Raw genomic sequence first — 144,179 nt, forward strand, 5'->3', positions numbered from 1 at the left:
GACATTAACCCACCCACCCACCTTGAGCCTGTTTCCTCAAATGTAACGAATAAGATGAAGCCAGTACTTCCCAAACTCGGCTGTACATCAGAATTTGTGGGAAACTCGTTAGGAATACTGATTCCCGGGCATGGCTTCGGACCGACGGAATCCGAATATCTGAGGATTGGGATCCAGGAGTCTGTTTGTAATCAAGTATCCGTGAAGGCATCTGTTACCTGCATGTCCCTAAGGTCTACTGCTTTATAAGATGCCCTTGGATTTAGAAATTCAAATAACGGAGAACATAGCTCCATTCCCCAACTCCACGGCTAGTATTTTGTATTTCTGGAGATTGATTCTTGAGGGAGGCTTAGGTTACTGCTAGGCATATCTTAGTTTGTTCTCTTCTTTCCTCCCAATGCCAGCCTAAACTGGAAACAGGTTTTGTTCTCTTTTTAAAGATGAAATGTGTCTCTAGCTATGGTAGTAGAGGAGAACATTACCTAAGAGTCCAGGAATTCTCCACCTTCAATCTTCCAGGGAGATTCTTAAAGATCTCCCTGACCAGGCCACCCACTGGGAATTTCCTTTCTCCTTAGGCCCCAATTTTCTGCCATCTCTTTATTCCACTGAGTAGTCTCTGCCCAATTTCCCCAAAGTTTACACATACCAGCTACTTAAAATCTAGGTCAAACTTTGCATATCTCAAAATGCATTAAAACAACCATGTTAAAAGGTCTTTTAGGAACACAAAGCAATCACAGATGTTCCAAAATACCTTCTTTTTGAAGTAAACAATCTAGCTAGGCTCTCACCTCCCCATTCCACCAGGATATAATCACCCTTAACCACTGGGAAGAAGGTTATGGTAACACGACCATTATCCCACATTGATATCAATCACACCGTTCTCCTGAGAAAAGGGAATGGTGACCATCAGCAACTTAACAGCACATCTATCTCCCCACTCCTTGCGTGTTTAGCAAGCTCCCCAAGCGACAAGGCCAGCTGGTCTGCATTAGGAAACCGCTAGACCAGGTGAGTGTTGGAGTTACTTCCAGCTTTAAAACTCTGTCTCTTTGAAAACGAACGTGCTCTGCACCAGGCGGTGAGATGGTCTCTGGAGTCAGCCAAACCAGGATTCCAACCTCAGCTCCTCCACTAACTAGCTGGGTGACTGTCAGCAAGTTACTTGCTACTTGCTTTCCACATTTGCAAAAGAGAATACTGCCAAGTTCACAGACTGTGTTAGGAATGCATGTGAAAGTAGCTGTCAATGACTGTTAGTTTTCTTTGTCTCAGTACAAAGTAAGTAGTGTCAGATAATTTTAGGGCATTAAACAAAGTTCACGTGGGCTGCACCATCTCTAAGCAAATACCTTCCCTCTGGAGCTTCATGAAGTCTTTCACTAAGCCTGCAAACTTCACTAAAGGTCCCTCCGGAGGGGGACTGGCCACCCTACTACCCCTATGGGCAACCATGAGAGCTCATTCTGCTCCATTGGGTAGCTACTGCATTGACTGGCACTGACATGTTGCAAGCTCAATACCCAATTTCAGGACAAGGGCAAGTTTCATTTCACCTGGACATGAGGCTAGGCAGCAGTGATGCTGCTGTCCTGGGTAATTCTCAACACTGTAAAATGAGATCACTCTAAGAAAACAAGGATTAGGCAATAGATCACTTTATAACTTCTGAATGCTGGAATTCTCCTGGGCACTCCTATTGCGCACTTCTCTGGATCATGTCTTTCTGGGCATACTGTGAACTCTCCAAGAGCAGAGAATGGGGGTTTTCAACATCTTTTACCTGCAGTGCCTCACAGAGTGCCAGGCCCACACCAGACATGACACATTTGATAAATAAGTGAATGCATTAATTAATGGATGGGTGGATCAGAGGGGTTCAGACTATGTAAACTGGCTGCCTGAGTGATTATATCACATAATGTGCTTTCAGACTTCCCCCAAAACACAAGCCTTTATTTCAGAAACTAATTCTGAAAAGCAGAAACGATGTTTCCCAGTGTAAAAGTGACTCAATCAAAACTGTCAAGTGCAATGATGCATTAAACTAATCCATTCAATCCCTCATTCATTCAACAAACACTTACTGAATCTTCATTACAGGACAGGCACTATGCCAAATGCCAGAGACAAGAAGAGAAAAAAGATGTGGTCCCTGGAGAAATCAGGCATCAATCACTTTCTTTAAGTTTCCTGTGTGGTTCCATTGTGCCGTGGGAGTTGAGAAGGACCACCTGGGAGCCTGCAGAGTATCAGAAGGACACACACTGCACCAGTTCTGGGGGCCACCTAACTCCTCTGTTCTTCTTCCAGTTTTCTCCTCCTGCCTTTTTCTCTCTTAGCCAGTCAGAATCTCAGACTGAATTATTTATTGCTTTTTGCAACCACTGAATAATATTTGAATAATATTCTTGCTCCATATAGTTACCTTCAAAGTACGAAAAAAAAATAGAATATTTTAGATTTGGCTTTTTCAAAAACAAAACCAGAAAGTGTATTTATTTTCAACTGAAAACTCACAATCCAATAAGTATTTATTAAATGCATCTCATATTTAGGACAACTTGGAAATCTAAGGTAATAAAAACAGTCCCAACCTTCTGTCTAAATGTTGGTCCTCAATTGAAATCTTTTTCTATGGGTAAGTGGTTTTCAGAAGAAGAAGGATGCTAATCAGTCTCCTATGTGTTCCTGTATGTTCTTTTTATACAGAATAAAGCCTCATGTTTGTGTCCCAGAGCCTACCACCAAGTCTAACATATAGCATCCATAAGCTCAACTCCTAGAGGTTTGACTTCTCCTCATTCCATAAGGAGTAATCAATTCTGGGCAGTCACTAGTGGGACCAATGGCCTCAGTTTGCCCAGGACTGAAGGCTTGAGAGAGTCCTTGGTAAACGAGGGCAGCTGGTCACTGAAGCAGACACCCCTCCTTTCATTACCAAGTTCTTCTTTCAGACATGAGGATACTTACATTACATACAGTGAAACCTGGTCATCAATCACATTGTAAATTCAAAGACTTCACTGTAATATGAATATTCTACATGTTCATATTATTACTACACACCAATGGTAACATTTACCATTTTTGCTAGTTTACAAGATGTACATTTTTCTTGGTCTTGTACCTCAAGCTATTCCTGGTGGAGACAAACTCTGACAGATTTTAGGTACCTACAACCCCTTCCCCTACCCACTATCTAAGATTCTTCCTGAGACAGCAAAGTAGGGTTGCCCCAAGATTTCCTTGTTAAAGTAGGGTGAGACTCATGCAGTAGCTCACATCTACTACTTCTTAACTTTCACTATCCCAAATAAGGACTAGAGTTTGGGTTCTAGTACTCGCCCCCAGCACCAGGACTGTATGCATGCTTTAGAGGGACAGGCACACCACATTCACATTTCACTACCCTAAGAGAAGCACCAGTAGGACACCTTATGGAAAGACTCACAGCTGGTGGTCTTCATAGGAGCATCTGGGGCACAAATCTCAGCTCTACCACTTATGCTGTGATCTTACGGCAGCTGGCAAATGTACCCTCATCTGTGAAAGGGGGTAAAATCCTACCTGTAAAGTTGGGAATAAAGATCTGAAATTATACCAAAACATAAGACACCCAAGGGCCTGAAATATACAGTAAAACCTTAAGTTGGTGCACATTTGTTAAAACACACACACACACACACACACACATGCACAGGCTTCTGAACATCAAGTCTCTATTCATAGACAAAAGCAATTCTTCCCATCAGAAACATTTCCTTTATATGGGAACATACTCTTTATTCAATAAGAAACTAATGTTTTATCATTGGATTTGAATAAATTTTCTCCTCCCAAGCAACCTGATTGAGAGTACACCATTGCAGCATATATTTTATTATTATCATCATTATTATTTTTCACAACATTTAATATCATGTTTCCTTCTCTCACATAGAATATTACCCAATAGAAGTCTCCAAAAGGGGCCATAGCACATTCATAACAAAGATAGAAAAGACAAATTTCAACATCTGCTTTCCAATATGATGATTCAACTAGAACAAAGCTGAACTTCTCAGCCATGAAACTGAAAAAATGAAAATCAGCCCATGCGTACATCACGGCCAGCCATGATCATTAACACCTCCATGAAATGAGGGGAGAAGAGAGAAACAACTGCTTCTTCTCACCAAACTTCTACATAACTTTAAATTACTTTTTAAAAATTTCCTAAAAGGCATTCTGCTGCCTCATGAACATTTGAGTGTCTTCTCAAGGCCATCCCTGGGCAGGCAGGCGGCTCCTGTGAACTGGAAAACATTCGGGAAACAGCAGCCCTCTTCAGCTCCATGTACAGGAAACTTTCTGATTTTCAGTCTTGGCTCAGGTCAGAAGAAAAAGGGGAAAGGTTACATTCCCGGGAAAAAAAATGCAGCCTATTTGAGGGCATGTCTGACTTTCAGTCCATGCACTAGTCCTCTTGACTCGTAGAATTTTCGATGCCCTGAAACCATGATCCCTCCGCCTCCATGGTCCTCTGAGTGTAGTTATTATGTCTGCAAACTAGTAATGTCACAAGTCAAAGGATCTGGGGCTTCCCAGGGAACTACCATGTCTGAGTATATTCTGATTTGAGAAACCTGTGTCAAGTCTTCTCAGCACTCGCCTTCTAATTTTTGGAGCCAATGCCTGGGTTCCAGCATCCAGGTCACAGTAGCTGGAAATCATGCTGGAAGGGCGAAAAGCCAGCACCCCAGAATGGACTGTCTCTGCAGCTCTGGCACATTCTCCACACACTGCCGCATCACTCAAATGTCCTATAAAATATTAAAACCAATCACCTGGACATGGCCGATTTATCTGTACAAAAAGGCTTTATAAAAATACTCCCTGCACTTTAAAAAAGAACAAAATAAAGATGCATGTAAACATCGCCTCTAAGTCACCAGAAGAACCCTTGAGTCTTGTCATCTCATCTTTCGAACGTTCTGAAGTTCTGCTTGTCCGCTTCTCTTGGAGGTATCAATCTGTTTTTCTCTTATTGATAGAGTTCACAGTCTGAGGCCGCCTTTGCGTATGAGCTTGTGGTTTCATTGGCAGAAATAGTATTATCAGGAGACTTATGATGTGCAAATAAAAGTACATGGACCTGGGAATAAAAATACACAAAAATTATATTTCAAATAAGGATGTAGATGGGAAACATCACCTAATTACATCACCTACAGTATGGCAAGTGAGAGCACTGTTTTTGGCAGTAGGAGACCTGTCTGTGCTCAGGCTTCCCTTGATTTGCTCCACAGATAACTCCCTTTGGTAGGTGAGCGGGTCACGGATAGACTGAAACCACAAAACTGGGCAGGGCAAACCAACTGGCTCATCTGTGGATATACATGGTACCATCCCATTGACATAACAGGCCAACCAACAGAATTAACCCGACAGCCAGACACCTGCAATATTCAAAGTCTAAGGACTCCCAAGACCAAATTCAAACCCAGTATTGTCATATGACACTTAATGACATTTCAGCCAATGATGGACCACATTAATGATGATGGCCCCATAAGATTATAATAGAACTGAAAAATTCCTATCACCTAGTGACGTCGTAGCCATTGCAACGTCATAGGCGACGCATTGCTCACGTGTTTGTGGTGATGCTGGTGTAAACAATACTACACTACCGGTTGAATAAAAGTCTAGCACATACTATCACATACAATACATAGTACTTGATAATGACAATGAATGATTATGTAACTGGTTTATATATTTACAATACTATACTTTCCTTTGTTATTTTGGAGTATACTCCTTCTACTTATTAAGAAATAAAGTTAACTGTAAAACAGCCTCAGGCAGGTTCTTCAAGAGGGATTCCAGAGGCACTGTTATCACAGGGGATGACAGCTCCATACGTGTTATTGCCTCTGAAGACCTCCCGCAATGGGACAAGATGTGGAGGTGGACCACAATGATACTGATGATCCTGATCTTATGTAGCCTAGGCTGATGTGTGTTTGTGTCTTAATTTTTTTAACAGAAAAGGTTCCAAAAGTAGAAAACAAAATAGAAAATAGCTTACAAAAAACATAAAGAAAAATGTTTGTATACCTGTACCATGTTTGTTGTTGCTGTTGTTTCGTTTTTTTGTTTGTTTGTTTTTGAGATGGAGTTTTGCTCTTGTTGCCCACGTTGGAGTGCAATAGCATGATCTCAGCTCACCACAATCTCCCACTCCCAGGTTCAAATGATTCTCCTGCCTCAGCCTCCCAAGTAGCTGGGACTATATGCGCCATCACGCCCAGCCAATTTTGTATTCTTAGTAGAGACAGGGTTTCTCCATGTTGGTCAGGCTGGTCTCAAACTCCCAACCTCAGGTGATGCACCTACCTCGGCCTCCCAAACTGCTAGGATTGCAGGCATGAGCCACCATGCCCGGCCACCATGTTTGTTTTAACCAAGGTGTTTTATTACAAAAGAGTCCGTTTTTAAAACGTTTAAAGTTTATAAAGTTAAAAAAGTGACAGTAAGCTAAGGTTACTTTATTATTGAGGAAAAGTTTTCTTAATAAATTTAGTACAGACTAAGTGTATGGTGTTTCTAAAGTCTACAGTAGTGCACAGTGATGTCCTAGGCCTTCACACTCACTCACTACTCACTCACTGACTCACCCAGAGCAACTTCCAGTCCTGCAAGCTCCATTCATGGTAATACAGGTGTACCCTTTTTTATCTTTGCCAGATTTTTACTGTACCTTCTCTATGTTTAGATACACAGATACTTACCATTGTGTTTAAATTGCCTACAGTATTCAGTACGGTAACATACTGCACCAGTTTGCAGCCTATGAACAATAGGCTATCCCATATAGCCTCAGTATATAGTAGACTATACTATCTAGGTTTGTGCAAGTACACTCTATGCTGTTCAAACAACAATTAAATTGCCTAACGATGCATTTCGCAGAACATATCCCTGTTGGTAAGTAACATATGACTGTATCCTATTCCCTAAACACAATGCAACTAACACTTTAACCCATTGCTCTACTCAAGTATAAAAGGTTCTTCTTTTGTGTCTTATGAGCTAGAAGAATCCCGATTTTGAAAATCCAGTCCATAACCCTAAAAATAACTGTCATCTAAATTAATAAAAAAACAAGTTTTGCTTTGATGTTTGTGGATTTCTATTGCGAAGCGTAGTATTCAGCAGTATGCACAACGTAGATATGCAATAAATATTGGGCATATCAATACATGCAAGTAATTAGAAACAGCTGCATTGGCACAACTGTTCTAGATCCATCTGGAAAGGTTCAACTTATATTTTCCCTAATGCTTTTTGAAGAAAGGAAAATAACGCTGGGGAAGGAGGAAAGCACAACTGATTTATGCATCATTCCCCAACTTCTGTGATTATAAGGTCAGACACATTAGAATCAGAAAACTCACATATGCCCCTAAACTTCTCCATCCTTTAGCAGGAGGAATGCCTCCTCGACAATATTTACAGAATAGTGAAGAGCTCGAACAGAAGCGAACATACATGCATTCATTTATTCTTTCAATAAGCATTTACTGCTTAGGATATGCAAAACAATAAACTGGATCTACAAAAAGGCACCAGCCTCCACCCCTTCCCATGTGGGAATGGAAACAAGACAAGTACATGATTGACAGCTGTTTAACCAGGGAAGGGGTAAGCAGCCACAGCAAGGGACCATCTAATTCACTGTCTAAACCAAGACATTACTGAGAGTGGAAAAAGTGCTCCACAGATAAACACGGTGGTTTAACAGGTATAGACTGGGATTCTCACAGGCACACCTTAGACACAGATAACTCCAGCTTTCAAAACCTGCACATCCAAAATATGTGATACTTTGTTCTTGAGCTTTGCCTTAGTCTTTCCTAGGTGGCCAAATCTACACTGGGACAATTATGTTAGGTAAAATCCAGCTACTTTGAGCACCAAGTGGAAAACACCTAGTGAGGTCTAGTAACCTCTTCTGACATTTCATATTTCTCTAAAATTTGAAGGAATATTTCATCTTTCTATTATGGAAAGACTAAACTAACATTTATTGATCATGTCAGGTACTGACCTAAGGATCCAGATATAAAGATGAATTAGGCAGGGTTCCTGCTCTCAAGGAGTTTGCCATCTATGAAAGTTTCTATGCAAATTCTAATGTTCCGGCCAGGTGCAGTGGCTCAGGCCTGTAATCCCAGCACTTTGGGAGGCCAAGGTGGGTAGAATGCTTGAGTCCAAGAGTTTGAGAACAGCCTGGGCAACATGGCAAAACCCCATCTCTACAAAAATTAAAAAAAAGTAGGTGGGTGTGGTGGCACGTGCCTGTAATCCTAGCTACTCAGGAGGCTGAGGTGGGAGGCTGAGGTGGGAGGATCACCTGAACCAGGAGGCAGAGGCGGGAGCAAGCTGAGATCGCAATCACGCCACTGCACTCCAGCCTTGGCAACAGAGGAGAACCCCAACTCAAAAAACAAAAAGAGAAACAAATTCTAACGTTGTTACCCACTGAATTTAAGAAAGAGTTATCCAAGTAAAGACAAAATGATGTATGTGAATTCGCTTTTCAAAATGATTTCATAGAAAGGTTCTTTCATAATATATTTGAGTATTCACTTGGGCTCATCTACTACTTAAAGAAGTTAGACTGAGCACTCTAAGGCTAAGATCTGAAGCCACTTTCGACTGAACACTGACTAGACCTAACAATGAAGTACAAGTGAAATTTCAACGTTAAGCAATGAGGATCTACTGAGAAAAGGGTTTGCAAACATCTGTGGTTTACTATTGGCTACTGAATTTAGCCAAAGGGGAGGAACAGATCTGGAACACAACCAGGCCTGCCTTCACTAAAAAACTATGCAATTTTCTTTCTTGTCCAAATTCAGGGATTTTCTTAAAAGATTATGAAACCACGGCTTGAGGTGTAATCAATCTGGAATAGCCGCTGGCAACATGTGGCTGTTAAAATTCTAATTAATTAAAATTCAATAAAATTGAAAATTCAGTTCCTCCGTCCAACTAGCTGCATTTCAAATGCTCACTGGCCACACATGTTGGGTGGCCAGCATCTCAGACGGCACAGATGTAGAGTATTTCTGTCATCATAGAAACTTCTTTTTTTTTTTTTTTTTTGAGATGGAGTCTTACTCTGTCGCTCAGGTTGGAGTGCAGTAGTGTGATCTCAGCTCACTGCAATTCCCACCTGCCGGGATCAAGCAATTCTCCTGCCTCAGCCTCCTGAGTAGATGGGACTACAGGCACATGCCAACATGCCTGGCTAATTTTTTGTATAATTAGTAGAGACAAGATTTCACCATGCTGGCCAGGCTGGTCTCAAACTCCTGACCTCATGATCCGCCTGCCTTGGCCTCCCAAAGTGCTGGGATTACACTTTGGGATGAGCCACCATGCCCAGCCATCATAGAAATTTCTATTGGACAGAGCTGATCTAGACAGGAAACTTAAATTGTATAAATAACTAGAAACCAGAAAATACACTAGGCTGGATCATTTAAAATAGGCCTACTTGACCCAAAAAAATGTCAACTCCTGTTTCATTCTAAACAAAGATGTTTAAAAAAATATATTCTGGGTTGTTTTTAAAAATAAGTGAAAAGTAACTTAAAAGCAATAAAAAAATAAATAAATAAGTGAAAAGCTACTTGATAATTTAATTCTGCCCCTTGAGTTCCTGCCAAGCCCAGGAATTGTTGTTTTAGTTGGTTAAATGCAATATTATCACTAACAAATCACTTATTATGATCCCCAAGCAGTAGTTTGCATCCAAAATAACTTCTCCTAAAGAAATTTTTAGTAACTCCACTACTGATATTGCTATTAAGGGAACGCTGAGTCTGAAACTCGGGTTTAACATTTAGCTGCTGTGTAAATTTTGTTACTCACCTTCTCTGAGCCTCCACTTCCTCGTGTGATAAACAGGGACACTGATGCCTACCCCTGCTCTCCTCAGCTCAGCTCACCTCCCTCCACCTTGGATTCTATGTTCTGCCCACATTCACGTTTCCCTGGTCTTCAGTGCATGGAGCGTCATGTACACTATGGGAGGCTACATGATGGGGCTTTTCCAGGCTATTTCCAAGTCTGGAGCACTGCCCACAATGCTCACACACACTGAGCCTGCTTCACTCCCACTGCACAACCTCCAGGACTGAGCTCAAAAAGATGTCCCCAATGCCTAGGCTGAGGCAGATTCCTGTTACATACTCTCTTAAAACTCTCTACCATTCGCTAAAAGTATGATCTCAGCATGTATTTATACATTTGTCAATTACTACCTGTCTTTTCCATCAAGCTATCACCCCAGCGAGAGCAGAAATGATTTCTATATTTTGCTTTCCATTCTAGCCCCAGATTCCAGCACAATGCCTAGCACACTACAGGTATTACATGATACTGAGTGGAATACAGGCACTTCTGCTATAGCATGATCAATATATTCCTTAAAAATCTCTTATGAGGCAATATCAGGGGCTTAGAATACCAGGGCTTACAGGAAAAAAAAAAAAGTCATGTTAGAAGTACATAACTCAAAACCTAGGAGGACTCTGTAACAAAAACAGAGCTCTAAAGGAAACAATTTGGACAGCCCCTGCAGACAGCTCAATGGTGCCAAAGGCTGCTTCTGGGCATGTTAAAAATGCAGAAGGCAAAAGGGCAAATGTTGGCTTGAGGGCACTGAAAAATGGGAATGAAATTGGAGCTGGAAGCACATGGGGCGGCCCTAGGTGGGCACAAGGAGGCAGAAGCAGTCAGAATGCCAGCTTGGGGGTGCGCCTCTCTGGGGAGGGAGTCCCAGTGAAGGGGGCTCCTGTTTGAGGTGTCATCAATCTGGAATAGCCGCTGGCAACACGCGACTGTTAAAATTCTAATTAATTACAATTCAATAAAATTGAAAATTCGGTTCCTCTGTGCCACTAGCTGCATTTCAAATGATCAATGGCCACATATGTTGGGTTTCTCAGTTCCATTTTCTTCATCTAGGACTGAAATGACTCCTACCTCTCTAGCAGCTGAACTGAGGGCTTCTTTTTGACTGAAGCTTATAATCCTCTTCCCACTCTTCTGACACCCCTTTGCATAGAAAAATTTGGGTATAAACCAGTACAGCTTCCACGTTATATTGACATAAGTTCTTATCACCTAACTAGAAGTACAAAAGCATATATTGTAACAACATGGACGTCATTGATCTGTGTTGTATGGTTCCCTCAACCTTCTCTTTCTATAGCCTCAAATAAATCATCCCACTTATAGATACTTTTATACATGAGTAGTAAAAAATTCTTCAATCCCTTCATGACCCCTCCATCGGCTATAGGGAATTCCCAACTTAAGAAGAAGGTGTGTTTGCACTGTTCATTTCTAAGTCATCTTTTTTTTTTTTTCTTTTTTTTCTGAGACAGAGTCTCGCTGTCTCCCAGGGTTGGAGTGCAGTGGCGCGATCTCGGCTCACTACAAGCTCCGCCTCCCGGGTTCACACCATTCTCCTGCCTCAGCTTCCCGAGTAGCTGGGACTACAGGTGCCTGCCACCACGCCCGGCTAATTTTTCATATTTTTAGTAGAGATGGGGTTTCACCGTGTTAGCCTGGATGGTCTCGATCTCCTGACCTCGTGATCTGCCCACCTCGGCCTCCCAAAGTGCTGGGATTATAGGTGTGAGCCACCACACCCGGCCCCTAAGTCACCTTTTAAAAAGTGATACGATGTTCCAAAGTTAACCTAAAAAGCCCGTGCAACTCATTAAATCATGCAAGGTAGCATTTATTAGGTACAGATTATACGCCAGATACTGGCCTGAGCCCTCTGCACATTTACCTCATTAATTCTAATACCCAGCACTAATGATGGTGCTCTCAGGTGAATTCTCTTCTCAGCCTCATTTTCCAGTTGAGAAAATACAGGTAAAAGAGGTTAACAACTTGCCAAAGGTCACACACCATCAGTTCACAAGAGCATGTGCTCAACCACTTCACAACCGTGGAGAAACACAACTCATTACACATAACTGTGCAAGAATAAAAGTCAGTAATTAGAGGTTTGCAGTTCACCTGGAGCACAGGTGTTTGACTATAAGGGTTGGTCTGTGGTGCGAGCCTCCTCCTCCTCCAGCCTCAATTCCACATACGCCCCTCCAACACATGCAACTGACCGCATAAATCCCCCACCAGCCTCACCATGAAGCCCCTCTGCACACTGCTCGATCAGACAATGCCAGCCTCAGCTGCTTCCCCAGTCCTGCCTCCATTTCTGTCTTACTCTCAGACACCTCATAGTCCCCAATACAGCCTACCTCCCATCCCCCAGGCGAAAGAGCTAAGGGCAGCAGATTCACCCTCTAAGTTTTTTATCAGGGTCCATCCCTTCAAAATATACTGCCATGAGAGGGCCCCTGAGTGACATTCTGAATGGCTTAAGGCATTTCTGTCAACAGTGCTCTTATGTATTGGAATGTATGCACTGGCGTCTCCAGGACAGCCATTTCCTTTTAAAGCTTCTATGGACATTTCCCACATTGAAGCCCCCGTTAGAAGTGTTTAGGACTCCTTCATTCAATGTACCGCCTCCTAAGTCAAACACAGTGAAAATAGAGTTGTTTACTAGATGGCAACTGAGAACAATGGAAACTTACTTGTATAAGCTGATGGTCGGTTCAACTGCCAACATCACGAAGGGCGCCACCGTGTAAGAGACAGCCAGCTGAGTGACGGCCCAGGTGCCTGCAGCATACACAGCCTTGAGAGCTCTTGAAGAAAGGAAGTAATGTCTGTAGTTGTTCCTGACCTGCAAGCCAACACAGGCAATTGCAGTGAGGAGGGGTTAAAAAACAAATGACAACTTCTACTCTGTGCATGCAGGTAGTATGCCACAGGAACACAGGCTACAGAAGACAACCAACATCTGAGTTGTATTCTCAACTACAAATACCGTCAGGACTCCTTTTTTTTTTTTTTTTTTTTTAAGACAGAGTCTTACTCTGTCACCCAGGCTGAAGTGCAATGATACAATCATAGCTAACTGCAGCTTCAAACTCCTGGGCTCAAATGATCCTCCCACCTCAGCCTCCCATGTAGCTGAGACTACATGCACATGCCACCATGCCCAGCTAGTTTAAAAAAAAAAATTTGCAGAGATGTGGGTCTCGCTTTGCTGCCTAGGCTGGTCTTGAACGCCTGGGCTCAAGCAATCCTCCCGCCTCAGTCTCCCAAAGTGCTGGGATTACAGGCGTGAGCCACTGTGCCTGGCCAACTTTTCTTATTAAAATAATAATAATAATAATACGTGTTCACTATAGAAAAATGGTCAAACAACTAAGCAAACAAAAAAATTTTTCTTTCTCTTTTAACACCTCCCAAAGGAAAGCATCACTTAAAAACTTGGCGCAGAGCCATCCAAGCTTTTTCTATTCATATGCATCCATGTTAATATTCTTACTGGCACCAATATAATTCCTAGCTCATTTTTTCATTTAGTAATATATCATACACTTTTTTCCATGTCAGTAAATATTAATCTCTAATATAATTTTAAGTTAATCTGAAAGAGTTAGCTTGTCTTCCCATCCCATTTTGCTATTATAAACAATTCTGTGATGCATATCCTTGTAAATAAAGCTCTGCCCTGTTTCCTAGTTACTCCCTTCAGGTAATGATAACACAAATAATATTACTATTACTAATAATACAAGCAGCTACCATTTACTGAGTGCTTACTCTGTGTGCCAAGCCTGTGTTAACACTTTGCATGGCTCATCTCTGGTTGATTCTCCCATCAAGCCTATTATGTTAGCATCATAATTCTCATTTTACAGATAAAGAAACTGAGACTTAGGTAAAGAGACAATTTTTTGAAATGGAAAATGCTAGGTCAAAGGATACACTCATTTGTAGGTCTTTTGACACATGTGACTAGACCTGCCTCTAGAAAGACCCCCAGTTTCCAGATTCAGGTCAAAGGCAAAGATGGAGACAATGGCTGGGCGATAGGCAGGTCAGCCTCAAAGCAGAAGACGCATCAGTGCTCAAGGCTGCCTCTCAGCCCTAAGTTCCTCAGGACAGAGACCAGGGTCCATCCATCGAGCAATGCTGCACATCAGGTATGAGATTTTACTGGGTAACTTCTAGGGCCCAAAGACACTTCATGACTGTTGAGTTCAATCTCCTTCTAGACAAAATAAAAACACTGTTCTATCAACTTTCTCCTCTCTATCCCCTACATAATTTGTTTGCGAATAGTGTTTCCAGGCCATCCAAAAGAAAAGCTCTACACAAATCTGAACCTTTATGCCAGTTGACACCATAGAGTAAAAGACACCTGAGGGAATAATACTCTGGATATATTAGCAAACAGAATTCTGAGTTTTATTTCTTAATTTGGCCTGACCACTTGTTCTTTTCTTTTATAATCTAAATAGTTACATGAACAGGAGAGAAGAAAATGTCTCCCCTATTTTCTATGTACAAATATGTATAATATGCACTTAATTTTAAAAGTATACTAGCCAGCATGAACAGTAATTCACTTTGTTCATATATATATATATATATATATTCCAGCACACCTGTGTCTGACTAAAACAAGAGATCCTCAGGGGAGTGACTCTTGTCTTGTTCACTGCAGTAGCCCAGCACCTAAATCACTGACTAGCACATAGTAGGGCTCCCGAAACTTTCACAGGATAAAATGAATTAAAGGGTGAGTGGATAGCTATGTGGGGAGCTCCTGAATTCACATCCAAAATGTGGCTCAAACAATGTCAATTAAAAACTCTTGGCATCAGAAATAAGGAAGGCCACAATCACAATCAAAGATTAAAATAAAATTAAATACAAAACTCCTGTATTTGGCAATGAAAGCACTGAATCACAATTACTTCTATGCATGCTCATCTTCTTCTTGGAGGAAAGTTTTATTCCTTATTATTGTGCTATACAACAAGCAAATTGCAAAACAATCTAGAGAAACTACAGGCTCCTGAAAAAACCTAGAGAAGCAAATTTACAAAATTCACAAACACAAACTAAGCTAACTGTGTTGGGCATGTGAACACATGAGGTTAGATTAATCTCCGACAGACTCACTTCCTGTGGGCGCTATCTCATTGACTGCTCAAGAGACTTTGTGAGTTATTCTAGGCTCAGAGTAATGAAATGAGAAATTAAGCAAAGTATAAGCAAATTGAAGTCCTATGGTGCCTACATTAATTAATCATCATCATCATCTGTACTTAGTAGACTGTATATGTTCACAGACTTTAACAATTAAAAATGTTTTCATCTCTTAGGGTACTAAACATTGTCCCTACAATTCCTTTTGTTTCACAAACTACGAACATAAAATGGTTAACCATTTTTGTAATGACTCCAGGTTCCTACATATGCAAGTATTTCTCTAATGGGAAGACACTTGCATACTGTTTGATTTTTCGAAACATCGCTCCCATGTTCACATCCCACCCCCAACCCTACTAGGACCCAACAGATAACAAACATGCAGGCATCAGATTGCTGAGGGGAAAGACCCTAGGCCTAAAGGATGCTTACCGCTCTAGCTGCTAATGTGACAAGAATTCCAGTTAAGAAGGTAAAATAGTATCCGGGGTAGACACCATGCCACAAAGCGGACAGGATGAAGGTTAGCACCGTGGGGTACCATGGAACCCGTTCATAGCACACGCTGCGAAGACAGGAAGGAACAAGACATAGGTGAAACATACCAGAAACTTCTAACTACAGCTGTTGTTTCTTGGATAAGACTATGCAGAAATCATTTGGTCCATTATTGATGGGATGCCTCCCTAACCGTCTTCAGGGACTTGCAGTGCAATCCAAGCAGCCTGGACTACCCTGATTTCCTTAAGCATTACCAGATAGGTAATTCACAGCTCAGCCTTTTGAAGAGATGTTATACATTTTTAACTTCCATAGACTAAATGATCTGGACCCATCACACTACATCTGTTACATCTGTTATAGGTCTGAGTGATCACTTTCCACCCAGCAGGAGTTCCTGCCTTACTGATGCTTACTCCACCAACGGCCTCATTTACTGGGGGTGCTTAGGTAAGTGCCATTATCAGTAACAATTTTGGAATCAGGGTCTTTAGAAATGAATACCCTTATTTAGTAAAAACTAATTTACCTTTCCCACCAGGCTCCTACGCCATCTAATCTAATCAGCACCATCACCCTGTTCATCTCTTTTGGCAATGACTCCATTACAAAATCAATATGTCGGTTATGTGACCTCTTCAGGTCTCCCAGTGTTTATCAGACTGCAATCCATGAATCTGCCTTAAAGAGTGATGTTGTGACAATCTAGCAAATGTCAGCAAATACCCTGAAGGTTTCTGGCTTTCTGATTGTTTATTTGAAAAAAAAAAGTGATAGGGAATTTCCCCCCAAAACTCAGTCTACGAATTGCCAATGGCACTGTAAGGAAGCCACCACCTCATTTGCTAAATGAGAGGACCCAAATAAAAAATAAAATAGAAATTCAAACAGTTAACACCAACACAGCACTGTATGGGTGGTCAACAGCAACCAATTTAAACACTAACTAAGCATGATGGCTCCCTCTTCATAGGAAGAAAAACAATGCATTTGGAGAGAACATTGAACTGAGGACTGAGACCAGATTTGGACATTGGATGATGCAGCACACTGGGAGTACTCAGTATATAGAAATGGAAGTTTATGCTAAAATCATTTGCAAAATTAACTAATAGCAGTAATGTTGAGGCCAAAATTTCAAGATGACTATGTTCAGATCAATTGTCAGAAAACACTGCATGAGTTCACTTTGGAGGAATTACTACACACTCTGTCTCTTCTCTTACCCCAATGTTTTGACCCACGAAAGATGCTGCTTATCAAAACAGTGGAATCTCCTTTAAAGCTTAATATTTTTACATACTCCCTGTATTAATTAATTAATTAATTAATATGATAGGCATATCACTAAGTAACAGAGCTTGCTGCTTCAAGGACAGCATATTATTATATCTGTAGTAAATAACGTTTTTAATTTTGGAACATGTAGGAAAACAAAAGGATAGGGAAATATCAACAAAAATATACATTTTAAAAGCATAAACAACTGGGATACCATAAAGCGTTTACTGCTAGGGGTGAACACTGCAGTCATCAGTAATTTGATGCAGGCATTAACCTTCCTTGACATCTGAGCAATAGACTCTCCCTCAAGGTAAGAGGCAGCACAGCAGAGAGGGCAAGAATCTAATTCTGGGCCGGGTGCGGTGGCTCCCGCCTGTAATTCCAGCACTTTGGGAGGCTGAGGCAAGTGGATCACCTGAGGTCAGGAGTTTGAGATCAGCCTAGCCCACATGGTGAAACCTCATCACTACTAAAAATAAAAAAAATTTGCTAGGCTTGGTGGTGGTCACCTGTAATCCCAGCTACTCGGGAGGCTGAGGCTGGAGAATCGCTTGAACCCGGGAGGTAGAGGTTGCAGTGAGCCAAGAGCACACCCATTGCACTCTAATTTGAGTGACAGAGTGAAACCCCTTCTCAAAAAAAAAAAAGAAGAAGAAGAAGAAGAGGAAGAAGGAGAAGGAGAAGGAGAAGAAAGAAGAAAGAAGAAGAAGAAGAAAGAAGAAGACGAAGACGAAGAAGAAGAAGAAGAAGAAGAAGAGGAGGAAGAATCAAATTTTGAAAGCAGGCCATTTGCACTTGTATCTATCCCTTAGCTGGGTGACTTTGGGCAAATGACATACCTCTCTGGGTCTCACTTTTCCTCACCTGTAAAATGGGGGTAATGACTCACAACATCTCATGGGATTGATGGAGGATTAAACCAGGACCTGGTATACAGGAATGGCAGCATTCAGGGATATAAAATAAATATGCTACATTATGACCTTCTCAAATCACTGTATTTCTACTTCTTCATTTACAGGGCACAGATGTTAATACAAAACAAGAGTGTCAGATGACATTACCACAGGCAGACTCCCACTGTTCATCTACTGACTCCTCTCCAAACATATCCCAGTACCCTAAGTAATGAGGTCGCTTTTGTTTTTCTTACCGCTTTAGCCAAGTAGCTGTCTGAATATTCCAGTTTTCCAAGTACATTTTGAAACTTGTGGCAGTCTGGAAAGAAGAAAATAACACCTATCATTAACTTTAAAAATACCCCAAGTAATGGGAAGTTCTCCCCAGTTTCCCTGGCAGCAGGTTAGATACGGTATTTCAATAGTGACTACTCAGAGTCAAGAGCAAATCAGCTGTTCCAGCCTACACAGGACAATTTTCTGCTGTTTATAAGATCCACTTTGCAACTAAAACTTGGCTTGCAAGATCTCAATTTTTTTTCAAAATGTATTTTCAAATTACAGGAAAACTGAAGGAACGTTTTGTGGGTTTCCCTTCCACTCTGGTTAAAATTTTTTAAGCCATCTGAATTTTATAATTAAATATTCTAAAAAGGAATTTGCCCCAGGAAAAGTTTAATCATGGGAATTTGGTGCCTTTATGGAGACAGCTTAAATTTAATTGTCATCTTTTCACTGTGTAGCCCTCTAAAACTAGGTCAGTCTTGTGCAGTTAACGCTATAGATAGCTACTCAGGTTCCAATGTTTCCAATTGTTTCTGGAATACTAAGAGATTTTATGCATGAAGGGATCACAATACAGGAAAGGAAATAAATATCACCCAACTGGCAGTGACGCAAGCAAATCAACTACTGAGAAGGGACATCCCCACGATAATCATTACCTGGGTTTTCTCTTTAGAAAAAACCAGCCGGGCGCGGTGGCTCAAGCCTGTAATCCCAGCACTTTGGGAGGCCGAGACGGGCGGATCACGAGGTCAGGAGATCGAGACCATCCTGGCTAACACGGTGAAACCCCGTCTCTACTAAAAATACAAAAACTAGCCGGGCGAGGTGGCGGGCGCCTGTAGTCCCAGCTACTCGGGAGGCTGAGGCAGAAGAATGGCATAAACCCGGGAGGCGGAGCTTGCAGTGAGCTGAGATCTGGCCACTGCACTCCAGTCCGGGTGACAGAGCGAGACTCCGCCTCAAAAAAAAAAAAAAAAGAAAAAAAAAAACCAAAAAAAAAGGTCTTATCCAAGTCTAGTGATAAAAAGCATGATGCAGCTGGGCGTGGTGGCTCATGCCTGCAATCCCAGCACTTTGGGAAGCCGAGGTGGGCGGATCCCCCGAGGTCAGGAGTTCAAGACCAGCCTGGCCAACATGGCAAAACCCCATCTCTACTACAAATACAAAAATTAGCTGGGCATGGTGGCGGGCACCCGTAACCCCAACTACTCGGAACGCTGAGGCAAGAGAATTGCTTGAACTTGGGAGGCAGAGGTTGCAGTGAGATGGGATCGCACCACCGCACTCCAGCCTGGGCGACAGAGCAAGATTCCATCTCAAAAATAAATATATTAATTAATTAAATTAAATAAAAAGCATGATGCAAACATACCAGGATCAGAATTCCTAAAGAAGGTAGAAAGTCTAAGTGCCACTTTTTTCTGAAGTGTTTTCAACCATAAGAAAATCATATATAGGCCATACATTGGCCTAATGTGGTATGTCTGTAAGGGACAGAAGGAAGGAGGAAGGGAGAGAAAAGAGGGAGGAATGAAGATAGATGGAAAATAGATCTTTTTATTGTGAGTTTTTATTTCAAAACCTCAAGGAGTTTTATTTATCTATTTCTTCTATGGCTAATAAAATACTATAAGCCCAGCCTTGGAGTATCTTAACTAATCAGACTTCCTTGTTTTTCTTTACCTCCTTATTCTATATCAAATGTATGATGACAATGTAAACTTTCTCCTTCTGGTTTTCTTTTACAAGAAATACATACTTAATGACTTAGCCCTTTACCCTGAAGACACGTCCACCGTGGAAGGATTCTGTTTTTTTGGCACATAGCTAGGGGGACTAGTAGGCAGCCAAAGGTCAAGGGGGACCACCCTAAAGGACATTTACCCAACAAAACTCTAAAGCAGCCAGTCCATGAGTTTTGAGGAAGAGAAGAATCTTAGTGAGAAAAAGGGGAAAGTCGTAACACACTTGGACTCTCTCTGACATCATCTATGTAAAAAAGAGAAGCTTACGGATCACCTATACTGCTTTTCCAAAACTGAGATAGGTCATTCTGAAAGCTGGACCTTGTCCACTTACATTGTGGCCCATCGTGACTGGGGACTGCTTCTTGCCTCACATGCAGCGACCAATAGTAAAAGCATTATTTGTTCATTCAGAACTGATGCTGGACCTTGGCCATGCTCTTTCAGCATCTGCCAAGGCTTTCCACCCACAGGAGACCCCAGATCCTCTACGACTATACAAAAATAAATGTTTTGCCCACAGTGGGCCCTCAATTAATATCTGTTGAATCTGATTGACCTGAGTAACCAAATAGCATGATGAGTTTAAGTTGAACATATGATGTAATTTACTTAGATAACAGTGGCATGCTTCTATTTCTTTCTGCTTGTCTGCCTTTTGCAGTAGCGCTGTCTCAATGCTGAAAAAAAAAAAAGAAAAGTAAAAATATAATCCTCCCTATAAATTCCACCATGTTTTGTAGTTAAAATGCAGATCACTTTCCCTCTAGAGGCCATCCACATGCAAAAAGCCTCAGGCAAAAGATGTTGGGGGTTTCCCCCATGCCTTCCACCCAATGTGGGTGGCAGGTGGTCAGTTTCCATCTATCTCTGGCTTCTTGCTCTATACACACAATCCCTCCTGACCAAACTCTCCAGTGGGCTCTGTCTGCCCTGTGGCAGGTGGAAAACCAAAACCAACAGCAAATATGAGTCACCTGGCTAGGAACCCAATGCTTCTGCATGTTGAGAATCATGCCCCTCCTCCCATTCAGCTAAAAGGGGGAAAGGGTCTGAGACCTGGCATTGCTGTCTACTCCAAGAGCTAGCAATGCAAAGAAAACCCAGAATGATGTGGCCCCAAGAAGACCACCTCTGATAACGACAGCAGACCAAAAATTGTGGTGCAAGAATGAAGACAGAGAGAAAAACCACACTATTCTAGTGGCCTAAAAGTTGTACATTATGACAATTCTTCTTAAAAGTGAATGCATTATAAATGCCTCCAAAGGAACTACACAGAACGTTTGCAATATTAAAATCAAAATACAGGAGATTCCAGTCTGCATGCATCAGTGAAATAGGTAGAAAGAGAAGAGAAAGAGATCACACATTGGGACCTTCTAGTTGAAAGAACAGGAATATAAACAACCAAAAGATTTTCCTGGCTCTATTTCAGATATTTTTGTGTCATTCTCCCTTGAACCATTAAAACTGTCAAGAAAGTAGATATCTTAAAAAAAAAAAGAGAGAGAGAGACAGAAAAAAACAATTCGGAGATTCAAAATGTCCAGGAGGCTGCTGAGCCTGGCAATCCCCTGAGAGCAGCTTTTCTTCAGACACATGGATGAAGCATTCTGGGGATATCACACTCAAAGCAAACCATTTGCTTTCTTCACTATGGAAGTTGGACTTAAAAGCATCATACACTCACCTCAATTTTCCAGATGTTTAGGTTCGAAAGCAGATCCCAACAGAAATTCCCATTCTTATCCACTCCGCTGAACCCAAAGCCAGCTGCATTATTCACTGCATCAGCTATGGTTTTTAAAGTAACACATTAGGATATGGAACAAAAGTCACATTGTTGCTTTTAAAAGACACTAAATATCTGTCTAGCTTCAAGATGGAGAAACATACAGTAGTGTCCTTGGAAAAGGAACCCCAAAATGTAAAGGATCTGCTAACATTCTGAAGCAGAAAAATATGTACTGGCTGTTTGGTAACCTTGATTTTTAGGCATTCATTCCCTTGCATTTAGGGAACACCTGCTAAGGTAAGAGGAAAGAAGCTAGATGTCTGTAGAATGCAAAAATGAGAATAAACAAGAAACGAAGAACCAAAATGAATAAGTAAACAGGAGAATTTAGTGACCAACTTGACAGGAGGGGAGAAAAGAAAGGAGGTAAAAATAGATCTGAGTTCAAATACAAAGACCAGAAGAAACAGGGGACCCAGAAGAAGTCTCAGAGCTGTCACTAAAGACAGCAGGGCATTACCTCAGAGGCAGTGCTAAATCAGGAGGAGAACCAGCTCCGCAAGAGCGATTGGAGCTCCTTTTGGATATGTTAAGCATGACCTGTCGGTAGTGTATCTGTTGGAGCTGACGAGATGGGGTTAAAAAAAGTTTAGGTCCCAAGAAAAAGGACAGAGCTAGAGGTGTGACTCTGGGGCCAGCTGCAATGGAGGCCACGTGTGGACAAAATCATCCAAGCCAGCCACCCATAAAGTCCCTTTAAAAGCTCCTGTTTCCATCTTTATCTTACGTCACTGAACTATAAGAGAATGTCCTCCTGCTGGAAATATTTCATCTCCATTAAGTTCCTTAATGAACTCAACACACTTTTATTATGATGACCAAGAGGCTAATTGTCTCTTTCTGCTTATTTAAAAATCTGTTAGAATATTTTCTAAGAAAAAACTAAAATGAACTAATCAAAATAATTAAGAGATAGCACTATGAAATCTTTTTTTTTTTTTTTTTTTTGGAGACAGAGTCTCGCTCTGTCACCCAGGCTGGGGTGCGGTGGCGCGATCTTGGCTCACTGCAAGCTCTGCCTCCCAGGTTCACTCCATTCTCCTGCTTCAGCCTCCCATGTAGCTGGGACTACAGGTGCCTGCCACTGCACCCAGCTAATTTTTTGTATTTTTAGTAGAGACGGGGTTTCACAGTGTTAGCCAGGATGGTCTCGATCTCCTGACCTCGTGATCCGCCCATCTCGGCCTCCCAAAGTGCTGGGATTACAGGCATGAGCCACTGCACCTGGCCAGCACTGTGAAATCTTAGATCTGGAGATCTTAGAGAAATCTTTCTTTTTCTATAAAAGTCCAACTCTAGATGGCCTTCTGAAGAGCTGCCTTAAAGAAAAACAACCTGTCCTAAGTCAGGTTGGCAGAGATGATGATTTAACACTGCTTCTCTTACACTTGGCTTCACTGTAAGATGATCTGGTTTCTTTTAGAAGGAAGCATGAAAGAGACCAAGTCCTTCTATGTGATTCTCCCCTCGCCAACTGGATGGGAACCCAGTGGAGAAAAAAAGACAAACAAAGTGAGGGTGTGCCTATAAGAAACTGATGGTTTTAAACATGTGGGAACTAATTCGTGAGTGACAGAGATCAACGACACTAAGGGCCTTGAGGTCTGTGTTGAGAACTAAAACCAGAGCCAGGCTGACCGTCACTGGGACCAGTATAACCACTTCTAAATTCCTTCTTCCATCTCCAGCCTCATTTCTGGCACAGCTGGTTAGACCTAAGAGAAGAGAATAATGAAACTATCTTTTCTCTCTCTCTCTCTCTCTCTCTCTGTGTGTGTGTGTGTGTGTGTGTTTTCAGTGCTTATTATCTTTCCAGGACTCTATATAATAATTTACAGGCAGTTCCTCATTTAATCTTCATAACAGTATTGAGACAGAAGGTTAAGAATGGGCTCCAGGGGGAAATTGGACAAGTTTCTACCTCCACTTGGCAGCATACTACATACACGGGCCTGGGAGAAGAATCATCTAACTTCTAGAAACCTATTCCCTTGAGCATAAAATGGATATAATAATGGTACTCATTTTAAAGGGCTGTTGAAAGGATTAAACAAAACTAAATATGTGTGCAGTAGATAGCTCAGTGCTGGCCCAAGTTAACACTCAAGAAAGGTTAGCTCCTATTATTATTATTACGCTATTAAGGGGACTGAGGCTAGAGATATTAGGTAACCTTTAAGATCATGTAACCTCTGGGAGGCTGAAGCAGGCGGATCACCTGAGGTCAGCAGTTCGAGACCAGCCTGGCCAACATGGTGAAACCCCCATCTCTACTAAAAATACAAAAATTAGCTGGGTGTGGTGGTGGGCACTTGGAATCCCAGCTACCCAGGAGGCTGAGGCAGGAGAATCGCTTGAACCCAGGACACGGAGGTTACAATGAGCCGAGATCACACCATTGTACTCCAGCTAGGCGACAAGAGCAAAACTCCATCAAAAACAAACAAACAAACAAAGAAACATGTAGTTTGTCAACAATGCCAGAATCTCAATCCTAGAACTCGATTCCACAACCTGAGTAGGTAAGAGCCACCCTGAAAGAGGAAAATGGTGAAAGGTTCCCAAGTACTGACTCTCAGAACCACACTGAGCCGATGTTGGAATCCCCACTCCGCCTAGTGATCCCACAGTCATTTATCCAAGCCTGGTTTTTGTCTCAGAGCAGTGACAGACTCTAAGTTCACCAGTCCAAAAGTGGTTTTACTTGTACTGTGCGTGTCTCCAATCTATTATTACAGATAGATTAATTTGTATGCCCATCTGTTGGACTATGTGGTCCTCAGAAAACAGCCCAGACTAAAGTCTCACTAACTAGTACTAGCACTAAGTAGTAGGGGGAAAACAGCCAGGACCATATACTAAGTCCAAAAGAAATAGTTTGATTATTTGAATATAAACAGTATCTAGAGCTAGGCTGACACAGTGAAGCTCAGTGGAGATTCATCAAGAGGCCAGCTTTAAGGATTAAATTTATAATCATGTGTAATTAGTCCATCAATTATATGTAAATGGTGTTTAAAGAGAGCTGGAGAAAACAATTATTCGGTTAAGCAGTTTAAATATTCCCTGATACACTATTCATTGCTTCTTTATTCGTAAATAAGACTAAGGTTAATTTCCGACCAGCCCATGCAATCTAAACTGTAACAAACTTCAAATTGAGGCCATACAAATTAATGAAGTGTTTCTACTGAAGCTACCCAAAAAAAATAAAGAAAAGGGAAGCATGGGGGGAGAAAAAGAGCTAAGTCCACATAGAAAGTGCTCCACAGGAAGGGGTACCTCTCCACTGTACTCCAGATGTCCGGGGAACTCCCCAAAGGGTAGAAAGGTGCAGGTGCTCCCTGTTCCCATGACACTTTCCAGTCCAGGTCCCTCCTTGTCTCGGACTTTCCCTATGGAAAGGAATGGCCTTTCTTTCCTCCTGAGATCAGGAGCTGATTTAGTCCAGAAGCCAGCCCTTAAGCTCTGAGATACAGAAAATGGGAGCGGGAGGATAGGAAGAGAAAAGAGAAAAGGAAGGTGGGTGAGGCAGCAGAAGATAGTAGGAGGGAATTAGATATATTCTCTCTTTCTCTCTCTCAGTCCCCTACACACACACACAGTCATTCAGATTAGAGGAAATTAAAACTATTAATTATTTAGCCAGCAACAGTGGCTCACGCCTGTAATCCCAGCACTTTGGGAGGCTGATGCGGGTGAATCACCTGAGGTCAGGAGTTCGAGACCAGCCTGGCCAACATGGTGAAACCCCATCTTTACTAAAAATACAAAAATCAGCAGGGCGTGGTGGTGGGCACCTGTAATCCCAGCTACTTAGGAGGCTGAGGCAGGAGAATCGCTTGAACCCGGGAGGTGGAGGTTGCAGTGAGCTGAGACCGCACCATTGCACTCCAGCCTGGTGACAAGAGCGAAACTCCATCTCAAAAAAAAAAAAAAAAAAAAAAATTAACATAGAAAAAATAAGCTCAATGTTCCAAGTAGGATTCCAACCGTAGCAGGTTGGAGGCCTACCTGCTACAGAAGTCATCATCTGTAACTGCAGAACAAGAAATAAGATAAAAGACTACTGAACCTTCCCCAGTGACTAGTCCGTATTCATCCTTTTCTCTTTATTCCTCCCACTGGGACGGCGCTTGAAGAGTATTGCCTGGTAGTTGTATGTCTATGTTCCCAACCATGCAACAATCCTGAGGGAGAGTCAATGTCCTACCTTTCGATTCTTCCTAGCACAGAATCTGGTACTCAACAGAAACTCCTTGAATTAAATTGAAAGTATACACAAACAAAATTTCCCTCATTGTAAATTTTACAAAAGCTCTAAGTCAGATGTCTCCGGCCAAATGTTACATAAATACAGCATTGGACTGAACTTACGCAGGAACATTTTGGCCCTTAAAAATAATTTGGACTGGGGAAGGAAGGAATGGGGAGTTATTTTTTACTGGGTACAGAGTTTCTGTTGGGGTGATGAAAAAGATCTAGAGATAGACGGTGGTGATAGTGGCATAGTATTGTGAATGAGCTTCATATCACTGAAGGGTACCCTCAAAAATGATTAAAATGGTAAATTTTACATGTATTTTGCCACAATGAAAAAAAAAAATTTTTTTTTTGAGTCAGAGTCTTGCTCCATCACCCAGGCTGGAGTTCGGTGGCGTGATCTTGGCTTATAGCAACCTCCACCTCCCCGATTCAAGCTATTCTCATGCCTCAGCCTCCTGAGTAGCTGAGATTATAGTACCTGGGATTATTCCGCTAATTTTTTGTATTTTTTATAGAGACGGGGTTTTGCCATGTTGGGCAGGCTGGTCTTGAACTCCTGGCCTGAAGTGATTTGCCAGCCTCAGCCTCCCAAAGTGCTGGGATAATAGTAATGAGCCATTACACCCAGCCAAAAAATAATAATTTTTTAAAAAAGTAATTTGGTACCTGCAAACTTTAATTGAAACTTAAAACTTGAAGGATGAACTGAGAGGGAAGAGGAACTCAAGCAATTAAGTGCTACTCCCTCATTCGTGAGATGTGGGCTGAACCCTCGGAAATCAAGTTTAATAATCTATTTTATTTAATAAGCCAAGTCACTGTTCTCTGATATCAAGTGCAGGTCACCTGCAGCTAAGATGTCCAACTCCCATCCCTGAAAGCATTCCAGTGTGATACAGACAGGGCTTCCATGCTTCATCAACACCCTTTCCAAGTCTCTAAGTACACTGACAGGTTTATAGCTCATATTAGCAAAGCTTTATGCAACTGCAGTCTAAAATTGTTTGAAAGGAAAGAGATAAAAGCTTAATATGAACCAAGTTATCCCACAGGAAAAAAAAAAAGTGTGATAAAACCAAATGAAGTTGAACTTTCTACCTAAAAACAAAAAATCACTTGAAGTCAGCTTCTTTCTAAGACATAAAAACCTAACCAACAGTTCCTTAAAGAAGTGTAACCTAAATTAGCATGTGTGTTGGTCAGATTAATTCAAGGTGCATCCTATATTATATAAAATCCAGAAAAATTACAAGAAAACCAGATCATTCCAGAATTTCCCCTCAACTTTCCACTGCTTTACATGGCCAGCTTTGATTGGTAAAAGGAGAAGCTTCCAAGTTTTGACATCTGTTAATAACATTGGGTCTAAACAACGGCCAGGATGTTTTTCTCCTTGTCGTGGAGAACTGAGTTTATGGAGGGTGGGAGAGAGGAGTGCTATGTTGGAATGTTAAAACTGACCCTGGCTCAACTGCCTCCCATTACGTGGTGAGCTTCTTTGATTAACTGATCCAAAATGTCATTCTGGCTAAGCCATCCAAGGAGTAGCATTTTTCCCTCATTCATTTGCAGCTACTCCATCAAACTTACCTAAAGTCCATGCAAAGTAATACTTGGGCTTTGAGGCTTGCATGACCACATATAAGTAGCAGAGTCGAGCTGGAAAGCTTGCTTTATGGACAAACCAGTCATCCACAAGGCAGGTGACAGGAAAGGTCTTCGTGAGCGTCAAAAACAAAAGGAGAGACACCAAGGTGATGCCCAACTTGTGTATCACAGCTCCCTGAAAATGGGAAAAAATCAGTGTCACCACGCAGAAGGCTCAGGTGTGAAGAAAACAGCTTTGGCATGGGCCTGCTAAGGACAACATTGCTCCAACAGCTGCTTGGCATTATTCCCCAGAAGGAGTGGCAACAGGCATTCTTTCTCATGAGACAAATCTGACCATGGAGATTAGGTACTATATTTAGATACAGAACATGCCTCTGACACTTGAGGGTTGAATGTATCTAGACTGGAAGAAAATCTCCATCAGCATATTCAACGAACAAAATGCAAGTACTTCTATTATCCAAAACACAAGAGAATGGGTAACAGGGTGGCAAGTTTCCATCAAGAAAAACGAAAAACATTTGCACTTTTGCCTTCTATTCCTGTGACCAGCAGAGCCCAGGAAATGTCCTTGAGTCACCAGCAGAGAAGACAGAGGCTCAGGTATGAAGGATTCTGAGCAAGTAATTGAATACCTGGGCCAGCCAGGACATAGGCAGATAATGGGGAGCTCTAGACAGCCTTCCAGGATGGTTTAGATGTAGCCTACTCTGGGGTTAATTGTGTGCTGACTTTTTAAATTCCTCTGGACAGAGTGACTTTGCCCAGTTTTCCTGACATTTCAGGGAAAGTCCTTCAACATTCAACAGAACTCTAGTCTCCAACCTCATAAGAAAAAAAAAAAAAAGACTTTTATTGGTAATATGGACATCGCAATAGCACCTCCCTCAGAGGGCACCTTGGGGTTTAAGTGAATGAGTGTTTGCAAGGTCCTGTGAACAGTGTCTGGATCCCAGTTAAGTGCTTAGCATGCCCAGCCACAATTACAGCTATACCACTGATAGGCACCGCACATGGATCCCAGCCCTTTCCCAGCTGTATGTCTTGAACTAAAACGCAAACTCACCACTTCACCTTATCTGTGCACAGAAATGCAAGCGTTTCCTTGGAGAGTGGCAGAAAGACTCTCTGATGACATAATTTTATAAATAAAAGCACAAGAAGCATGAAAACACTAAGGTGACAGATACTGCCTAGAAACACGGTCACTTTGGTGTCTCTCACAGCCATGGTGACTTCACTCCTAGATCGTTTTGGTAAAGCAGATGAACTTGAGATACTTGACCAGTCGTAAGTGCTAAGAACTGAATGATGTCAAAAATCTCTAAAAACTCACACCTAATTAATAAATCCCTTACATTTTAAAATACTTAACTCATATTCTTTGCCAAGGCTTTAGCACTTTCAAAATATTTAACTCAAATTATTCTCATTTCCTTCCTTTCCCAATTTTCACCACTCCTTTCATTAATTACAAATGTCCCTTAAATAAAGGATACTTGATCTGAATAAATTCAGCATATTTGTAAAGTTCAGTGAGTTATCCTAATATTGACTAATTTGAGATGGATAAAACTCAGGTTAAATTTTAAAATATTATTTCAAAAAGTCATCTTAAATTCTCTCAAGGTCAATATAAGCAAGCTTTGGGCATGCCAAGGTAAAACTGGTTTCTCTTGCAATAAGTGGGCTCTACAAGAAAAACACATTGATTCCAGTTCCGTGGTCCCCTCCACCTTCTATGACATATTAACTTTTGGCTATAGTTGAATTTCAACTCATAAAGGCAAAACACCCATAGTATTCAAACATGTTAACTCCACAGTGCTGGGCATATTGTATGCACTAAATATTGATTGATGAACTTATTGCTTTCATTTTCCTAGCCGATGAGCTTCTCAGTAAAATAAACACCCATTGCTCCAACATAGAACTGCTGCAAATAAGTAACTACACTGGTATTTTAAAAAAATGAGAAAAGTTATTGGCCAAGCTTTCTGGTAAACTGTTTCGCTTCTTAATTAGAACCATTATTAGACAGAGTCAATCCTGGCAGCAAAACCCTATTCTCTAGACACTAAAAACTTACTGTGGGAGAAGGTTCTGGCAAACTGTGGAAACCTTTTTGTTTCCGGTTCACCTCCAGCAACTTCATGTGTATATGCTTCCCCTCAATGAAGGCTACGTAGTCCTTGAAATTGTTACAAGGACCAGCTATGACACTCATGAAATTGAGAAGGTAACTTAAGTATTCCAAAAAAGAGGGTTTCACTCTGTGAAAATAAAGTAAATAAATTGAAAAGTCTTCGGTCTTTGCTTTTTCTTCAGAATCTATAAATAAGCAAACACAAATGTTATCTCTGTAGATTCGATATATGACATGACCTTTCCTTGTTTTGTTTCTATAAAGTCGGCCGAGGAGAAATCTTGTGGAAAGGAAAGGTTAAAGAAGCAGGTGGCTCACAGCAAGCGCAGAGCTCCATGCCGCCCTCTGCTGGCTGGACACAGCTGTAGGCACTCAGAGCTGGGCGAGGGTAAGTGCAACTCAGGCTGGGCAATGTCCTTTTCTCATCAACCTCCCCTGTCTATAGGACAAAACGAAGGTAAAAAACATAAAGCAGGGTGGAGCCTGACCTAATGTTAGCTGATCGAGATGCTTCCAAATGGGAAAACTCCCTCCCGAATGCCAACATAAATACTAAACAAATGATGGGTGGAACCAGTTTCCACTGGAAGAGGCCACACAGAAGAACCGCAGTAGCAGCCTGTTGTCTGCTTTGGCAACCAGGCCGGAGTTCCTGAGCAACAGACCAGGGTAGTGGCAGGAAAAAAGTCTGTAGAGAACAGTTCTGTGCGGTGCTTTCATGGCATTTTGGAAGGCCTGTTCTAGCAAGATAGAATAAGGCTCCCTGAAATGCCATTGCTAACCAGTCACTGGAATTATGCTCTATAGCAGGGGTCCCCAACCCCTGAGGCTCAGACTGGTATTGGTTTGTGGCCTGTTAGGAACTGGGCCAACAGCAGCAGGTGAGCGGCATGTGAGCAAACGAAGCTTCATCTGTATTTCCAGCCTCTCCCCATCATTACCGCCTGAGCGCCACCTAATGTCAGATCAGCAGTGGCATTAGATTCTCATAGGAGTGCAAACCCTATGGTGAACCGTGCATGCCAGGGATGTAGGCTGCCACTCCTTATGAGAATCTAATGCCTGACGATCTGTCACTATCCCCCATCACCCCCAGATTGGACCACCTTGTTGCAGGAAACAAGCTCAGGGATCCCGCGGATTCTACATTATGGTGAGTTGTATAATTATTTCATTATATATCACAATGTAATAACAATATAAAGTGCACAATAAATGTAAGGCCCTCCTGAAACCATCCCCCCCACCACCACCTGCAACCCTGGGTCAGTGGAAAAACTGCCTTCCACTAAACTGATCCCAAAGCCCTATAGCATTTACACCCCCACTGCGCTTAGGAAAGGGCTGATTCATTAGAATCTTTCCAGAGTGCTCCACTGCTTCCAAGTCCCAATTCCTTAATGCAGGAATGAAGAAGTCAACCTCCTCTACTACCTGGGACCTTCCTCACTTCTGCAAGTTGTCCCTAATTCTGTCTAGCAGGAACCCCCTGCCCCTCCACCATGGCTGCACCCGATGTGCTACCCCACATGCCATCTTTATTCTCAGATCAAAGTTATTCCCTTCCCTCCCACTTCTTCTCCAACACTCTCCCTTCCTACTTCACATCAATACTGGCAAAGCCACCTGTAGCCCTCCTCCTGTATTTAACTCAGCTATACTCACCTCTCCTGCCCTACTTCCTATCTTTTTTCACAGTGGCACTTAATCATACTGACACTGATCATTCACTATTCTTTAGGACTCCCAAGACACATGCCCAATAAGAACACTTCCGGAGGAAACATAACAACCCCAGGGAAGGAGAGCCTTGCAGAGGTACAGTTCTATTTACTCTTTGACCTAACAGATTCTACTTCTGAGACTCTATGCTCCAGTTCTACCCTAACACATTTCAAAATGACCTAATACAAGATTATTCATCACTTAATCATTTGTAAAAGTCAAAGACTGGTAACAATGCACATGTTCATCAATAGCAGATTCATAAAATAAACGATATTATATCCATAGAACAGAATTAACGTGCAGATATTTTTTAAATGCGGAAAATCTCTAGATACTGATATGCAAAGGGCTCGTTAATACATCGTTACACTTCACTTACTTGATAGCAAGTCGATGTTGTTCAGCAGAAAGGTCTTCAGCTCTTCGACCTAATCCTATGAAAAAGAAAAAAATTTAGAAATAAGATGTCTGAAGTGAATTAGATGACAAATTATAAAAGGCTCTTATCAAAGTCATTTGAACCAGGTAATCTTTGTTTGCTTTATAAATCATAAAGAGTTTCTGTTTTCTTTTTTTTTTTAAATGCCCTGGACCAAAAGAGCTACCCATAAGTACATGTGTGAGAAGCAAAGTCTCTGTAGGTTCACATGGAGAGGCAAAGATTCAAAGTTTTCTCCTACTGAATCCGCACAGTATGACATGGACCCAGAGAACCCTCCCCATCTGGTACATCTGGGAGTTCCTTTCCACTTTATATATGTCTTCCCTGATACATCGGAGAGAGTATCTTGCCTTTAACAGGCTGCCACAGCTTAAATACCTCCCTGGTGGCACTAGGTGCAGACACCTACTACAAGCTGAGAGCTTGGCTGTGGGACATAATGGAAAAAGAAACAGGAGACTTTCCTCTTCCAAAAAAACTTGGGGGCCGGGGGAGGAATGTAATCTTGAGTGAGAAAATTACAAAGGAATTATCAACGTTTTCTTCTTTTTATCATTTGTTTGTATCAGAAAAACTCCCAACCAAGTCACATCTGTGCTTTCTGTGAAATGTACACATTAACGTAGAGTCAAAGAAACTGAATCTTAAAAGCAATATGTCAACTGTAAAACTGTATATTCAGCTAAGGCTGAGTAAGGTCACCAACCATGAAGGCAATTCAAAACCATGCCTAAGAGGAGGTAGAGTATTTCTGGAATTTACTTGTTCCTCCCACACACCAGAAAAAAAAAAGAAAGAAAAAGGCAAGTAAACATTTTGCTGCATTTAAGGGATGTTCCAGGAAATATGGTAAACTGAGAATGCTTTAAAAAGTAAATTTAGGCAACAAGGCTGCTTAAAAAGAAAAAAGAAGCAGTGTTTTTAAAAACTCATTTTTATAAGATCTCATCAAATAGTAACCTCTGGCAATCCTAGAAATTAAACTGATTTTAGCTATTGATTTCAGTTGCTACTGTCTATAACCGCTACCAAGGGGACTTTCCAACTACAAAGAGAGTGACTAACTCACCCTGCTTTGCTCAGGACTCTCTGATTCTGGCACTGAAAGTCACATCTTCTGAAACCTTTTAGTACTGGGCAAACCAGGACGGTTGTTTACCCTAGAAAGACTCCATCCTTGGTATAAAACTACCCGGTTCTCTACAGAATGACTAAATCACCAAGTATGAACTAGGAATACACTAGGTCAAATGAAATTAAATCAGTTCCCAGGCTTTAAGGAAAAATAAGGAAACTAGCTGTCAGAGATAAATTTCAACCTGTCAACATATAAAAAAAAAATGTTAACAGTCAAAAAGTGCTTGTTAGAGCAGTACCAATCCACAGAATATACTTTTACTAATTGTTCCTGGCCTCTCTAAAGCCCATATTGAAATCTTCTACCCAGCTGAAATAATCTTCCTCCCTTTCTTGGAACCCAGTCTGAACAATGTAAATCACACTTTCTGGCCATTTTTAGGCAGTGCCTGAGTGAAGAAAATGTTCAGCTTTATACAAACAGAAGATTCTTCCTTTTCCCAGCTTTGTTGTTGTTGTCGTTGCTACTGTTGTTGTTGTTGTTACGGAGTCTCGCTCTGTCACCCAGGCTGGAGTGCAGTGGCGCGATCTCGGCTCACTGCAACCTCTGCTTCCTTGGTTCAAGTGATTCTCCTGCCTCAGCCTCCTAAGTAGCTGGGATTACATGTGGATGGCACATGCCACCACGCCCGACTAATTTTTGTATTTTTAGTAGAGACAGGGTTTCATCACGTTGGTCAGGCTTGTCTCAAACTCCTGACCTCGTGATCCACCCACCTCGGCCTCTCAAAGTGTTGGGATTACAGGTGTGAGCCACCGTGCCTGGCCCTTTTCCCAGCTTTTTATAGGGAATTATCATTAGATAATTTTCCAAGCCAAACAAACAAATGAAAACAAAAACAAAAACAAAAACAACCTAGCATTTAAAAATGATTAACCAGCCAATACTATTTCATCTTTCATTAGCTTGTGAGCTTCTCAGAGATTAAACCAAAGCAAAAAGGATGTCACTTCTTTTCAACAGATTGGAAAACAAAGGGCAGAGAGTATCACAAATTAACTGAAATTTAAAACACTGTAAGGATAAACAGAAAACACCGAGTTCTCAGTACAAATACGTCAGCAAATCTAGACTGCCGATTCCGCAGGAAAATGGTGAATCATGGCTGGAAAAGTGAAAGGCTATGATTGACGAGGCCTGGAAATTTTGAACAAGATAAAGCAAGATCTGCCAGCATTTGTCCAAACTTTGGACTGTGTACACAGTATAAAAAGATGAGCTCTGCATGTCAGGCTCACTCTGAGAACTAAAAGGAGGGTTGCTATTCTCACCATCATGAACTTGGAATGCCAAGGTTGTGATCTTCTGTGTGACAATCATCAGAGGCCTGGAAGGAAGATAGAAAATAATCAAGATTGGCAAGAAGGCCATTGATGTGCTCTGGCTGTGCTCCCATCCAAATCTCATCTTGAATTGTAGTTCCCATAATTTCCACGTGTTGTGGGAGGGGCCCAGTAGGAGGTCATTGAATGATGGGAGCAGTTACCTCCATGCTGTTCTCGTGATACTGAGTGAGTTCTCACAAGACCTGATGGTTTTATAAGGGGCTTCCCCTTCTCCCTACACTCTGCAGTTCTCCTTGCTGCTGCCATGTGAAGAAAGCCACGTTTGCGTCTCCTTCCACCATGATTGTAAGTTTCCTGAGCCTCCCCAGCCATGAGGAACTGTGATTCCATTAAATCTCTTTCTTTATAAATTACCCAGTCTTGGTTATGTCTTATTAGCAGTATGAGAACGGACTAATACAGCTATTGGAAAGAAACTTTTATTCTATTTCTCTGGATGGTGGTTTTTTTCATCTCGAAGTTTATTAAATAAAATACAAAAATAATGAATTTGAAATAAACCATTTTTATTTCCCTTCGAAATCACTTTACATAGGTAGATATAACAACAGTGAATAACAAGCTCACATTAGACACTCTTGTGCCGTTACTAGGTGTGGCCCCTGGACCAGCACCATGAGCATGCCCAAGAGCTAGCTGGAAATGCGAACTCCATTCCAGACCTAGAAAATGAGAATCTGATTTTTTTTTAAAACTCTGTTGCCCAGTGGGGAGTGCAGTGACATAAACATGGCTCACTGTGGCCTCAACCTCCTGGGCTCAAGCAATCCTCCCACCTCAGCCTCCCAAATAGTTAGGATTACAGTTATGTACCATCGCACCCGGCTAATTTTTGTAATTTTTTGTAGAGACTGGGTCTTATTGTGTTGCCCAGGCTGGTCTCCAATGCGAGCTCAAGTGATCTTCCCACATGAGCCTCCGAAAGTGCTGGGATTACAGGTGTGAGCAACCATGCCCACCTGAGAATCTGCATTTTAACAAGATTGCCAGGGAATTCACTCATTAAAATGTGAGAAGAGCTTGTTTGGAAGATACCTAATCCAGTGCACTGATGCCACCTGGATAGACAGATACACAGGCTCCTTCATCTAAAAGTGTTCTACTATGCTTTGTTCTATAAAAGGCAATTTTTCCCATACACATGAAGTAGAAGACACATTTGTAAAATGCAGCTGCCTATAAATAAACCATTTATTGACCAACAATAACACCAACTTTAATTTGGAAAAAGCCATCAAATAAAAACTTGCCTGAGAAGTGGCATCTATGTCAACAAGGCTGCCAAGATATCTTAATGAGGGGAAGAAGAGTCTTTTTTTGTTTTTTTGAGACGAAGTCTTGCTCTGTCGCCCAAACTGGAGTGCAGTGGCCGGATCTCAGCTCACTGCAAGCTCCGCCTTTCAGGTTCATGCCATTCTCCTGTCTCAGCCTCCTGAGTAGCTGAGACTACAGGCCCCCGCCACCTCGCCCGGCTAGTTTTTTGTATTTTTTAGTAGAGACGGGGTTTCACCGGGTTAGCCAGGATGGTCTCGATCTCCTGACCTTGTGATCCACCCGTCTCGGCCTCCCGAAGTGCTGGGATTACAGGCTTGAGCCACTGCGCCCGGCCGGAAGAGTCTTTTTTTTTTTTTTTTTTATACTTTAAGTTCTAGGGTACATGTGCATAACGTGCATGTTTGTTACATATGTATACTTATGCCATGTTGGTGTGCTGCACCCATCAACTCGTCAGCACCCATCAATTCATCATTTATATCATGTATAACTCCCCAATGCAATCCCTCCCTCCTCCCCCCTCCCCATGATAGGCCCCAGTGTGTGATGTTCCCCTTCCCGAGTCCAAGTGATCTCATTGTTCAGTTCCCACCTATGAGTGAGAACATGCGGTGTTTGGTTTTCTGTTCTTGTGATAGTTACAAATGGTATTGGGACAATGAGATGTACACAGGAAAGAACACAAAAATCAATTCAAAATGTATCAAAGACCTAGATCTAAGAGCTAAAACAAGAGAACCCTTAGAAGAAAACATAAGTATAAATCTTTGCAACCTCAGGTTAGGCACTGGTTTCCAAAAGCACAAACAATAAAAGAAAAAAATAGATTAAATGAATATCATTAGAATTTAAATGTTTGTGCTTCAAAGGACACATACCACCCAAGAAAGTGAAAAGATGTTTCACGGAATGCAAGAAAATATTTGCAAACCATGTATCTGATAAGGGACTTTACTAGACTATATAAAAAAAACTCTTACAACTCAATAATACAAACCACTTTTAGACCACATCTGATGTTGTCAATGACACTCATCCACTTCTCTGTGAGTCTATTTTCTTGTTTCATTACTCTTATCCTAATTCCCATTTCCATCTCTTGAAAATAATGAAGACATATTGTAAACTATAAATATATGTAAATAAGATAAACTATTTTAAAGAAAGTACCAACAAATACCCTTTGAAATCTTACCACTATTACCCAAATTTATATCTTATTTGCAATATCTTTATATCTTAAAGCCCAATGGCCAGTGTTCATTATTTGAAACAAAATTGCTAATGTTGTACACGAGGCTGAGAAAGGGAAAGAGAGCTTGGCTGTGAGAGAAGGAAAGTCATCTACTCCACCAGATCTGGTGAGGCAGGTGTAGCAAGATGTACTCACAGATGACAGTCACTTACACCATGCTCTTTTACATTGAAAACAAAATTCCTCCGCAGAAGCATGAGGTTTTGGTCTCAGTAATAAGGGCTACATTAAAGCTTTTTTAGACCAGACTATAGCTCACCCTCTTGACAACAAGACTCCTGACCCATAACAGGTAACAGATGACAAGGGCTATTTTTCTTGAAAGAGAGTCACTCTAAGCATCACATTCAAGGTGGTTTCCAAACACGGCCTTCAAAGCACAAGAGTTTTCTTTCCAAAGCCTTTTTGTCTTATTTTTCTTTTTCTGAACGACAAAAAAATAAAATAAAATAAAATACCTCCAGGAACCAGCCTTCTTTATACAAAGCCCAGTGTGCCAACCATGCTATTTGCAAACCAAGTAAGTTCCTATGTTCAACTGATAAAGAGATAAGATATGTCATGGTATTAGCCTACCTTTCTGTCTCTGTAGAAAGAGAACATTTGTTTTCCTCTATGTTGGGTTAGACCTAATGTATTCCATGATTGGGTGGTACACGTTAAGCAAAACATTTAGTAGCCTAATATTCACATGTGCTGTGGCCATGAGAATGCACCTCTCAGATCTGGTTCTGTGTGGGTGAGCTGGCCCCATTGCTGCGATTTTACCCATGATCACACTGAGGCCATGCCTCCCTTGGGCTGCTCCCAGCTCTGACTGAGTGCAGCAGGGGTACTCAGGCAGGCCCCTCCCTACAAACTGTGATTCTCATCTGTCCAGGAATTTTATCTCATTCAAGGACTCTCTACTGAATTTGCCAAAACTGTCTTAGAACTGCACTCCAATCCAGGACCTCTCTTCCTTCCTTTCCTTTTTCCTTCTCAGGCGTCAAACCTGCATTTCAATCTGTTGGCTTTTCCAGCCTCATCCATTTCCCTCTCCAATTTCCCTAGCAGGCATTTCACCAAACAAATCTCTTATATGCCTGTTTCCAGCTTGGCATCTGCTTTTCAGAGAATCCAGACTAATGCAGTACATAATACTGAATAGCTAGAGCAAAGTCAATAAATACTAATTATTCAATATAAAATCTGTACCATTGGGTCTACGTAAAAGCCATACTGTCATTCCTCAGAAAAGATGTTTTTATAGAAAAAAAATTAGAAGCTATGGGTCAAATGTTGTCACACATCATCTAGACCATACTTTCAACAATATATTGCTTCCATTTTAAATAGCTAAAGAAGTTAATTTAAATATTTAAATTTGACAATCTAAATAAAAAGAAACAACTCACATACTCACATGACAGTGAGTTTATGAAACACGATGAACTAGTAACTTATAAAAATGCTGACCTAAAAGCAACTAAAAGGGAAAAGAGTTTAGAATCTTCCTACATGCTTACTTTTGTGCAGTGCAAGGAAAAGCACCATACTGTCTTTCTCAGAACAAGTTCTCTCTGAACACTTTTTAATTTGATGAATTTAAACTTATAGAGAGACCTGATATGAAAATTTACTTTGCCCAAGTTACTAAGACTCGAGAATCAAATCCTTAGAGTTACTGACTTAAGATAAAACTTAAGTCATCTATGTCATACTTCAATCAAATCATAAAACAATCCAGAACACATTTATTGACTTATTATTGGAATTCACGTTCATTTTTTTTTTTTTTTTGGCAAAAAAATACAAAACTCAGTACAGAAGAACATACTAAAAGCACAGGAAGGACAAAAAAAGGAGGAGATCCACAAATGGCTCCTTGATGCAGCCCAACAATTTCCTTAGGATTATGAGGCCTCCAAACTTGAGCTTCCCTCAGATTTTCACTTCTCCCACCTTGGATTTAAACACACTTGTCAATTATAGCATCCAAAGAAACCATCTGACCAACATGGAGTTGGACAGACTCCAGCATGGATGAAGTATTAATTATTTTCATTATCTAAAAAAGCCAAAGAAAAATCTTATGTTTCTTCTCAAAACTAAGATAATTAGTCATGACTAGAAAATGAAATATAATAGAATAGGAAAAATTAAGAGAAAACAAGTAGCTGAAGATATGTCTGAAGTAAAAAGAAAGCTAGAACAATGCCAGCGCCCCCCATTATTGCCTTCTGATACAGACTCCAGGCAATTCACTAGATGTGGTACCCATTCATTAATTCCCAATATCAACTTCTAACCAAAAATAACTTATCTTTAAAACATTAAACAAAATCTTAGATTTGAGCAATATTTCAATAAAACCTACCTATTTTACCTTAATCTTTGGACCTAAAGTGGTCGGTTACTGGTGTCGGAAGAGCCAACCAACCACACATCTGGCTGGCTAGCATCAAGATGAACTGACATTCAAGCCTCTAATATTGTCCCAACAGATAATTTTAGAACCAAAAGGCTCTACTTCATATCTTTATTACTTCCTTTGCTTATAATAAAAATCCACTTGTGGTACTTGGATAGTAGAAAAGCAGGAAGTCAGGCAAGCAAGAAGTTTGGCAGGGTAAGAGAATACAGGTTCAACAAATTTCCACTCAACAGCAACCTAGACCACTACTGCCATCTTGCACAACTCCAGTGGGTGCCAAGATATAATGTGACTTGTACAACCTGTAGCTCAAACCCAGTAGCAAGGGACAGAGAAAGCTCAAGCAGCATTTCTTCACCTCCCTATTGCTTCTGCCTCTCCTATACCCTCCCCACACTCCCTGAATGACTGCAGAGGAGGAGGATGATATTATAGCTTCAGTGAAATGCTCCCAATTCCTATCAATTATGCCAGCATGAAGGGAGAAAATAAGCTACTCCAGAAGTTGCAGCAAAGGAAGTACATAGTTCTACCAGGCTTCCTAGGGATGCAAATAAAGGCAGAGATCACCCTCTGGACTCATTTCAGAGTTCACTGGTATCTATTCAGAACCATCCAGGGGTCAACTAGAGTAGGAAAGCTTTTACTCTTTTAATTTCTTCAAAAATTTAACTTCTATATTGTGGCACTCCACAGCAAAATCACCAATTCTCTATTTGAGCAAGAACCCATCGAATATACTTGGTATAACTTATGTCTGCAGAACTGAATTCCAAGTGACTGCACTAGTTATTGAAAAGCTGGCAGCAGCATGAAAAAGAAACATGAAATAAACAAATCTGGAAATCTCTTTGCAAATATCCTCTTTTTTCCTTATTATAGAACCCAATTATTTGAACTTACTGGCCTGGTCAGATGGAGTGACCAAGATGTCATAAACCAACAGAGGAAAACATTGTGCATGGAACAACAGGACAAATGATCTTCATCACTAGCAAGAGGTACAGGCAAGTAATATTTCTATTACACCCAGTTAAGGCAACAAGGAACACAAATGGCAGTTGTTCCAATTCTGTTAGCTTCAGTGTCCCATAACCTTTTAACATGCATGCAAATATATTTAAATAAAATTCCAGGATTTTCCCTCATTATTATAGTAATATCAAAGAGTAGAATGAGTATCAAAATCACCAATACTGTTTTTGCATTTTCAATATTTCCTTTCACTCTTTTTCTATGTATGTCCACACTAAAAAGAAAAATGCAATCTTGGGACATGTATTTGTCTTGCGGTTTCTATAGTCTTTGAAAATATCATTTTCAATGGAGGCATATTAGCACCATAATTTAATCATTCACCTCTTTTAGACCATTTAGGATGTTTCTGTTTTATCACCATTATTGACAAGAGCTGAACGTCTTTATGAACAAATTTTGATTTCCTCATGGTAATTTAACTCCTAGGAATTTATCCTATCATAGGACATGAACATTTAAAAAAAAAAAATTCTTGCTTGAAATTGATGGTGAAACTGCCTTCCAGAAGAGTTATGCCAGTTTACACTCCCACTAGCAGTACATAAGAGTTCTCATTTCACAGTGTTTGCAGCCACACGTGGGCAAATCAACCTGCCATCATGATGGGAGAGCAATTATCTGCCTGAATCTAGCCTACCATGGCAAAAGGAAATAAGAGTTCTTGCTGGGGCCCTCCAAAGAAAACTCGATTTGCACCCTTCTGTGAGCAAAAAGGAAGAATCGGTTTGCTCTCACACACCTAAAAGGAACCAAGTACCAGCCGTATTACAAGCAATCATTGAGCTTCCTTCAGGAGAACAGGAAATACTCTAGTGCTTTTAACAGCCCACATTCACAGAGAAAACATAAAGGATATTCACCACCACATGTATTGATATGAATTGTATTAGCAGCACCAATAAAAGTGTATCTTGTTTGTTTCCCTTACCATTAATTCCAGTCCAGTCCATGAAAACTTGATTACTCTTAGAATGATAAATACAATTTCAAGTCCCAGAATAACCTAAAGTACAAGTTTATGTGTTCTCCAAAATTAAACACATACACACACACACACATCCTCATCTGATCCCATTCAATTCCTATCTGTGCTCTTATTCTGAAGGCATAAGTATGCTAAATATTTAGATTTGCATGCATGCTCAAAAGAGAATGGCTATACATCAGGCTGCTTTAAAACACCAGGTTCAACTTCAAAATACTACTTTATCTCTTGACAAAATCCTAAACAAGATACTTCAACTGCAATAGTAGAGTTAAATCAATTCCATTCTGATGAACTTGTGGTTTGCTTGCATGCCTGTAATGAGAATAAACGCTGGTAAAGAACCTCTCTAATTGGCAATTCTTGTGATTTAAAACATTTTGTCAATTTCAGGTTGGTATGTACTCTCCATGGATGTTAACTGACATTACCCAGGAAGAGGGATTTATGGTAGTGAGGCAGTGTGCCTTTATGGTGGTAGGGAAAAATAATGCTGCTTAATAATGATAAAAAGAAAAAAAGACAACATACCCTTCGAGAACTAGATAGTAGGGCCACTCAATAATTAGAGAACCGAATCACGTGCAATTTTCGGGCAGATTTTTATTCTGTATTATTTCCCTAACAACAGTGTCCTTTCTAGTTCAAATATTTTGTAGTTTTGTGGGTAACATCAGAGATTTCTTAATACAAGGAGATCCAAAAAATGCCAGAGAATAAACGTCTCTCGAGGACATTTATCAAGACTATGTGGCTGAAAGTGAGGTTGACAGGAACTGATTTCCATCCTCCTCTGGTGTCAGACCCCCAAATCCACGACATTCTGAAACACGTGACTGTTTTCCACAAATGCCCTTTATTTTTTCCCTTTGGTAACTTCAGAACTCTAATTACACCCAAAACGATGTAGGAATTATTCAAGAGTTTATGGTTTTAATAAAACAAATGGAGATGTGACAAGAACAGCAAGAGATGCAGACAGTAGAGGCATCCTTATCCCTTACGATCAGGATCAGGGGACGGTTGTTAATTCATCAAAAGGTGGGGATCATAAAACAATGTGCATGAGCTTCCTAGGGCGGCTGTGAGAAATTACAAGCTGGGTGGCTTACAACCACAGAAATGCTTTCTCTCACAGTTCTTGAGGTTAGAAGTCCAAAATCAAGATATCTGCAGGACTGATTCCTTCTGGAGGCGCTGAGAGAGAATCTGCTCCAGTCTCCTTCCTCGCTTCCGGTGGCTGACGGCGACCCTTGAGCTCCCGGGCTTGCCGTTGCAGTACTCCAGGGTCGGCCTCCGTCTTCACACGGCCGTCTTCCCTCTATGCATGTCTGTGAGTCTGTCCCTTATGGCTTTCTTACCAGGACACAGTCATACTGGATCTAGGGCCCACTCTAATCCAGTGTGACCTCATCTGTTTGTTTTGTTTGTTTGTTTGTTTGTTTTGAGACCAGGTCTCACCCCGTCGTCCAGGCTGGAGTGCAGTGACCTGGTCTCAGTTCCCTACAACTTCCATCTCATGGGTTCAAGTGATTCCCCTGCCTCAGCCTCCCAAGTAGCTGTGGGACTACAGGCGTGCACCACCACATCCTGCTAATTTTTGTATTTTTTGTCGAGATGGGGTTTCACCGTGTTGGCCAGGCTGGTGTCAATCTCCCAGTCTCCCAAAGTCCCAAAGTGCTGAGATTGCAACTGTGAGCCACGGTGCCCTGCCCAATGTGACCTCATCTTATCTTAACCTAATTGCATCTGCAAAGACTATTTCCAAATATGGACATATTCTGAGGTGCTGGGTGGACACGAATTTTGGGAGGATACTATTCAACGCAGTACACAATGATACACTCATATTTTAACCTTTTTTTTTTTTTTTTCTGAGACAGGGTCTTGCTCTGTTGCCCAGGTGGAGTACAGTGGCATTATCACAGCTCACTGCAGCCTTGACCTCCTGGGCTCAAGCAATCCTTCTACCTCAGCCTCCTGAATAGCCAGGACTACAGGTACACACAACCACACCCAGCTGAGTGTTTAATTTTTTTGTAGAGATGGGGTCTCACTAGGTTGCCCAGGCTGGTCTCAAACTCCTGGACTCAAGTGATCCTCCCACCTCAGCCTACCAAAGTGCTGAGATTACAAGCATGAGCCACTGTGCCCAGCCTTAACTTTCTATACAAACTTAAAATATATAACTAGACATTCGTTCTGCAGTCTTTGCTCGCTTCTGTCTCCTGTCACCGGGCCTGGAGATAGGACGCCAGGGTACCCCAGTCACTGCCTCCTGAAAAATTAACTAAGGAGCTTTCGACACAGGACCAAAGTCTTTCCTTGGAGTGCAGAGCTGCTGAAGGATGGCATCTCTCTCGCATAAACCGCAGCCACTATCTCCAGAGTCATTCCCTCTAGCACAGGCTGAGAAGGTAAAAGAAAGTAAAGATACTTGCAAAAGCCATCTGAGTGAAGAATCCTTCATGTTTACACTTCCTTCTCCCAACCCCCAATCCTTTCAGCATTCTCACTCACATTTAATTCAATGGCAATTATTTTTAATAGACTAAACTTATTTTGGGGGCTTTCCAAGAGACCCAACCTAGATTCAGAGAAACTATTCTCTCTCCTTTCACGTTCATATATAATCAGCTTACATGTAAGTTGTGATGGTCAATTTTGTGTGTCAAATTGACTGGGCTCAGGGATGCTCAGATAGCTGGTAGAACATTGTTTCTTGGTATGTCTATGAGGGTTTGCAAAAGAGATTAGCATTTGAATCCATGGACTGAGTGAGGAAGATCCACCCTTGTCAGTGTGGAAGACCATCATCCAGTCCTCAGAGGGCAGGAACAGAAAGGCGAAAGGAAGGACTCATTCTCCTTCTGCTTGAGCTGAGACATCATCTTCTCCTGCCCTTAGGTATCGGAGCTCCTGGTTTTCAGGCCTTTGGACTCTGGGACTTACACCCCTAGTTCTCAGGCCTTCAGCCTCAGACTGAAACATACCACCAGCTTTTCTGGATCTGTAGCTCACAGATGGCAGATGGTGGGACTTCTTGGCCTCCATAATCACATAAGCCAATTCCCATAATAAATCCCCTCACATAAAAATCCTATTGGTTCTATGTCTCTAGAGAATCCTGATACTGATACATACATACAACGGCAATAAACAAGTTTGGGAATAAACACATAAAACACTAGCTAAGAGTATGACACAATGGATGAGGGCCACCAGCTACAAACACTCTGTGCACCAGGGACAAGATATGACTGACAGGCAATAGTAGCACCAACCCTTGAGAGCCAGGCAAGAGACCTCCTGCTACCTGAGATCCAAATGCATGACTCTGGGGTGCAGGGAGCCCGGGGGAGGGAGGGGATGACGATCAGAGAAGCTTTTTAAGGAAAGTGATCTTTGAGTTGAGTTTCTAAAAATAAAGTAAGAGATTTCCAGGTTGACAAAGATAGGAAGGGCTTTCTGTCAGGGGAATGAGCAAGGCACAGGCACAGAGGCAGGAATTAACCCAGCATGTGTGCAGACCACAGACTTTTCTGCATTGTACAGTGGGAGCAGATGGCAGGAGATGAAGGCTTAGCAGGTCCAGAGCATCATCAGCTTTGTATTTTAGAACCTCATTCTCATTTTTTCTTTTCTTTTTTTTTTTTTGGACACAGTGTCTTGCTCTGTTACCCAGGCTAGAGTGCAGTGGCACAATCATAGCTCATTGCAGCCAAAATCTCTTGGGTTCAAGAGATTCTCCCACCTCTACTTCCTGAGTAGTTGGGACTACAAGGCACATGCCACCACACCTAGCTAATTTGATTTTTTTGTTGTTGTAATAGAGATGTGGTCTTATTATGTTGCCCAGGCTGGTGTCAAACTCCTGAGCTCAAGTGGTCCTCCTCCTCTTGGTACCTTGGCATCTCACAGTGCTGAGATGATAGGTGTGAGCCATGTGCCTGGCCTAGAATCTCATTCTGATGAGTGTAGAGAGCAAAGACTGGAGACGGGGCAGGGCAGAAGGAAGGACAGCCAGTCGGGAAGGTGTTGCAGGCTTGGGGTGGTCCAGGGTGGTGGCAGTGGGCATGAAGGGCAGTGGGCGGATTCTAGTGATAGACAGGCTGTCACACTGAGAGGACCTGGTAACACAAGGACGCAGGTGGTAAAGGAAAGGCTCTCTCGTACCTCCACAGGCACCTGTCTTGCATTTCTGTGCTCTTGCAAAGCCCTCCCTTCTGCCTGGAATATCCTTCCTCCTGCCTAGAATACACAGTGTCTCTCGAACCTGGCATTGACCTAACATATTGGCCACTCAAAAGTTGTTGCAGAAATGAATAGATGCTTCCTGCCTTAAAAAGAGAAGACGATATATATGAGCCATAGGTATTAATGTCATTTCAGCCAGTCAGCGATTTTTATTTAATATCCCAACCAATATGGATGTTTAATAATGAGTCTCCTGGAAACCTTAAAGAAAAGAATAGTAAATACTAGAGTATTTAAAGCATTCATTTCTTGAGCACCTATTAAGTGCCAAGAACATTTCTAACTGTAGAGGGGTTCTGGGGTGAAACCAAAAAAGTGGTTTGTTGATTGAATGCTATGGAGAGCTGCAATCCTCATTTTGAGATTCCTTTTGATACTACACCTGCCTGGCTATTTTGTTATCATTGTTGTCCCCATGTTTTCCATATTTTACTAGCAATGCATGTTGGGCTTTTTGTTTCTTTTGTTTTTTGTTTTTTTAAGACAGGGTCTTGCTCTGCCACCCAGGCTGGAGTGCAGTGGCGCGATCTCAGCTCACTACAACCTCCGCCTCCCAGGTTAAAGTGATTCTCATGCCTTAGCCTCCTGAGCAGCTGAGAGGAGGTGCCTGCCACGACACCCAGCTAATTTTTCTATTTTTAGTAGAGACAGGGCACCATGTTGGTCAGGCTGGTCTCAAACTCCCGATCACCTCAAGTGATCCACCCACCTCAGCCTCCCAAAGTGCTTGAATTACAGCCATGAGCCACCACGCCCAGCCTGCATATTGTTAAAAAACAAAGTCTGTGAATTTCTTTCTGACAGACTGAGAAAGCATGCTCTACAGTGTAGGGGAGAAGGCACACCACTGGAAGAAAAATAGGTAAAATCTCAGAGGCCTGAGGGTAAGAAGAACTTACGCATGAAAAACCAGTCTGAGACCAAACCATGGTCGTAAAGATTTAAATGCAACAATCTCTGTCCCAAAACAACACTCTTTGCCTTCCTGAGCCCTTTCAAGGTGGGATAGTTGAGTTGCACAACTTGCAAAGTTAATGAGCCATGAGCAGTCACTCCCTCATTTCACTGCCTGGTCGCCAACAACTCACTGAAGGAGGTACAGTCCAACCTGAGTGGGGAGCTTGGGTTCTCCCTGTCCTCAGGCTGCCTGCAGAGAACACAACCAAACTCCCAGGAAGTAATGTGGATAACAGATTACACATCACCAGGAACAGCTCTGCCGTAATGTTCATTCTTCAAGATTCACAAAAAGTTGTTCCTGAACTAACCTCAACAGGGCACAGAATTCTCAGTGTTCTATCCACAGTCTTTACCATGTGACCAATCGGAATGGGGTGGCCCAGCAGATTAAGGCCATGGTGATAGACAAAATGTTTACAAATTATCCTAGTTGCTGAAGGTCAAGGAGGCCTGGGGGCCGGGACAAGGGCAGCCAGGAACACTCAAAGTGGTCAGGGTAGTAGGTATTTATCAGCTAGTATGAAAGAATTTCTATATTAATGAGTGAGAGATGAAAACACTAACACAGGGATAGAAAACCAAATACTGCATGTTCTCACTTCTAAATGATGAGAATATGTGGATACATAGAAAGAACCACAGACACTGGAGCCTCTCAGGAGGTGGAGGATTGGAGGAAGGAGAGGATCAGGAAGAATAACCAATGGGTACTGGGCTTAATACCTGTGTGACGAAATAATTTGTACAACAAACCACCATGGCACAGGTTTGCCTACGTAACAAACCTGCACATGTACCCCTGAATTTTAAAAAAAGAAGTTTAAAAAAAGAGAGAGATGAAAACCAACCCAGAGTTCAGAACCTCAGAACAGGGGTTGACAAACTTTTTCTGTAAAGAACCAAATGGTAAATATTCTAGACTTTGCAGGCCACGTGGATTTTCCACAACTACTCACCTCTGCCACTGTAGTGCAAAAGCAGTCATAGACAATACATAAATGAGTAAGTGCCTGGTTGTGATCCACTGTAACTGTAAAAGACAGGCAGCAGGACAGATATGGCCCACAGGCTATAGTTTGTGATTCCTGTCTTACAGCATAGCAGAGCTAATAGTCCTACCAATCAATCAAGTCTCGAGCCTCAATCTCATTAGCAGTATCTTACCAACTAATCTAACCAAGCACCAATGATTCTTTTGTGCATGCTTGATGTTTACAGACCCCAAGAGACCAAGTCAAAGTCAGCAGTCAAACCCCTCTCCCTAAAGTAAGATACTCACCCAGAAAAATCTGTAGTGAGAATTCCATAGTGGAAGATGTATATTCGGCTGATGTGGCATATTGTAAGATATCCCATGGCTACAAAAAAGGAATATCTGGAAGCAAAAACATAGATGATCAGGTTATTATGCATAGCAATAATGCAGTTAATGTTCCCCTCTTCCTCTCTTTCACCTTCCACATGCAATTGGTCTCAATGTCCTATCTGGTCCAGCAACATCCCAGTCCACCTTTCCACCCACTACTCTAGCTGAACCCTTCATCTCTTCTCACCTGGACCACTACAGTGGCTGTCAGCCTTAGCTGCATAATGGAATGGAGCTTTGCAAACCACAGATCCCTGGGACCTGCTCCCAGCTATTCCTGTTTAATTCCTGCCTCACCTGGCAGGTGTAATGGAAGTGCGCAGCCAGGGCTGGGAATCACTACCTGTAAGGTCTCACACTCAAGATGCTCCTCTTCACAGCCCTCATGTTTGCATGATGATTTTTGTAAAGTACAAATCATCACCATACTGCTGGCCACTTCCTCTTTAAACATTTTATTCTCTTGGCTTCCATTCTCCTGTTTTCTTCCCACCTCTCTGGTTAATTCCTCCAAGGCTCCTTGCTCAGCTTTCCTTCCTCCACCTACCCGTCAAGTGTTGGCATTTCCAAGCTCAGCTTGGGACCCTACCCATCCATGCCTCAGGCTTCAATTACCACTTGCTCATGAGCACCCCCTGGCTTCCTTCGGAGATGTGTTCCTGACCACGTTATAGTGTACACTAGCAATATACACACAAGCCACACAAACACACACATCCACATATAAGTATTGTCAAATGTGTAATTATAAATATAGGTGATAAGCTGTGCAATGAATGTTTATGTCTCCCCAGAATTCCTATGTTTAAGTCCTAACCCTCAACATTAGGAGGTGGGTCCTTTGGGAGAGGACTAGGTTATGAGGGCAAAGCCTTCATAAATGGGGTTAGCCCTCTTACAAAAGAGGCCCCCGAGAGCACTCACTCTTTGAGCTATGTGAGGATACAAGAAGACGGCAGTCTGTAACCCAGAAGAGAGTCCTCACCAGAACACGCTGGAACCCTGAACTCAGATTTCCAGCCTCCAGAACTGAGAACTATTAATACATTTCTGCTGTTTATAAGCCACCCACTCTACATACAGTACTTTGTTATAGCAGTCCCAGCTAAGACAATCTGATTAACACCCATCTCCCTGACCAACCTGTAAGCTCCATGAGGGCAAAGATGGTCACCTGTGCTTTGTTCACCATATCCACCTACTGTGTGTCAAATGAATAAACAACTATGTGACTGCTACTCTTCTTAAAAGTCTCCAGTGGATCCCACTATCTAGTGAAATTGCAACCCCTGAACACAGCATGCAAGGTGCTTCACACGCTAAGCTCTACCTCACCTTTCTGGACTCATCTCCAGCCATGCTCCATGTTTACCTTACTCTCAAATGACACTGCACTGCTCATGTTCCACAATGAAACTCTGTATTTTCAGGCAAGAGTCTTTCTGCGTGCTCCTTCTTCTGCCTGCAATTCGCATCTCCATCCAACAGTCTATCTGGAACCTGCCTAATTTTCAGATGAGGCTCAGCTCCAAAGTCACCTCTTCGATGTTCCTTGGCTTGGTCTTACTCCATGCATCCCACCACATCTCCTGTTCCCCACCCCCAGCACAATTCATTGCTCCACTGCCTGTATGTCTCTAGTACTACATGCTAATATACATAATTACAATATTAGAATTATTTATGTATGTGTCTGTTTCCCCAACTCATTGTGACCTTCAACATCCCTACCCTTGACCTGACACGTGGGTCAGTTACTGTTAGTTGAAATGAACTGAAATGAATACATTACATATTTGAAGTGATTCAGGAGCCCATCAGATATAGACATAAAATCAGAAGGTATAACTTTTAAATATGTGCCATAAAACAGGGAAGAGGTATATTCTGATATTAAATTATATTGAAATCACATATTCACATTAAAATAACTCATGAAGACTAGATCAGCCTAAGGAACAGTAAAGTAGGGATAATAAAAATTCATTTGGTAGCAAGGGATAGCCAGACTTTAAACAGTGTGAAGGAGTTCTGTAAACTCTAAATCACTATATAACTTTTAAGTGCTATTCACCATTATTTTCAAACGAAGTGGTTACTAGCAGAAAAGATTTTTTCTCCACCGTGGGTTCATCCTAAACCACTTCCAAAATAGGAAGATGGTCAACAATGCAAATGACTAAGAGAAAATAACTCCCTCAGGAGCTGAAGCAGAAGTGGAATGGAGTCAGGCCTTATCACCTCCAGCAACTATTCCCTTTCTCCAGCCAATTAATGAAGCTCAAGGCAGAAACACAAAGCTGACTCAAAAGATAGATTCTTCCAGAACCAATTCCAATGCAGCCATGCCTGCTGCTTCCCCTTTGTCCTCAACAGGAGTTAGACCTGTACCTTCCCCTGGCCCACAGGAGAAAGAAAGCAAGTTCAACTCAATTGTTGTAAGACCCCGCCTGAGGACGGCGCCAAGTGCTAAGTCCCAATACAACAGGGCAATGTATTCATGCCCTGGCCAAACCTAAAACATCTAAGAAATCAAGAAGTGGTAGCAAGAACATGTATTCTACAGACTGACTGTAGATATAGTTTTGCTGTGTCCCCACCCAAATCTCATCTTAAATTGTAGCTCCCAAATTCCCACGTGTTGTGGGAGGGACCCAATGGGAAGTAATTGAATCATGGGGGTGAGTCTTTCCTATGCTGTTCTCGTGATAGTGAATAAGTCCCACAAGGTCTGATGGTTTTATAAAGGGGATTTCCCCCACACAAGTTATCTCTTGCCTGTTGCCATGTAAGTAAGACATGCCTTTTGCCTTCCACCATGATTGTGAGGCCTCCCCAGCCATGTGGAACTGTGAGTCCACTAAACTTCTTTTTCTATACAAATTACCCAGTCTCAGGTATGTCTTTATCAGCAGTGTGAAAACAGACAAATACACAGACCAGTATGAGCTCAAATCCCAGCACTGGCAGAAGTAATCCGTGGTGGGAGAAGTTGGCAAAGCAGTTATTCTAAGAAGGAGAGGTGTGGTAGAGATTGGCACATGAGGCGGGTGCAGTGGCTCACACCTGTTATCCCAGCACTTTGGGAGGCCAAGGCGGGTGCAAGTTCAAGACCAGCCTGACCAACATGAAGAAACCCTGTCTCTACTAAAAATACAAAATTAGCCAGGCATGGTGGTGCATGCCTATAATCCCAGCCTCTTGGGAGGATGAGGCAGGAGAATCACTTGAACCCATGAGGCGGAGGTTGCAGTGAGCCAAGATCACACCATTGCACTCCAGCCTGGGCAACAAGAGTGAAACTCCATCTCAAAAAAAAAAAAAAAAGAGATTGGCACATCAGACACAGTGGTTACACGGTTGTGTTCACTTTGTGGAAATTCATCAAACTGTTTACTTATTTATGTCTCTGAGCTTTTGTCTCATCTCCGAAAAAAAAAAAGAAACAAAACTATATTCCATAGTGTTGTCCTAGAGTTAATATATTTGAAATAATGAAATATTAAATAACAAATTAAGTGATATATTAGATAATAGTTTATATGTTAAAAATGAAATAAAGTATATTAAAAAGAGCTTGGCTTAAGACTTGGCACAAAGCACGGACTCCAGCATTGATAACTGCATCACCAAGTTCTCACGCTAGGCCCTCTGCCCCAGGAGACACAAGCCATGTTCTGCTCCAGCTGGTTCATATAGGGCAAACTGATGCCTGTGACTTCTGCCTGAAACGGTGGCTCGGGAAGGAAACATGGGGGTATCCCTGAAACTTTCTAAACAAATGCTGTATAACAGTCCAGAAATGGCTTAGTTTTGGCCAGGTGTGGTGGCTCATGCTTATAATCCCAGCACTTTGGAAAGCCAAGGCAGGCAAATCACCTAAGGTCAGTTCAAGACCATCCTGGCCAACATGGTGAAACCCCGTCTCTACTAAAATTATAAAAATTAGCTGGGTGTAGTGGTGGGTACCTGTAATCTCAGCTACTTGGGAGGCTGAGGCAAGAGAATAACTTGAACCGGGGAGGAAGAGGCTGCAGAAGAGCTGAGACCATGCTGTTGCACTACAGCCTGGGCAACAGAGTGAGGTTCCATCTCAAAAAAATAGGGATTAGTTTCATATGGCAGCAAATACTAACCTTTCCCTCCTCTTCTCAGCCACATAGCAGAACTCTTGTCACTGATTCAGTGAAGTAAAGAGGAGAGCAATTCACACAGAATCATGACATCATGGTACTGAAGAGAACTTGCGTTCAAACTGCTGCAAACCCAGCATTTTGCAGGTGGGAAACCTGACATATGTAGAAGCTGCACGACCGGTCCAAATTCACACTGCTAGGAGGACCTTGATTTCCTGACTCCAGCCTAGAGCTCTTTCCATAAACAGGAAATAACGTTGAGACTTTTAAAAAATTTACATTGAGTTCATCCAAGGGGAATTGTGAAACAATTTCCACTTTGGCAATATTGGCAACCACAAGAGCAAACCAAGAGGAGCATCAGCCAGGTGTGATGGCTCACACCTGTAATCCCAGCACTTTGGGAGTCTGAGGTAGGCAGACCACGAGGTCAAGAGATCGAGACCATCCTGGCCAACATGGTGAAAACCCATCTCTACTAAACATACAAAAATTAGTTAGGTGTGGTGGTGCGTGCCTGTAGTCCCAGCTACTCGGGAGGCTGAGGCCGGAAAATCACTTGCACCTGGGAGGCAGAGGTTGCAGTGAGCCGAAATTGCACCACTGTGCTCCAGCCTGGGCAACAGAGTGAGACTCTGTCTCAAAAAAAAAAAAAGGAGCATCTTGTGCTGGCCTCTTTCCTTCTTGGTCTGATGGCAGAGCCCCCTGCTACCACAATAATACCATAGTGGCACCATCATACCCTGTCTGTAAACCACGTGACTCTGCCAAGGCCAGAGTATTCCATTCCTAGACACTGGAATGGAACTTTGTGAACCTGAACACAGTGAAACAGGCCCAATATGAAGCAAGTGTGCGCGTCAAGTTCCTGAACCTCTAAAAAGTCGACCACACCCCATCAGCATCACACAAGTGTGGGAAGAGCTGACAAGTTACAATGTGTAAGGAAGTTGGGAATGTGCTATACAGTTACACCAACATTATTATTAATCATTTACTATGTAATTGCTTCCAAAACCAAGTTTTGGAAAAGCCAAGCCTTTTCATCCTCCAGTTAAAAAACAAAAGCTTTTATAATCATTTTGTCATCATATGAAACATTTCCAAAACCCATTCTTTCCAAATTAGAAAAATGGATTTCCTATTTCCTTTCTAGAAGATCACACACATACAAAAATATCTCAGCTTGCATTGTTCATTCCCAGTATCTTACCTGTGAATATTGGATACACTGGCAGTGACCATGATTGCATAGCACATTAACACCAGCACAAAAAGATGCACAGAGTACCTTTAAGACATAATAGGTAGGGGGAGGAGTAATGAATATATTTCATATTAACACACCTTTTGGTCACCCAAAATGTGAATCCATCACCATCCCCGCCAAAAACACAAATGATCAATGATCAGTAACTCGTGTTTATATGAGAGAAAATAAACCAAATATTTTTCTTCTATGTAATTAAGATGCTGTATCTTAAAATGACACAGGGAACTCATGACACAGTTTGCCAACTGCAGGGCTAATAATGTCAGGAATCCATAAATGGAATGCTTACACTTTTTTCACATATGCAATTAAGAGTCCAGAGAGATGAGTTCTTTCTTTAAGACTTTATTTTTTAAACTGGGCTTCCCCAGATACCAAGAGTTCTACCTGGTGGCTGATTTAAAATACCTGTCCTTTCTCAGATATTTGTTGAAGGAATAGGGGCAGAATTCTAGCATAGTACCCTGAACAAATGCACAAAATTCCTGAAGGGGTACTTCTCAATATGTTGGTCTCAAAAGCTTCTTCCCTAACACCTTTCAGGGTATTTGCCCAGCTTACTAGTAGAAGAAAGTACAATTGACCAGCTTTCCCTGTTAAAGAATGATTCGCATTCCCCCAAGATCTGCACCAAACACATTGTTCTACTCTGGTGAAATCCAGGACTTACACTCACGTCTCTAGCCGTAATGCAAGAAGTACATCAACATCTACAATAGTTAAGAAAGGTTCCTTTTGGGAAAATTAAACCTTATAACATCCCATTTACACGACTGGGAAGGATCTGTAGAAGTCTAATTTTAAGAAAAAATGGGCTGGGCACGGTGGCTCATGCCTGTAATCCTAACACTTTGGGAGGTCAAGGCGGGTGGATCGCCTAAGCTCAGGAGTTTGTGACCAGCCTGGGCAACATGGTGAAACCCGTCTCTACTAAAAAATACAAAAAAAGATTACCTGGGCATGGTGGTATGCACCTGTAATCCCAGCTACTCAGGAGGCTGAGGCAGGAGAATTACTTGAACCCAGGAGGTGGAGGTCGCAGTGAGCCGAGATTGCGCCACTGCATACAGCTTGGGCCACAGAGAGCATAATTAAAAAACAAAAAATTAAATTGGAAAAAAAAAAAGAAAGAAAAAATGAACTATACTGACTTCCAATGGATAGTCAGTTTATTGGCTCTCATAGTAATTGGAGATTCCAGGTTCTTACAGTAAATGGAGATTCCTGCAATGTCCTCATTATCCTACTATAAGGTATTTACAATATAAAATTTTATAATACATATTTTATAATACCATCTATTTCTTGCTTTAGTGCAGTTCCAAGAACATTGCCACAAAACATCCAAATGACCAAATTAGAACATATGAGACTCATACTCACCAGCCGAAACAAAAGATGACAAAATAGATGCCAAAAATGGTGGCAACTGCATGCCGGACATCAGAGCTGGTTGTACCAGGACGTAAGTAGATGCGAAACCAGAAAGCAGCAAACAGAGCAACAAGCTGGCATACCACAAAATTCACCTATGACGGGGAAGAGAAAATGAAAACCTTTATTGTTTCACCTTTCTGTGAATTTGCTCTTGTTTTTTGCAGATTTCCACATCAAGTGGCTTCTCAGACTTGGATTTGTTCTTTCTCCCCAGTAGATTGTTTGGAAGAGGAAATGAATATAACAGAACAAGATAACTATACCCTCGTGTGGTATAAGATGTGAAAAACCCAACAGTTTCTTCTCTAACCTTTAAGACTGGCCAAGGTTGCCTTCCCACCCACAAGCAGGGGGCTTCTCATGGAAACAGCCTAAGCTAACTGTGAGCTCTGTTTAGTGGGCCTCTTTTCTCACCCTCAGCAGGACCCTAAGACGAAGAAGGTATTAGATGCAAAGTTTGACAAAAGAGCTCCCTTATTTGGTACCTAGGAAATCAAATTGTTCTCCAAAGTGATCACCAGTTGTTTTCTGACTCTGCGAATGACTCACATTCCCTAATACTGGTACTAAACCCATTGTTCTACTCTAGCAAAATGCAGGACTTACAACAATGTCTCATTTTAAACCAGCATCCAATAAACAAGAGCTTTCCTCAAATTCAAGGTGTGACACTGCAGACCTACAAATAGTGACACAGTCCTGCATTCAACGTCCAGTGCCAAGCCTGTCCAGTTATGCAGGGTAGACACCAAATTTCCTTACAAAATCTCAGTGGTCTACCTCTTGAGAATATTGTGCCTAAAAGAAAACAAAAAATTTACTGAAATCTATAGAAAAGGTCAGCTGATTTTAGAAAGCAATAAGCAAATATGTACCTTTGCAATTTATATTTACCCAAAATCAAATTCCAAATACATTAAGTGGTTTAACCATTTATTAAAACTAGAAAAGTAACTTAAACTCTTCGAAATATTCAAAACTGAAACCTCAGTATGAATTCACTTTTAGAAGGCACTTAATTGAAGAGAGACCAAAGATAGAGACACAACTTCAGCATCAACATTTCATGCTTCAATAAACTGCTGCTGATAACAAAACTCATTAGGGCTGAGCTGGGAGGTAGGGCTGGAGGGAGCAGAAATCAACTCCATTTGAGCTCATTTTGTTTGCCCAGTGAAAAACAATACTTTGGACCCTTTATGACTCATAGAAAATATTGCTTTCAGAAAATTTCTGTTTTGGTTTTTTAAAAGTTGACGGTTGGCCGGGTGCGGTGGCTCATCCCTGTAATCCCAGCACTTTAGGAGGCCAAGGCAGGCAGGTCACCTGAGGTCAGGAGTTTGAGACTAGACTGGCCAACATGGTAAAACCCTGTCTCTGCTAAAAATACAAAAATTGGCTGAGCTTGGTGGCGGGTGCCTGTAATCCCAGCTACTTGGGAGGCTGAGACAGGAGATACTCTAAGGAACTCATAATGCTTATGACTGGTATCCCCCCAAAATCCTTATTTTAATACTACTCTATCCTCAGTGTTGCAATTATTAGCACCTTATTTTAATACTACTTACTCTATCCTCAGCGTTGCAATTATTAGCACCTGCTACAAATAAAGTTTAGGGAGGAGTTGGGCATAAATGGAAGATGTTACACTGTAAAAAAAAAAATCTCATCTTAAAAAGACACTTTTTATAGACAGCAAAAGAAACAATGTATAACAGTTAACAGTAATGAAAGTAACAGTCAAGAGTAAAAACGTGGGTGGCCAAAGAAAATGAAAACATGAGCCAGCCTGCAGTGGCTCACGCCTGTAATCCCAGCACTTTGGGAGGCCAAGGCAGGCAAATCAGCTGAGGTCAGGAGTTTGAGACCAGCCTGGCCAACATGGTGAAACTCTGTCTCTACTAAAAACACAAAAATTAGCCAGGTGTGGTGGCATGCACCTGTGATCCCAGCTACTCGGGAGGCGGCTGAGGCAGGAGAATGGCTGGAACCTGGCAGACAGAGGTTGCAGTGAGGCAAGATCACATTAGTGCACTCCAGCCTGGGTGACAGAGCAAGACTCTGGCGAAAGAAGGAGGAGGAGGAGGAGAAGGAGAAGGAGAAGGAGAAGGAGGAGAAGGAGAAGGAAGAGAAGGAGAAGAAGGAGAAGGAGGAGAAGGAGAAGGAGAAGAAGAAGGAGAAGGAGAAGAAGAAGGAGGAGGAGGAAATGAAAATATATACCTGATTACTGGCCTAAAAACAACCACATTAACCAACAGAATAGGACAGAGTCCACAAATAAGCCTACACTTCAATGTCTGTCGATTTTTGACAAACGTGTGAAGAATGCACAATGTGGAGAGGATGGTCTTTTCAATACATGGTGTCGAGAAAACTGTATAAACACATACAGAAGAATGAAAATGAACTTTTATCTCATCCCTTATATAAGAATCAACTCAAAATGGATTAAAGGCTGAAATATAAGACCTGAAACTATAAAACTGCCAGAAGAAAATATAGGGGGAAACTACATGACACTGGTCTGGGCAGTGATGACTTGGATTTAACCCCAAAAGCACAGGCAACAAAAGCAAAAATAGGTCAATGAAAGCGCACCAAACTAAAAAAGCTTCTGTGCAACAAAGGAAAAAATTAACAGAGTAAAGAGACAACCCACAGATTGGGAGGAAATATTTGCAAATCATAGAGGGCTCATATTCAAAATATACAAACAACTCCAACTGCTTAATAACAAGAAAATAAATAATTCTAATTACCAATGGGCAAAGGATCTGAATAGACCTTTCTGAAAAGAAGACATACAAATGGCCAGCAGATATGTGCAGAAATGCTCAACATCTCTAATCATCAGAGACATGCACATTAAAACCACGAAGAGACATCACCTCACATGTGTTAGAATGACGATTATCAAAATGATGAGAGACAACAAGTGCTTGGAGAGCTTCTAGAGAAAAGGAAACGCTTGCACACTGTCAGGAGAAATGGGAATCAGTACAGCCATTATGGAAAACAGTACGGAAGTTCCTCCAAAAACGAAAACTAGAATTTGCCATATAATCCAGCAATCACACTTCTGGGTATATGCCTGAAGAAACTGAAATCAGTATGTTGAAGAAATATCTGCACTCCCATGCTCACTGCAACACTATAGCCTAGATATAGAAGCAATCTAAGTACCATCAAGGGATGAATGGATTTTTTAAAATGTAGTCTAGATGCACAATGGAATACTATTCAGCCTTTAAAAAGCAGGAAGTTATGTCATTTGTGACAACATGATACGCCTAGAAGATACTGTGTTAAATGGCATAAGCCAGGCACAGAGAGACAAACACCGTAGGATCTTAAATATATGTGGAACCTAAAAAACTCAAAAAAGCAGCGAGTTTAACAGTGGTTACCAGAGCCTGGGGGTGGAAGGAAGCAGAGGAAGAAAGGGGAGATATTGATCAGGGGGTACAAAGTTACTGTTTGAGGTGATAGGTTATGTTAATTAGCCTGATTCTATCCTTCCACAATATACACATGTATCAAAACATCACATTGTACCCTATAAACATATACATTATTTGTCAGTTAAAAATAAAATAAAACTTACAAAACATATGTATCATGATGTTCCTTAATAAACCCTTCACATTTAAAAGAAATATATACAAAGTTTACTTTTCTACTGATCCACTCCCTCCAGAGCAGCAAATAAAGTGGCACTTTCATTCATGACATCCAGCAATGTGCTCTCAACAATTGAAGTATTGTGTGGGCCTTTATGTAAGAGGGGACAGTAGAGTACAGCTATTTTGATCAGATTCTTACAGACAAGCAAGACTGACATAGCTCAGATTCAGCAAAAGCTCAATTTCCACAGCTCTTGCAAGATTTCAAAGACACTGCAAGGAAATAAAACACATGCCCAAGTGTTTGACTTCTTATTTCGTCAAACCACAATCAAACTGTGTGCAAATTTTCAAACACAAGTCTTAAATCTATTCTAATGTGCTGCTAGAAAGACATTATTTGGGGATTTCTGTTCCATGGACGTCATACTCTTCCAACAAAACAACACACTTTGCCAGGAGTTAAAAACACCGCCTTTCTCCTAACCAAGAGATACAAACAGGCCATTTTTAACAAATAGCAAATATTAACGGTTCAAAAGTATTTCCCCTACTGCAGTGGTTTACCAGTGGCTCGCCAATGAGCAACAGTCAACTGTCCAGGCCTGGAATGTCCAGTGTAACAAACTAAAAAGCTTCTGTACAACAAAGGAAAAAATTAACAGAGAAGAGACAACCTACAGATTGCGAGAAAATATTTGCAAATCATAAGGGGCTCATATTCAAAATATGCAAAGAACTCCAACTGCTTAATAACAAGAAAATAAACACTCGGCAACACTGCCTTATATGCTCCAAGGCAAAACCAATCAAGTTAAACAATTCCTTATTTAATGGCAAGCCATTCTTCCACCACAAAGAGTACTCTTTTGCATTGCCCCCTACAAATAAATGTAGCTGGGAAAAAGTGCTAAAAATGCTTTCCTTCCTGTGCCACAGAACAAAAGTGACTATAGAATACTCTTGAGTTACTTCACACTTTCAAAGGGATCCTTTGTTACACTTTCATTCCACACTCCCCAGAAAGTTGGCAAGAAGTATTTTTAAATCTCTAAAGAGCCTTCTTTCTCCCAGTTTGTGGATAAGCAAATATTATTTAAGATTGATAATCAATGTACACAATTTATAGCCCAAAAGACCTCTAATTCAGGGATCCCCAACCCCCTGGCCACAGACCAGTACTGGTCCATGGCCTATTAGGAACCAGGCCACACAGCAGAAGGTGAGTGGCAAGTGACCAAGAGAAGCTGCATCTGTATTTACACCACTCCCCATCGCTCGCTAATTTACCACCTGAGCTCCACCTCCTGTCATATCAGCAGTGGCATTAGATTCTCAGAGGAGTGCAAACCCTATGGTGAACGTTCATGCCAGGGATGTAGACTGCACACTCCTTATGAGAATCTAATGCCTGACGATCTGTCACTATCTCCCATCACTCCAGATGGGATCATCTAGTTGTAGGAAAAGAAGCTCAGGGCTCCCACTGATTCTACATCATGGTGAGTTGTATAATTATTTCATTATATATTACAATGTATTAAGAATAGAAATCAAGTGCACAATAAATGTAATGAGCTTGAATAATTCTGAAACCATCCCCATCCCCCACCCCCACTCCATGGAAAAATTGTCTTCAACAAAACCAGTCCCTGGTGCCAAAAAGGTCAGGGACTGCTGCTGTAATTGAGATTTTGTCTAGTCATCACAATAAATGCCATTTATCCAGTGCCTAATATGTGTTGGGCACAGTGATAAACCTTCCATACATGACTCCATTGCAGCCTTCCCACCCCTTAGGAAATAGCTCACTCCCACTTTACACAGGAGCAAAATGAAGAACAAAACAGTTAAGCGCACGGTGCAAGTTACAAAGTCAGGGAGTGGTAGAGCCAGGGTTTCAAATGCAGCCTGAGTTCTCTCATGGTATATTCCCTTGCTTCACTTTTAACCCCCAACATTCTCCCCAGAAATAATATCACTCAGGGAGAATTGAGTAATGGCCTGTATTCATTTTCTAGGGCTGCCACCACAAAATATCAAAAACTAAAGGGCAGGGTAGGGGCAAAACACAACAGAAATTTATTTTCTCACTGTTCAGGAGGCTGGAATCTGAGATCGAGGGTGTCGGCAGGGTTGGTTTCTTCTGAGACTTCTGTCCTTGGCTCCAGATGGCCATCTTCTCCCTGTGTCTTCCCTCTGTGTGTGTCTGTATCCTAATCTCTTCTCACAAGGATACCAGTCATGTTGGATTAGGACCCACTATAATGACTTTCTTCACTACTAAGTTATTAAGTAATAACTTAATGACTGCTTTGAAAGCCCTGTCTCAAATACAGCCACATGCTGGGGTACTCAGGGTTTAGGACTTCAGCAATTAAATTTTGGGGGAACACATTTGACCCAAAACACTGTCCAATAAAAATCCTCTACTCAAACCCATGGAATGAAATAGACTTCCTTTTCTTTGCCCCTATAGCTAGGAAGCAGGTAAGACTGAAAGCAAAGGCTGTGTGGGATGCTGGGAGCCTCAGAGCCTGCTATCTGCCTGGAGGTGCCTCAGCCACTATAAACAGTGCCAGAGAGGGTTCTCCCAGCTCCTGTGTGTGTCCGAAGCTTATTAACCTATAATGGGTATAATGGGCTTACACATGTTGAGAAAGTTCATTATCCTTTGACCTTTCTTTTAAACACATAAGTTTTAAAGCAATAATAATCAGCATTTATTAAACACCTATTATGTGCCATGGTCTCCACAAATATTGGCTGTTATTCTGCATGCTTCATGTCTACTATCTCATTTAATCTTCTTGACAACTGTCAATGTGCTACTGAGAAAACTCGCACAAAGTCAGTGGCCCCAAAACCCTGAGCTGTAGGCAGCTCCATAAGTCAAACTGAGAGGCTCAGGCTGCCTGCAGTGGCCTCTCAAGATCTCATTCTTGTACAAGGGAAGATTTGAATTAAACTGATAGAGCTGAAAGTCCTTTCCAACAACTGTTCTTTTTGAGGCATGTATAAACTCTCTGTCTATGGTATAGTCATGAACCAAGCTTCTTTCCGTCAGTTCAGGGTATGTCCCCTATCCCTCTAGAATGGGATAATCCCTCTTTTAATGCTCAGAGAAAGTCCTTATACACTTGGTTAGAGATTATATCGTACATGGAGACTTTTGGCTTACCTTATTCTGCAAATATCATGTCACATGGATTAGTTACGATTTAGAATGAAAGCCCTTTAAAAACTTACTCCAGTGGCTAAAAGGTGGAAAATGATTGTGCTGTCTGTTTAGGCTTCGAGGCAAGAAAAAACCCTGAAGTACATAGGTGATATCTACATATTTCAGCCTGCCTCCCATCCCATAAGTCAAATCCTTATAATCCTTGGCCCAGCAGGCAGGGAAGACTGCAAAGAACTCAGGACCATTTAGGAGTCTTAAAAACCCTGTCCACAAGCACGCTGTCAATCCCCTCCTCTGGAAATAAAACATTCCCATTAGAGTTAATTCCACTGTTAACCAGTTAAAAATGTTAACACTATTCATACTTTATTGTTAATAATATTAACATTGGCTAGCACTAACGTGCTGACTACCTCCCAGGAACTGTTTTCATTCCTTCTGCCTGCATAATTCCTTTTATCTTGACAACTCTCAACGTGCTTTGAGGCTTTCATTCTAAAGATACGGAAATTCAGTCACGGAGAGGTTAGAAAATGTACCCGAAATCATACACCCAGTCAGCCAGTCAGTGGCAACACTGGAATCTCATCTCAGGGAGTCTGGTTCTACTCAGGCAGAACCTTCCTGCATGATTCAATATGTCACTTTCCAGATGAAGAAACTGGAGCCCCAAGACAGTACATGACCTGGCCTGGGTCACACAGCCTCTGAGCATCAGCGCTAAGACCAGAACTCAGGCATCCTGACTCCAGTCCAGCAGGCCTTCTGAGGATTCCCCAGCAGCCCTGGAGGTGGGGAGGGAGTAAATTGGGGTGCAGGGAGTCAGTGGGGGCACATCTAGGAATAAGAGCCTGAGTAAAGAACTCTGGGCCTCCACAGGGAGTGAGGGGCACACACTGCAGAAGGGATCCCACTGAATAAGGAGGTGGAATGTTAGGGGATGACGTTATAACCTTGACTGGGGCCGGGGATGTCAAGTTTTATAGAGAGAGATCACCACCAACAGCATGTATGTGTGCATGTGTCTGTATAATGTGTGTATACAATATATACATATTTTTAATATTTGTGTATATATTATGTACATAATATATACTTATATTTAATATAGAATAAATGCATATAAAATCTCTATATAATATAAACATATATATTTAATAAAGAATGCATGTACATGTATACACACACACATACAAACACACCCCATATATATATGTAACCTGAAATTTCTCCTGTGGCTCAGGTCCACCCACCTGGGCCTGCAGTCACCTTTTTTCAGTCTGGTTCCATCGTGAAAAGTAACCTCAAATAAGACACCACGACCACCTACAAGGTTACGTGGGTATGTGGGATACTAATAACATCTACTCTACCAGATTGTGGTGGGCACTAAATGGAACGTGAAGGTACTATGAAAGTATTTTGTATAGTACTCTAAAAGAACTATAAAGCTTCACAAGTATTAGATAGGCTCCAAAGTGGCAGCTAACTAGCAGGACCTCTCTAAGATAGCAGCTCTCAAAATGGGAATCAACCAAAGAGCTGTTTTTTTTTTTTTTTTTGGAAAACTAAAATTTAAATGACTGATTTTAGAATCCCTATCCAGATCAGAATGTGTTGGGGGGGAGGGGGCGGGGGTGGGGAGTAAGGCATCTTTAAAACAAATTTTTTTTTAAGTTCCAAGGCGATTTTAATATTCAGCCAGGGCTGAGATCTACAGCTTCAATTTATGATGCCAACTGGGAAGAAAGAGGCAGTTTAACAAGTGTATGTTAGAGTACAGACATTCCCTGACTTATTTATGATGGTTCAACTTAACGATTTTTCTACTTTAAGATGGTGTGAAAGTGACTTGCATTCAGTAGAAACCGAACTTTGAGTACCCATACGACCATTCTGTTTTTCACTTTCAGTACGGTATTCAACAAATTACATGAGATACTCAACACTTTATTATAAGATAGCCTTTGTGATCGATTATTTTGCCCAACTGTAGTGTTCTGAGCATATTTAAGACAGTGTGGACTAAGTTATGATATGGATAGGTTGGGCATATTCAATGCATTTTTGATTTTTCTGGTATTTTCAATTTAGGATAGGTTTTTAAGGATGTAACTCCATCATAGTTTGAGGAGCATCTGTAATTAAAGATTTAAATCAGGCATAAAATAGACAAGAGAAGCGAAGACTATTAGCAATTATCTGGTCCAAGCCCCTCATTTTGTGGGTAAGGAAACCGGTCCACAGAGGGGAAAGGTTACGGTGGCGAGATTCTCCTGACTCCATGGTCCAATCAGCTTCCACTTTATAAATGGACTCAAAACTACATGTCCAACAATTACAACATCCGTGCTTGATACTTTTTTGAGAACTAGTCCACATGTACCGGCTGACAGACTATGACTGCATCTTGGCTCTCTAACATTCCCTTACCACTCCATACACCCTGCTCCACGAACCCACAGAGGGGCTATGAGAAACGTTTGGCACACTGTGTGCCCAACTCTATGCAGAAGGCTTAAAAATGAATAGTGGACTGGGTGCAGTGGCTCACGCCTGTAATCCTAGCACTTAGGGAGGTCGAGGCTGGGTGGATCACTTGAGGTCAGGAGTTCAAGCCCAGCCTGGCCAATATGGTGAAACCCCATCTCTACTAAAAATACAAAAATTAGCCAGGCGTGGTGGTACACACCTGTAATCCAGCTACTTGGGAGGCTAAAGCAGGAGAATCGCTTGCACCAAGGAGGCGGAGGTTGCAGTGAGCCAAGATCATGCCAATGCACTCCAGCCTGAGCAACAGAGCGAGACTCTGTTTCAAAAAAAAAAAAAGAAAGAAAAAAAAAGAATAGGGAAACCAGTTTGGTTAGAGTAGGTAAAAGTCATCTAAGCTAACTAACCCAACATCCTATATTCCGAAGACGGAATGAAACATATAAGAACTGCAGGCCCTTCTTCCAGGCATCTAGGAGAATTACATACAAATGAAGTCCATTAAAATAAGCCATAGAGCTCAGGCTAATTTCATTTTATTATAAAATTAATGAATGCTCCTTTTTTAAAAATGAACAATACAGAAAAGTACAAGAAAGAAGCTCACAGATCCCTCATAATCCCAACCTTCTATGTCTCCCTTTTTAGCAGATGGAACATACACTTTAATACTGTTTTCTATGTTTACTTTCAAAATCCAAAAATATACCCATATGCATTGATTTCTCCTTTATTTTTATTTATTTATTTTTTTTTGAGACGGAGTCTCACTCTGTCACCCAGGCTGGAGTGCAGTGGCCGGATCTCAGCTCACTGCAAGCTCCGCCTCCCAGATTTACGCCATTCTCCTGCCTCAGCCTCCCATGTAACTGGGACTACAGATGCCCGCCACCTCACCTGGCTAGTTTTTTTGTATTTTTTAGTAGAGACAGCGTTTCACCATGTTAGCCAGGATGGTCTCGATCTCCTGACCTCGTGATCCACCCGTCTCAGCCTCCCAAAGTGCTGGGAGTACAGGCTTGAGCCACTGCGTCCAGCCAGATTTCTCCTTTACTTTATTATAACCATGGTATAAAAACTACACTGTAACTTGTTTTTCATTTCACAAAAGATGGACATTTTTCCAAGTCAACTCATATTGAGCTAGCTTGTACTTTTTAAAGTTGCATAATATTCCACACAGTATGGCAGGTGTGGTAAACTTTCCCCATGCGTTAGATTTTCTTAGAGAGAGGGTTATCTTTACTCCATTCCCTAGGAGGAAAAATATGGAAGGAACATTTCCCCTTTTTCTCTGCCCTGACTCCCTCCCACTCTCCTCCCCAGGGAAGGAGGACTGACTTAATTAACCAGCTGCTAAATTGAGAAGAGGCACTGAGCAGGCCCAGCTCAGGCCTTTGAGGACTTCTCTCTTTGGGAGCCAGCCTGCTTTTAGACAAAGGTATTCTCTGTTCTGTGCTCCCTGCACAGAGTTGTTGCACATAATGTTGTCCCGCCCGCAGTGGTCCTGGAGTGTCTGCTCAGCAGCATCAGGAATTGGGTGGCCCAATCAGTGTCATTCAAGGATAAAGAAGTAGGAAAATTGCCAGGTGTGGTGCTATAATCCCAGCACTTTGGGAGGCCGAGGCAGGAGGATCGTTTGAGCTCAGGAGTTCAAGACCAGCCTGGGCAACAGAGTGCGACCTCATCTCTATGAAAAATTTTAAAAATTATCCAAACGTGGTGACTTGCACCTGTAGTCCTAGCTACTTGAGAGGCTGAGGTGGGAGGATCACTTAAGCCCAGCAGATCAAGCCTGCAGTGAGCTGTGATGGTGCCACTGAACTCTAGCCTGGGTGACAGAGTAAGACCCTGTCATGAATGAAAGGAAAGGAAAGGAAAGGGAAAGGGAAAGGGAAGGAAAAGGAGGGAAAGGAAAAAAAAACGGAAAGAAAAGAAAGAGAAAATCCATTGTGGTCAATCAGTTTTATCATTAATGAAGATAATGATTTGATCTCCCTCTGTCTGTCTCTTGGGTCTTATTTCTAAACTGGTTCCACATCTAGGAGGAAAGCAGAGTGTTGTCTATTAGTTGCCCGAAACTCCAATACTATGGATGTGACATAATTTACTCAACCTTTCTACAACTTCCAAGTTCTTTTCAGTTTTTTTACTATTACAAATAGCACCATAAAAATGATTATTTTCATGTACTGATAAATTTATGTCTATAAGATAAATTCCTTGCTTGATCAAGTAGTATATAATTTTTTAATTTTATAAATACCACCAGATCACATTCTCCAAAAGTTAAAGCAATGTTTTACTTCCCCCAATAACATGTAAGAGTACGTTCTCCTCACCCTTGCCAGCATAGGGTGCTGTTAATCTGTTAAATTTTTTTCAGTGAGATTGTGAAAAACTGATAGTGCATTAATTTTAATTTGCATTTTCCTTACTGCTGGTTGAACGCCTTTTCATTTATTATTGGCTTTGGCCAATGAGTTTATTACCCACTGAACTCACGTTTTATAACAAGTATTTGTTATAAAAAGGGTGGAGTTACCCAGATTAATTAGATGCATAGATTTTAATCAGTGGTAATTGAGAATTGGTATAAAGTTAAGAGAACAAGCTTAGACTGCTTGAGATAAAGTCCCACCCTAACCCCTGAGTTGTACAACATTGGCCAAATTATTTAGCCTGTGTCCCCAATTCTTCTTCTATAAAATAGGAATCATGTAACTACGCTCACAGAATTAAGTGAGTTAACACGTCAAGTGATTCCACAGTGCCTGTCACAACATTAACTGTACAATGCATGCTAGATATTATTAGTATCTCTTTTGTTCCATCAGACTCTTTACCCAACACAGTGGCAAGCAGAAAAGCTCAAAGACACTAATTAGAGTTGATGAATTTCCCTGGACATCCTCCAGTAGGAAGCATACAAGATGAAATGACCTCCCCAGAAACCCTACCTGGCCTACCAAATGCATAATAAGTTCCATCATAGTCAAAGAACTGGTGCGTCCTAAATCTAAAAATGCAATTAGCCCATCTTCTTTCCCAAATGAGATTTGGGCTGTTAATTGTGCTTTAAAGAGGCCACATTCATTACTCATTTTTTAATCTCTTCATTATTTATTTTAAAATTCTTAGATATACACATTTGAACTAGTAAAAGTTAATCAAAAAATATAAGCCCAAGCAGCATGAATCAATTATGCTCTGATACTATAGTGTTATGTTTCTTACTAAAAAGTAACCGAAATAGCCAGGCATAATGGCACATGCCTATAGTCCCAGCTACTCAGGAGAATCGCTTGAGCCTGGGAGGTGGAGGTTGCAGTGAGCTGAGATCACGCCACTGCACTCCAGCCTGGGCCACAGAGCCTAACTCAAGAAAGACAGAAAGACAGAGGGAGAGAGAGAGAGAGAGAGACAGAGACAGAGAGAGACAGAAAAGAAAAGAAAAGAAAAGAAAAGAAAAGAAAAGAAAGGAAAGGGAAAAGAAAAGAGGAGGGGATGGGAGGGGGAGGGAGGAAGGAAGGAAGGAAGGAAGGAAGGAAGGAAGGAGGAAGGAAGGAAGGAAAAGAGAGAGAGGAGAGGAGGGGAGAGGAGGGGAAGAGAAGGGAGGGGAGGGGAGGAGGAGAGGAGAGGAGAGGAGAGGAGAGGAGAGGATTTGGTTGTTAAATATCCCTAAGGAAGCATTAAGTACAAATATCACCAGGGGTTTCCCAATGGGTAAAATAAAGAGGTTAAATAAGGTCATTTAAAGAGGGAGAGGAAAACAGATGAAACAGATTCCCAAGTAACGCCTTATCCCAACAACCTATGCTGTCTCCTAAACAACAACAACAAAAACTGACTTGAAGAGTTATTTTCCTGGTGGACTTAGGTAAAACCTTTATCAGTCCAAAGTGATAAAAACATTATCACTCCATAGCCATATATACTCTCCTATATACCAATAATACGACTTGCTATTTAAGATGCTGCCATGAGTAAGATCTCTGGGGACAATGGAAAAATGCAGAACCAGGGCTATATTTTCTTATGCAACACCCTAGGGTGTGACCAATTATCTCAGAGTGTGTTGTGAAATTCTCAAAAGTCTCAAAACAAAATTAATTTTAATTTGGTTTAACTTGAAAATAAGACACACTGCCATTTAGCTTTCCCCAAACAGAGATCTTATAGGGCAGGCTGGGATACAGCACAATTGTCACAACTCCAAGAGTGGACGGACCCAAAGTTTGGTGACCCTTGTGCAATGCGGGACTGATGAAATAGGAATATCTGTGATTCTGCCTGGTCCCTAGGAACTGAACTATTTTGAGCTTCTATTATGTAATCACCTTCTCCAAAATATGTGTGTATATTAGAAAGGAAACTCTGATGTGGACCAAGAGTCAAAGTAACTACAATTCTCTGTTCCAAAAAAAAAAAGAAAAAACCTTATCCTACCCAACAGCAAACTAGACAACAGTTTTCAAAACTGGGAAACAAGTTACCAATTACAGGTTTTAAAAAGCTTAATAATAAACAAGTTTTGCTATGCTGCCTATTAATTCTCCCATCCTCCCATCTCTTGATAGTCATAGGAGGAAGGAAGGGGGAGGGATTTGTATCCTTCAAATTTAACCCCACAGAATCTCTAAAGTTATACTCCATTTTTAACCTCCCCTTTGTGCCATAAATGGCAACATATCCCTGACACGCCCCAACTACTCCGGCCAAGTCATCAACTATCTCCTTGCTTGCAAAGTCAATGAACAATAGCCAGTCTTGGCCTGCCATGATCTCTTGGCAGCCTCTGACACTGCACATTACTCTCTGCTCTTCCTTCTTGAGTCCCTGACACCACATTCCCATGGCTGTCTTCTCTTACCTCTCTGACCAGGCTTATCCCTCTCCTTTGAGGGTGGTTCCCCTGTTGCCCACCCCTGCAATGATGGTGCCCTTCTAGGGGCCATCCCAGGCCAGTGTCTCTGCTATGCCATGTTATATGCCAAGGTAACCTTTCTCACTCCTATGCCTCCAAATACTATGCCTTCCAAATCTTGACCTCCAGCCCAGATGTTTCTCCTGAAGACATACAGTGCACCCTAAGCATACAGCCCAATGCCTACAGAAATCCTCACTTGGATAAACCATAGACACCTAAATTTCACTGTCCTTAACAGAGTTCATTCATCTTCCTCCTTGACTGTTCCTCCTCCAGGTCTCTTAGCTAACAGTGGGGTCGTTCAACCAGCCAGTCCTTCAGGCCAGAAACTAGAGTTGTATCTCCCTCTCTAACACCCCATTAAACAGAATCAATCATCTCATATTATTTCTTTTGCCTCCTAAGTCTATCTTAAATCTATCCATTTCCCACCATATAGCTACCTTAATTCAGGCCACCATTCATTTCACCTGGACAACTCTAAAAGACAGCTATGCCTCTGACTTTGCACAACCCTCCTGCTCCTCCCCCTTAGTCCTTCTGATATCAGCTTAGAAGTCACCTCCTCCAGGAAGCCCTCCCTTCTGCCCAAGTGCAAGATAGGTGGTCTGCTGCAGTGCTGTGGGAACACCCTCAGCTTCTGCAGTCACAGCACTTCTCACTCTGTATTGTAATAACCTCTTAACCTGGGCAAAAAACTTCAAGAAGGCAGAAACCATGTCTATCCTTTTCACCAATGTATCCAGAGTGCCTGGCATATATTAGGGTCTCAATATTCTCAATGAATGAATGAAGGAATGAATGAATGAAAGAAAGAAATGCTCAGGAGCAAGGGAAATTGGTCAGCATGCTAGGGAATTTTTTTTTTTTTTTTTTTTTTTTTGTTGAGACGGAGTTTCACTCTGTCGCCCAGGCTGGAGTGCAGTGGCCGGATCTCAGCTCACTGCAAGCTCTGTAGCCTCCCAGGTTCACACCATTCTCCTGCCTCAGCCTCCCTAGAAGCTGGGACTACAGGCACCCACCACCACGCCTGGCTAATTTTTTTGTATATTTAGTAGAGACGGGGTTTCACCGTGTTAGCCAGGATGGTCTCAATCTCCTGACCTCGTGATCCGCCCACCTCGGCCTCCCAAAGTGCTGGGATTACAGGCGTGAGCCACTGCGCCTGGCGGGAAATTTTTTAAAGGTAGAAAAAGGAAAGATAGAGCAGAGAACAGGTAATAAAGGCCTCTAAAGACCACACTTACTCTTTATTCTATAGGAAATATAGTTTTGGTAACTTCCTGCTGGCAAGGATTTAAAAAAAGAAAAAGAAATACAGTTTCAGGCCTCTACAAGACATTGAGAAAACCTTCACTGAAAGGCTGATGTGTAAGAATGGAATGTTTTAGAGCTATAGGTGACTTCAGTAAAAGGGTTCCTTTCTAAGACATAGGTATCATTTTAATTATCAAAGTTATTTAGGCTGGGTGCAGTGGCTCATGCCTGTAATTCCATCACTTTGAGAGGCCGAGGCAGAAGGATTGCTTGAGCCCAGGAGTTCAAGATCAGCCTGGGCAACATAGCATGATGCCATCTCTACAAAAAACTTAAAAAAAAGAAAAGAAAAAAAAAAAAAACTAGTCAGGCATGGTGGTGCACACCTGTAGTCCCAGCTACTCAGGAGACCGAGGCAGGAGGATCACTTGAGCCTGGGAGGTCGAGACTGCAGTGAGCTATGACTGCACCACTGCACTCCAGCCTGCCAAGACCCTGTCTCAAAATAATAATAACAATAATAATGGTAATAATTTTAAGGTTATTTCATGTATGTCTGTTGGAAATGATTAATTCAAACCCAATTTGATGATGTCTTTCAAATCAAATCCTCACTCCCAACTTAATGGAAAACATTATAGCTAACTCCATGTATCCAATCCCAGCAGTACCACTGACAGCAGAAAATCATTTTACATCCTTATAGAAGAAAAAAGAAGCCAGGCGCAGTGACTCATACCTGTAATCACTTTGGGAGGCCAAGAAGAGATAATTGCATGAGCCCGGGAGTTCAACACCAGCCTGGGCAACAAAGAAAGAATCTGTCTCTACTAAAAATTAAAATAATTAGCCAGATGTGGTGGCGCTCACCTGTAGTCCCAGATACTTGGGAAGCAGAATCAAAAGGATCACTTGAGCCCAGAAGTTCAAGGCAGCAGTGAGCTATGATCACCCCACTGTACTCTAGCCTGGGAGGCAGAGTGAGATTCTGTCTCTAAAAAAACAAAAACAAATAAGAAGAAGAAAAAGAAAAGGAAAAGACAGAAGATAGTAAGTGTGCTGTGACTGATAGAAACAACTGTAAAAAATTGACTCCTAGGTGCCAGGCGTCGTGGCTCATGCTTATAATCCCAGCACTTTGGGAGGCCGAGGCAGGCAGATCACTTGAGGCCAGGAATTTGAGACCAGTCTGACTAACATGGCAAAACTCCATCTCTACTAAAAATATAAAAATTAGCTGGGCATGGTGGTGAGTGCCTGTAGTCCCAGCTACTCAGGAGGCTGAGGCATGAGGATCTCTTGAAACCAGGTGGTAGAGGTTGCAGTGAGCCATGACTGCACCACTGCACTCCAGCCTGGGCAATAGAGCAAGACTGTCTCAAACAAACAAACAAACAAAAAATGTTGATTCCCAGGTATGGCTAAAGTTTCTCATACTATCTACACCCTCTTGTGCCTTGCTTCCTCAACTCTTGCTCTTAAAACCAAACAGAATGTGAAGTCAGCCTTTTTGCCTGCCCAAATGTGTAGTTAGCAAATACCCTAAGTTTTCGTGTGCTTAAGGTTTTTTTTTTCCAAAAAGGACAATTCCAGAGAGAAATACAATGAAAACGCATGCAAGCAAATAAATGTAAACTATGTATACGCAAATATAACACTGATCTACACAGACCATCAATAGCATATTTAATAAATGTTTCAATATGATAGGATGTTCAAAAATATAGGGGGTAAAAAGAGGAAAAGCATGATTTAGCTTCCTTGGATGGTGACATGGTGATATGGTGATCAGTGTCCCCACCAAATCTCAGGTTGAATTGTAATCCCCAGTGTTGGAGGCAGGGCATGGTGGGAGGTGGCTGGAATATGGCCGTGGATTTCTCATGAATGGTTTACTGTCATCCCCTTGGTGCTGTTCTTGTGATAGTGAGTTCTCACAAGATCTGGTTGTTTGGAAGTGTTTAGCACCTCCACCCTCACTCTCTCTTGCTGCTCTGGCCACAGGACATGCCTTCTCCCCCTTCAGCTTCCACCATGATTGTAAGTTCCCTGAGGCCTCCCTAGAAACTGATGCCACCATGCTTCCTGTACAGCCTGCAGAACCATACGCGGATTAAGCCTTTTTTGCTTGTTTTAATAAATTACCCAGTCTCAGGTATTTCTTTATAGCAGTGTGAGAATGGACTAATACAGATGGATTCTATGAAGAAAATGTGAGTTTTCATCCACATCACACAAAATTGAAACTTGTGGCCTCTAAGTAATAGAAACTGGTGTCTTCTAGACTTCCGGGTACATGGAAAAAAAAACAAAACAAAAAACAAAAGAAGCTTCTAGAAGTTAATCTAGAACTTAAATTTCAAAACAGGTTTTTAATAGATATCACATTGAATGGAAATATTTGATCAGAAATGATTAAAGCCTCATTTTGGAAAATACCTGAAATAGAGTCAAAATACATTTGGCTGTTCATGAATAGAAAGACATATCAGAGATTGATGAAGAAACAGACCAGAAATCAGACAACTTTTTAAATCTGAGTACTACACACAGAGCTAGGCAGTGCAAGTAAATATTTAGGAATACCATGTTTAAATAAGACAGGGCCAGGCACGGTGGCTCGCTCCCATAATCTCAGCACTTTGGGAGGCCGGGGTGGGTGGATTAATTGAGGTTAGGAGTTCGAGACCAGCCTGGCCAACATGATGAAACTCTGTCTCTACTAAAAATACAAAAATCAGCCAGGCATGGTGGCAGCGGCCTGTGATCCCAGCTACTCTGGAGGCTGAGGCAGGAAAATTGCTTGAACCAGGGAGGTAGAAGTTGTAGTGGCCGGGATCACACCACGGCACTCCAGCCTAGGCAACAGAGTGAGACTCTGTCTCAAAATAAATAAAGTACAAAGAAAGGAGAAAGACAAAAATGTAGGGGATGGGAAATAAGTGCGAAGAGGAAAGACAAAAAGGATGTGGTAACCCTTGGTTCTTCACAAGACAGTTATAAAGCTCAGATAAGGTCTTAGCACCGACCGCACAGTGTAAACAATAAAAACTCTGGACAGAGTCTAATTATTTTTCCAATTGAATATGAGGGTCTCATGGACAGAAACATAGTGGCTTCTTACTCTGGATCCCTGGCACCTGGCACAGTGCCTGGCATATAAAAAGTACAATCCTGCATCGCTTAACAATGGGAATACGTTCTGAGAAACACGTCATTAGGCAATTTCGTCATCACGCAAACATCATAGAATGTACTTAAATCAACCTAGATGGTGTAACCTACTGCATACCTAGGCTACTGATATAGCCTATTACTTCCAGGCTACAAATCTGTACAGCATCTTACTATACTGAATACTGTAGGCAAGTATTTGTGTATCTAAACATAGAAAAGATACAGTAACAATACAGTAGAAAAAATGTAAAATGGTACACCTGTCCAGGGCATTTACCATGAATGGAGTTGTAGGATTGGAAGTTGCTCTGAGTGAGTCAGTGAGAGGGTGGTGAACCTAGGACACGAGTGTACACTTTTATACAGCTGGCAGCGTGGTAGGTTTGTTCACACCAGCATCACCACAAACACGTGAGCAATGTGTGCTATGACATTACAACAGCTAGGGAATAGGAATTTTTCAGCTCCATTGTAACTTTATGGGACACCTATAGACTACATGGTCCTTCACTGACCAAAACGTTATTACGTAGTACATGACTGTATTTGAAAACAGTTCCACTCACAGGATCCGCACTGATGGCAAACTATATCAGCTAACCAAGTTTTGAAGGGGTCTTTTCAAAGCAAAAAGTTAGTTACGACTTTTTAAAGTTCTTTGTTATTTTCACATCTGACATTAGGGGTACACGTCAGAAGTGAGGAAGTATTAGTCACAAGAGGGAAATTAATTTACCCTGGATACACCATTTAATAAGACAGTCAAGAAAGTTTGCAGAAAAGCCACTGTCTGGTAGATACTAAAGGCAGAATGAAGACTTCTGCAGGCAAGCAAAGGAAACAGAGACACCTCAAAAACCATTCTCTCTCCTAAGTGCCGGTTTCCTATAAGAGCCCACAAAAGAAAAAAAATTTAATTACTAAAAATAATATAATGAGAAAGAATCAAAAAGAAAAATTGCCGTTAGCATAGACACTGCTTCTTTTTAAGTTGAGTGTTTTAAGCTCAGGTTCTTTTCTTCTTAGAGATGGGGTCTCACTCTGTTGCTCAGGTGGGAGTGCAGTGGAGAGATTATAGGTCACTGTAAGCCTGTAACCTCAAACTCTTGGGCTCAAGTGATCCTCCCATCTCAGCCTCCCGACTAGCTAGGACTAGAGGCACGAGGCACTGAACCCAATTAATCTTTTAATTTTATTTATTTATTTTTTATTTATTTTTTTGAGTCTCACTCTGTTGGCCAGGCTGGAGTGCACTGGCGTAATCTTGGCTCACTGCAACCTCTGCCTCCCAGGTTCAAGTGATTCTCCTGTTTCAGCCTCCCAAGTAGCTGGGACTACAGGCGCACGTCGCCACGCCTGCTTGAGGCCAGGAGTTCAAGACCAGCCTGGGCAACAAAGTGAGAACCCGTCTCTACAAAAAGTAAAATAATTAGCTGGGCATGGTGGTGTGCACCCGTAATTCCAGCTACTCAGGAAGCCGAAGCAGGAAGATTGCTTGAGCTCAAGAGTTCAAGGTTACAGTGAGCTATGATTACGCCACTGCAGTTAATCCTATGCAACAAAGTGAGACCCTCTCTTAAAAAAAAAAAAAAAAAAATTACAGTCTCTCGCCAGGCGTCCTCGTGGAAGTGACATCGTCTTTAAACCCTGCGTGGCAATCCCTGACGCACCGCCGTGATGCCCAGGGAAGACAGGGCGACCTGGAAGTCCAACTACTTCCTTAAGATCATCCAACTATTGGATGATTATCCGAAATGTTTCATCGTGGGAGCAGACAATGTGGGCTCCAAGCAGATGCAGCAGATCCGCATGTCCCTTCGAGGGAAGGCCGTGGTGCTGATGGGCAAGAACACCATGATGCGCAAGGCCATCCGAGGGCACCTGGAAAACAACCCAGCTCTGGAGAAACCGCTGCCTCATATCCGGGGGAATGTGGGCTTTGTGTTCACCAAGGAGGACCTCACTGAGATCAGGGACATGTTGCTGGCCAATAAGGTGCCAGCTGCTGCCCGTGCTGGTGCCATTGCTCCATGTGAAGTCACGGTGCCAGCCCAGAACACTGGACTCGGGCCCGAAAAGACCTCCTTTTTCCAGGCTTTAGGTATCACCACTAAAATCTCCAGGGGCACCATTGAAATCCTGAGTGATGTGCAGCTGATCAAGACTGGAGACAAAGTGGGAGCCAACGAAGCCACGCTGCTGAACATGCTCAACATCTCCCCCTTCTCCTTTGGGCTGGTCATCCAGCAGGTGTTCGACAATGGCAGCATCTACAATCCTGAAGTGCTTGACATCACAGAGGAAACTCTGCATTCTCGCTTCCTGGAGGGTGTCCGCAATGTTGCCAGTGTCTGTCTGCAGATTGGCTACCCAACTGTTGCATCAGTACCCCATTCTATTATCAACGGGTACAAACGAGTCCTGGCCTTGTCTGTGGAGACGGATTATACCTTCCCACTTGCTGAAAAGGTCAAGGCCTTCTTGGCTGATCCATCTGCCTTTGTGGCTGCTGCCCCTGTGGCCGCTGCCACCACAGCGCTCCTGCTGCTGCTGCTGCAGCCCCAGCTAAGGTTGAAGTCAAGGAAGAGTCGGAGGAGTCGGACGAGGATATGGGATTTGGTCTCTTTGACTAATCACCAAAAAGCAACCAACTTAGCCAGCTTTATTTGCAAAACAAGGAAATAAAGGCTTCTTTAAAAAAAAAAAAATTACAACCTGTGTCATATAGGCCAATGGATGAAATGACTGTCTACAAAGAGCTATTTAGAACTTCACTATGAGAGCCTGTGCTTCTGCTTCTGTTTGAGTTAATACAATACAGCAATACAGTTTCATGACTATGAGCACAGGATCTGGAGCCTGCATGGGTCCAAACCTGGGGTCCACTACCCACCTTCTTCTTCTAGAAAATAGACACATGCCCTACCTCATCAAGTAATTGTGAGTTTTTAATATTTTAATATGTGTACAATATTAATACTGATAACAGTACTGGCAAAGGACTATCAAAGTGTTTGTTATGATAATGATGATGATTTTTACTTCAAAAACAGTTTTTTTATTTTTTTCAGACAGTCTCACTCTGTCACCCAGGCCGGAGTGCAGTGGTGCAATCTCTACTCACTGTAACCTCTGCCTCCTGGGTTCAAACAATTCTGGCGCCTCAATCTCCCAAGCAGCTGGGATTAAAAGCACGTGCCGGCCAGGTGCGGTGGCTCATGCCTGTAATCCCAGCATTTGGGGAGGCCAAGGTGGGCGGATCACGTGCCACCACGCCCAGCTAAGTTTTGTATTTTTAGTAGAGATGGAGTTTCATTATGTTGGCCAGGCTGGTCTTGAACTCCTGACCTCAGGTGGCCCGCCCACCTCACCCTCCCAAAGTCCAAAGCATGGTGTGAGCCACTGCACCCAGCCTACTATCAGTTTTTATTCAATTTCAAAGATTACAAAGAGGTCTAGCTTCATAATCATTCATTATAATTATGGTCAGAACTCCACAATTTGCACAGCTACTTCATACATATTAGAAACACTAAACATTTCATGGTGGTCTAACCTACCATTGAGAATGTCCTGCCTACAATCAGTACCCTGAAGAAAACAGCACTAAAGACCTCCCAGGGTGGTGTTTCAACAATTAAACACAGGCCAGAACTTTGTCACCTTTGCCAGTGCTTGGCCTTCAATCTTCTGTAAGGTACATTTTCTCCTGGTTCATTTTCTTAAGCAGCCAACAGATGGGTTTAGACCTATCTTGGGGATGATAACAAACATATCTATTTTAAAACCCACCAAGGTCCTCAGATATGGACAATAAAGTGAAGCACAGCATCTGGGGTTGTTTGTTTGTTTTAATTTATTTTTATTTTTTGTAGAGATGCAGTCTTACTTTGTTGTCCAGGCCAGTCTTGAACTCCTGGGCTCAAGAGATCTTCCTGCCTCAGTCTCCCAAAATGCTGGGGTTACAGGTGTGGGCCACTGTGCCTGGACAAAGCACAGCATTCTGATTTCTCATAAAACTTGGCAAATGTTTCCAAGGCATTATCCTAAAATGTCTGCTTTCTCTGACACTTTTTTCTTTACTCACTTTTGTCTCTTTCCCCAAAGCTCAGCCTAACTGCCAGCACCCCTACAGCCTCACTTCCCTCTTTCCCTTTACTCTGAAGCCGGTTCCCCTAAATTCCTCTTGGTAGAATGGATACCCAGGGAGACTCCCTGGCATTGAGTGTCACTCGCAAGATTCATGTCCCACAGGTACCTGAAAGGTTCTCAATGCTCTATTCTGACATTAAAGCTACTCTATCCCCATGTGGAAGGAAATGTACTTTGGTTTTCTGTGTAAACTCCTTAGCCCTATACAGTACACAATTAATTTTTTCAGTGGCATAAACTTTAAAAATCTACTGCTTTGGAAACCCACTAAGCCAAGATGCAACTTCCTGTCTCCTACTGTGGTTGTTTTCTATTTCTGTTTTACATTTAAATTGGACCATTCCAAGTAGAAGTGGAAGTCACTTTCTGCTGCTACTAGTTAGTCCCCAGGGATATAAGTTCTGTGGGCAAGGGGGTTGCAATTAGGCAGAGGGGCACTCAGGAAAGTTGATAAAATTGATAAATAAAGTTGACAAATAAAAATAAAACTTGTTGATAAATAAAAATAAAACATGTTGATTCAATGAATAATCCTCTAACCTGTCCCAAAGGACGCCACTTCCCTTTGGAGAATAGGCTAACCTTGCTATGGCCACCAAGTTCAAAGAAGATCTCATCCTTGCAATCCAAACACTAATCCCTGGAACACACATGCTAGAAAAGCATCATAGAATTCTGGGAAATAAATATTTTAAAATTAGTAGTTGTTGTTGTTCTAAACATGACAGTCCTTCCAGGTATACCTGAAGAACACCTGGAGTCAGAGTGAAGACATTCATTCCCTGATTCTGAACCAGCCACCACCTAGCTCTGGGACAAGCACACCATGGGATGCAATCATTGTCTGGTATGAATTGAACACCAGACAATTCATCTAGTCGCTCAGGGGCTAAGCTTTCTAGCTAGGAAAATTAGAAGATCATATTAATGATCCGTAAGATTCTAACTCAAAAGCTCCTATAAATGTGTTTAATGGTTTTTTTTTTTTTTTTTCAACTTTTAAGTTCAGGGATACATGTGCAGGACGTGCAGGTTTGTTACATAGGCAAACGTGTGCCATGGTGGTTTGCTGCATAGATCATCCTATCACCTAGGTACTAAGCCCAGCATTCATTATTCTTCCAGATGCTCTCCCTCTCCCCACCTCCACACCCCACAAATGTTGACTTTTATTCTGCATGCTTCAAGTCTACTATCTCATTTAATCTTCTCAACAACCCTCATTGTGCTACTGAGAAAACTCCACACAAAGTTAATGGCCCCAAAACACTCAGCTGGAGGCAGCTCCATTAGTCAAACTGAGGTGCTTAGGCTGCATGCAGTTGCCTCTCAAGATCTCATTCTTGTACGGGAGAAAATCTGAATTAAGCCCCATTGTGTGCTGTTCCCCCACCACCACCACCATGTGTCCATGTGTTCTCATCATTCAGCTCCCACTTATGAGTGAAAACATGCAATATTTGGTTTTCTGTTCCTGCATTAGTTTGCTGAGGATAATGGCTTATAGCTCCATCCACGTCCCTGCAAAGGACATGATCTCATTCATTTTCATGGCTGCATAGTATTCCATGGTGTATATGTACCACATTTTCTTTATCCAGTCTATCATTAACGGGCATTTAGGTTGATTCCATGTGTCTGTTACTGTGAATAGTGCTGCAATGAACATATGCATGCATGTATCTTTAAAATGACTTATATTCCTTTGAGGATAGACCCAGTAATGGTATTTTTGCTTCTAGGACTTTGAGGAATTACCACACTGTCTTCCACAATGGTTGAACTAACTTACACTCCTACCTACAGTGTACAAGTGCTCCTTTTTCTCCACAACCTTGCCAGCATCTGTTGTTTTTTAACTTTTTAATAATAGCCATTCTGACTGGTATGAGACGGTATCTCATTGTGGTTTTGATGTGCATTTCTTGAAATATCAGTGATGCTGAGCTTTTTTTTCATGTTTGTTGACCACATAATAGAAGCAGCAGGGCTATCCCACCAAACATCCACTCCTCCTCAAAGTTCAGCTCACCAGAACACACACAGGTGTCTAGTAGGTACTGGGAATTTGCCAGGGGTTGGATTAAATAAATAAAACAACAGTAACTTCCCCACAAGAACCAGAAAGAGACAAGCCCTGAATCTTTCCCTCCTTTCGGTGACACTGCAATTTGCTTCTGCCAGCCTACTGCACCCATGACAGATGGTCTTCTGCCACAAGTAACTGCGAATATGTCATCGCCATTACTAGCCTGACTCTTCTCTGAAGAGAGGACCCTTACCCAGTAGACCTTCACCTTGCCCAGAGAGCAGATACTTTCTTTTTTTTTTTTTTATTATACTTTAAGTTCTACGGTACATGTGCATAACGTTTATAGCATGTACTTTCATGGGCTCTTTTCAACAAACCCTGACAGCTCTTGATGTCCTCCAACTTGCTCCTATTTCCCCTTCATTCCTTTTCCCAACCACCTCTGCTCACTCTTGCCCTCATTACTTGCCATTTTCCCCTCTCTCAGCCCTGCTATTTTTCCTTATTGGTTCACCCCTGCCATCTCCCGAGGGCCTCCCCAGTGGGGACTCTGGGACCCCTCAGACAGCTCGCTCACCCCTTTCTTGCTCCAATAAACACCACGGCTCTGCATCACTCACATCCTACTCTCTGACCCTCATAGAATGAGCTGCTCTAGTTTTTGGCATTAAGTTCAAGACTTGTCTACACTTGATGACAACAAAATCCCACTTTGAGCTGCCCTTACCCTCATGAGAATTGCTGGACTTTAAATATGAATTCCTGGCTTTTAAATTTGACACCATCTCTCCCTTTTGGCCACTTAGTAAATACCAATTACTTGATACTTCTGATGTTTTAAATTCAGAGACATACAATGTATCCATGGGCAAGTGCATTTAATTAAAACTTTCATTTAATAAATGGCATGTCTTACGTAAACTTGCAACATGTTTTCCAACTGGAGGCCTAGAAAGGCTTAATTAGAACTTAAAATTTTAGAATTAAAGAAAGCGAAATGACCAGGAACCAGTTTGATTTAGCCTAATGAGACATATAATTAAAATAGAAATACTACCAAACGATTACCCTGAGCCAATCAGTTTTAGGCAGTGCTAATAGCAAGTTAAAAATAGAAACAGGATGATTTCATCTTTGCCTGCTTCTCAGCTGCCAAAGTACTTGCCTGTTGAGGGCATTTCCCGTCTGTGGCTGCAGTGGGGAGAGATGAATTATGAATGACAATCTGGCCACAACTTCCACTGTTACTGTGACTCCCCCCTCCCCAAGTGCCACCCTAAGATGAGGAACCCCAGGCCACCTCTGGATGGCCACAGCATCTCAAAAAGGATAGAACCACCACAGGTGGAGGAGGAAACGCCACTCCCTGGCCCACTTCACCTGCCCAGGGTGAGACCCTTCCTTTCTTAGATTTCTTTTCTTTCTCCTCCTATTACCATCTCCCTTCTGCCTTCTTCTTCCCCTCCCCCATCCACCCCCACTTGATTCTATTTTCTCCTGCTGGCCTTTGCATCCATCTGTTTTCCTCTTTCTTGAACTCCAAAATGGATGGAAAGTAGTTACAGACTCATTCAATTAAATAAAAATTCCCAGAGAGCCTCTCTCTGAGTTCAGGGACTGTGCTACACCGTACTGTGCTTACAAAAATGGCAGAAGCTTTGCTATCCACCTTCTAAAGAAAGAAGTAAAACAAGCACAGCAGACCCTTACACATAAGGTGGCCTCGGTGCTCACGCACGTTAAACACACACCCTGTGGGCGTCCAAAGGGGAGGGTGCACGCCTGCACGGAGACCAGATGACAAGGGAGGGATCATTCTAAGTAGAGACTGTGTTTCCCAGTATATAGCACTATGAAAGGGCAGGGTATATATGTTTATAATTTAGTGCCTCTGAATAATGAATAATGAGAGATTATTTTACAGCTATAGTAAATTTAAGGAAGGGCTACCAGCACACAGAACTTCTCATAGACAACACTACGGGATACAAGAGCCTGGGCTCTGGAGTCGGAACAATTGTGGTTTAAATCCCCGCTCATCTACAGAGATCACAGGGTAACCTACGTAGATGCCTGGGTCACCCTGGATAAATGGCTCAAATTCCTTGGTTATAAAATAGGTGTCTAATGCCTATTTCCAGAGTTGTTAGGAGAATCTGAGCAATGCATGGAAAGTATTTGTCATTGCCTTAGTCCGTTCAGGCTGCTATAACAAAATACCTTAGACTAGGTAATTTGTAAACAACAGACGTGTATTGCTCATGGATCTGGAGGCTGGGAAGTCCAAGAGCAAGCAGATTGGTGTCTGGATGAGGACCCATTCCTCATAAACAGCACCTTCTACGTGTCCTTACACAGCAGAAGGGCCAAACAAGCTCCCTCCAGTAAAAACACATTTCCCACTCCAAAGGCCTACCTCTTAATATTATTGCATTAGGAATTAGGTTTCAACATACGAATTTTGGAAGGACACAAACATTCAGACCATAGCAACATCTAACAGACTGCTAATCTTTCCTCTGGGTCCACACATAATTGAGGACCTCTCATTTCCAGAACACTTGGAAGAGACCTTCTTCTATTCTCTCCCTCAGTCTGCCCAAGGGAAGGGAATGAGTGACTCTGGGAGATCCTTTCTCCCAGGGGAACAATGTGTTGGGTCTGTTCTCTGGCCTGTTTCCTAAGCTGCCAGCCCACAGACGGCCCCTTGCCCCTTCCTCCTGCCCCCAGTGAGCCAAACCCCTGTGATACCGTGCAGCTGCTCCAACCACCTGGCCCCCCTTACCAACTCCATCTGCATGGGGACAAGGGGTTTTGCCAACCTTGGTACTAGCTTTGCCAGCCAGGCTGGACTTCCACGTCAGCATTGGCATCGGGGGGCTTCCCCACATACCCTCCCCTCATGGGTTTCCCAACCACAGTAGGGAAAATCAGCACCATTCAGGTTGCAGGAGCTCCTCCCTTAACCCAGGTCCATATTGACACCTCCATTTTAGCTTTCTCCACATCAAAGTTGATATCTGGAACCCTGACTGGCACCTGTGTGTGTTTTCCGATTGACTGCCAACTCATAGGAGGGGGTGACAATGAAACTCTCAAACCCCAACCATTATTATAACTATGGGAGATGACAAGGAAGTTTTCAGATAGACACAGTTTCAGAAAACACAATGGAAAGGATCGACAGTACATGCATAAAAAGAACAAGTAATATAAAGTGCTCTTCAGACAGCGAAGATCCCCTAGCCTGATCTCCCACTCCTCTCCAGAGAGGCCAACCTGTAGCCACAAAGAACTCCCTGTCCTCTGCGTCACCTCCCCTTCATGAATCTCTCACTCAATGCATCTGGCAGACTGCCCTGTCCTCCAGGCTGGAAGAAACTAAAATAAACTGTAACATAATCCATGGTATGATCTACCTGGAAAAAAAAAATGTGTTTACAGAAAGGAGAAGTCTGCAAGGATTCTACTAAAACAAACCAAAAAAAATAAGTTTACTAAGACTACGTGAGGATGTTCCCAGCCTTCTATAGGTGAGCAGGTGCCACAACCAGCTGAGCCAGGTACAGCCACACGACACACCTGGGTCCAGCTGACCAGCTTGGCCCAACCACCATGGCTGTGATGCCCACCCAGCTAACTCCCTTTGCTTCTGATTATACTTTGAATTTGCCAGGAAAGTCTCCTAGACAGGATATAAAAGCAATGGCTATCCAACATCAGTATCTTCATCCTGTTTATTAGCTGTATAAGTCAAAGGAAATGGATAAAATGGCATTCCATCTGGTTGGCATCCATCTCTAAGCCCTGCCAAATATAAGTTCACCAACAAAAAATTATATTACTTAGCAAAGCTAAGGACAGTACCCAGAACAGTTGTGACTGCACAAAAGTATTGCTGCTGGCAACACCCTGCCCAAAAGGCTTGCCAGCCCCAAAATGTCATTGATATCTCTTTGTATTAGTCTGTTTTCACACTGCTGATAAAGACATACCCAGGACTGGGAAGACAAAGAGGCTGAATTGGACTTACAGCTCCACATGGCTGGGGAGGCCTCATAATCATGGCAGGAGGCGAAAGGCACTTCTTACATGGTGGCAGCAAGAGAAAAATGAGGAAGAAGTGGAAACCCCTGATAAACCCATCAGATCTCGTGAGACTTATTCACTATCATGATAATAGCATAGGAAAGACCGACCCCCATGATTCAATTACCTCCCCCTGGGTCCCTCACATAACACATGGGAATTCTGGGAAATACAATTCAAGTTGAGATTTGGTGGGGACACAGACAAACCATGTCACTCTTCCATTTAAACTTAACAGTATTTTAACAATGCATGGAGTCTTTGGACAGGAACTCAAAGCAAGAGGGGCAGGAAGAGGCAGGCACCTGCATCAGGCCCACCCATGAGGGGAGGGTATGTGGGGAAGCCCCCCGATGCCAATGCTGACGTGGAAGTCCAGCCTGGCTGGCAAAGCTAGTACCAAGGTTGGCAAAACCCCTTGTCCCCATGCAGATGGAGTTGGTAAGGGGGGCCAGGTGGAGGACAGGACACTAAAGTAATGTCACATCACAGCAGGTGGACAGGGAACAGTGGATGACTACCTAGTGTAGCCCACACTGGAAGCCCATACTGGCAGACAGGTGGGCAAGGGATGGACAACGACCCTTGGAAGTGGATCCTAGTCACTAAGCCAAGGTTCAGACTACACCTCAATCCCTTGAAGGATGACAAGCCCCTGTGTGTCTATAAGCCCCAGATTTTGTGGTGAGCAATTAGCGTGTCCCTCCCCAACCATCCTCCACCAAATGAACCATGGAGGACACAAATCCAGCGTGCCTTTCCCAGGCTGAAAGCCCTTTATGTATACCTCATTCCCTACAGAATGGAACCCTGCCATCATCTTATCATTCTCCCTCGACTTCCTACCTCCCTCCCCCTTTTAGGAAACCTTCCCCTCATCCTTACCCTCCTGTCCCCAACCCCTGAGCACACACACATGCTGGGCTAGATGTCTGCCTTGAACTACCTCTGTGCCACCTCTATACTACCTATGCATACCTAACATGATAACTGCAGTGTGTGTGTATCTGTGTGTGTGTGTGTGTGTGTGTGTGTGTGTGTGTTCTAGCTACATTTGAGTTCTCTGAAGACAAGAACAAGTTTTATTCATCTGTGTAAGGGCAGGTATAGTGGCTTACACCCATAATCCCAGCACTTTGGGAGGCTGAGGTGGGAGGATCGCTTGAAGCCTGGAGTTCGAGATTAGCCTGGGCAGCATAGTGAGACCCCACCTCTACAAAAAAAATTTTTTAATTAACTGGGCACAGTGACACATAACTCAAGTCCCAGCTACTCAGGAGGCTGAGGTGGGAGGATTGCTTGAGTCTAGGAGTTTAAGGCTACAGTGAGCTCTTACGTAGAATGGAGAAGAAACCGTTGCCTTGAACCAAGTGGACTAGCAAACTCTTCCCTGGAGCTAGTGGGTCTCTGAATCCAGAGGGTCCCCAACAAGGCCAGCCTGAAATGCCGTCACCTTGGGGCAGAGTCCTGGGGGAGCCTTTGAAGAAGTAGCACATATGGGAATATTTTATCAAAGGTACACCTGTGGCAATGTAAAGAGGTAAAAACTGTATCTGGGTCTGGGACTTAGGACAACTACATGAGAGAGAAAACGTGTACTTCTGAAAGTAAATAAACTAACCAGAAATTCAGAAGGAAAAACCACAGAGACTTGGGTCAGGCTCAATGATCAATTTCTAGTTAATTTAACAGGTTCTACACTCTGACATGGAGAAAGCAAAGCGTGAGCTGTGGGCACCTGGGCCTTTGAGCTTTAAGCAAAACCTGCAGCCTATAAACATGGTTAATGAAACAAATTTACCAAGTTAGGTGGAAATGTTTATTGCAAAGTTAAACATATTGGGATAAAAATAACCTTTTATGTTTATTCTTTTAAAACATCTTTGACTACCATGACTTGCTCACTCAGATATTAAAGTCCTCCCAAAGACATGAGACAGGATTCCTAAACTGCCTGGAATGTTTAAACGCTGACCAACAACTCCACTGGCACTAAACGAATTCAGATGTCTAGCCTCCGTACTGTACCACATTTACTGATTCTGAAGGATGAGTAAAGTAGCAAGCATGCCATCTTGGAAAGAGCATGGACTTTGGTGCCAATCAGTTTTGCCTTGGGCACGTAAATCTAATCTCGAGTCTACGTCTCATCTGCAAGTGAGGGAGGGAAAAGGATTATTATTAGGATAATTCCTAAAATTCCATAACAAGATAAATACAACACATCCTGCACAAGCATCTAAATGGCCCCTCCACATGCAACTAATGCACACGGGGGGTGTTCATAGGAAGTGTGCCTCAGGGCAAGTCTCTGCTGTGGTTTCAGAGAGTTCACCTTCTCCTTCCCACTTTCCCACTGAAAATAGTTTCAAATTCTAGTTTTACAAATTTAAAATCATTTACAAAACCAGAAAAGATTCAGCTAGCTCAGTTTTCAACAAAGAAGAGAAGGAGGAAAAAAGAGTCACATCAATAAGTGGTAGACCCCTGGATTCATTAATATGAAAGAATAAGTCAAAAAAGAATAATGCCTATGGTCAGGTCAAGAAGGGAAGGAGGCCGGTGGTGTATACCTGTAATACCAGCACTTTGGGAGGCCAAGGCAGGAGGATCACTTGAGGCCAGGAGTTTGAGACCAGCCTGGGCAACAGGGTGAAACCCCATCTCTACAAAAAATACAAAAATTAGCTGGGTGTGGTGGCACATGCCTGTAATCCCAGCTACGTGGGAGACTGAGGCAGGAGGATTGCTTGACCCCAGGAGGTCAAGGCTGCAGTGAGCCAAGATTGCCCCACTGCACTAAGTGACAGGGCAAGACCTTGTCTCAAAAAGAGAGAGAGAAGAGCGTAGGTTTTCTACCTACGTTTAAAAGTAAAGTTACAGCACTATATGGATCATGTGTAAGAGGCAACCCTTTGAACTACAAGGGCATCTAACGAGAAGGATTAGAGGGTATTCAGAGATGCCTCAGTCTTTGTAGAGACAAGAAACTGCAGGCTAAGAATGCTAAATAACACAATGCATACACACACAAAAGCTGGCTTGGCCTTAGAAATAGTAAGATGCCTAATCATCATGGGAGACACAAAATTCCCACATGAGCAAAAATTTAGAACAAGTCCCTAAAGGAGTAAATGCTCAGACAAACCATACCATACACAGCATACTTACACCCTAGAAAATCTTGCTTCTTCCTAAAGACCCTCAGCTTATCCCAGGTAGTTCTGTTACAGTCTCACCAATGCACCACAGTGTAGTAGTTTCTCATTCTGAGGTATTACCTGGAGTTCTTTGTCTCACGACAAAGAGAATTAAGGAGTGTGGACACAAAGGGTGAGGTCGGAAGCAAAAGTTTAATAAGCGAAAGAAGAAAGCTCTCTGCCGCAGACAGAGGGCCCAGAAGAGGGTTGCCATTTTTACAGTTGAATGCAAAGCCTTCTATAAGAAACTGATGAGGGCCGGGTGTGTCTCATTTGCATAAGGTGTGAATCTCTGGTAGCTCCATGCCATTCTCCTAATGCACATGCAGGCCCTTAGCTTGAGTTACTCCATATTGCTTTGTTCCCCTTACTGCACATGTATGAGGGGATGGAAATTTCCATTGTGGGTATGTCTGGGCAAGTCACCTGTGTAGCTTTTCTTATCTGTGTGGCTGTGGGCATGTCTTAGGCAAGCCGCCCTGTGCAAGTTCCCTTATCTGTGCCTGCAGGTTGTTCTTTTGTTTGAAAGAACTCAACCAAGGACCCATCCTAAATGCGTGCCTGACCAGTTTCTTCCTTTCCCCCCTCACAGTTCCTATGGGATAGATTCCTTCTTTTTTTTTTTTTTTTTTTTTTTTTTTTTTTTGAGACGGAGTCTTGCTCTGTCGCCGGGGCTGGAGTGCAGTGGCCGGATCTCAGCTCACTGCAAGCTCCGCCTCCCGGGTTCACGCCATTCTCCCGCCTCAGCCTCCCGAGTAGCTGGGACTACAGACGCCCGCCACCTCGCCCGGCTAGTTTTTTGTATTTTTTTAGTAGAGACGGGGTTTCACAGTGTTCGCCAGGATGGTCTCGATCTCCTGACCTCGTGATCCGCCCGCCTCGGCCTCCCAAAGTGCTGGGATTACAGGCTTGAGCCACCGCGCCCGGCCGATAGATTCCTTCTTTATATTCCCTCGGAGTCTTGGAATTCTTAGAAAATTCCGACTAAGAAAGATCACAGACAGAGCCCAGGAACCCATGTATTTAAGAGCTGCCCAGAAGATCCTGATGGTGATCACTGTTTTCAGAATCAGTGCTGTAAACCATGGACATTTTGCACCCCTTAAGAATGCCTTAGGTCCTTAGGACATTTTGAGACTCATCTACCATTTGATCATTTCCATCCACCTGGCTCCTTCTGAAGGATAAATTGGGATAAATTAATTTTAACATTTTCACTTATTCTTCAGTTGAATAAAAAATGTTTTGAAATACACACACATTGTGGAATGGCTCAATCGAGCTAACTACCATATGTATTATCTCACACACATCATTTATTTGTGGTGAGAACACTTAAAATCTACTTTCTAAGTAATTTTATTTTTAAGAGGCAGGGTCTCACTATGTTGCCCAGGCTGGAGTGCAGTGGCTATTCACAGGTGCGATCATAGCACACTATAGCCTTGAACTCCTGGGCCCGAATGATCTTCCTGCTTCAGCTTCCCAAATAGCTGGGATTATAGGCATGCACCACTATACCCAAGTAGCAATTCTCAAGAATGCAACACATTATTATTTTACCTATCATCACCATGTTGTACAATAGATCACTTGAACTTATTCTTCCTGTCTAACTGAAATTTTATACCCTTTGAGGAACATTTCCCCACCCACCTTCCAAACCGCAGTTCCTGGTAACCATCACTGTACTCTCTGCTTCTATGAGATCAACTTTTTAAGACTCCACTTCCTAGTGAGATCATATGGCATTTGTCTACCTGTGTCCAGTTTATTTCACTTAGCATAACGTCCCCCAGGTTCATCCATGTTGTACTAAAGAGCAGGATTTTCTTCTTTGTAAGGCTAAGTAGTATTCCACTATTTATATATTACATTTCCTTCATTTACCTGTTGATGGACACTAACATTGATTCTATATCCTGGCTATTGTGAAAGCTCTAAGTTTTTTTTTTTTCTTTTTTTTTTCTTTTTTACCTTCTTCAAGAAAGTCTCACTCTGTCACCCAGGCTTCAGTGCAGTGATGCAATCTCGGCTCACTGCAACCTCCACCTCCTGGGTTCAAGCAATTCTCCTGCCTCAGCCTCCCAAGTAGCTGGGACTACAGGCACCCGCCACCATGCCCAGCTAATTTTTGTTTTTTTAGTAGAGATGGGTTTCCACTATGTTGGCCAGGCTGGTCTTGATCTCCTGACCTCATGATTCACCCGCCTCAGCCCAAAGTTCTGGGATTACAGGCATAAGCCACTGTACCTGGCCGCTCTAAGTTTTTAAATATGAAAATACTATGCTTGTTTAAAAAATATAAATGTAAAAATTAAAAAATAAAAGTCTTCTCCACCCTCCCCAGTAAGCCAGGTGATTGAGAGAGTCACGGTCAACATAACCTCTGTCTTTATTTTAATGACTGCCATTTCAGAACTACATAGATAGGAAGATAAAGTATTTTTACGTTTTAAATTTAATGGGACATGAGGTCATAATACACACTACTCTACCACTTGTTCTTTTCACTCAGTATGATGAATACTTTTCAATGTGACCTCATTTTCTATAATACTTGCATATAATTCCATAGCCTGCGTATACCATAATTAAATCTATTCCTCTACTGCTTCATATTTAGGAATCTTTCTATCTTTAAGTGCCACTGAGAAAGGCCACTGCTTAAACCACTTATTTGTCAATTAATACTAAAACAAGAACGGCTGTGGACTGGCAGCTAGATAAAAAGCAGAACTTCGGGCAGATAGGTAGGAACATCAGGCAGGCAGGAACTAGTTTCTGTCGATAGCAATCATTACCAGACAGCCTCTGCCTGACCACTACGAGGGACAGGGGACTCATCAACTCCAGCAGTGATCAAAATTGATTTACACAACTCTCATTAATAAGGAACTCTACTTTATGATGAGTTGAAACCTACCTTCCTAAAGTTTCCATCCATTGGGCTTAATTCTGCTAAGGACACAGAATAATTATTCTCCTCAAACTGCCAATAATTGCTATCATATCTGCTGTGGTTTGAATATGTCCCTCAGAAGTTCATGCATTGGAAACTTAATCTCTGATGCAACAGTGTATGAGGGCAGAATGGATTAATGTCATTACTGTAAAATCCAGGTTAGTTATCTTGAAAATAAGTTGCTATAAAGCAAGTCTGGCCCCTGGTGCCTCTTTGTCTCACACACTCACTTCCACCTTCTAATTTCCACCCTAGGATGCCCCTTGTCAAAATGCTGGCACCATGCTCTTGAACTTCCCAGTCTCTAGAACTTTGAACCCAATAAACATCTATCGTTTATAATTTACCCAGGCCATGGCATTGTGCTATAGCAGCAAGAAAAGACTAAGACAATATTATATTGAAGGCTTTCTCTAGCTTAACATCCCCACTTCCTCCAACAATGTCTCCTCATAAGAAATAGGCCACACTTGAATGCTCACTTTCCTTCGGCTACACCTCAGTTTGCCAGTGTCCCTCCTAAAAGCTAACACCCAGATTTAAGCCACTGACCACCTGGGTGAGTGGTGACTTGACCAGCACAGAGTGGACCACTGTGGCCACCTGCCTGCCACAGTATCTCTGAGTCATTTCGCCACATTGGACAAGCCCAACAGGGCAACTGCAGAGATGAGATAACCCATGCATTTAGCTCGATATAATAATACAGGAAGCACTCAATTTTAAAAGGCATATTTATAGCTTTTATAGCTATATTAGTACTATAACCAGAAGTTGAAGGTAGAAATACTCCCATATGATAGAACAAATAAGGGTACCTGTGGCCCATACCTTTTCAGGAGTTATGAGTATTTTCCTTTACATTGGAAGAGACAGAAAGAAGTTATATCTTTTACATGTCCAACCAGTTGGAAAATAAGTAAACATTGTGGCTCAGCATCTGTTTTAGAAAACAACTAATTCTTTTTTTTAATTCCCACAGATGAAGCACTCAAGTGGCTAAGAATACACCCAAACTAACAACCTCTCAGTCCACTGACAAGAACTAATGTTTACCTGATAAAAAGTCATTCCTTTGCGAGGTTCTTTCATACTTCCTGGGTACACTAAACTTATTTGCATTTCAGATTAGATTTCCACCCTCCCATTTCACAATAGTCAAAAATGTTTTTCTTTCCATCTGTCATCTATTTCTCACTTATTGCCTTCTTCTGCCTCATCTTTTCTGCCCTAAAGTAACAGAAGTTACTTTATCATCCCCTTGTTATCCTCCAAGTTAAGTCTCTTCTTTCTCTTCCAGCTACTAACTAAAAACCAAACTTTCCTTCCAAACACCACCCACGCCCTCCTCACCACCCAGGCATCCTATCTATTCATTAAGAGAGTCCCAAGAACACATTTAAGTCCAAGACATTTCAGTGGAGTCTGACAATTGTCCAACTTAGACCATCAGAAATAAAGTCCTACAAGACAGAAAATGTCTATTTCTGACATTCAGTGCTGTAACAATGAAGCCTTTTCTCTACTGGCTTCAAAAATGTGATGGGGCTGACAATGGGAAATAACAGGAAACAAAAACGCCTATCTGTTGCCTAAAGAGTGCACTGAAACCTTTCCCACGCTTCCCCAACCTCATTTCACATTCATAACAACCCCTTCATGTAGGTATGATTAGCTCATTTTGCAGATAAGGAATCAGGCTCCAAAAGTTTAAATAGCTTGCCCAAGGTCACACACCTAATAAATACTGGCTCCGGGCCTAGATCCCAGCTCTTCCTAGTCCTATGCCAGTGTTTTTCCCATTACCATAGCAAGGTGAGCTCACAGGACACACCTCAGGAGGAAATCCAAACATCGGTTACACAACCTGGATCTGAAGTTTTGTCTACTTTTATTCAGCCGGTACGCTATAATTTCTCAGAAGCAGATTTTTGCATGGATTCTTGTGGCTTAGACAAGATATGCTTAGAATGATTCTGTAATAAGGAGAGACTGAATCCGGTACCTGAGAGGCAGAATAGCATTTCCAAGCTTGGAACTTAATGAGAGGCCACCTTGGTGAGCAATGGTAAATGCATGAAGACTTTCATTTGGGTATGGCTCTGATGTTTGATGTTATGGGGAGATAAAAATATTTCCCTTATTAAAAAACTATTCATTCATGAAAATTACCTGTGAGGAGCCTAAAGAGTCAAGAGGAACCAAAAATCCTTTACATATGAAGAGTATTGCTCAGGTATTTTGTAGAAACCCTCGATTGAGATTTGTCTGATGTTTTTCTCAGAGACAGGGGTTAAGGGTTATAGGTTTTTGCAAGGAAGACCACAGATGTAAAGTGCTGTTTTCACCACATCATATTAAGGGTAACGCACTATCCACAGAGCTACTACTGTTGATGCTCACTTTGATCACTCAGCAGAGGTAGTGTCTGACAGGTTTCTCCACTGGAAAGTTGTTCTCCCCACTCCCCTTTCCACACTGTACTCTGGAGGGAAGTCACTATGCACAGCTGACATTTAAGGAGTGGAGAGTTACATTCCACCGTCTTAAGGGTGAGTGTCTACATAATTATGTGCAATTCTTCTGCAGGGAGATTTGTCCATTTTCTCTATTTATTTGCCTATTCAATCATTTATTTATATCGGTATGAACCCACAGATGTTTATTTTATACTTTGAGTTACAACCCAAAATTTCTATAACCTATAGATTACAGATTTATAGATCTATAATCTAACTTTTTTTTTTTTTTTTTTGAGCCAGGATCTGGCTCTGAAACCCACACTGGAATCAGCAGTGGCCCAATCATGGCTTCACTGGAACCTCTGCCTCCTGGGCTCAAGGGATCCTCCCACCATGGCCTCCTGAATAGCTGGGACCATAGGCATATGCCACCATGCCCGGCTAATTTTTACATGTTTTGTCGAGATGGGGTTTTGCCATGATGCCCAGGCTAGTCTCAAACTCCTGGGCACAAGTGATCTGCCTGTCTTGGCCTCCGAAAGTGCTAGGATTACAGGCGTGAGCCACTGTGCCAGCCTAGACTTCTCTATCTAGTCTATACTTCTATAATTGAATGCTTCTTTATTTTGTTGCTCAGACTGGTACAGCTTTGGCCACTGACAGCAGCTTCAGTTGGCTCCTATGTCCATTTGGCATACTCTTATGACTTTTGGTTTTTCTGTTGGAATTCTTCCACACACTCTACCATACAAAATGTTCCAGGTTCATCTTGTATATATTCTGGCCCAGTGCTAGAATCAGGCATTTCTCCAAAAAGCCTGGATCCTTTTACTGGAAAATGGTGTTAGAAACCAAGATCCAGGCTTAAGTGTACTCGTTGCTAATGGTGTGTCACCTTTTGTAGACCTCTCAGTTGACACGGAAAGAAATTGCGTGTGTGTGTGTGTGTGTGTGTGTGTGTATGCATGCGCACAAATCCTTGAATATACACCGATCTATAAATATGTTTATATGTAACCATCTGTACCTATATTAAACTAAACATGAGTTCATACTGATACACTGATCACTTCATGCACAACCAAACTGTCAGAAAGTAAGAAGATTCCTCAGATGCCAGAAATGCAAGAAAAAGCAAAAATCAGAGAGACAAGCATGCCTGGAGCTGGTATTTTTCCCTGGGGTATATACCCATCCAGGTGGCCTAGAGTTTGGGCAAAGGAGACAAAGCAGGCTGAGAAGGGAGAGGTGGCAGGAAGAAATGAAGGTTGTGCATAAAATTAAGATTTATCCCGAAGCCAGGAACCCCTCCTAAATTCTGAAGGGAGACACCTCACAGGGATGAGGTCCTCCCCACAGAGGGAAACAGCAAATGTGTTCTTATTTGGGCTTTGTCTCTGGGTAGAGGGACAAAAAGTGCAAAGACTCCCCTGAGAATGAGAGTTTGAGGGCGTAAATTCACATGCCCTGTGTGGTCAACAAAAATCCAAAGCAGCAAATGCATTTTAAGGGAGCCTGGACTGGGAATACCTCAGGTGCAGAAGCCTAAATTCTATCAAAAGGATTCCACTTTAAATCTGGTCTCAAAATATTTCCACAGATAATGCACAACAGAACATAAGCACCCAATCAAAAATCACCAAAGACCCTTGGAAATGTAAGAAGCCAGTCACAAAGATCACATACTGTATGATTCTATTTATATTAAATGTCCAGGAGAGGCAAACTGAGTGAGAGAGAGTAGATTAGTGATTTCCAGGGTTAAGGAAGAAGGGGGGATAGGGAGGTAGAATATGGGAGGAAAGGAGGACTACTAATGATCCAAGATTCTTTTAGATGGGATGAGAATGTTCTAAAATTCAATACCATTGTCACAATCTTGTGAATATACTAAAAAAACAGTGAACTGGACCAGGTGCAGTGGCTTACACCTGTAATCCCAGCAATTTGGGAGGCTGAGGCAGGTGGATCACCTGAGGTCAGGAGTTTGAGACCAGCCTGGCCAACATGGTGAAACCCCATCTCAACTAAAAATACAAAAATTAACCAGGCATGATGGCGCATGTCTGTAATCCCAGCTACTCAGGAGGCTGAGGCAGGAGAATCACTTGAACCCAGGAGGTGGAGGTTGCAGTGAGCTGAGAGAGCACCATTGCACTCCAGCCTGGGCAACAAGAGCGAAACTCCATCCATCTAAAAAAGAAAAAAAAAAAAGTGAACTGTACACTTCACATAGGGGAATTATAAGGTAAGGTAATGAGATCCCAGAATAGAAAGAAGACATTAATGGAAAAACTGGTGAAATTCAAGTCTGAAGTTTATTTAATGGTTATATACTAATGTTGGTTTCGTAGTTTTGACAAATATACCACAGTCATGTAAGATGTTAACACTGGGGTAACCAGTGTGAGATGTATGTGAAACCTCTCCATACTATCTTTACAATTTTTTTTTTAAAGAGATGGGAGTCTCACTATGTTGCTTAGGCTGGTCTCAAACTCCTGAGCTCAAGGGATCCTCCTGCCTCAACCTCCCATGTAGCTGGGCTTACAAGGACGTGCCTCCCATGAAAGGAAAATAAATTTCAGGACCCCAAAATCACTAAACCAAAGGGAAGTCAAGCTGGGAACTGCAATAGGTAAACTTTCCTCCCATTTTATTCCTAAATAAGATAACTACAAAGATAAAAAAGCTACAAACCACCCTCACCATCTGCCCACAAGGAAATTCCTTGTGGACAAAGGACAAGCAGAACTCAAAGCCATCTCTCTGCCCATGTGACACAAATGCATATCCAATGGCTTCCTCTGCCCTATGGTTTCACTAACCCAGACTAAGCAAAAGTGACTGTTCCTCTACACTCCTCTCACATGTAAATTGTGTATTCAGTGAAAGGCTAATCAGAAACTCAAATGAATGCAACATTTGTCTCTTATCTACCTATGACCTGGAATCCCCGTCCCCTGCTTCAAGTTGTCCCACCTTTTAGGACAGAACCAATGTACATCTTACACAAATTGATTGATGTCTCCTGCCTCCCTAAAATGTATAAAACTAAGTTGTACCCCGACCACTTTGGGCACATGTCGTCAGGGCCCCCGAGGCTGCGTCACAGGTGCGTCCTTAACCTTGGCAAAATCAACTTTCTAAATTGATTGAGACCTGTCTCAGATATTTTGGGTTCATACTCTACACCCGGCTATCTCTATAACTTCTCTTTAAATCTAAAAATATTACAAAATTAAAAGTTTATTTTTAAAAAATCACCTCTCTGGTCACAGTGGCTCACGCCTGTAGTCCCAGCACTTTGGGAGTCTGAAGCGGGTGGAACAATTGAAGTCAGGAGTTTGAGACCAGCCTGGTCAACACGGTGAAACCCCATTTCTACTAAAAATACAAAAAAAATTAGCCAGGCATGGTGGCAGGTGCCTGTAGTCCCAGCTACTTGGGAGGCTGAGGCAGGAGAATCGCTTGAACCTGGGAGGCAGAGGTTGCAGTGAGCAGAGATCACACCACTGTACTCCATCCTGGGCAACACAGTGAGACTCTGTCTCAAAAAACAACAAAAAAAAAAAAAAAAAAAGAGAGAGAGAGAGAAAGAAAAGAAAAGATCACCTCAGAATGTGTTCCATCTTATACGAAGCAAATGGCAATCTTTTAAATCCTGCAAGTCACTTTTTGAAATGCCCATGAGACCCTTGGCACTTTCACTTGAGGTAAAGAAGGTTCATTGCAAAATAACAGAACAAAGGTGCTTTCTAAAGACCATCAAGTTCAAGATCCTCTTCAGGAAATGAGATGCATTAGTGGCCCACCCTATCTATGGTTGCCTAACTAGCATTTTCCAGTCTTCACTGATGGTCACTCTACCATCCTGTGACTTTTCTTAGTCAATTCATTGACATTTAAGTTCATTTCCTTTTGTTTAGCAATTTTCAGCCTAGTTGTTCTTGTAACCATTTTTCTTGCTCTTTTCTAACTTCTCCAGTTCTTCTAGAAACTTTGCAGCAGGGAACCAAATCTAGACACATATTACTCTAACAAACATTTGAAGGTTGCCAAGTATACAAGAGGTTTTTCAGCTCTCATAAAAGTCATAAGCAGTCAATTTCTAAATTGTTTTATAGCCCACTAGCTTCCTCAGGATTCTCTCTGCAATTGCAACCAGCTAAGATAAACAGCCATAATTCATCATTCATTGTTAATGTTAAATCAAGTTTATCCTAAAGTTGCCTCCTTACATATTTTAATTTCGACCTAAATGTTCTTCTGTACATCATAAACTTTAACAAGTGGAGGTGTAAACAGACCATACCTACATACTAGTGTCAATCACCGAGTTTTGGCCAATCAAATGTATCCAAAAGTTTGAATCTTCTTCAAACAAGGCAAACGCCATCCTGTAATCAATCCAGCTGTTTCCGTACCTTACTTCCATTTCCCGTACTTCACTTTCCTTTTTCTGTCCATAAATCTTCCACCACGTGGCCGTGCTGGAGTCTCACAGCCTACTCCGGCTTGGGAGGCTGCTTGATTCAGGAATCATCCATTGCTCAACTAACTCCTTTAAATTTAATTTGGCTAAAGTTTTTATTTTATCATTATGATGAAACAGAGCTCCACTGTCTATTTTGATGAAATTATTGTTTTAATATACAGCCTCACTTTGCCCTTCTTTTAAACTAACAAAACTGGTAATGAGATGAATATATTTTCTAAAGACACTCTAAATACATCTGTAGACAGAAAAAAACCCGTGTACATCAACTTAAGTTTTGCACCATAGTAAAACTAAATATGAAACCAGGTAAACTTTAACTCAACAAGAATGAAAGTACCAAAAAAAACCAAAAACAAAAACAAAAAAACATAGTCTTTTATTTCCTTTTTGTAAACTCTTTCCCAGTCTGCATACATGAATAAGAAGAAAACCTTCTTTTTGTCCTTCCTTCCACAATTTATATAAAGTGACTTTCTGAATTTAATTCTGTATATATGTTGATTTCCCTCCTTTTTGTTAAATAACGTGCAGGGCCCGGCACGGTGGCTCATGACTGTAATCCCAGCACTTTGGGAGGCTGAAGCAGGCAGATCACGAGGTCAGTAGTTTGAGACCAGCCTGGCCAACATGGTGATACCCTGTCTCTACTAAAAATACAAAAATTAGCCAGGTGTGGTGGCAGGCACCTATAATCCCAGCTACTTGGGAGGCTGAGGCAGGAGAATCTCTTGAAACCAAAGGGCGGAGGTTGCAGTGAGCCAAGATCATGCCACTTCACTCCAGCCTGGGCAACAGGGTGAGACTCTGTCTCAAAATACATAAAATAATAAAATAATGTGCAGGTAAGTTAACATTTATTGTTTGGAGACAATAGGCAATTATCTTTTACTAGAATGCAGAAAGGAGGCTATAAACACCTCAGCATTCCTAACGGACAAAAAATAGAAGCTCTTTGCAACATCTTTCTGCCAGAGTATAGTTCACATGTTCCTAAGGCATCCTGGCCTTACTTTAGGTGAGGTGAAAGAAGACAGAAGATTCCAGAGCCCCAAAGGTCAACTCAGTTCACCCAACATGTGGTGAATTGCACACATTTCGTTTAGAGAAATAAGAAAGCAAATTATACAGGTACAATCTTTTTAGCTAAGTCTACTAAAATTGGAAGAAAAAAAGCCTTGGTTTGTCATCTTTACCTTCAAAATGTGTTTTTTACAAGCTAAAACTAACCCTTTTGCACTAAGGTCGAAGGTCTTGAAATTCCACAGCCAAACTGGTTTTAAAGAGCACTGTTTCCAGGAGATGGGGATATTAAGAATTCTGGAGAAGTCTACTGCCACCAGGCCAGTAGGAGGCAGAGTCATTTTTATCCCTAAGGCATAAGAGATAAGAGAATAGTTAATGTCCTTATGCCCATCCCAAGTCACTTCTCTCCATTTAAGGGGACACTGGAAACAAACCCCAAGTCTTCTGCCTCCCCCAGCTCATTGCTCTTCCACTCACAGGTCTCATTGCAAGTAGCACTCCAGGGTGTCCATATTCCTGGGAATGTGAGCAGAGAAGGTAGTGCCACCATGAAAGGACTCCTCTCCAACCCTCTCACTGCCCCAACACCACCATTTGCAGCATTTGCTAAAGGAGAAAGTGTAGGGTGACCAATCCCCCACCAGGTTATTTAAGGGTGTACGTCCGCTGCTTGAACATTGAAGGCTGGGCAGTCAGCCAAGGTCATGGTGCCCAGCCAAGGAGCAGGTGTCCCTGAGAACCCAAACATCCAGAGAGTATCTGTGAACCTATCCCAAAAAAAAAAAAAAAAAAAACACACTTGCATTACTCAAACACAGGAGGCAAAGAGCCAGAAAATCATCTCAAAAGCAATTTAGACACAAGAGGTGATGAGGATCTCTAGAGCTGTCCTGCAGCCACCCAGGAGTGTCCCATATATAAGTCCTACTAAATTCATCTACTTGCCAAGTTGGACTTGTCTGAGTCATTCTTTGGTCTCTCAGCTCCTTCCCGGTTTGTGGGGGAGTTATAATTCCAGATTTTTCTCATAACACAAAACCATGACTGGAAGAACAGAAACAAAGCTTTCAGAAAAGGCAGAAAGGAAGTTCAAAAGTCACCAGAGCTCTATATATACAGACATGAATCAATCCCTAAGAGACACTGTTAAGTTGAAAGGAAGAAAAGAAGAAAAGAAAGAAGGGAGGGAAGGAGGGAGGGAGGGAACCATAGGCTATCACTTATGTCAGAAAATGAGACAAAAAGATTCTGGGCATATGTAGACACAGACTATCTCTGAAACCATGCAACTGAACCATGGAAATCTGGCCAGCTGGAAACAGGGGAAACAGAGGTAAAAGAGACGGACCTTTCCTTATATCCCATTTTCTGCTTGTGACTTCGATAGTAAGTGCCTGTACTACCTAATCGGAAAAGTGATTTTTTTTTTTCTTTTTTTTGAGATGGAGTCTCACACTGTCGTCCAGGCTGGAGTGCAGTGGCGTGATCTCAGCTCACTGCAACCTCCGCGTCCTGGGTTCAAGCAATTCTCCTGCCTCAGCCTCCCAAGTAGCTGGGATTACAGGCATGTACCACCACGCCCGGCTAATTTTTGTATTTTTAGTAGAGATGGGATTTCACCATGTTGGCCAGGCTGGTCTCGAACTCCTGACCTCAAGTGATCCACCTGCCTTGGCCCCTCCAAGTGCTAGGATTACAGGCATGAGCCACCCTGCCTGGCCTGAAAAGTGATTTTTGTAAACTGCATCTGTATAAAATAAAAGCTTTTAAAAAATCAATAAAAAATAAAAATTTAAAAGAATGTAATAGATAAATAAAATGAAAACAGAGAGCAAAAAAGAATACCGGGGCAGGGGGTAGGGGAGTCTTAGGAACAAAGAAGTTTAACTGTGACACTCACAGTTAAACCACTTCATGAAATTTCATGAAATGACTTTTGAGTTTAGTAACTTCCTGTAAGTCTTAGCAACCTTTTGCTGTGTACCTTTGCTGACTTATCTGTTTCAAGTCAGCCACAGAATGATGAATGAGACAAAGTTAAAAAAGAAATAAATAAATAACAGAATATTTTAAAATGTTAACTCCTTGTTTGAAATAAGAGTTTAGGGCAACTTGAACACAAACTTTTCAAAGGTACCCTTGCTCTTCTCCAAATTACATTAGAACCTGAGTTCCCTGTTTTGTTTTGTTTTTGTTTTTGTTTTTTGGTAAATAAACCTGAGAATGGAATATATATAATAAAATGGTAGTTTGCTGGAAATCCCCAGCAATATCAGCCCAGAAACCTTCATTAAACCCTTTAAGGTGATTGTGGACTTTCAAACCCATCTCTCAAATTAATCAGTTTTACTAATGCATAAAAGATTAACCACTGATAACTTTAAACAATTAACACAGAGCTCCACTAATAAAAGGAAGTTGATAAATGATTCATCAAGGGCTTTTTTTCTTTTCTTTTCTTTTCTTTTTTTTTTTGATAACTAAAAATCACAATGCAAATAGGTTAATGAATTAATCTTTTTGCAGATAGTTACATTTCTCAAGCTTTATTAAAAGAAATAGTTATCTTTTAATAAAGCACATTTTTAACCAGTACAAACTCTTTGGAGTTACTTTTCCCACTGATGACTCTCTATCTTTGTGTTTGCATGGCAAAACTACTAGAAATTGTTATTAATGAGACTGCAATAAGTTATCCCTTTATCTTGTTTACTAAAAGAGCTGACTTAAAATAGAAAGCTGGCCGGGCGCGGTGGCTCAAGCCTGTAATCCCAGCACTTTGGGAGGCCGAGACGGGCGGATCACGAGGTCAGGGGATCGAGACCATCCTGGCTAACCCGGTGAAACCCGGTCTCTACTAAAAAATACAAAAAACTAGCCGGGCGAGGTGGCCGGCGCCTGTAGTCCCAGCTACTCGGGAGGCTGAGGCAGGAGAATGGCATAAACCCGGGAGGCGGAGCTTGCAGTGAGCTGAGATCTGGCCACTGCACTCCAGCCTGGGTGACAGAGCGAGACTCCGTCTCAAAAAAAATAAATAAATAAAATAAAATAAAATAGAAAGCCTTTGAAAAGCACACAGTCACTGTTACTAAGTGACACAGACTGAATTCTTTATACAAGTCACTGGTACAAAAGATATTTCCGGATTTTATCTCTTTAGATATAATCTTTTAATGAAATTTTCCTTTATAAATGTAATTCCTGGCTGGGTATGGTAGCTTCCGCCTGTAATCCCAGCACTTTGGGAGGCTAAGGTAGGAGGATCACTTAAGCCCAGGAGTTCAAGACCAGCCTGGGCAACACAGCAAGACCCTGTCTCAATAAAAAATAAAAATAAAACAAATAAATGTAATTCCAAGGCCAAGCTACAGAATACTTAAGAGTATTTGACTATATGGCATCTTTTGTATGTATGACTTGACTTTAGACTGCTAAGGGAAATTTCTACATGTTCACAGAAATCTGAAACGACTGGGCCAAAAAAAAAATGATACTAATAGCTGCATTTATAACTGGAGGTGATGAGTATATGAACTGCACACAATGAAAATGGGAATGGAGTATGCCATCTTTAAATAATCCAAGATAAACATTTCACTATCAGCAACTGAGCCATGAATTAATTTTCAAATTAGAAATTAGGCCCATTTAATCTGATATTCAGGTTCCAAATAATAAACAGGCCTAATTCAGTTGGTGAAAAGAACTGGCTCCCAATTTTATCTTAATTAAGTCATTCATTCCAATCCAAAAATGTAAATAAAATTCCATTTCAATTCAACAAACATGTATTTAGCTCCTACTTTGTCCTAAGCATACAAAGATGATGAAGATTTATCGTGGGTGGTGTTAAATAAAATTAATAAGGAGCGATTGCTTTGGACCGAGCTCCTGCACTAGGCCCCACAGACCAGACCAAACCAGAATGGAGTCACTGGCACTAGGAGCTATATAAACAAACAACTTTACAATGGACCCGTTTTCAAAAAAACAAAAACAAAAAAAAACAGGAGCTTCACAGCAACCAACAGAAAAGGGGCCCAGGCTACCTGAGCCAGTATAAGGAAGTCCCATCTTTTTAAACCTTATAAGGAAAGTAACTTTGCTTCTTATTCTTTGCTTCTGCTTTCTTCAGCCTTTTCTACCTGTAAAGTCCACCTCTTCAGCTCAGCTCAGCCTTGCCATTTTACAGATGGGATGCTGCCAGATTCATAAATCACTAATAAAAGACAATCCAATGTTTAAATTCAATTTGTTGATATTTTCTTTTTGGATAATGATCCCTGCCCACAAAGAATGTGACTCTCTTCTCTTCCTCCTAGAATATTCTGATGGTCTCATCTGGCCCCTCTCCCCTCTAATTTCCCTCCTGCTTCTAAAGCAGCTGCTCCCAGGAAGTTCTTCCCGAGCACTGTCTCAGGAGAGGCCCAGAGATGCCGAGGCCCCGTGTCCTCTGGCAATGGTGTGTGCGTTGAGCACGTGTATTTCAAGGCTTACAGGCAAACAGCAGTTTACCAAGTGTCTACATGTCTGTCTCATAGAAGGCACAGATAATTCACTAATCTCTGTATCTCCATTTAGCCCACTAGCACACAGTGCTCAATAAGTAACTATGGAAAGAAGCCTCTCAGTCAGGCAGGACAGAGAGACCAAAAAACATCGACGACATAAAGTGAAAGGCAGAGCAATGTAATATGGATAGAATGCTATGGAGAAACAGAGAGGAAGAAGGAGTCCATTTGGCCCTGGTGGGGAGAGAGAACTGGGTTGCAGAGGGAAAACAGGAGGAAAGGATTTTAGGGCCCAGCCTGAAAACAGGAATTGAGGACCAGGACGAGGAATAAACCTCCAAGGAGAAGGAAGTGTGTGTGTGCAGAGGCTGGAGGGTGTGAAAGACACACCGTGTTTGACAGATAGGAAGTAGACAGTCCACTGTGGTGGAAGCACAGCACACAGGGAAAATGGTGCTGGGATGCAGTGCAGCAACCAGAAGCACGGCCTCCAGTGACAGACCTGAGTTCAAGTCCTGCCTCTGCCCCTGCCCAGCTACAAGCAAGTAACATAAGCCCTGGGGACTGCTTCCTAACTTGAAATTTGGGGAACAGGCTGAGTGTGGTGACTCATGACTATAATCCCCGCATTCTGGGAGGTTGAGGCGAGAGGATCATTTCAGGCCAGGAGTTTAAAACCAGCCTGGGCAACATGGCAAGACCACATCTCTACAAACAATACAAAAAAATTAGCCAGGTGGGGTGGTGTGCACCTTTAGTCCCAGCTACTTGGGAAGCTGAGGCAGGAGGATTGCTTGAGCTCAAGAGTTTGAGACTGCAGGGTGCCATGATCAAGCCAGTGTACTCTAGCCTAGGCAACAGAGTGAGAGCCCATCTCAGAAAGAAAAGAGAGAAAAGGAAGGAGGAAAGAAGAAAAAAAAGAAAGAAAAAATTTGGGGAAAGAAGGAAGAAATTTGGGGAATAACTTTTAGTACTGTATTAACTGAGAGAATGCATGCAGAGCAGTGCTGAGAGCATAAGCATTCAATGTATAGAGTTGTCAGTGTCCTTAAGCCAGACAGGTAAACTGAGGCCAAGTTGTGAAGAACCATCTCTCGTTCCATGACAGGAAGGCTAAAGCTCCAGGACACACTAGGCCTCTGCTTCAAATGCCAGGGAATATATGGCCATACCTGTGATCTCTCTGTCCTCCCTTCAATTTTTGTCATATCTAGCCACCAGACTGTGACACCAGCCAGCAGTTTCCAGTAGGCCAGCCCACCTTCTGGACTTATCCGGAATCCTCCACCATGGAGATGGCCCATCCTCACACAGGCTCTGAGGGACAGTCCCCAACTCCACCAGCCCTGTCCTCTGCAACTGTGTGGACCTGGGGGTTTATACCTCACCATCTTACCCCCATCCACATTCAATGCCCTCAGGCTGCTTCCAAAAGGCCCCCCCACCTGCCACCAGCAAGCTCTTCAGAACCACAAAGGAACTTTCCACCACATGAATGTACAGCTCCAGGAAGGACTGCAAAGTTCAGAGTCAGTCACTGGACACCGCCTCATCAGGGTTCTGAGACCCTAAGGGGCCACCCTACCTGCCTAGACCCCTCCCACACCTCCCAACCCTCGCTCACATTTTGCAAGTGCCACTTCTCAACTTGCATCCATGTGCTGCCCCTGACTTCCTTCTCTCCCTCCTCTGTGACTCATATTCCCACTCCCTTCCTTTCTACTGCTGACCTTCACAAAGCCCGCCCTCTGTTCTCATTTTACCACCACGACAGCAAAGCCAAGGTCAGAAGCAGCAGGTCAGGGCTTTTCCAGACCCCCCATTGCTGCTTTGCACTGTTTTCTTTTTCTCTTTTTCCTTTTTTTTTTTTTTTTTTGAGATGGAGTCTTGCTCTGTCACCCAGGCTGGAGTACAGTGGCACAATCTTGGCTCACTGCAACTTCCCCATCCTGGGTTCAAGTAATTCTCCTGCCTCAGCCCCCCGAGTAGCTGTGGCTGCATTCATGCGCCACCACACCTGGCTAATTTCTGTATTTTTAGTAAAGATGGGGTTTCACCATGTTGGCCAGGCTGGTCTCAAACTCCTGACCTCAGGTGATCTGGCCCCCTCGGCCTCCCAAAGTGCTGGGATTACAGGCGTGAGCCACCAAGCTATTTTCCTTCCACTATCCTCATAGGAAACCTTTCCTCCCTCCGAACTCCCTCACACTCCTAATGTTGTGTGAGAAGATGCAGGCAGAGGTGCAGGCTGAGTGCATGACAGACAGCAGGCCAGGTCACACCCTCTCTGCTCCCTCTTCCTGCTTTCAGAATCTACCCACCTCTGGTGACTCCTCCATATTCCTGGAAACCTTAGGGACCTCATAGTCTTCTCCACCGCAACTCCCCAAATTCACCTGGGTACCATCAATGTCAAGAAGGACAATCCATCAAATACAAATACCCCATTTCCCCTGTTTGCTACACTGAACAGACTTTCATCCCGACCCTCAGGTGCACACCCCGATTTTCACCATCACCCAGAAAGACTTCACTAGAAATCCTTCACTCGCATATCCCAGCCCTCCAGCTCTCTGACTTCCTCTGTACCTGCCCCTCCACGAACCACCATCTCAAGAAGTTTTCCTCTTCACTCTTATCACCACCAACCATTTGTCAGCATCTTTTAACATCCGAGCTTCTTAACTTCCCAACAACCTTCTCTGAAAACTTCTGTTTCACTTTTGCTCCTGAAAGGAGCTGCTGAAAGAAAAAAAGCACATATTTGTGCATATTCATTGGTCTAAAAATGTATAATTGTCAGTAAGTTGATTATATTCAGCGGCTCATTCAACTGACCTTGTCAGGGCTTTCTCAATTTCCCTTAAATACTTCTTTTTTTTTTTTTTTTTTTTTTGAGACGGAGTCTCGCTCTGTCGCCCAGGCTGGAGTGCAGCGGCCGGATCTCAGCTCACTGCAAGCTCCGCCTCCCTGATTCACGCCATTCTCCTGCCTCAGCCTCCTGAGTAGCTGGGACTACAGGCGCCCACCACCTCGCCGGGCTAGTTTTTTGTATTTTTTAGTAGAGACGGGGTTTCACAGTGTTAGCCAGGATGGTCTCGATCTCCTGACCTCGTGATCCGCCCGTCTCGGCCTCCCAAAGTGCTGGGATTACAGGCTTGAGCCACCGCGCCCGGCCTTAAATACTTCTCTAACCCTGCACTCATCCGCAAAACCCCTGCTTCCTCCTCCATCTCTACCTCCTTCAGTGAGGACCTTCCATACCCCTTCACAAAATGAAAATCTTTTCACAACTTAAACCCTGCAATATCCTCCCTTGACTATAGTAATGGCTCTCAAACTTTAGTTGGCATAAGAATCACTTGGGAAGTGCCCTCACACCCTGATACTCAAATTCAGCAGGATAGGGCGGGATCCCAGAAACACCCATGGCAGAAGATTCTGATGACAACCCATGCACCATATTTGAGGAGATCCGATTATCAGGCCAAATCCAGCCCACTGCCTGTTTCTGTGTGGCCTACATGCTACAGACGCATTTTACATTTTAAAGGGCTAAAAAAAATCTAAGGAAGAACATTTCAAGACTTGTGAAAATTACATGAAATTTAGATGTCAGGATCCATAAATAAAGTTGCATGGGAACTCAGGCCTTGACTACAAAGAGACTTTAAATTAGTTTGGAATTAAGCTTACAAACCCAGCAAGATAACTAACAATATAAGGTAACATTTACCAAGCATTAAATGTAAACAGTAAATTCTACATGAGTCCAGCATGTCCTGTGGGCATCCCTTCTCTATTCTACCACGGCACCATCTACAAACCTGTACAGCGCCTACACAGGTCTGTGACCATATACAGCCTATACACTTACATTGGCCTTTTGTTTCCTCTAGAGTATATAAGCCCTTGTAGGATGGGGACATTGATTTTTTTTCATCCTTGTATTTCTACCACATGGCCAGGTACCTGGCACTAATAGCATTAAATAAATATTTAATTGATTTAACAATGACTGGAATGTGAGCTGAGCTTTTAATGAAGGACAAGACTTAGATAAGAAGAGAACTGAAGGCTGGGCTTTGCAAGCATGGCCAAGGGAAGCAACCAGGACTGACAGCTCCAGATAGGTAAAGAAACTTTGTAGTCGGCCGGGTGCAGTGGCTCACGCCTGTAATACCAGCACTTTGGGAGGCCGAGGTGGGTGGATCACAAGGTCAGGAGTTCGAGACCAGCCTGACCAACATGGTGAAACCCCATCTCCAATAAAAATACAAAAATTAGCCAGGCATGGTGGCGTGCTCCAGTAATCCCAGCTACTCCGGAGGCTGAGGCAGGAGAACTGCGTGACCCTGGGAAGTAGAGCTTGCAGTGAGCCCAAGATCGTACCACTGCACTCCAGCCTGGGTGACAGAGCTAGACTCCGTCTCCAAAAAAAAAAAAAAGAAAGAAAGAAAGAAACTTTGTAGTCATGGGCCCAGGTGAAATAATCAAACTCACTCCTGGTATCACCATCAGTCTGGAGTACCACGTCTTTAAAGCTGGTCTTCATTCATTCAGACTTTTAAGTGGTGACACAAGTTTACATTAATAATCCTAAACATTCGCTGTTTTAACCTCAAAATTATTTCCTGGATTCTTATCTCCTGGTCTATTTTCCCCTTGCCTCTTTTGCTGCTGATGCTAAATGGGGGCGGGGGGGGGGCGGGAAACACCTCAGAGAGTCCTAGTGTAACACTGAATTCATACTTCATGCACGCACACACACACAGTTTGGGGGCACCATCAGGTAAAATACCCCAAAAATGCTTTGGTGGTGGGCAGAATTTCCAACCACCAAATTGGAAGTTCCTTAAAGCCTGGAAAAACTTTCCATTTCAGCTTTCACATCTCCTAGGACATAACTGTGCACTACACAAATTACTAATGTCAACATTATCATCTGTTTTGGCAACTGAGTCAATCTTGCAAACCTTTAGTTTAAAGGCACATCAAGTTACACTCCACAACCAAAACAAAGTGGGGAGGACAGGAGTAGATGATTCCTTGATTCCCCCAAAACGGGAAAGAAAAGTGCTTGCCTGATTTATCCTAAGTGAAGGTTTTTATTGGAGTAGTCCTACTAACTACCGTAGCTCTGTACTTGCTCACTGGACAGGGGCCCATGATTTAGAAATAAAGTTTTCAACAAGCTTATCTTTGAAGCACCTATAGAGGCCCACAAGTCATCATCCCATTCCCTGTATTCTGCATCTGAATTACTATGCTCTATCTGTCTCTAATTAAGGGAGATAATTTTACATTACACATCTTTAGAAGGATGTCAGACTAATCAAAGTCCCTGGAAACAAAAACCATCGACTTTTCCTGAGTGTAGTTCTAACCACACACAGGCTTTCCTATTTAAGGATGCCACAAAGTTAACAGAAACAGATAAATGCAAGAATCAGATGAAAAAGAATGAATAAAGAGTTCTCCACACATGAAGCAGAATGCTTACCAGGTATTTCCATTTTTGCTGATAATAAACTACTTGACACAGGATCCAGAGGCTAAAGACATTCACAGGAGTGCAATCAATCAGGAATTAGGATGTAAAGATATTAGGAAAATGATTCAGTGTCCTTAAGAGGCATACAAAAAAACTATTTGAGTAACTTGAGATATTTATTTTATAATTTTGAGCGTATCCCAGACCAATCAAAAGTCACTCTCTAATGGGACAGGAGCAAACACGTATCAAGGCCTGCACTCTTATCCTCGGGTTACCCCCCAGATCTGGCTCCACCTTTATCCTGCCTGTCCTGTGCCATAGGAGGAGCCCCTGCAGGCTGAGGCCAGTAACTTTTGGGGGTCACTGTGAAGAGATGGAAGGGCTACAAGGTAGGAAGAAGGGCTGAGGTTCTCTCTTATTCTTCACAACCTCCAAGCTGGTCCTGCTCTCACAAATGGCAGTGAAGTTCCTCCACTTTCCCCTCCAGCTGCCCCCTACTTCTGATCTCAGCACCTCAACATCCTTTGTTGATTCCCTTAACCTCGCCCATGCCCCTCTAAGTAACTCATTAAAGTTCGTTCATTTCAGCCAATGGGGTTGGTTCCTGTTTCCTGCAAGGACCCTGTCTGATACAAGAACCTTCCTAATGTAAGGCATTTTACATCATATAAAATTTCTCAACCTCAAAATGTAGGTCTTATTGTCATCTCCCATTTTACACAAGGATGCTGAGGCTCCAAGAGGGTAGAGTACCAGCTGGCAGTCATGAAGGGAAGTTTGCTGGCAGAGCTGGAATTGCACCTAGGTCAGTCTGACATCTAAGCCCTTAAAAAGCCTTAAAAATGGGAAAGGGAAAAACACACAAAGCTTCCAAACTCGCAAGTCACAATGTAGCCTCCTTGGGCCTAAACTAAGCTACCTGGGGCACTGCGTTTGAAGTGCTTCTTCCACCAAGGGTCATCCAGACTCGCTCCTGCTGGAGGGTGGTCAGACTGACCTAAGAGCCAAGAGATCCCAGGTGCTCCTGGCCATGGCAAACATTTCTCCTTCGGTTTATCCCAGAAGTCCCTCCCTCGCTCCCAGTCTTAAACATCCATAAGGCTCTTTTGTTCCTTTTTATGAATTAAAACCAGAATTACCTTTATAGGAAAGTAGGCGATGCAATTGAAAGACATTAAAAACATTATTCTAGCACCTCCCAGCCGTAACTTGCCATGGTCCTTTAGCCATACAAAAAGCCTTCCTGGAGTCTTTCTAGCTATGTAGAAGAGCTTAGAAGAGAAAATGCAATTAAAATACCCTCTGATATGGAGTGGAGAGGTAAGTACAAAACAAACTCCCCTTAAGGAAATTCAGCTATGAGTTTTATTTAATTTCAGAACTAAAGAATTTGCTATTATGTCTGCCTCTGCCTGGGTCCCTGGGGCTATCTCATCCTCACCAGAAACTAAAGAATAATTTACAAAAGCACAAATGCTTTGGCACCTGAAACCCTTCCCAAGTTCCTGATTTTCTCGATTTTGCGACTGATGAGAACACAATGGTCGCATCAGGTGGAGTTCTCAGTGAGGTCCTCAGAGTGAGCCAGGTATGAGGGTGGCTCAGTGAACAGGACCCGAATAAGGCAAATGTCCAGGTTTCACTTTCTCATTGCTGAAGGGGTGTGCGGAAAGGGCAGCAGGTGTGCTCTTGTTAAAAGGAAAGGAAAAGGAGCACTGGTGAGAGGAAGGGGAAGAAAATCGGGCAAAAAGCATGAAACAAAACAGGAGCGCAGTGGGTCCTCCCCCCGCATGCTCTGCCCATTTCCATTTAAATCAACATTTACTGATTGGGTCACTACTAAGCATCCCGCAGATCTAGCCTGCAGCACCTGAAGAGACAAGGAAATGCGTAAGACTAGGCTTCATCTTCAGGAAGGCTTCTTGCCAGGAATCACTGTTGTTGCCATTTTTAATTTTAATGGTTGTAGATAATTCCTGGACAGTTCAAATAACTCTGCTGGGGCCCCTCTCGTCCCACTAACCTGTCCTACTCGGAAGCTGCAGCCCCAGGCATATGAGCCAACCGAACCCTGGGAAAACCGAAGTGTCCTTGTGTGTCCCGCATCACACATGGTACAAAGTAACTGTCACCCCTGAACAAGCCTCGCCGCAGAAGTCTAAAACCCAGGTCTTGCATTCAAAATCTATAGACTACAGTCTACAGATTAATCGCCCTTATTTTTTAAGTAGGGTCATCTAAGTTAAAAATAACAACGACTTGAGGACACTGATGAACGAAACTCTGGTTTCATTTATCAGACTACTTCAGAACTTGAACTTGATTAAAGGAAATGAGGCAATCCCAAACTTAAAGAAAAAAATCTTAAAAAAAGAAAGAAAAAGTTCAGTCAGTCGAACTTGCCGCGCAGGCTGTACCAATATTTTTCACACAAGGAGAAAAACACTAACACCAACTCAAGAAGGAAAAAAAAAAAAAAAAGCCAACTGTCTAGTGTGTGGCTGTAAAATACGCCATGGAGGCGGAGGGACGGTGGATAACACTTTCGCCCGCCCCACGTCCGCGATCGCTGGGGAGCTGGGGTCGCTGCGCTCGCGGCCCACAGTTACCTGGTCCAGCGGGATGCCCAGGAGCTCGCTGAGCGGGTGTAGGCAGGTGGAGCCCGTGGTGCGGTAGGAGAGGCTGGACGGCTGCGGCTCTGCTGCCATCCTGCATCTTCGGGAGGTGGCTGCCCCGGTCCCAGCCCGCAACACCCTCTGCTCGGCGTCCTCCCACCCGGGTGCTCGTGGGTGGTTGCCCCGAGGGGCGCACGTCTGCCTGGTTCGCGGGGGAGCGAACGGGAGGCCGGGGGACACGAACCGGCGCAAACTCTCTGGGCGCAAACTTGGCGTTGGCGCTGGCGCTGCAGCCGCGGGCGCCGTAGGAGGGCCGGGCCCAATGCGCCCCGCTTCCCGCTCCCTTCCTCTCCGCGCCCATTGGCCCGGCCGCTCGGGACGGCCCCGAGAGGAGGGAAGGAGGGAGGAAAAGTGGGGACTCCGAGCCCGGCCCCCGAGCGCCACCCGGCCCGCCCAGCCCGGCCTGCACCGAGGCGGACCAGGAGAGGGAAAGCGACGCCAGCGGGCGCCGCCGCCTGGCCCTGCAGCTGGAGGCGGGACGCGCCTTTCCTCCTACTGGGCTGACCGTCCTATCCCCCGGCCAGACGCAAAGACCTCACCCAGCGGGCGCCTTCCACTACAGAGCACCACCCACCCCGCCCCACCCTGTTTTGGTTTCGTCGCCGCCGCAGTCGAAGCGGCTGAATGGCTGCGTTTCCCTTTCAAGCCCCAAAGGGTTCCTCTGCCAGTGGCTGGAAGCTCGAGAGACCCTGCGCTGCTAGAGAATGCCGCAGCCACCAGACTCCCTACTTCCTTTACCCTCCTCTGCGCTAGGCATAGTTTCCTACACCCTAATCTGACATGCTCGGTGTCACACAAGCAAATACAGGAGACTGCTAGCTTCGGGTCACTTCCGTCTCTGTGGAGTGAGAATTATTTCACCTCTATAAGAAACGGTGTTTACTGTTATACTATGTGCATTCTGATAAGTCGTTTGCATGCCACAGGTCCTCAAAAAAGGTGCCTTGCTCCTTAACTTCTCTGCCCCCAGACACCCATGCATCACTGTTACTTGGAAAACTTTTCCAAGTTATTGCTAGGTTCTGAGAAACATAAAAATCTTGAAGATTCTTTACAGGAATCGCTAGCTGATGAAAAGGGGTTTCAGGAAGGCTATATTCCAGGCTGCCGGGTAGAAAACGAAAGAAAGTGAGCTCACGTGGCCCCCAGCCTCCGCCGGGTAAACCCCTGGAGCATTCGCTCGGACAAGCAATGACTTTCGGGGCAGACTTGATCAATGTGGCCTCTGGCTTCAAATTAAACCGAAGGCCTTTCAGGCACTGACAACCACTTTCTCTCCAAGACTCAGGCCTCTTGCCTTCTTCGGGAGTTTTATAACCTCCAAGACTCAGGCCTCACTCTTGCCTTCTCCAGTTTTATCACCATTAAACTGCACTGAGCATTAAATTGCCAGGCCAAAGTTTCTCAAAGTATGTCCCCTGTGGAGGAGGCAAAAAAAAAAAAAAAAAAAAAAAAAAAAAATCTGTACCACCACTCCCACAACCTAACCAAATGGAGATGTCACCACCAGATGACAATCTCTACCACTCACAAGCAAACCCACACCACAGACAGAAAGACAGACACACGCACACACGCACACAGGCATATACTTGAGGATCACTAGGCTAGATAGGTCCATTTAATATCATATAGTCCTGGAAAATGACCAGCATTGGAGCAACATTGATCTTTTCTGGAGCTAGATGACAGCTGAAGTGAGATATATGAGAGCAGATGGGGCTTTGTTTTAACAGAAAAAAAAATTAACACTCAGATATGAGTTGCTGAAAAACAGAAGTAGGTCACTTTGGGAAGTATTTCTGGAGCAAGTGCCTCAAACCCTTTATAATTTTCACAAAGCTATGTCTTTCAGACTTCAAAGAATAGTCCTCGTATAGGCTATATATATGTGTGTGTGTGTGTGCGTGTGTGTGTGTATATATAGTTATATATAAATAGTTTAATGTATATATTTATAAATAAATGTATACATAAATATTTAATTTATATATAAATATTTTAATTTACATATATACATATATTAGCCTTCCACAGGTTTTTTTTCTCCTCAACAAACACAGTTCATAACCTAGTCTAAATTTTTCTTTTAAAAATGGCCAGGTGCAGTGGCTCAGGCCTGTAATCCCAACACTTTGGGAGGCCAAGGCGGGCAGGTCACCTGAGGTCAGGAGTTCAAGACCAGCCTGGACAACATGGTGAAACCCCATCTCTACTAAAAACAAAAATTAGCCAGGTGTGGTGGCAGACATCTATAATCCCAACTACTTGGGAGGCTGAGGCAGGAGAATCGCCTGAACCCAGGGGATGGAGGTTGCAGTGAGCTGAGATTACGCCACTGCACTCCAGTCTGGGTGACAGAGCAAGACTCCATCGAAAAGAAAATAAAAATAAAAATGTAGTAACTATGGTTAGAGCTTACAAACAAACTGGCACAGAACTTAATAGTTCTGTTCTATTGATACTGTAGTACAATTAATGCTAAAAAAAAAAAAACTACTGTTGGATAACCCAGAACCAAGACAGTAGCTCAGCTACACTACAGATGAATGAAACAGACTTTGAAGAAGTTGTTTACATGATTCTCAGATGTATAACAGCAGCACCGTGGACACATTGCTCTCTTTTCCTTCATCAGTATCTCTATTGCCATCCTCTGTCAATTGAAGGTTCATAATAATTATTACATGTTAGATATCACTTTACAAAAGCTGTTTCATTTACCAGTGCTAATAATCCTGTGGTAGTTACAGTAATCTATTTTATAGATGTGAAACCTGGGGTTAAGGGAGCTTAAGTAACTTGGTTGTATTTAGGGAGGTTAAGGGAAATGTGTCTGTCTGATTCCAGAGGCTGGGCTCTTTATTCATTATGCATTGCCTCCTCTAAAACATAGCATTTTTCTCTTTATCAAGAGGCCGGCCCACACACCTGATACAGCCTTGTCATTTTTGTAGACAAGGCATTACATTTACTGTTCAAAATGAGATGCTAGGGGTGATGCCACAGACACGCTGTCTCTCTGTCTCTCCTGTTTTCTATTTGCAGTAGAGTGAGGCCTGATATCAAGGTCAGTTTTATAAATCTTCCTTATGGAGCCATACTCAGAATGTGACATTATCCAGGAGATCCACTGCACATCCTGAAGACTGGTCAAAAATTAAAGCCAGGCACAAAAAGACCTGAAAAAGATTCTAGCATATTGGGAAGGCTGCATGTTACCATGCACTAATAAAAACTCTTCAAATTGCCGTAGAGTCACGAGGCTTTGGCAGAGTGCCTAAGGAGTTCCTAAAGAAGTGAAGTATTTTGATTTTAAGTAGATAAACTCCATGCCACTCTATCATGGATATTCAGAGGCACTTTCCATACTTCCTACTTCACATACTAAATCAAATCAAACAATAAAACTGATAATCAAAGAACAAAACTGAATTAAATATATCCTCAAAGTTTACAAAAGTATAATCTCTCAAAGTGATAAAACTCTACTGATACCTTCAGTCTATATTCAATCAAAAACAATCACCAATAAAACTAAATTTAAGCCATCTGAAATGATATAACCCATGTAAAAAGAGAATTACCATTTTAATAATACTGCTTATTAATGTAATGATACTATATATTCACAGAGCATACTCACTTGTCCCCTTTGATCCTCCCAACAACTCTATGAAGTTGGAAGGGCAGGTGTTATTTTCATTTACATTATTATGTCATCTCAATTTTCATTCAAATGAATACTGTTTCTAATAAATTGCAGCTAGCTTATCCATCTAGTAAACAGCAAGTGTAGGGTTCAAACTTGGGTATTCTACTGTTCTTTTTAACTATACAGAAATCTTTTTATTATACTTTTTATTATGCTAAGAGTATAATACTATTTTCCTTCAGGAAAATAGCAGAAATTGTTGCCTACATAGGACATTAAACCCCAGGCTTAACATTTGAGAGCTGATGTGAAAGAATGGTCAAAATTGACCCATGGTAGGTATCACCATTGTTTTTTAAGTAGTTTCTTTAAGCATCATCCACAAAACTTCAGGTAATTTATGTTTTTCAGTCAATGATCCATTTCTTCATGTTTTAGCTCAACTGATATGTGTTTGCTTGGAACCTGTATTGCAACCTGCCTACTTAACATATTTTCCAAGTGGGGATCACAGTTAAACATTGTACGTGTTCAGAAAATGAAGAAACTGATATAACTGAACATCTACCAGATTTAGCTATGTTACAGCATTTTTTGCTTAAGAATACTGTATTAAACCAGGAATTACAGGTGCAGTACAGGAATTACAATGCTGCAATTCTGATACTTTGGGAGGCCAAAGCAGGAAGGTGTCTTGAGGACAGGAGGCCAAGAACTCAGCCTTTAGAGTAAAACAACTGGGTATGAAAACCCAGTGCGGCCTTTTACTAGTTTGGGGACTTTGAGCAAATCGATGAACTTCACGAAGCCCCAGCTTCCACCTCTGTAACCTCCTCTGTAAAGTAGGAATAAGAATAATGATCCCTTGCAGCAGGTCTAAGAACTGAAGGAGAGATTTTGTTCAAAAAACATAAAAGAACTGAAGCTTACCCTTTATACGCTAACGTTTTATTTTTGCCTTAGTTTTAGGGGAGGGAGATCTTTCTAAAATGCATTGCACATGACCCTGAATACTAAAACAGAGTTAGTGATCTTACCTTAATCCTTACAGATGACTCAGGCATTATTGCGAACAAGAACCCATCCTGCAATACAGCAATGTCTTGAAGTCCACTGACACATCAAGAGTTTGTCTTTGCGGCAGGACGCGGTGCCTCACACCTGTAATCCTAACACATTGGGAGACTGAGGGGGGCGGATTGCCTGAGATCAGGAGTTTGAGACTAGCCTGATCAACATGGAGAAACCCCCGTCTCTACTAAAAATACAAAAATTAGCCGGGCATGGTGGCGCATGCCTGTAATCCCAGCTACTCGGGTGGCTGAGGCGGGAGAATCGCTGGAACTCGGGAGGCGGAGGTTGTGGTGAGCCGAGACCGCGCTATTGCACTCTAGCCTGGACAAAAAGAATGAAACTCTGTCCCCCCCCCCCCAAAAAAAAGAGTTTGTCCTTGCACTAAACTGTGCCCAGAGAGGTACACTTTCTCGACTACTGTGTCTGCTTTCCAGTTTTTCCATCTCCCCTTCTGCTCTCATATTTCACTTGTTCCTACCTTGCCTGCTACTTTGGTTGTCCTGTGATTTGGGGAGCTCTACAAATCGCCGTAGTCACTCGGCGTTGGCAGAGTGCCTAAGGAGTTCCTAAAGAAGTGAAGTATTTTTATTTTAAGCAGAAACTCTCCACGCCATTCTACCCTCCATGCCATTGTTTGAGAGGCACTTTCCATACTTCCTACTTCTTTGACTGTGTTCCACATAGTTACTGTTGCCAAAGAAGTGTCCTATGAATAACAAAGCATGATTGAAGATAATGTTTGAGTACCTAAAGACAGACAAAAACCTGTGCTACCCAGATTCCATGGTTGGCTGCAGTAAGAAAAAAGAGCAAGCTGGGGCTTTGCCTAACGCCCTGGAACCACTGGGTATTCTGAGATGCTTGGCCCCACCCTCCCCGTCCTCTACCCTAGCTCCACCTTGGGTGTTGTTGCTGAGGCCACTGCCACCTTAGGCTTCAGGGAGCTGCACAGTGTTAACCCCTCAACCCAAGACTTTATATTTGCCTTGGAGACCAATTGGAATCTCCCTTAACTCTTGTATTTTTCCTTTACTCTTCACTCTGTTCTGTGGCCCGCTTCCCAGGGCCCATGATAGTACCAAGCACAACAATGTTTTGGAATGAATGGGTGGATAGTTTCCTGGCAATCAATGCAGCCAGCTGAACTCATGACTGTCTCTTCTCTTCTCACTTAAGTCCTCATGACCCAGCTTGTTGTTATGAGTCCGTGTGGGCTTCCGTCAGCACATTAGACTGGCCAGCCCTAAATGCTGAGTGTACAGTGAAATGTTATTTATAGCACTAAAGTAGGTATTTGCCCCTATTCATTAGGCTCTCTTCTTATACTCCTAATGTATAATTGCTGCAACTTTCATTTCATTTCTAAACACTTTTCCATCAGGACTGGTTGATCTCCTTGAGTATCCTGTAAAGTAAGTTTTGATATTCACAGAGATCACAAAAAAATCTACCAATAAGTACTCATGTCAGTTTCAAAGAAGGGGCCATCAAAATTAGCTGACCACAGGATTTGTTTTGTGTACATCCTTTAGAAGAAAGCTTCCCCAGGTTACTGTTCGGGAAACAGTGCTTTTGCTTATGAAAATGGACTTGACGGTCAGCAAATATTTATTAAAAACTATTTTTTATAAACACTGTTCTAGGTGCTTGGGATACACATCAATTAATAAACGAAATTGTTCCCTTCACAGACCCTACACTCTGCCAGGGAAAGACATGAACACAAACATTTAAAATAAAATTATGATGTTAGATGATGATAAGTGCGTAGAAAAACAGAAGAGCACAGCAGAGTAAATGCTGCAGCCCATATGCTGTAGTATTTAATAGGGTGGTCAGGGTTGGCCTCATTGAGAAGGCTACATTTAATCAAAGACTGGAAGGAGGTAAAGGAGTTAACCAAATAGATTTCTAGGTAAAGAACATTCCAGAAAGAGGAACCATCTACAGCAAAGGCCCTAAAACAGGAGCAGGCCATCTGGCCAATGAGGCTGGAGCAGAGTCACTGAGGAGACAGAGAAAGAAATTAACCCAAAAGGTATGGGGAGGCAGCCCATGGGAGATTGGGGGCAATTGCAAATGCCTTGAGCTGTTCCTCTGATTGCTATGGGGAGTTATTGCTGGGATATGAGCTGAGGATTATATATTATATCTGGTTTATATATATATTTTAAATCACTGTGGCCACATGTTGAGAACAGATAATAAGGAGGACAAAGAGTGAAGCAAGGAAACCAATTAAGAGGCTATTTCAGGACTCTAGACAAGAAACTGGAGTGGGAGGAGTGGGGATGGTAACAAGAAAGAAGGTGAGAAGTGATTAGCTTCTGGCTACAAATCTTGGATGATAATGTGTCTTGATTCATTTGGGCTGCTGTGACAAAATACCTTAGACTAGGTCAGTGAGGTGGCTCATGCCTATAATCCCGGCACTTTGGGAGGCTGAGGCGGGTGGATCACTTGAGGTCAGGAGTTCGAGACCAGCCTGGCCAACATGGTGAAACCCTGTCTCTACTAAAAATACAAAATTAGCTGGGCATGGTGTTGGGCGCCTATGATCCCAGCTACTTGGGAGGCTGAGGCAGGAGAATCACTTGAGCCTGGGAGGCGCAGGTTGCAGTGAGCCAAGATCGCACCACTGCACTCCAGCCTAGGCAACAGAATGAGACTCCATCTCAAAAAAGAAAAAATATATATCTTAGACTAGGTAATTTATAAGCAGAAATTTGTTGTTCACAGTTCCGGGGCTGGAAAGTTCAAGATCAAGGTGCCAGCAGATTCAATATCTAGTGAGGCATTGCTCTCAGCTTCAAAGAAGGCACCTTCTACCTGTGTCCCCACTTGTCAGGAGTGAACAAGTTCCCTTGGACCTCTTTTATTTTATTTTTTAATTTTTATTATTACCATTTTTTTTTTTTTTTGAAACAGGGTCTCGATCTTTCACCCAGGCTGGAGTGCAGTGGCACGAGCTCAGCTCATTGCAACCTCTGCCTCCTGTGTTCAAGTGATTCTCCTGCCTCAGCCTCTTGAGCAGCTGGGATTACAGGAACCTGCCACCACACCCGGCTAATTTTTGTACTTTTTTTCTTTTCTTTTCTTTTCTTTTTTGAAACGGAGTTTCCCTCTTGTTGCCCAGGCTGGAGTACAATGGCAAGATCTCAGCTCACCGCAACCTCTGTCTCCTGGGTTCAAGTGATTCTCCCTGCCTCAGCCTCCAGAGTAGCTGGGATTACAGGCATGCGTCACCATGCCCAGCTAATTTTTGTATTTTTAATAGAGACGGGGGTTTCTCCATGTTGATCAGGCTGGTCTCAAACTCCTGACCTCAGGTGATCCGCCCCCCTCGGCCTCCTAAAGTGCTGGGATTACAGGCGTGAGCCACCGTGCCCAGTCTCGGGCCTCTTTTATAAGGGCACTAATCTCATTCATGAGGCTGGAGCCCTTATGACCTAATCACCTCCCAAAAGCCCCATCTCTTAATAGTATGGTGTTGCAGATTATGTTTCAACATAAGAATTTTGGAGGCAAGCATTCAGACCAAAGCATAATGACTATGTCCAACCACACTGGAATTATTGCCAAAAATAGAACTAACCCTACCCACTTTGCACTTCTTTTATTGCTTTTTCTTTTTTTCAACCCCTGCGTGTAGCATTCAAACCTTTATTGCTTAGAGTCTTTTATTGCAAGAGAAGGTGGGGGGAGCCAACTTAATCACTTAAAAGCTTTTGAGCATTATACTTTAAAAGTTATTTCTGTTAATATTAAACACAGTAAAGGAGAATTATTTCACTTTATACTTACCAGTAATTCAAGACATTTTCCAGCATATTCATTTGCTAGCATCTTTGGTTAGCATATTTATTAAGTTGAAGTTGACAAAGGCATATTTTGCATACTGCTTGTGCAGACACGTATGTATCCTAGATCCCAACAAAGTCACTCTGTCTTGTGGAATTCAGATAAATTAACGTAAGCCTAAGATTGCATATTGTATGCAAAGTCTTATGCCAGCTGCAAGATTTTACCAATGCCTGGGCATTTCTCTCATCTAGACCCCTGTTCCCAGTGCTTCTGGGTCCTCACTTGCTTCTCTCTTTCCCACCACCCACATTTAGCAGCTGTGTGTGACCATATACTGAAGACGTAAAAGGAGCAGGGAATCCATATTGCAGACATTCAAAAGCCTTAACATTCCTTATTGGATGTCACTATTTCTAGAAGATGCTTCGGCATCTCTTCTACTTGCAAATTTTGCACTTTCTCCTTTCTCTCTAGGTGCAGCCCCAGCTAGGTTCCTTGGTTACTCTCTCCCGCCCTATTCTTCTTCCCACTCCTCTCTGCTTTCCTGTATACCTGAATTCTTTCATGTTTAATTTAAAACTACTAACCTATCTCTTTGCCTACCAACCTCCTTAAAATTCAGCCCCTAAAGGAGCTTATTGTTTTCCTCCATAAACAAGACAGTTCTGAAAGAAATCCTACTAGTTGTGAACATTTTACATTTTCCTCCAACTGTCACACTGATGGAGTTCAGATCATATCCCAACATACAGCATCTTGGCGTTTGAGAAAATGACAGAGGCAGAAGGTCACTCTCACTTTCCCTTCACCTTTCTTTGCTGAAGCAGGTCATAAAACCCTCATTCAAGAGGTAAAACACCTCATTGAAGAGGTCCCCTCCCTGAACCTGGGAGGAGACACAGGGACACAGAGAGGAATCTGAACATGCGTACCTTGCTAAGTTCCCCGAGTTTATTTCCATGAGATCAGATCCCCTTTGACCAACCACACTTCCACAGGACTATCCACTTCATCAAGTCTAAGCATAAAAACACACAGGTTTCCCTGTGTCTTTGGGTCTTTATTTCTTAAGGCTCCTGTGTCATGTATAACTTACATTAAATAAATGCAGATGCTTTTCTCCTGTTGATCTGTCTGTTGTTATAAATGCCTCAGCCATGAACCTAGTAATGAGTGAGGAAAATAAATCCTTCCTCCCCTACAATGCCTATAAACCCAAACTTCCTGGGCTACAGCGTTCATGTGTGTAAAATAACACTGCCCCATGAACTTTGTAGATTTTTTTTTAGTGAGAGATATCTCGTATGTATAAGTGTAATAATATATATAATTTAAATAAAAATGGACTATTAGCTTAATAGATTCAGTAGATTTTTTAAAACTTTAGTGAGAGACATATGTATAAGTATAATAATATATATAATTTAAACAAAAAGTCTATTAATATTTTATATATATATATATTTTTTAGATGGAGTCTTGCTTGCTCTGTCGCCCAGGGTAGAGTGTAGTGGCGTGATCTGGGCTCACTGAAACCTCCACTTCCTGGGTCAAGCAATTCTCCTGTCTCAGCCTCCTGAGTAGCTGGGATTACAGGTGCCTGCCACCACGCCCAGCTAGTTTTTGTATTTTGTGTTTTTAGTGGAGATGGAGTTTCACCATATTGGTCAGGCTGGTCTCAAACTCCTGACCTCAGGTGATCCACCTGCCTTGCCTCCCAAAGTTCTGTAATTACAGGCATGAGCCACTGTGCCCAACCAATTATATATATACAATGATTTAAAATAGTCTAATGGTCTATTAGCCTGGTGTGGTGGCCCACACCTGTTGTCCCAGCTACTTGGAAAGCTGAAGCTGGAGGGTTGCTTGAGCCCAGGAGCCTAGGAGTTTGAGGCTTCAGTGAGCCAAGATCATGCCATTGCACTCCAGCCTGGGCAACAGACCAAGACCCTGTCTTAAAAATAAATAAACAAACAAATAAATAAATAAATAAATAAAAATTTTAAAAGTCTAATAAAGCAGACACCCATTTTAAGAAGTAAAACAGGCCGGGCGCGGAGGCTCAAGCTTGTAATCCCAGCACTTTGGGAGGCTGAGACAGGCGGATCACCAGGTCAGGAGATCAAGACCATTCTGGCTAACACGGTGAAACCCCGTCTCTACTAAAAATACAAAAACTAGCCGGGCGAGATGGCGGGCGCCTGTAGTCCCAGCTACTCGGGAGGCTGAGGCAGGAGAATGGCGTAAACCCGGGAGGCGGAGCTTGTAGTGAGCTGAGATTCGGCCACTGCACTCCAGCCTGGGCGACAGGGCGAGACTCCGTCTCAAAAAAAAAAAAAAAAAAAAGAAGTAAAACATCAAAAATTCCATCCACAGTGCTCTTCAAGCTGAGCAAGCACCCCATCCTACCCCACCGCCCCCACTGCCCCATGTATGCAAGGACTTTCTGAGGGCACATAGGCACCAACCATTAAAATGGTTGCTGTTAGGAATCTACTAGGAATTATTAGATACCCCAATTCCGTATATACTCTTTCCTGCAACCAATTTGCTTGATAACTCCCGAGTTCACAATAGCTCTCCTTGTATTTGACCAACGCATTCACTGCAAATCTCACAAGGGAGCAGGGGCCCTGGGTGAGAACTGGCTCAGCTCCAGATGATCCCTCTCTCCTGAGGGATTAAGTAAGGTCCCGTAAGCCTACAGGACATTCTGTGTCTCTCATTTTATACACATTCCTGTAAAGGGTCAAGCATGGTTTTTAGAATTGAGTATTTGGGGCCCTGTTAAGATGTTTTGAATTCAGATGTATGACGGTAACGAGGACAAAGACGTGGGGGATGACTATGAAAACGTTCACCTCTTCCTTCCCCAGCCCATTTTCAAAGAATGAAGAAGTGTCCTGGGAGAGCAAAACAAAAAGAGAAGGGGTAAGAAATACTCAGCGCTAGACACTTGGGCTTTTATTTTCTGTATATTTAAGTAGGAGGACTTCTTTTCAGCTATGCTCAATACTTTCTTAGGATGTGTCATTTACTGGAAATAAAAACATCTTGATCAGCTGAAACAGAAAGGGTGATTTTGGTTTTTTTTCAATGTAACTGGAATATTTTTGGGAACTGCCAACATTTTCATGATAACTTTGGATAAAAATCCAAAGATAAAACTTGTATGGAATTTCTTTCAGCTTTGGTATGTGTTATTCAATGTAGTAATTAAAACTTATTCCAGCAATTAAGAAATGTTTTGTAATTAAAGTGATTTTTCATTTTATTTCATCCTATAAAATGCTTACCATTTTCTATCTCCATGAATAAAACATTTTTAAATAAAGTAACTCCTAGTCCCTGCAGTTCTTGCCAGTATAAACTTTTATCTTTGTTAAAACCATTTTCTTACCATTTTCTACCTCCTATGAATAAAAAATTTTAAAAGTCTAATAAAGCAGACACCCATTTTAAGAAGTAAAACAGGCCGGGCGCGGAGGCTCAAGCTTGTAATCCCAGCACTTTGGGAGGCTGAGACAGGCGGATCACGAGGTCAGGAGATCAAGACCATTCTGGCTAACACGGTGAAACCCCGTCTCTACTAAAAAATACAAAAACTAGCCGGGCGAGATGGCGGGCGCCTGTAGTCCCAGCTACTCGGGAGGCTGAGGCAGGAGAATGGCGTAAACCCGGGAGGCGGAGCTTGTAGTGAGCTGAGATTCGGCCACTGCACTCCAGCCTGGGCGACAGGGCGAGACTCCGTCTCAAAAAAAAAAAAAAAAAAAAAAGAAGTAAAACATCAAAAATTCCATCCACAGTGCTCTTCAAGCTGAGCAAGCACCCCATCCTACCCCACCGCCCCCACTGCCCCATGTATGCAAGGACTTTCTGAGGGCACATAGGCACCAACCATTAAAATGGTTGCTGTTAGGAATCTACTAGGAATTATTAGATACCCCAATTCCGTATATACTCTTTCCTGCAACCAATTTGCTTGATAACTCCCGAGTTCACAATAGCTCTCCTTGTATTTGACCAACGCATTCACTGCAAATCTCACAAGGGAGCAGGGGCCCTGGGTGAGAACTGGCTCAGCTCCAGATGATCCCTCTCTCCTGAGGGATTAAGTAAGGTCCCGTAAGCCTACAGGACATTCTGTGTCTCTCATTTTATACACATTCCTGTAAAGGGTCAAGCATGGTTTTTAGAATTGAGTATTTGGGGCCCTGTTAAGATGTTTTGAATTCAGATGTATGACGGTAACGAGGACAAAGACGTGGGGGATGACTATGAAAACGTTCACCTCTTCCTTCCCCAGCCCATTTTCAAAGAATGAAGAAGTGTCCTGGGAGAGCAAAACAAAAAGAGAAGGGGTAAGAAATACTCAGCGCTAGACACTTGGGCTTTTATTTTCTGTATATTTAAGTAGGAGGACTTCTTTTCAGCTATGCTCAATACTTTCTTAGGATGTGTCATTTACTGGAAATAAAAACATCTTGATCAGCTGAAACAGAAAGGGTGATTTTGGTTTTTTTCAATGTAACTGGAATATTTTTGGGAACTGCCAACATTTTCATGATAACTTTGGATAAAAATCCAAAGATAAAACTTGTATGGAATTTCTTTCAGCTTTGGTATGTGTTATTCAATGTAGTAATTAAAACTTATTCCAGCAATTAAGAAATGTTTTGTAATTAAAGTGATTTTTCATTTTATTTCATCCTATAAAATGCTTACCATTTTCTATCTCCATGAATAAAACATTTTTAAATAAAGTAACTCCTAGTCCCTGCAGTTCTTGCCAGTATAAACTTTTATCTTTGTTAAAACCATTTTCTTACCATTTTCTACCTCCTATGAATAAAAAAATTTAAAATAAGGTAACCCCTAGTCCCTGCAGTTCTCACTAGTATAAACATTTATCTTTGTTAAAACCACAGAAAAAGCAAAATCATTATTCTTCTCATCAAGAGATGTATTTCCATTAAATTTTACTTTTTATGTTTAATGATTATCAATATTTATAATGTTTTTAAGGATTTTTGATAAAATGTATACTGATAATAACTATAAAGATAACTCAAAGAATTTTTTATCTTAGAGCTTTCTAACTTCAGGAAATGAGATAAATGTTAAGAATTACAATTATATGCATATTTTGTTTTGAATAAATACGATGGTGTTAACAGAAGACGTTCAACCATAAAATGTATTATATTAAGATAAAAGTCTATGGAGGAATAGACTAGAAATAGGATTCAAGTAGAGAAGAAGAATTACTTTTGTAATGCTAAAGAGTTTATTCATGAATGTTTTCCATTGTTGGATGGTAGTAGTATCAACTTACAGTTTTAGATTCCATGGGATACTCTTAAAAGGGATACAAAGTTATTTTAAAATTTATTTATTTATTTTTAGAGACAGGGTCTTGCTCTGTCACCCAGGCTGGAATTGCAGTGGCTTAATCATAGCTAACTGCAGGCTCGACTTCCCAGGCTCAAGCAACCCTGCCACCTCAGCCTCCTGAGTAGCTAGGACCACAGGTGTGCACCACCACAACTGGCTACTTTTTAAAATTTTTGTAGAGATGGGGATCTCACTATATTGCCCAAGCTGGGCTCAAACTCCTGGACTCAGACAATCCTCTTACCTCAGTGTTGGGATTTACAGGCATGAGCCACTGCATCCAGCCTATTTTATTTTTGAATGTCAATATTTGCAACATGCTAGAATTTACATTCTTTGCAACTATTGCTATTTATGATGAAAAATTTTAGATGTTGACTTTAACATGTAGGAGCAAATATATAGTTTTTCAAAATTCTTTAAGGGAGAAGTGAACAGAATGCTCGAAAGCCAGTGCCTTTATAAAATCTTAGATGCCCCTTCTCACTGTGTCACCATCTCCCTAAAGCAAAAATGATTTGAATTTTGTGTTATTTACTTTCTTGTTTTGGTAGCTTTATCTCACACCTATATATCTCTAGGCATATATTGTTAGGTTTATCTGTTTTGACTTTTGTATAACTCCTTTGTTACTTGTCGGTTTCTTTTTTCTTTTTACTCAATATTACATTTGTGAGAGTCATCCATACACAGATATGTTAAAATAGCTTAATCATTTTCAGTACTGTATAATATACTTTTGAATAAACTATACCACAACTGATTTAACAATTATTTGGTCAATTGACATTTGAGTGGCTTCCAGATTTCTAGTTTTATTTTTTATTTTTCATTATTATTAGAGTCAGAGTCTCACTCTGTCACCCAGGCTGGAATCATGGCTCACTGCAGCCTCAAACTCCGAGGCTCAAGTGATCCTCCCACCTCAGCCTCCTGAGTAGCTAGGACTATAGACGCACACCACCACACCCAGCTGAGATTTTCAGTTTTAAAAAACAATGCTGTCATGAATATTCTTGATTCCTGGTAACCAAGTACAACAATTTTTCTGTAGTATATACTTAGGAGTGAATATTTCTGGGTAATGAGCTGAATGCACATTCAATGTTACAAAATAAAGCCAAATTGTTTTCCAAAGTGATTGTACCAATTTAACCTACCTCTATCAGTGTGTCAGACTACAGACAGCCCAGATTCTCACTAACACTTGGTATTGTCAGTCTTTTTGATTCTTGCCAAACTGGAGAGGGCGAGGTGCTTTTATTATTTTTATTCGTATTAATGAAGGCAAACATCTCTTCATTTGTCTCTTAACCATTCATGTGTCTTCTTCTCTGAAATATGTATTTGTGCCTAGATCATTCTATAATTTTTATGTTTTGCCTATTTCCTTATTTTTCAGGTCTAGTGCAGTGTACTTGAAAAACAAAAATTGTATATATTCAAGGTGTACAACCTGAAAATTTTTTCTTTTTTTCTTTTAGTTTACATCTAATACTTCTACATATTTACGGGATACAGAGTGATATCTCCTTTCTTTCCCCACTTTCACTTCCAGTTTTCCCTATTTCTTTTTCTAAATTTGGTATTACTGTAGTACATTTATTGCAATTGATGGACCAATATTGATTTTTTTTTTTTTTTTTTGAGACAGAGTCTCGCTCTGTCACCCAGGCTGGAGTGTAATGGCACGATCTCAGCTCACTGTAACCTCTGCCTCCAGGATTCAAGTGAGTCTCCTGCCTCGGCCTCCCGAGTAGCTGGGATTACAGGCATCCGCCACCACGCCTGGCTAATTTTTGCATTTTTGGTAGAGACGGGGTTTCACCATATTGGCCAGGCTGGTCTCCACCTCCTGACTTTAAGTGATGCATCCGCCTTTACCTCCCAAAGTGCTGGGATTACAGGCATGAGCCACCATGCCTGGCCATGTTGTTTAGTTTTCCGTTTTTAGAGATGGAGCCTTGCTATGTTGCTCAGGCTGGACTCAAGTTCCTGGGCTCAAGCAATCCTCCTGCCTCAGCCTCCTGAGTAGCTGCATGCTGGGGCACCCAGTTTCTCCATGTTTTACATGCCTAATAGCTTATTTATTTTTATTACAGAATAGTATTAATAGCAGAGATGCACACCACAGTTCACCTATTGAAGGACATCTTGGTTTATCTGACAGTTAATTTAATGTGTCAACTTGATTAGGCTAAGGGATGCCCAGTTAGCTGGCAAAATATTAATTTGAGTGTGTCTGCAAGTGTGTTTCTGGAATAGATTAGCATTTGAATTGGCAGACTGAGCAAAGATTTCACTCACCAATGTAAGTGGGCATCCTCTAATCTGTTAAGGGCCCAAATAGAACAAAAGGGGAAAGGAAGAGCAAATTTGTTCTCTTTTGTTGAACTGGGACATCCTCTTTCCTCTGCTCTCAGACATCACCACTCCTGGTTCTTGGGCTTTTGGACTTGGACTGGGGCCTATACCCTTGGCTCTCTGGTTCTCAGGCTTTTGAGGTTGGACTGGAACAACATCACTGGTTTTTCTGAGCTCCCAGTTTGCAGTGGCAGATTGTGGGAATTTCTAGCCTCCATAAACATGCGAGCCATTCCTTCACAATAAATCTCTCTCTCTCTCTCTCTCTCTCTCCACCTGTCTATCCATCCATCCTGTTGGTTCTATTTCTCTGGAGAACCCTGACTGCTATAGTTGCCTAACATGTTTTTTATTTTGTTTTGAGACAGGGTCTCACTCTGTTACCCAGGCTGGAGTGCAGTGGCATGATCACAGCTCACTGTAGCCTCAACTTCCTGGGCTAGAGCAATTCTCCCACCTTAGCCTCATGAGTAACCGGTACTACAGGCAAACACCCTCACGCTCAGTTAATTTTTACTTTTTTTTTGTAGAGTCAGTGTCGCTATGTAGCCCAGGCTGGTTTCAAACTCCTGGGCTCAAGCAATCTGCCTGCCTCAGCCTCCCAGAGTGCTAGGATTGCAGGTGTGAGCCACCACACCCAGCGCTAATATATTTTAAAGTTTGGTTTTATGTTTAAGTGATTGTCTGATCTGGAATTAATTCTTGGGTATAATATGAGGTAGAGATCACATTTAATTTTTTTCCATATAGAAAATCATTTTTCCCAGAGTCTTTTTATTTTTTCTCCCCTTTTCCCCCCATGATCTACAATTCTGGTTTTGTCCTATATCAAGTTTATATTTATGCATTGATCTGTTTCTAAGCTTACTATTTTTTTCCACTGTTTGTCTACCCTTAGCTTATCTCCCAATGTCATAATGACTACACATGTGTTTTAAGTCTTGGTATCTGGTGGGACATGCTCTCTGACATAGTTCTTCAGGAGCATATTGACTGACCTGGGATGTTCCTCTTCCACATAAATTTTACAACCAGTTTGTTGATTTCATGAAAAACTTCATTGGGATTTTACTGAATCTATTTCTCAATTTGTGGAGAATCAAAATATTTATGCTAGTTCTCGCTCTTTTGCTCCATAAGTATATTTCTCTCCACTTATTCAAATCTTTTTTAAGATTTTGAATAAAGTTTTATACTTTTATGCATAAATATTTATAATTTTTATTAGATTTATTTCAGAACTTTACATTTTCTATTGCAATTATAAATGTTCTCTTTTTTTTAAACGTTACTTGCTCTGTTTATTGCAATTTATGGTTTTTTTCTTTTTTTTTTTTTTGAGATAGGGTCTTACTGAGTCACCCAGGCTGGAGTGATGTGGTGCAGTCATATCACACTGCAATCTCAAACTTCTGGGCTCAGGCAATCTTCATACCTCAGCCTCCTGAGTAGCTAGAACTACAAGGGCCACACCATCAGGCCTGGGAAATTTTTAAAAATTTTTTTGTAGAGATAGGGTCGCACTTTGTTGCCCAAGTTGTTCTTGAACTCCTGGCCTCAAGTGATCCTCCTACCTTGGCCTCCCAAAGTGCTGGGGTTACAGGTGTGAGCCACCACACTCAACCTAGACTGATATATTTCTTCTTCTTATCCTGTTAAACTGGCTAGGCCTTCTAATACTTTTATACAGAATTTGATAAGACATGGTCCTTCTTCTTGGAGTGCTTCATTGGGGGAAATAAACACATCAATATTGTACAGTGTGACAGGATACAGTAACAGTTTGTATAAGGTGTATGGAAACTAAGGCAATATTTAATTCCTCCTTAGAAAACAGGGATCAAGTCCTACTATGTGCTTATCATTGTAGCTTAAAAGTACAAATTCACCGGGCGTGGTGGCTCACGCCTGTAATCCTAGCACTTTGGGAGGCTGAGGCAGGAGGATCATGAGGTCAGGAGATCAAGACCATCCTGGCTAACACGGTGAAACCCCATCTCTACTAAAAATACAAAAATTAGCTGAGTGTGGTAGCAGGTGCCTGTAGTTCCAGCTACTTGGGAAGCTGAGTCAGGAGAATGGTGTGAGCACGGGAGGCGGAGCTTGCAGTGAGCCAAGATGGCGCCACTGCACTCCAGCTTGGGCAACGCAGAGAGACTCCGTCTCAAAAAAAAAAAAAAAAGGACAAATTAACATTTTACTAATTGAAGTCAGTTATATAAGCATTCACAATATTATTTATCTATCTATCTATTTATTTATTTATTTTGAAACAGAGTTTCCCTCTTATTGCCCAGGCTGGAGTGCAGTGGCGTGATCTCAGCTCACTGCAACCTCTGCCTCCCGGGTTCACGCCATTCTCCTGCTTCAGCCTCCCGAGTAGCTGGGATTACAGGCATGCACCACCACACCTAGCTAATTTTGTATTTTTAGTAGAGATGGGGTTTCTCCACGTTGGTCAAGCTGCTCTCGAACTCCCAACCTCAGGTCATCCGCCCCCCTTGGCCTCCCAAAGTGCTGGGATTACAGGCATGAGCCACGGTGCCAGACCACATTCACAGTATCTTACAACAGAGATAGAAAATTGCTTTTGAAATAAGAAGACAGATGTAAAACAAATAATCATGTTATTTAGTGAACATAAACCTATAAAGCTCTTACCCAACATTGCCCCAGGCCATACAGATGCAATGTTGTGCAGACACTGTCCCTACTCTTGATTATTAACTGGGTGGGGGTGGGGGGTCTATTTAAAGACTGAAAAGTCTTTGTGTCAACTGGTTCTTCCAAGAAAATAACAAACATATGGGAACTCATGTGTAACCCATGACAGATACTGTAGCAATACCATATTGGTTGAAACTTTTGCTCGTTATTGATTTAAAATCTGCCTTTCTGTCGGAGGTTGCAGTGAGCCAAGATCGCACCACTGCACTCCAGCCTGGGTGACAGAGCAAGACTCTGTCTCAAAAAAATAAAATAAAATAAAATAAAATAAAATAAAATAAAATAAAATCTGCCTTTCTGAAACTCTTAACAACTATTCCTAGTTCTGCCAAAGAAAAGAAAATGATAAAATAAAATATATTTTTTTCCATTTGACAGTAATTAAAGTATGTGAAAGGCATTTTTTCCTCTCTCTCTTCTAAGTCTTCGTTTTCCTTGGCTAAACCTCTATTTTTTCAAGAATGGGGTGATGTTAAATCCTATGCTCTCCTAGCCACCCTCCTCCTGAGAGCCCATTGTTTATCCCTGTCTCTCATGAAAACCATCCTTCAAAACTGAAAATTATCTCCCGAATGAGATGTAACCAGTGCAGAGTAGATGGAAACTGTCATCAGCTATTTGTGGAAGTTAAAAATATCCCTTTCAGACAGAAGTGACTTTCCATTGGTTCATTTGGTTCCTCAGTGCAGAACTCAGACCTATCTTTATGTATTTCAGGAAATCAGATTTCAACTTCTACTGCGAGCCTTTTTCACACAAATAACTGTTAGACCATGTCTCCCAATCCTATACTTACCAATTAGTACTTACCCTTTAGAGTCATGTTTTCATTGTTTCTTTTTTTGAGAGGGAGTCTTGCTCTGTCGCCCAGGCTGGAGTGCAGTGGCACCATCTCTGCTCACAGTAAGCTCCGCCTCCCCGGTTCACGCCATTCTCCTGCCTCAGCCTCCCAAGTAGCTGGGACTACAGGCTCCCGACACCTCGCCCGGCTACTTTTTTGTATTTTTAGTAGAGGCGGGGTTTCACCGTGTTAGGCAGGATGGTCTCAATCTCCTGACCTCGTGATCCGCCTACCTCGGTCTCCCAAAGTGCTGGGATTACAGATGTGAGCCACCGCGCCCGGCCCACTGTTTCTTTTAGTTGCAAATGACAGGAATCCCAATTCAAATATTCTTAGACAATTAAAAAAAAAAAAAAAGACAGGAAGGAGATTTACTGGCTTTTACATAATCCAGTCAGATAAATGGAAGTCCAAGGGCATTTACCCTTCAGACACATCTCAGTGCAGGCCCTCAATGTTTTGAGGACTGGCCTTTTGACATCTGCTGGGTTTCCTTTCCTCTGTGAAGGCTCTGTGCTCAAGCAGTGCTCCCCTTAAGGTAGCAAGATGGCTGCCTGGAACTGGGGGTTAGTACCCTATCCTCTCAGCAACCACAGTGATTCTGTCTTCCCAACAGAAATCCCAGGATGGGGTCTCATTGGCTCTGGGTGGGTCTCATGATATCTCTGAACCAAGCAAGGGATGCACCTCTCTAATTGGCCAGGCCTGTACCATGTGCCCATCCATGGAGCTAGCAATTGAATTAACTCAACCCAATCTCAACCCAATCCTTTTAGACTGAAAGTGGGGGAAGGGTAGTTTCCTAAAGAAGGGAGAATGGTTAGCAGGCTTTCAATAAAAACAGATGTCTACTTCAGCTCTACATTTTGGTTATATTAACCCCCGTTAACTATTTTTCTAATTCCCATTAGAAATGGGAATCCCATTTTCCTAACTCTAATGTCAGTGTCTTCAATAGCTCACTCTATGGTTTTGGTTAAATCATTTAACCTCTCTGAGTTAATTCACTCACTAAAATGAAGGAGAGGAGAGAAGAAAGTGAAATAATCCTAAAGCTCTTTTCACTCTCAATTCCCTCATTTTGTGATATATGTGTTAAGTCAGTGGAGGGAAACAAGATTTAAAATGTATTCTCAATTGGAAGCAATGATCATATTAAAATTCCTGTGGCTATAGGGTTTTTCAAGTGTGCTAGCTCCCTGGGAATCCCTAAATTAAATTCTAGAAATTGTCATTGAGTGCCTACAATCAATTAATTGGCAAGCACTCTTATAAATGGAAAAAGGCTCTTGGGAAGTATTCAAGAGAGGAATTCTGATTTCATAATTGCAAATGATCACCAAAAAAGAAAAGAAGATGGGGATCTAAAGAAATAGTTTTAATTGCAGGCTCTATTAAACTCTGATTTTTCAAAAGATACTCAAGAAAGATAGGAGGGAGAAAAAAAAAAAAGCAGAAGGGAAAAATGATATTGATGTATAAGAAATGCCAGGAAGTCCACAATTCGGAATAATTGGAGACATGCCTTGTGAGACATGACACGGTGTGAGAGAAAGACAAACAGAGGTTTGGATTCAGACAGAATTGCATGTACAGGTTGTCTCTGCACTTACTGTTTGCTGGTTGCAGAAACCTGAGCAACCTACTAGCCCATCTGAGTCTGTTCCTCTTCTGTAAATGGATATACTGATATTACCTCAAGAGAATGGGATCACATAAAATTAAGCCCCTGGCACTAGAAAGTCACTCAATGGACTCTCCTTCTTTCTTCAGTAGGCCTGGCCTTGTAAACATTTGTTTCAATTACTTGTCTAAAAATCACAGAGACATTCCTTTGATATCATAAATGATATGAAACTAAAGGGATAGGAATTATATTAGATAACAGTTGAAGTCCCGAAAGATCTTCTGTTACCAAGAGTCCTTCAGCCTTTGTGTTTTGAAACTCCTATTTTGGAGATAAGGAGATCAAGTAACTTGCATGAATTCATGTAAAGCAAATAAGTGGCAGCATGGATCTTTGGCATTCCTTAAACCATTGGAACCTCAGTTGCCTCAACTATAAAATTCAAATAATAATATATTTACCTATTTTATAGATGATTCTGAAAACCAAATTAAATCTCTTTTTGGAAAACTTGAGATGTGAGGCACTGTATAAAACAATGCTCATTCAGGGATGCCATGTGCAGATGTGCATTGCACAAAGGGCTGTATAGAAGGGGACACCATTCACTTCATGGATATAGATTTGTATGTGTACAGCAGCAGCTCACTGACTGGCAGCAACAAAATGCCTCATGACACAAAATTGATAATTAACAATTTCCAACAGAAGAAAATATTTTGAAAAGAGAGAGCCCTTTTTTTCCTAATTTGCACAAAAGTACCTTATAAGCTAGCGATGTCCCTATGGTTAGTTATTACAATTAAGTCCAAAACACAGAATAAATCTTATACATAAAAACTGTAGAGAAGAGGCTGGGCATGGTGGCTTATGCCTGTAATCCTAACACTTTGGGAGGCTGACATGGAGGATCACTTGAGGTCAGGAGTTTGAGACCAGCCTGGATAACATAGCAAGTCCCCATCTCTAATATATGTGTGTGTGTGTGTGTGTGTGTGTGTGTGTGTGTGTACTCTAATATATATATTTTATTTATATATATATAAATTTATGTACATGGCACACACCTGGAGTCCTGACTACTTGGGAGACTGAGGTGGGAGGATCACTTGAGCCCAGGAGTTTGAGGCTGCAGTGAGATGTGACTGCACCACTTCACTCTAGCCTGGGCAACAGAGCAAGACCTTGTCTCTAAAAAAATTTGTTAAACAAATAAATTAATTAAAAACCATAGAGAAGAGTGTTTGTAAAAATCATAACTCTGAAAACAGAATGGGCAGTGAGTTTCCTGTCCTTTGAGGTATTCAAGTAAAGGCTGACTCACCCTTAATGAAGGATATTATATTACAAATGTCTAGATCATGTGAAAAGGTGGAATTAATTATCTCTACAGGAAAGAGACTTAACACTTATGAAGCATCAACTATATGTGTAGGTGCTAGAACCTTCACATACTGTTATCTCATTGAATTCTGATAAGAGTCCTTCAGCCTTGGTGTTTTGAAACTCCTGTTTTAGAGATGAGGCGATCAAGTAACTTGCATAAATTCATACAAAGCAAATAAGTGCCAGTATGGAACTGTCAGACTCTGTTGGTTTCCTACTGCTATAATAAATTACCACAAACCTAGTGGCTTAAAAACAGCACAAATGGGTTGGACGCGGTGGCTCATGCCTGTAATCCCAGAACTTTGGGAGGCCAAGGTGGGTGGATCACTTGAGGTCAGGAGTTCGAGACCAGCCTGGCCAATATGGTGAAACCCCATCTCTACTAAAAACACAAAAATTAGCCAGGTATGGTGGCATGTGCCTGTAATCCCAGCTACTCAAGAGGCTGAGGCAGGAGAGTCCCTTGAACCTGGGAGCCAGAGGTTGCAGTGAGCCAAGATCACGCCAGTGTACTCCAGCCTGGGTGACAGACTGAGTCTTGGTTTAAACAAACAAACAAACAAACAAACAAAAAACCACGAATGTATTATCTCACAGTTCTGAGGTTCAGAAGTCCAAAATGGGTTTCACTGGTTTAAAATCCAGGTGTCAGCCAGGCTACATTTGTTTCTGGAGGCTCTAGAGCAGAATCTATTTTCTTACCTTTCTAGCTTCTAGAAGCTGCCCGCAATCCGAGACTCACAGCTCCCCTCCATCTTCAAAGCGAGCAGTAGCTGGTCGATTCTTTCTCATATCTCATCACTTCGACATTGACTCTTCTGCCTCTCTCTTCTTTTAGGGCCCCTCATGATTATATTAAGCGCACGTGGATAATATCCCTACTCTCAGATCAGCTGATTAACAACCAACATTATCTGCAACGTTAAATCCCCCCTTCCCAGGAACCTAACATATGAACAGGTTCTGGGAATGAGGACGTGGACATCCTTGGGGTCCATTATTCCACCTCCACAAATTTTAAAGCCTATGTTCTTTTCTTCATGTCATACTCCCCTCTCACTGTGTCTCTACCATCTTTTCCAATTCTAAATGAGTAAAAGTCATGGTCCCTGCTCTTGAGGAGCTTCCAGAGAGGTTAGGGTGGTGAGACCAACCTGAGTACAGTGCAGTGCTCAGTTCAGGTCTGTCAGTGAAAAGACCTATGACGGAAACCACAGCTGTGTTCAGTTTACAAATTCCCTGGCTATGCAAACCTAATGCACATTTTAGTGCTATCATAGCTGTGGTCCTACGACAACTTGCTGTGTGGCTACAGATAGAGAGGGTGTAGAACTAATTGATTTGGGGGTTGTATTGAAGAAAGAAAGTGATGTCCTAGAGGCAGGGGAAGGAGGGGTTGGTGCTGAGAAGAAAGTGGCAGTAAGGTCCTGTGAGAGAGGCCGAGGGGCACTTTGGAGGGCAAAAGAGGTGGCCACAGAGGCGTCAGGAGAAGAACCCTTTCTTAGTACTGACGCCTCATGGCCAGGCCAGAGCCTGGAACCCTCTTCATGGAGTTTCTGGCAAGAAGCAATATTCAAAATGCTTCTGCTTCATCCCTTGTGAGGCAGCAAGTTTAGAAAAGCGGCCTTCTGTAAAGACTAAAACAATCGTTGAAATTCTTAATGATGTTATGAGAACCGTAAGGTGAGCACTTTGGGTGGTGGTGATGAGAGTAAAGAAGAATTCCGTGGTAGAGGAAACTATACAAAACAGGGTGGAGGTCTAAAAAGAGAATAGGCGTGGTGGCTCACACCTGTAATCCCAGCACTTTGGGTGGCCAAAGCAGGTGGATTACCTGACATAAGAAGTTGGAGACAAGCCTGGCCAAAGTGGTGAAACCCCGTCTCTACTAAAGTACAAAAATTAGCCGGGCGTGGTGGCACACACCTGTAATCCCACCTACTCAGGAGGCTGAGGTGAAAGAATCGCTTGAACCCAGAAGGCCGAGATTGCAGTGAGCTGAGATAGCGCCATTGCACTCCAGCCTGGGTGACAGAGCAAGACTCCATCTCAAAAAATAAAAAAAGAGAACAGACAACTGGAAGAGCCTCTTCCCAAGGCTCTTCCAGCCCTGGTTTGACATTTTGCATCCCCAAGTCAGGAGTATTTTAAAAGCATCTTTATCATAGTGATGCTCAGCTACTGCAGCATCAAAACAGGCTCAGACACTGCCAGGATCAGAATCATATTGAGGTACTTGTTAAAAATGCAGACTTGGAAGGTGGTGGAGGTGGTCTGCATCGTCAGACCTTCCCAATCAGAATGTCTAGAGTTGGGGACCAGGAATCTTCATCTTAAACAAGATCCTAAAAAATAAAAAGAATTTGAGAGCCAAGATGGCACATTTTCTCCCCTGCTAGAGAGATCATTCAAAATAAATTAACACATCATCATCAGGTGAAGATCAAGGAACTAGGGCAAGAGGAAGAAAACGTGAGAAAAAAAGATTTCTTCTGTTTCCTGGTACTGTGACCACTGCAGACAGCAGCCTTGAGAACTGCAAATGTGGTTGCTAACAAACATTCTAGATTCCCTACACTGTCTGCTTTCAGACTCAAAATTTTGTGCCACTGAATATTTGGTAAGCAACAGCTTACCAAGAAGACAGGGACAGGGCTGTATTTTGCTCCCTTAAACAATATTAATTGAATTATTGTATCTTCTATAGCTATGGTAAGAATATGTATTCTTTGCGGTGGGGAGAACTATCAACAGCGTTTAAAGGGAGCATGTTCCCTCAAGCATGTATTTGCCTATTCACTGATGGCTGTTATAATTTTAGGCAAAGTATGAGAAAAGTAACCACATGGATGCACACTGGACACAACTAAAATTTTTTCAAACAATAAAAAAAGGAGCAAAGCAGCAACAAATATGTAACTATGTCTGCCATTATTGATCTTATTCCAGATGGGCTTCTGGATGTAGTTCAGGGTTCAAATTCTATTGCTGAGTTAACCCAGCTTTAAATAACCTTTAAACACTCAACACTGTTTTTTTGTCACCCTCTGCATGGAGGAATACATGCTTTCACATTGCTAAATTGCACCACGCCTATCTAGAGTATTTTACCTCTAAAGGGTATGGCCAAGGCTACACCTAAGTCTTTTGGGTGTTCAAGTTAAGTAAGAATTCTGTGGCTAGAGACCAATTCTTTTCATTTTTTTAATGTTTCACCAAAACTAGTTCAGCTACATTTGTGAACCTAGGTACGGGCATTTAATGGAGACTGCTTTGCAAGGCTGGAGATAAATTGCTATTTCTCTCTCCTCCTTTCACTTCTTTAAATTTCATTTTCTTAAAAGATCCCACCTATTCTTTAAACTTTCAACCCCTGAGTAATTTGCTCTCCAAGAGACATTTTTGTTTAGGTGTGTCTTGCCATAAACCAAAGTTCACACCCTTGACTATTCGTCAGAATCACCTAGGGAGCTTTTAAAAAATACTGATGCCAGGGCTGTAGTCCAGACCAATTAAATAAAAATATCCTGGGGTGATCCCCAGCAAGATATAGGCAAGCTTATTCTAAAAGGTATATGGAAACAGAAAGAACCTAGAATAGCTAAGATAGTTTTTGAAAAAGAATAAAGTAGAAAGAGTCACTCCAACTACTATTAAGGCTTATATAGTTATGGTAATCAAGACAGCATGGTACTAATGGAGGTTTAGATACATATGTGATCTGAGAGACCAAAATATCAACTAAGACAGACCCTAAGCTTAAGGAAACAAAAGTTACCTATGGGTTGAGGGTTCAGGGCCCAGCTGCTGTGGCAAATTTCTAAATTTCTACAGCTACAAGAAAAACCATACCCTGGCTAAACTCCCTAACAATAGGAGCTACGAGATTGTATTACAGCCTAGACCACAGCAACTCTAATTAGACAGAAGACAGGCCTTACAAACATTATTTTCTGAAAAGTAACAGCAGTCCTTATAGACGTTATGCACAAACTGTCTTTACGTCCTATAGTTCACCTTTAAAGTAAAGAGCCAAATTCCACTTCATTTGAACGCTAAGACCCCGCCCCAAAGTGAACATGGATCTTATGTAACGTATACATTTTTCCATTGTGCATGCACTTGCTACCCTCATAAATATGTATAGCTTTCCCCCAAATTTGCTGAATATGTACGACTCTAATGTGTAATACAGGCCTCTTGAGGCATAAAACTCAACCTGTAGTACTTTCCTCTTCAAGGAGAGAGCAGCTTCGGCCCACATCAGAGACTGTTTCTGGTTTGCAAACCAATCTCACCAATAAAGCTCTCCCTTTTACTATTCAGCCATCCTGGTGTTCTTTCTGAGACGGGAGAGTTCTCTTGACCTCTTCTCAGGACTCAGGAAGTGGGTGGCTTGTTTACTCGGCCACTGAGCTCAATCCCTTATGGGAGGGAGCACACAAGCTGATGGGTGCAGGAACCAGAAGGAATGCTGGAACCAACCAGTCGCTGCTCTCTGGCGGGAGCAGGCTCTGTGCAGGCCCCGCAGCAGCCTCCAAGCATGTTACAATGCTCTTTTAGCTCTACCATCCAGGAGGGGATGTCTGCAACTCCCAGAGCCCCAGAGGGGGTGTGTTACAATCAGTGCTCTTTTAGCATTTTCCATCCACAGATGGCTAAGTGTTAACCACTTAGCCTTTGATAAGATAGCAAAGACTTTGTTAAGCCTTTGACACCCTGCCCTCTTGGTACCCAAGTTCTTGACTGGCGGGATCCAGGAAGAATCACGTCACACAAATAAGTTGAAGGGTGGTGAATGTGGAGGACTTTATTGAATGGTGGAAGTGACTCTCAGCAAGAAGGGGAGCTGGAAAGGGGGTGGAGCAGGAAGATGATCTTCCCCTGGAGTCCGGCTGTCCCCAGTCAAACTCCTCTCCAACCAGTCTCCAACGTCCAGCTGCTGCTTCCCCTCTTGATGTTCAGATGCTTCTCTTTTCTGTGTGTGTGTGTCTGCTGAGTCTGGGCCTTGGCGTTCTTATAGGCACAGGATTGGGGGCGGGGCAGGCCAAAAGGCAACATTCAGGAGGGAAAATGAATAGTTTTCACTTTGGGCAGCAGGTCCAGTCTTGAAGGTGGAGCCCCTGCCAGGGACCCCACCCTCTTCTACCCAGTATTTCCGTGCCTCCTGTCTGTATCATTTTGAACAACACATATATCAATGGAACAGAAAAGAGAACCCAGAATGAGACCCACACAAATATGTCCAAGTGATATTTTTAATGATTTTTAAAATTAACACATAATAATTGTACATATTTATGGGGTACAGTGTGATATTTCAATGCATGTATACATTGTGTAGTGATCAAATCTGGGTAATTACTATATCCATCACCTCAAACATTTATCATTTGTGTTGGGAACATTCAAAATCCAATCTTCTAGCTATATGAAAACATGCAATAAACCAACACTGATTTTTGACAGAGATTCAAGAACAATTTGTTTGAAAAAAGATAGGCTTTTCAGTAAACGGTGCTGGAGCAACTGGGCATTCTTAGGCAAAAAATGAATTGAAGACTAGACCTCACATCTTATGCAAAAACTAACTGAAAACAGATCACAAACTAAACACAAAATATAAAACTATAAATCTCATTTTAAAAATTAAAAAAGGGGCCAGGCATGGTGGCTCACACCTGTAATCCCAGCACTTTGGGAGGCCGAGGTGGGCAGATCACCTGAGGTTGGGAGTTTGAGACCAGCCTGACCAACATGGAGAAACCCTATCTCTACTAAAAATACAAAACTAGCCAGATGTGGTGGCGCATGCCTGTAATCCCAGCTACTTGGGAGGCTGAGGCAGGAAATCCAGGAGGCGGAGGTTGTGGTGAGCCAAGATGGCGCCATTGCACTCCAGCCTGGGCAATAAGAGCGAAGCTCTGTCTCAAAGAAAAAAAATAAATAAAAGATATTGTGAACTCTTATATAACTAACTTCAGTTAGTAAAATGTTAATTTGTATTTTTAAGCTACAATGATAAGCACATAGCAGGAGGTTGCAGTGAACTGAGATCGTGCCATTGCACTCCAGCCTGGGCAACAAGAGTGAAACTCCATCTCAATAAATAAATAAATAAATAATTTAAAAAGAAGAAGAAAATCTTCAAGAGCTAAGTATGATTCATTTTACTCACGCAATACTTCTGACACCAAATGAGTAGATTTTTTCCACACCACCAATTCTCCAACTCTCTGGACACCAACTGGGTGTCCAATTATTCCATTTAATTCTGACACCAACTACCCAGAGCAAGCATTAAACTCCACAGATAAAGTACTCAGTCCCACAAGACTGACCTCACTTTAGATGTGTCAAGAGACAAAATTACAACCTATTGTAGTTATAGATCTAATTGGCTTTTATTTACAATTCATGACTGGGCAGCCTTCAATTTAATGATATAGAATGAGAGCTCCCACTAAGCAAGAGCAGAACAGTGTTATTTTGTTTCATTTTGTTTTGTTTTTTATTTTGTTTCATTTTGTTTTCTAAGATAGAAACAGGGAAACAGAACAATAGAAAAATAACTACTTTATTAACTTGAGACTAATTCGGGCTACTTGTTTTTTGTAAGGATTAAAGCAGAGGAAACTTCATTATCATGCCTACAGAAACTCACCTATTTGAGAATTTGGCTATTATCTCTCTCCTCTGATTTCTCCAATGGTCAGATAAGCAACTTAGTTTTGATTTGGTGATATGCAACTTTAGTATGAGTGACTCCATTTTGGTTTTTAGTCTTGTGTGTTGAGGCCTAGTGCAGGAATCTCATCCCAAACCATGGCCTCCTGTGATTTTTGTTTAACAGGTGCCAGTTGCAGCTTCTGGGCCTGTGGCACCTTTGACTAGCTATAAATGGGGTTCCCGTAATGCCCTCCTCAGGTTCAATAATTTGTTAGAATGGCTCACAGAATTCATGAAAGTGCTTTGTTTACCATTACCGTTTATTATAAAGGATATTATCAGGAATATAAATGCATGGCCAGATAAAGAGATACATAAAGAAAGGTTCAGAAGTTTCCAAGCACAGTAGCTTTTGTTTCTTTGGAGTTGGGGTGCACCACCCTCCTGGCAGGTGGATATGTTCACCAATAGAGAAGCTCTCTGAACTCCATTGTTTAGGGTTTTTATGGCAGTTCCATGACACAGGGATGATTTATTGTGTCAGCAGCCATTAGTGATTAACTCAGACTCCAGCCCCTCTCCCCTCCCTGATGGGTGGGGCAGTGGGGCTGAAAGTTACAACCTGCTGATCACATGGTTGGTTCCTCTGACAACCAGCCCCATCCTGAAGCTATAAAGAGGCCTTCAAGGAGTCACCTAATTAGCATAAATTCAGGTGTGTTGAAAGGGGCTTATTATGATAATAAAAGCTATTCCTTTTGCTCCTGTCACTCAAGAAATTCCAGGGATTTTAGAAGCTCTTGTGTCAAAGACCAACTATTACAAGAGATGCTCTATAACCCCATCACTCAAAAAATTACAAGACTGGGTGCTCTGTTCCAGGAACCAAGGGCAAAGACCAAATGTATATTTCTTAGTGTACCACAATGTCACACAGGGCTAGGTGAAGCATTCTTAGGCTGAATGCCAAATGCATGACCCATAAAAGAAAAACACAGAACAATTGAATTTCATTGAAATGAAAAACTTGTACTCTGTGAAAGTCTCTCATAAGAGGATAAAAAGACAAGCTACAGAGTGGAAGAAGATATTTGCTAACCACCTATAATCCCAGCAGATGTGGAAGGCTAAGGAAGGCAGATTATTTGAGTCCAGAAGTTTGAGACCAACCTGGGCAACATGGAGAAACCCCATCTCTACTAAGAATACAAAAAATTAGCCAGGCATGGTGGTGCATGCCTGTAGTCCCAGCTACTGAGGAGGCTGAATCACTTGGGGTGGGAGAATCACTTGAGCCCAGGAGGTGGAGGTTGCAGTGAAACATGATCACACCACTGCATTCCAGCCTGGGTGACAGAGTGAGACCCCGTCTCAAAAAAGAAAATAAAAAAAAGATATTTGCAAACCACATATCCAACACAGAAATTGTAACTCAAAAGTATAAAGAACTCTCAAAACTCAAAATAAAAAAGCAAGCAATCTAATTAGAAAATAGGCAAAAGTTGGCTGGGTGCGATGGCTCATGCCTGTAATCCCAGCACTTTGGGAGGCCAAGGCAGGCGGATCATGAGGTCAGGAGATCGAGACATTCCTGGCTAACATGGTGAAACCCCGTCTCTACTTAAAAACACACACACACACACACACACACAATTAGTTGGGCGTGGTGGCGGGTGCCTGTAGTCCCAGCTACTCGGGATACTCGGGAGGCTGAGGCAGGAGAATAGCATGAACCCAGGAGGCAGAGCTTGCAGTGAGCTGAGATTGTGCCACTGCACTCCAGCCTGGGTGACAGAGCGAGACTCCATCTCAAAAAAAAAAAAAGAAAATAGGCAAAAGTTATGAAGAGACATTTCACCCAAAGGGATATACAGATAGCATCAAATAAGCACATGAAAAGCCATTCAACATCTTTAGCCATTAGGAAACCACAAATTTAAATTACAATGAAATATCACTATGTACTATCAGAATGGCTAAAATAAAAAATAATGATATCATCAAATGTTGGCAAGGATGTTACAGCCCAGTGGATTCTTCTTGCCTGTTGCAAAGAAAAAGCCAACATGGTGAGACAGAAGGTGTTGCAGCAAAGAAAGAGTTTAATAATTGCAAGGCAGCTGAGCAAGGAAAATGGCAGATATTTCTCAAATCTGCCTCTCTGAGAATTAGGAGGCTAGGGTTTTTAAGGACATTTTGGTGGGCAGGGGTTAGGAAATGGTTATTGCTGATTGGTAGAGTCAGAGATGAAATCACAGGGGTGTCAAAACTGTCTTCCAGTGCTGAGTCATTTGCTAAGTGGGGGGTCACAGGACCAGTTGAGTCCATTTCTGGTTGTGGCTCATTGGTCTTGGTGGTGTCACTTGGTCCACCAGAATGAAAAGTCTGAAAAATATCTGAGATACCATTCTTAAGTTTAACCATAGCAATGTTATCTATAGAAGCAACTGCTGGAGAAGTTACAAATTTTGTGACCACCAGCTATGTGACCCTTGAGCAGTAAGCAATTATTAAAAAGCAAGTTAGGGAACAATGATTGGTTATTGTTTAACCATTCCTGTATCTTAGCAGAATTCAGAATTAGCAGAATTAACTATGCCTATATCTTAACAGAATTCAGACCCCTAATGTAATTTTAACTTTGGGGCCTTTCATTGGTTTTACAAAGGTGGTTTCAGTTCCTGAACAGGGAGGGAGTGAATTTTGGAGACTATTACCATCTTCGCTTTAAAGTTAAACTGTAAACAACATTTCTCTCACAGTTAACATGGCCTACACCCAGGAATGAGCCAATGCTATTAGCTTGTGAGGTTTGAAATAGGATGGAGTCAGTTATGTTAGATTTTTCTCACTGTTATAATTTTGCAAGGGCGGTTTCTAGAAGACAAAGAAACTAGACTACCATGGGGGAGAAAATATAATTTATTTCTTTTTCCTCATAGGTTCTTAGTCGAGACACTGTCCTGACAACAAAAGTCAGATTAACAAGAGAAAAATCAGCAGAATTTTATTAAAGTGTGCCATACCCATCACGCAGGAGAGACCTCAGTTCCAAGCAGTTCAAAATGTCAGGCAGTGTTTTAGGGGCCTTGCTTAAACAGTATTTTAACAAAGAGCCATGAATCCTGTATAGTGACAGACAAAGAGAAGTCCATCTTCAGGCTTCCAAAAAGCAGGAAAATGAGGGAAGGTACATTTATGGGAAGAGTGGAGTATGCATCTAGATCCTCTTGTGTCACTGTATCTGAGCTCTGTCTCTGAGCTGACAAGAAAGTGTTGTAAAGGGCCCAGAGAAAGGCAGAGAGGAGGGCAGGAAGCTCTTTGTCTGTAAATTGCTGTCCAAACATCAGGCAAGCAAAGGTAGGGGCAGAGTGTTCCCCCGCATTTTAACCTTCTTCAGCTCAACAATACCCAGTATTCTAGAGAGAAGCATTTTTGTTTCTTTCACTACTCATTCATTGCTGGTGGGCAGTAACATGGTACAGCCACTCTGGGAAACAGTTTGGCAGCTTCTTATTAAATGAAGCACACACTAGCCTTACAACCCAGCAATTCCACAGCTGGTCATTTATGCCGGAGAAAAGGAAACGTATGTTTACACAAAACTCTGTACACAAATGTTTATAACAGCTTTATTCATAGCAGCCCCAAACTGGAAACAACCCAAACATTTTCAGTGAGTGAATGGTTAAATCAACTGCAGTACCTCTATACCATGCAATATGATGTACCAACAAAAAGAAACAAGCTATTGGGGCATGCAGCCACTTGGATGGATTTCAGTGAATTGTGCTGAGCGAGAAAAGCCAATCTCAAAATCATATGCACAGTATGATTCATTTACATAATGTTCTTAAAATAACAAAATCATAGAGACGGAGAACAGATTAGTAGTTGCCAGGGGCTTAGAAATGGAAGAATAGTATAAGGGAGCCTTGTGGTAATGGCACATTTCTGTATGTTGATTGTAATAGTGATTATGTGAAACTACATGTAAGGTAAAATTGCATAGAACTATGCTCATACGCATGCATGCACACGCGCACACACACACACACACACACACACACAGTGTATGTACAACTGGTGAAATCTGAATAAGCTCTGTGAATTAT

General features: G+C 42.1%; 1 protein-coding gene and 1 pseudogene across 3 annotated transcripts; one reads left to right on the top strand and one right to left on the bottom strand.

The window, feature by feature from the left end:
- Positions 1-2,465: 2,465 nt before the first annotated feature.
- Positions 2,466-110,950, bottom strand: MBOAT1 (membrane bound O-acyltransferase domain containing 1). 2 transcript variants are annotated; one of them, XM_033216351.1, is made up of 13 exons: positions 110,455-110,950; positions 54,702-54,847; positions 53,259-53,336; positions 47,823-47,918; positions 34,283-34,338; positions 31,811-31,865; positions 29,647-29,830; positions 27,537-27,729; positions 21,576-21,679; positions 18,104-18,168; positions 15,598-15,730; positions 12,687-12,838; positions 2,466-5,146 (listed from the first exon to the last, which is right to left on the bottom strand). In XM_033216351.1, exons 1-13 carry the CDS (start codon positions 110,551-110,553, stop codon positions 5,020-5,022), a joined length of 1,488 nt encoding a protein of 495 aa, XP_033072242.1. In that variant the 5' UTR covers positions 110,554-110,950; the 3' UTR covers positions 2,466-5,019. The 2 variants fall into 2 exon arrangements, with proteins under 2 accessions (XP_033072242.1, XP_033072244.1); XM_033216353.1 differs by lacking the exon at positions 110,455-110,950 and adding an exon at positions 104,998-105,017 and having other exon boundaries at positions 3,775-5,146.
- Positions 74,997-76,104, top strand: LOC117086781 (annotated as a pseudogene). Its single transcript, XR_004438573.1, has one exon. The product of XR_004438573.1 is annotated as a 60S acidic ribosomal protein P0-like (transcript).
- Positions 110,951-144,179: the final 33,229 nt, after the last annotated feature.

This window comes from Trachypithecus francoisi, unplaced genomic scaffold (genome assembly GCF_009764315.1).
Source record: "Trachypithecus francoisi isolate TF-2019V2 unplaced genomic scaffold, Tfra_2.0 Lachesis_group10, whole genome shotgun sequence".
NCBI lineage: Eukaryota > Metazoa > Chordata > Mammalia > Primates > Cercopithecidae > Trachypithecus > Trachypithecus francoisi.

Excerpts from the sequence above, each read along its gene's own strand:
- MBOAT1 (XM_033216351.1), bottom strand. The coding sequence starts at position 110,553 with ATGGCAGCAGAGCCGCAGCCGTCCAGCCTCTCCTACCGCACCACGGGC. Across the intron at positions 53,337-54,701 it reads GTCATCTTTTGTTTCGGCTG|GTACTCTGTGCATCTTTTTG; the intron begins GTGAGTATGAGT and ends TATGTCTTAAAG. Across the intron at positions 27,730-29,646 it reads TGCCAGAACCTTCTCCCACA|GGAGCTGTGATACACAAGTT; the intron begins GTAAGTTTTTAG and ends TCCCATTTTCAG.